This window comes from Amphiura filiformis, chromosome 17 (assembly GCF_039555335.1).
Source record: "Amphiura filiformis chromosome 17, Afil_fr2py, whole genome shotgun sequence".
NCBI classification, from domain to species: domain Eukaryota; kingdom Metazoa; phylum Echinodermata; class Ophiuroidea; order Amphilepidida; family Amphiuridae; genus Amphiura; species Amphiura filiformis.
Genome location: NC_092644.1, coordinates 33795279 through 33913454, shown reverse-complemented (window position 1 = coordinate 33913454; position 118176 = coordinate 33795279). Strand labels below are relative to the sequence as shown.

The 118176-nt window shown below is 36.9% G+C and overlaps 4 protein-coding genes across 9 annotated transcripts; 3 read left to right on the top strand and 1 right to left on the bottom strand.

The window, feature by feature from the left end:
- Positions 1–6848: 6848 nt before the first annotated feature.
- Positions 6849–39704, top strand: LOC140137671 (ras-related C3 botulinum toxin substrate 1). 6 transcript variants are annotated; one of them, XM_072159417.1, is made up of 6 exons: positions 6849–7020; positions 20633–20704; positions 23390–23507; positions 24988–25185; positions 30246–30438; positions 38917–39055. In XM_072159417.1, exons 1-5 carry the CDS (start codon positions 6986–6988, stop codon positions 30402–30404), a joined length of 582 nt encoding a protein of 193 aa, XP_072015518.1. In that variant the 5' UTR covers positions 6849–6985; the 3' UTR covers positions 30405–30438; positions 38917–39055. The 6 variants fall into 6 exon arrangements, with proteins under 6 accessions (XP_072015518.1, XP_072015522.1, XP_072015521.1 ...); XM_072159421.1 differs by lacking the exon at positions 30246–30438 and adding an exon at positions 35393–35592 and having other exon boundaries at positions 38917–39054; XM_072159420.1 differs by having other exon boundaries at positions 30246–30443; positions 38917–39052.
- A 13986-nt stretch (positions 39705–53690) lies between these two features.
- LOC140137668 (E3 ubiquitin-protein ligase ZNF598-like) lies at positions 53691–67448 on the bottom strand. The gene is given in 7 exon segments (XM_072159408.1): positions 53691–56334; positions 56336–58105; positions 58797–58839; positions 59556–59776; positions 60988–61202; positions 62128–62373; positions 67104–67448. Coding segments are annotated over 7 exon segments (2994 nt in total). The 5' UTR covers positions 67275–67448; the 3' UTR covers positions 53691–56006.
- A 4892-nt stretch (positions 67449–72340) lies between these two features.
- On the top strand, positions 72341–74287 carry LOC140138404 (tripartite motif-containing protein 3-like). The gene has a single exon (XM_072160302.1). The coding sequence runs from the start codon at positions 72477–72479 to the stop codon at positions 74025–74027; it is 1551 nt and encodes a 516-aa protein (XP_072016403.1). The 5' UTR covers positions 72341–72476; the 3' UTR covers positions 74028–74287.
- Positions 74288–81526: 7239 nt separating this feature from the next.
- On the top strand, positions 81527–115167 carry LOC140137159 (macrophage mannose receptor 1-like). Its single transcript, XM_072158813.1, has 12 exons — positions 81527–81566; positions 96524–96568; positions 97243–97266; positions 97884–98030; positions 98477–98622; positions 100649–100778; positions 104436–104680; positions 105989–106151; positions 107872–108126; positions 110730–110891; positions 112017–112121; positions 114754–115167. Exons 1-12 carry the CDS (start codon positions 81527–81529, stop codon positions 114897–114899), a joined length of 1608 nt encoding a protein of 535 aa, XP_072014914.1. The 3' UTR covers positions 114900–115167.
- Positions 115168–118176: the final 3009 nt, after the last annotated feature.

Here is a 118176-nt window from a genome sequence, read left to right as displayed (position 1 = left end):
AAAACATTTTAGACCATTAAAAGTATAACATCATAATACAGGGTGGGTAAGAAATATACAGGGTGAAACAACAACAAAATTAGCATCTTTCTTGTCATGGTGAACCCCATATAGCTATGTAGCTCAAAATAAATATGGATTCAGAAAGACATTGCATGGGCCCTTCAAGCAAATTAGGAAGAAAGAGTTTGCTATCCCTTGCATTAAACATACAGGGTGGTCAAAAATTGTAAAATAATTTTACAATTTTAATGACATTATCAATCAAAACTTTTTTCCTCCATTTCTGGCACTAAAACTAATAGCATACGGTAATTGAATTCCTCATCAAATTTCCTTAAAAATATGTGTACTTTTGAATAAGCAGGGTGACTCTGGCAAGAGATAAGCCACTTAGAAATGTCGGAGCGTTACGTGCACACTTTGTACACTGAGTGACATATATACATGTAGGGAAAACTGTCTTAATTAGCATTTTAGGCAATTTATTAGTTCCATCATTTGTTACATTTGATCTAGGGCCTACTATGAGGTAGATCAATCCAGGCTACAATCCAGGATGATATATGTGCAATTTGTGGTCCATGCTACTTGTACTTTTTAAGATACAAAGGTTTAAAGTTGGCCATATTTTCACAATTTTGTGTACAATCCTATGGGGCTCTCCCGCCCCGGCTCTCAAGCCCCGGATCCTCCATTGACACTTATTGAAGTATAAATCTCAAAGTATATGTCCAATTGACTTGGGTTTTTTTGTATTTGACAAAGAACATAATTATCTACAAAATGACACCAAACTATAATCTTGGAATAAACCAAACTTGAAGTGTGAAGAAAGCGTTTTCATGTTACGGATCCTCCATTGTAACATGCGACCATATCAAAAGCAAAAAAAAAACATTAACAAAAAATAAAACAACCAAACAACACGAAATATTATGAAATGCTACTTCACAATATCAACATCAGCAGTAGATTAGGGACTTCATCAATATAACGGCAGTTGGCCTAGATAGCTCGGCCTAAGTTCATACCCATATCAGCAGTATATACCTACTTCATCCATACCAATATCAGCAGTAGATAATAAATAATAAATAAATGTAGATATTTATATAGCGCTTTATGCCATAAACAGCCTCAAAACGCTTTTACATTTATTCCACCATCATTAGAATATGTCGGAACCATGAACGTTTGCAGCCTACAATTGGCACAGGGTTCATCAGTACAACGACTGTGACAACCCCTAACAGCTTCCCATTGCACCTGGGTGGGGTGAGGCAAAGCGCCTTGCCCAAGGGCGCAACACGGTGGTATGGTGGGACGGGGACTCGAACCCATGCACATCAAGCAAGCTCTCCGATTATGAGTCCAAGGCCGTAACCACTGAGCCACCGTGCCTTATATAGATAGCTACTTCATCCATACCAATATCAGCAGTAAATAGCTACTTCATTCATCCCTACCAGGCCTTCTCAACTAGTTTAATTGAAGTGCCAACTGGAAAATTTTAGTGATCATGAAGTGCCAACATATCAAGGGAGGACTCTGCGAGGTAGCGCGTATGCATAGCGGTTAAGGTGCAGTGGTGCTTTATCGGGGGTCCAGGGGCCAGCGCCCGGCCGGAAGCTCATGGATTTTAAGGTTTTTTAAAGGCCCAGATTGGGTATTTTCACCTCTTTTTTGTTCAAGATTTAAGTGAAAAAATTATTAAAATTACCGTGAGCCACTTCATGCGCCACTTCGATTGACTCCAAGCGCCACAAGTGGCGCGGGCGCCTGATCCATACCAATCAGCAGTAGATAGCTACTTCATGCATACCAATATCAGCAGTAGATAGCTACTTCATCAATACCAATATCAGCAGTAGATAGCTACTTCATCAATACCAATATCAGCAGTAGATAGCTACTTCATCAATACCAATATCAGCAGTAGATAGCTACTTCATCAATACCAATATCAGCAGTAGATAGCTACTTCATCCATACCAATATCAGCAGTAGATAGCTACTTCATCAATACCAATATCAGCAGTAGATAGCTACTTCATCCATACCAATATCAGCAGTAGATAGCTACTTCATCAATACCAATATCAGCAGTAGATAGCTACTTCATGCATACCAATATCAGCAGTGGATAGCTACTTCATCAATACCAATATCAGCAGTAGATAGCTACTTCATCAATACCAATATCAGCAGTAGATAGCTACTTCATCCATACCAATATCAGCAGTAGATAGCTACTTCATCAATACCAATATCAGCAGTAGATAGCTACTTCATGAATACCAATATCAGCAGTAGATAGCTACTTCATGCATACCAATATCAGCAGTAGATAGCTACTTCATCCATACCAATATCAGCAGTAGATAGCTACTTCATGCATACCAATATCAGCAGTAGATAGCTACTTCATCCATACCAATATTAGCAGTAGATAGCTACTTCATCCTTACCAATATCAGCAGTAGATAGCTACTTCATCCATACCAATATCAGCAGTAGATAGCTACTTCATCCATACCAATATCAGCAGTAGATATCTACTTCATCCATACCAATATCAGCAGTAGATAGCTACTTCATCCATACCAATATCAGCAGTAGATAGCTACTTCATCCATACCAATATCAGCAATAGATAGCTACTTCATCCATACCAATATCAGCAGTAGATAGCTACTTCATCCATACCAATATCAGCAATAGATAGCTACTTCATCCATACCAATATCAGCAGTAGATAGCTACTTCATCCATACCAATATCAGCAGTAGATAGCTACTTCATCCATACCAATATCAGCAGTAGATAGCTACTTCATGCATACCAATATCAGCAGAATAGCTACTTCATCCATACCAATATCAGCAGTAGATAGCTACTTCATCAATACCAATATCAGCAGTAGATAGCTACTTCGTCCATACCAATATCAGATAGCTACTTCATCCATACCAATATCAGCAGTAGATAGCTACTTCATCCATACCAATATCAGCAGTAGATAGCTACTTCATCCATACCAATATCAGCAGTAGATAGCTACTTCATCCATACCAATATCAGCAATAGATAGCTACTTCATCCATACCAATATCAGCAGTAGATAGCTACTTCATCCATACCAATATCAGCAATAGATAGCTACTTCATCCATACCAATATCAGCAGTAGATAGCTACTTCATCCATACCAATATCAGCAGTAGATAGCTACTTCATCCATACCAATATCAGCAGTAGATAGCTACTTCATGCATACCAATATCAGCAGTAGATAGCTACTTCATCCATACCAATATCAGCAGTAGATATCTACTTCATCCATACCAATATCAGCAGTAGATAGCTACTTCATCCATACCAATATCAGCAGTAGATAGCTACTTCATCCATACCAATATCAGCAGTAGATAGCTACTTCATCTATATCAGCAGTAGATAGTTACTTCACAATACCAATATCAGCAGTAGATAGCTACTTCATCCATACCAATATCAGCAGTAGATAGCTACTTCATCCATACCAATATCAGCAGTATTAGATAGCTACTTCATGCATACCAATATCAGCAGTAGATAGCTAATTCATCCATACCAATATCAGCAGAATAGCTAGTTCATCCATACCAATATCAGCAGTAGATAGCTACTTCATGCATACCAATATCAGCAATAGATATAGCTACTTCATCCATACCAATATCAGCAGCATACTGCAGTTACTGTCCGTTTTCCTATACATAATACACAGTGCTCTTTCCCATTGACGCGTGACCTCTACCCTGATTTTTGCAGGGTATCTTAGTTTACTAAAGTAAAGTCTGCACAAAAAGTAACTTCGCTGTTATAAAAACTCCCGTGATTTTTGACCAAAAATGAGCATTTTTTTCAGAAAAAATAGAAATCGGTATTTGTGAGCAAGGATGTGTACGTGTGCTTGGTTAATTTTGCAAGGGGTCAAATGTCATAATTTTTTTTTTTTTTTAACTTGTCCATATACAGCGAAGATCAATTTTTTTGATATTTTTTTCTTCATGGAATGTAATACTCTGACCAAAGTTGCCCCAAATGCGTGGTAACTTTGGTCAGGCCCTAAGGCACCCTTACAAAATTATTAACAAATCTTTTTCAACTTCAAGGTGTAGAAGGGAACCCTAATGTCTTTAAAAAGAGTTAATTGGTAATATAATTGGTTTTGTTTGGAAGCAGTGATTTAAAAACTCTGAAAAGTGCCCAGAGTTACCCCATTTTACGGTACTTCATCAATACCAATATCAGCAGTAGATAGCTATATTCATCCATATAATATCAGTAGTAGATAGCTACTTCATCCATAGGTACCAATATCAGCAGTAGAGTGTTGTGAATGACATGACCTGATGAGTCAGACTTTAAAGTTACGATTTTGTAGTGACTTGACTCAAATCAGTGCGGGTAAATGGCAGTGACATGACTTGACCTGAGATGATTGGTAAATAACTTTACTTGACTCGAGTCACAACCACCTAATTGTGACTTGATTTGTGACTTGATCCCAATGTAGGTGTGTGTTGGTAGGTTGCGTGTTATTAGTTGTAATGAAATTAGGTGATTAATTTTAAGTGTTTTATTACATCTTTTAAGAATTTGAAATCAATTTCAATTATTATTTTATTTATTTTTAATGTTTTACATAATCTGTATATACATAACAAATTACAAAGCAAATTAATGTATCGTCATTTATTTCTGTGTTGTGCATTTGAACTGTGACTTGAAATGACTTGCGTGTAATAGGGAGTAACTTGACATGACTTGACTTGACTTAAACAATGGTAGTGACTAGAGTTGACTTGGGATAATTGGTAAATGACTTAATTTGATTCGAGTCACAACCACCCTGTGACTCGATTTGACTTGTGACTTGGTCTTGGTGACTTAGTACCAATACTGGCATGGCAGTAGATATAGCTACTTCGTCAATTAGCATGCTTTGTATCAACAGCTAGTCAACTATCTCATCCATACCAATATCAGCAATAGATAGATACTTCATCAATACCAATATTAGCAGTAGCTAACTACTTCATCCATATCAGCAATAGATAGATACTTCATCAATACCAATATTAGCAGTAGCTAACTACTTCATCCATATCAGCAATAGATAGATACTTCATCAATACCAATATTAGCAGTAGCTAACTACTTCATCCATATCAGCAATAGATAGATACTTCATCAATACCAATATTAGCAGTAGCTAACTACTTCATCCATATCAGCAATAGATAGATACTTCATCAATACCAATATTAGCAGTAGCTAACTACTTCATCCATACCAATATCAGCAATTGAAGATACTTCATCAATACCAATATTATAGCAGTAGATATATCTACTACATCCATACTAATATCAGCATATAATAGCTACTTCAGAAGTAGATAGCTACTATAGCTACTTCATCAATACCAATATCAGCAGTATAGATAGCTACTTCATCAATACCAATATCGGCAGTAGATAGCTACTTCACAAATTGTATACCAATATCAGCAGTAGATAGCTACTTCATCCATACCAACATCAGCAGTAGACAGCTACTTCATCCATACCAATATCAGCAGTAGATAGCTACATCATTAATACAATATCAGCAGTAGATAGCTATTACACTCAGCAGTAGATAGCTAATTCATCCATACCAATATCAGCAGCCGATATAGCTACCGTAAAATGGGGTAACTTTGGGCACTTTTCAGAGTTTTTAAACCACTGCTTCAAAACAAAACCAATTATATTTCTAATTATCTTTTTTATGACATTAGGGTTCCCTTCTACACTTTGAAGTTGAAAAAGATTTTTTAATAATTTTGTAAGGGTGCCCTAGGGGTTAAAAATAGCCTGACCAAAGTTACCCCGCATTTTTCCGGGCAACTTTGGTCATAGTATTACATTCCATGAAGAAAAAAAATTCAAAAAAAATTGATCCTCGCTGTATATGGGCAAGTTGTTGTTTTTTGTGACATTTGACCCCTTGCAAAATGAATCAAGCACACATCCTTGCTCACAAATATAGATTTTTATTTTTTCTGAAAAAAATGTAAAAAAATGCTAATTTTTGGTCAAAAATCCCGATTTTTTTTCGTAAATTTTGAGGAAATTGGACATGAGCGGCTATTTTTTCTTCCAAATATATTTCTTAACAAATTGACACCAAATATGACTAAAAACAATATTGCTGTACGAAAATATGACCATTTCAAAAAATATATTTGACCGACCAAAGTTACCCCGCTGACCGAAGTTACCCCATTTTACGGTATGTGAACTTGAGTCAAATGACGCACACAGTAACAAAACCGAATTTTATTAACTGAACAAAGTATAGAAAAGTAACTTTTGATCAAACATTTGCCTTTTTGGTCAAAAATTAATAAAATAAAGCCAATATCCAAAAAATAAAGAAAGACAGAAAGGTCAAATTTTGATCGATTTTTGAAACTTTGAAAATTGCGATTGAGAAAAATCAATTGTGATTTTCCCAATAATGCTGGGTTGTTAGTGGGTTTTACACCAAATTATGTGTTTATTAATATTTAGATTCCTTGACTCTTTTCCTTTCGAAAATGTTTACATTTCTGGTACTAATAATTATTTGACATAGCCTACCTAAATCAATTGGGAAAAAATGAATGAAAGCCCCCGAACCTATTTTATAGGACCATTCCCTTTTGTTTATTTCATCATCACCGCTTATAAAGACTGCAAGAAAGACTAGTTCAATTAAGGGATTTCTTCCGGGTTAATTTCTATTTTTATCTCCTTCGCTGGGGGTCCTATATAAAAAGCCAATGCACACACCCTTCGTACCGCTGTAAACGTGTGATCATTTCCGTGTTTAGGAAACTATAAAAATCACCGTTTTCTAGTTTTGTCAACATAAATAATTCTCGGCAGTAGTTAGGGCAGTTTATCAAGATGCAGGCCATCAAGTGTGTCGTAGTAGGGGACGGGTAAGTGCTAAAATGAAAGGCTAAAGCAAAGTGGTTTCTCCACGCAACAAATGTTTCCCGATCTGTTTTTTGTTCATTTCAACATGCAATGCCAATGCAATGAATCAGTAGGCCGGCCAGTATGTGCGTGTATAATAATAATGACTAAGTACATACACAGCAATTAATAGCTGACCAGTCATTGTGCATGATGGGCAATTCAAGTAAATCTTAAATTATAAGTTGATAGAGAACTCTAAAAATTTTACTCGAGAACTCTAGCCTTTGAATTTACACACAAACACGATAAACGCATTTACATGAATGTGGATTGTGGTAGCAACTACACTGAGGCTGAGCATTCACTCGGTCGGACATCCGGGAACATTGCCCCCTTCGTCCCCTTTGCGCAAGCACGCGCACCATAGCAACCGGCTTGAGAAAGGGGAACTGCACATGCGCACACGGCACACTGGTTTTACAAGGCTAAATTCCCCTTTGTATCGTCAGCCCGACCAAGAGAATGCTGAGAGAGTTTGAAGCTACCTTTTTTTGGTAGATCAGCATTGACCATTGTCATTTTTTGCAATGCTTGTTTAATATTTTGTTGACAATGTTCAAATTAAGGATGATAGTTATTTTGATGAGTCAACTGTATATCCTTTAGAAATTTAGAGGTGGTTAGTAAAATTAAGTGCAATTTTATTTTGATTTGAACAACATTTTTGATGCGATCGCCTGTTGTGATCAGCTGTGTAAAGCATGTGTTTACTTCCGAACTTCCATTGTTTTTTAATACATGGTGTCAGGCTTCATCGATTTCGGACTAGTCTAGCCTCTGTGTCATAGCTATCATATCAGTGAGCAAATTTGTGACTAGATTTCTTGAGTTTCCCAAAATAATAAAAATTTTAAATTATTGGTTGTTGACATGATACATACAATCCACTTAATCATGGTTCTTGCTTATCTTGAAATTTAAATTGGACCAGGTTCATACAGAAAATTGATAAACAAATGATGTCATTGTGAATGGGCAATGGGCATGTGAAGTTTATTGTTTTGAAGTTTGTAAACATGGTAATAGTAAAATGTTTTGCCAAATTTAAGCGTAGTACAAACCGTCCTGCAGCACAAATTAGTTTGCACAAAGTCCTACATTTTTGTATGCACGCTTAACGTCGTGTGCGCCTTGGTGCCCTTCTTGTATTTGCCCAGTGGCCTTGAAAAAGGACTAATGCTACTTCTTATAAAGTTATAAAGGACTCGGCAAACATTTTAATTTTAAAAAGCCATGATTTCTCCATGTTACAAAATTTAAAATCTGTGTTACAAATTAGATGATTTCTGTGATTTTCCATTTTCCACTATAAAGCACTGAAAAGTTAAATTAAATGTTTTAAAAGTGTATTTTGTATTACCTTTTACTGTAAATGGCCAGAATCTTGCATCATAGGCCTAGACTTAATGCTAGAATGGATTGTTTAATGGTTGATTACTGCTAAATAATCACTTTTCTTTGTTTTATTTTGCCAATCATCGCAAAAGTTGGACATTTTACACAGTTTTTCACTATTTTGGGACATTTTCAAATTTCCGTGAGCAAACTCCGAAGTCTGTGAATTTTTCCATTTTCCCCAGGGTTGTTTTGATTTAAATCACACCGATTTAAATCACAGATTTAAATCACTTGATTTTTTTTTTAAATCACTGATTTAAATCAACTTTTTTCATTTTTTACCATTTTTGAAAAATATAAGTTAATTTCTTTCTTTTAAATTGACTGTTTTACTTCATTCCTTATGTTTCTACAACTTTTGGATACAATTAAATTACCTCTATGATGTCACTTTATCTATTGCTAAAAATTCATTTTCAAAGTGCAAAATTCAACAGGTTTTTCCTTGTGATTTTACCAATTTTTTTCTTGGAAATTTTCACATTTATATGTAAAAACATGTTTTGATTTTTTGTTAAATACCTGGTAAGATCATGCATATGACTAGCATTCCACTGGTACTTTTTTCACGGCAGTGAAATGATGCCACTTGCACCCATATCTCATATATGCACAGTTTATCCCTTACATATCCTGTGTCTTGAATAGCTACATAGCACACCACCCTGTGGTAATAAGAGGCTAGGAAATATTTCCTAATATCTCATACCCTAGTTTGTATGCCTTTATCTAATCTTGCCCCACTGACAACTTACTATTTAACACTTAACCTGTCCAAGAGATTGTCCAGCGTAGGAATTTTTTAGCCTTTTTTAGAAACATGTTTTCAATTGGCTTATGGCTATCACATGCTGACAATACTGTGTAGCAGGTGATTTACTTCAGATAGGCCTTAAGTTCAATATAACTACATTGCACAAAACTAAGTCCATTAAGATGAGGTGACATGTGTTTACATTTGATACGCCCTCTGTTGGTCTGTGATCAAAACTGTCAGGCAAAAAACACTATAGTTTACATGGAAGGAGTTAATTTTTATTCATTAACTTTGGTTGCAAAGCAAATAATACAAAAAATGGTATCAATCTTGTTTATAAATGCATCAAGCTATATACATAATATCACACAAAACTTCAAAGGTTTTTAAAAGTTGAGTTTTAAAGAGATTTATGTGGTCTGTGTTATTTTGCCTGACTTGAAACAACAGAGGGCGGTCTGAATGTAAACATGTGACATCATAGGTCACCTCATCTATAGTTAATTGAATGTTTATTGACTCTTGTAATAACCCATGTGTATAAACCTGTATAATATTGACAAAGACAAATATCACTGACCCTGACAAAAGCTAGCAAGAGTTAATAAAAATTCCTTTAAAAAAGGAATGAGGCGCCCAATTTCATGGTGAATTTCATGGTGTTTAGATTTGGTATTATTATCTCTTGCACACCCGGTGACACCTCATTATAGATTTTAGACCTGTCGATAGGTTGTAGAGGGATAGCCTTTTCCAGGCACCTAATTGGGCCATATATAAAGAAAGTTTTGCTACTTTGCAACGCAATAAAAACCTAAAAAATATGCTAAATGACAGGGTTCGGTTTTTGTTAGCAAAACAGGTTTTTGCCGCAAAGTGGCAAAAACCTGGCAAAAAACTATTTTGCCAGTTTTTGCCTGGTTTAAACCGGCAAAAATGGCAAAAACTGGCAAAAACTCACATACAGTCACTCAAATATTAAAAAGTGACACAGAAAGCTCATTAACAGTAACACACAACTTTTAACGAATCATTCAACATATTTTTTGTCTCATTAAGTCCTTAAAATGAAAAAGTTTTGAATTTGATACATGCCACATTTCGGTTAACTGCACTTGAGCAATGAAAACGCATGCCTTTAATTTCTTAATATATTGCTTATAATTACAAAATCTGGCCTTGTTACACTCGGGAACTTAATTTTGTAACTTAATTAATTATTTAAGATGAAAAAACTGAACTATAAATCACTTTTTTGTTTTTGCCATTTTTGCCGGCAAAAACTGTTTTTGCCAAGTGGTTAAAACGCGGTTTAAACCGTTTTTTTCCACCTGCAAAAAACCTGCAAGTAACCCTGCTAAATGAGATCCTGTAGGTGGCTTCCGAGGTGGCTTAAAAAACTAAATGCAAAGTGAGGTTTTTAAAAAATATTGTTTTCCAGAGTCAAGATGCAGGTATCATTATTAAGCCTCATATCACTTATTTATTGTCAAATAAGTGCAGAGTAGGTTAGATATGAATATTAATGTTAGATCAAAGTAGCTCAAAGTATTGTACTATACACCTGAATGATCCGTGAACTTGTCTTTTTTAAAGACAAATTCTTGTTTTACTTTATGGGGTATAAGTTCTTGGAATAAAAAAATAGATCTAAATTAAAAAAATCCGATTTAAAATAAAAAAATCTGATTTTCTAAAATTTTATTCAAAAAATCAACAACCCTGGTTTTTCCGTATCGCGGAGAAATCGTGGCTTTAATTTTTTTAATGATGATGTTTACATGCATAGGGTCATGGTAAACTGAATTAAATGGGACATATTTTCCCATACATGTACCATATTTGTTACATTTTAACCATTTTTTACATAAATTTGGAAATGTGAACATAAAAAATAAGCACCCAGCCAAAATGTCATTATGAAGCACCCTGGGCGGTTAATGGAACGAATACGATACATTACCATACTAGAGAAGTCTAGCTTCAAATTTGCTCACCGATATAGCGACGTTGGCGAGAGTCCTTTGCTATCAAAATCTGGTAGAAATTAAAGAAGCATGACACAATGTAAAGCAATGGAAGTAAACACAGTAAATCACAATGGGCAATTACAAACATCAGTTTTTACATCACAAATGTTGGCAAAAACTAGGCAACATTTACTCTAAAAGATACAGTTCAACTTGAGTTTTATTAACCTGTGCAAGGATTCAAGGAATGACTTTAGGTAAATCAAAAAATTGATGCGTCTGTCAAAGCAATCAACATATATTCTGACATACATACATACTGCAGGGCAGGGGTAGCGTTAGAACTAAACACTCCAGTGTCCGCAGGGACCCCCGAACTTGCAGAAAATTAAAAAGTAGGGGGTCCGGAGTAGAGTTTGGTGAGTCCGAGTTGCACAAATGCAGCATAAATAGTATGTCGGCAATAGCGCTAGATTGAAAAACTGGGGGTCTGCAAGGACCCCCAAACTTGCAGGAAATTTAAAAACAGGGGGTCCGAACTCTATTTTGGTGGGTCCGGGACCCCAAAAAGCAACCTAGCGCTACCCCTACTGCAGGGCCTGTGAATTTTTATCACCATTCCACCAAATACGAATTCAATACTGACTTTGATCAGTGAAGCACGCTGGCCCAAATGGTTAGAGCACAAGCTTCATAAATCGAAAGGTTGCAAGTTTGAGCCCCACCACAGCCAGTGTGTTGCATCCTTGAGCAAGATAGCTCAATTCCCAATTGCTTCACAGCACTCCACCCAGGTGTAAAATGGGGAGCTGCTGGGGGTAATCGCAATGTAAGTCGCTGAGAGTACCTGCGCATCAGTAGCGGACTTGGTGAAGCGGAAATAATTATGATATATCCTAATGGCAGCGGAATAATTGTTGAAATGTACATACATTTTAAATAATTTGTATAGCGCTGCTTCATTTAGAACGTAGCGCTGAAAACAAAAAACAAAGCAAAAGAAGAACATGAAGAAAAAATAAATGAGAACTGCCTGTGAAAGACTACAAAATCTATGGAAACAAATGTGACTTTAGAACCCTCTTGAAAATACCCACTGATTGTGATTCCCTGATACCAATTGACGGTCTATTCCAGGTGCGAGGCGCAACATAGGAGAAGGTCCTGCGTTCAGCTGACATAAGGGTCTTGATTGTGTTGTGCTCAATCAGGAGGGTGGTATCAGCAGCAGAATGCAGGCCAGCACGCGCAGGGCAGTGCAGGGAAATACAATCAGACAAGTACTCAGGAACACTCTTGGTGAGGCATTTGAACACAGTGACTAAAACTGATAATTAGGTCATGCCAAGCTGAATGCATTATAAATCACCAACATTTATTTTTTATTTATTTTTTATCAATCCATAGCATTACTTATTTAACAGCGTGCATGATTGGCTTTTCCAGTCATAAACAAGCCGCGCAGAACCCATGAATCGGATATATGGACTTGATGCTCGCGAGCTATTTACGCAAAGCGAGAGTGATGTACGCGTATTCGCACATGTCCAAACAAGTTGAACTGTGCAAATAGACGTTTTCTCTCAAATGGAGATGGAAAAACTTTTAAAATGTAGTTTTTAGGCTAAAATGGTTGTTTTCTTATTTGTTGAGGAAGGTAACAGCACATAGAACGTTGAGCATATATTTTCACGACTAAACACTTTATGCCCTGTATATTTTCATGACTAAACATTGTCTCGGGCATAAACAAATGTGGACCAGTTTGAAAAAAAGTTTGGGTTTAAAAAACATTCTAAAATGCATTGCAGAATTTGCACAGTACAGTATACGTAATTGATGTTTCAGCACTGCCTGAATCTGAACCATTGTAAGTGACATTCCCCATAAAACCACTTGCATCAATCCACAACACACGCGGGCAGCGTTCAAATAGGGCGGTCAGCCGCCATTGGCCTGTAAAATTTTGGCCTGGCGGTAACTTTGCACGGCTGGCGGTAACTTTTAAAGAGTAAGCACGGCTGGCCTGTAACTTTTTGAGGCATATTTCGAACACTGGTTGCGGGATGATGCAAGGATTCATGGCTTGAAAGAATTTTTTATAATTTACGATAAAAAAAGTGATTAATTGATCACTAACAGTAATTATTTCTTGATAGATGATAGTTCTTAGTTGTAATGTTGTAACATCCTATGGCTAACATTCAGTGCTAAATTTAATTTCAAAATACACACTGTACTGTGATCGTGTTTTCCTCCGCTGCTTACATTAGAAGCAAATAATAAAAAAATATAAATAAATACAATACATTCACTAGAATTGTTTAAAAAATACAAGCTGCAGTGACCAATCTTTGCAAAACACCAGTAACACTGTAACAGGAAACAACTGCAGGAATTTCCATTGGCTTTTAAAAGTGATTGTCCAACACCAACCTTGTGATTTTCAAACTAGTTCTGACAATTGAAATATTTTGCTAGATGATCTAGGATTAGAGGGAAGTTGGTAGAGGAAGTGGTAGAGATTTGAAGGTCTTTTGTTAGTAAGAAAATGAATCAGAATATGGGTTATTTCTATAGGCAATAGACACCAATGCAGACCATTGGTCTGTATTTACTATGGATTCTATTTAATTTTAATTGAGTAGTTAGTGCAAGGACACCCTATCAGCAATAGCTGCCCTGTAAATATTTCATTTCATCGGAATATCCCTCGGGCCGGGATATTCCTCGGTTCCAAAGCACAATGACAATGTTTAGATATTTATCACAACACCCTCAAAACAACTGATGCACAATAATTTTAAAACCTCTAATTGGGGCTGCCAAAGTGTCTGTGAGTCTCAGCTTGGTTAATTTTACAGAGCAATTTCTGATTTATATTTTTTACCAGTTTGTGTTTTCATCTACCGTATTTTCCTTACGTTACACGAGCCTTGCGTTTCTGTCACGGTATGACTGTGTAACATTTACATCCTTAATGGGTGCTTATAGGATCATGGGCGGTAAATGGAAGGAATATGGTACTAATGTGAACCTCATACATGTAAAGTGTGCTGAACTGGGAAAAAAGAAGGAAAGAATAAGTATTTAAAACAGAGATGATCTATCAGTGCACACACACATTATATACTTTTTAAAATGCACTATTTAGCAGCATAAATTGTGGGAATGTGGGTGGTTAAACCTCACTTTATAATACAATACAATATTCAGGCTATTTCCCCCACCCACACACCTGTACTGTGTATTCATGACATTCTCATGTTAGGGCCATGTACAGCTTTCTTTATTGACTTCACATTCGGTCCTTTCAGTGTATTCCTAATAATAATGTTCAACATCAAGGTCGGTTGATTTTTTGTCTGTTAGGTTTTGTTTGTCGACTATGTACACAGTGATTTTCATCACTCCAGTGTACTTTTGTACTGTTTTCCTGACACCTCTGTGGGTTCTGGAATTGGCAATTTTGGCCATTAAACTTTGGCACTCTGCACCGAACTTTGCCTGTTTTTAGGCCTACATTGGTTGTTTGTCTAGTCTGGTCTGTATTTTACTTGTTACCCCACGTCAAGTTGGTGTACCTTGCTTTTTTTCTTTCCGGTTGTTCATATATTCAAGGTATCCTCTTGTATCATTTTTTGATCCTTGATGTGTTTTGTGTCCTCCTCCGTTGGATTCACCATTACCTACTTTGTTCAACATTAGTTAAATTTGTTGTTTGCTTATTTTTTTATGAATCTGATTTTACAAAAAGGCATAATATGGGCTCTCAAAAGTACTGTTTATTATGTATTGCTGAATTAGGCCAAAAATATTGTTGTGTTGCCCTCAGCGTCCTGCCCTAAAATCAGGGTCGCAATTTTTTTGAATGAATGAATATTTTTTCATGAATCAATATTTTTTACTTAAAATTAATATTTTATTTAAAGATTAGTCTTATATTGATTATCTAACAGGTATCCGGTAGTCGAAATTGACAAATATCCCAAATGGAAGAAGCATTATTTGATATAATTTGTTTTAAAGAAAGGAAAAGAATGGGCAATGGAAAGATTGTAAGAAAGCATGTAAGAAAAAAGGGAAGAAAGGAAAGATAAGAAAAAGAATGATTCTAGGATGAATGAAGCAGTAAAGAAAAGGAAGAAAGGGAAAGAAATTGCAATGGAAAGAATATATTGGAAAGCAAAAAAGAAAGAAGGGAAGAAAGCAAAAAAGGAAAGATGAAGGATAAAGGAAAGGAAGAAAGAAAAATAATCCATGGGCAATGGAAATGTGAGAAAGCTGGAAAGAAAGGAAAAAAGAAAGTAAGGAAAAGAAATTTAGGAAAGATAAAGGAAGAATGAAATGGATAAGGAACGGAAGAAAAGGGAAATTGTGCAATGGAATTTGAATGAAACCAGTAAAAAAAGGAAGGAAAAAAGGAAAGGAAAGAAAGACCAAATGTAGAGTCATAGGTCAGCACAGTAAAGAAGCTAATAGTTGGTAGTTCATGAATCATGACTTTACAGTCAAAGTGAGGGTTCATTTAGAAAATCAAGGTGGCCATAATGACCAAGGATGTTTTCTTTACAATGTACTTTGAGATTAGTGACCACAAATGATGCTGCAGAAATAACAAACTAAAACAATAAAACAAAGCTATGCATGTCATGAGTTTTTTGTTACTCTCTGTCAACATGGCCAACATTTACCCATCTATGATTTGCCTAGCAAGCCCCATTGATTGTCTGCGGCACTCATCATGATTGATCATGTTGAATAAGGTTGTTGTTATGTGCACAAACCAATAGGGCTGTAACTTTTGAATTTGAACCTTCTATCAGGTTTAGTTTTGTAAATTGGTTATTTCTGAATCATTTGAAGGGTGACAACTCTCTAGTCCAAGGTTCCCTAGTCCGGAGGCTACTTAGTCCGAAGTTTCGGGTCATCTAGTCCGAGGGTTTGTTAGTCCGAATAATAAATAATTTTCTCTTGTCCAAATTAAGGCTCGCTAACCATAATCCTAAGTTCCTAACCCTTATTCTATATTTAGACTAGAGAGCCTTCGGTTGGCAAACTTAATTTGGTTTTCAGACTAGCGGCCCTTCGGATTAGAGAACCTTTGGACTAGCGACCCTTCGGACTAGAGGCAAATCACACATTTGATATCACCAGGGTTCGAATTCGGCTGTATTGCATAGCAGTTTGCTCCTTATTTTGAAGCAACTGCTACCCAATTTTGCATTTGTATAGCACTTTTTATAGTGCTTTAGTATATGGAAGTATCCTGATTATGATGAATTAGCCACACATTTGAAGTCACTCATCTCAAATTAAAGAAAACATCCTTGCAGTCATTATAGTCATCTTGATTTCAAAATAACCCTCAATAACGTTGTGATTTGTCATTCTGTTACCTTATTTACTGTACATGTACTGTAGGAAACCCAAGATATGAAGTAAGAAAGAAGTTTTTGTTTTTAATCATCATTATCATCAGCTGGTCGATCATATCACTGTCTGCACATAGCTTTTAAAATATCATCCATGAAAAATGAAATATAATTGAGTATTGAAGACTTGTTTTGATGCATCAACTTACTGAATATGTCACCCATAAGAAAATAGCTCATCAACTTTATCCCAGAAAATGAAAATTATAACCATGGCCTCTTTTCTGGAGATAGTTGACAGATGTAAATTCATAAAGCAAAACCAAATGCTCCTCACAGGTCAGTGGTGTGATTAACTTTCAAGATGGGTTGCTGATGATGTACTGGTGATATGATATAATTAGGACAGACTTGGGTTGGTAGTAATGTTGCCAGAAGTTGTCAGTAAGGTGCGGCAAATCAGCTTCCATGGCCACGGTAAATGATCTTGGAAGTAGCCCAAGGTATTTAGTGATTCGCAGAAAGCACAACTTAAGGCGACTGCTAAAAAAAATATCAAAGACAAAATTTAAAAGACTAATTGCGTCTGACGTCAGGTCAGGGGCGCGACGTGATTGGTTACTGACCTGCGCAGTACGGCATTTTCGGTCTAGTTGGTAGGACGTCATACGCAAACTAATCTTTTAAATTCGGTCTCAAATTATAGATGAGTTGACCTCAATGTTTATTAACAAAGGCTAGGGACCGGTATATCGATATGCTCCAGCGATCTGCATATAACCACTACACTGTTCAATAGCCTTATTGTGATGTGGCTGGTGTTTTAAAACCTCAGGGCCCTGAACAAAATAAGATGCGCGGCTGCGCGCACATAGTGCCAGGCAAAAAACAATGGAAATTGTGATGATGCATGCGCATACTGCCAGGCAATGACGTCAGAATTAAGTCAACTCATCTATACAGTGGGTTGATTTTCTGAGCAGTGTATCTGCAGCAAGTGATCTACATGTAGCCCAATTGTCTGCGTAAACAACAGCTTCGGAATCACTGTGTGGTTGTTTAAAACTACACATAAATGATACATATGAGATGTGTTTTTAACAAAATGAGTTGCATGTTCAATGACAGAATTGGTTATACTGTGGATCAAATAAAGGCAAATAAATAACAATTTGATTAAATTTGCTGGGTTGAATTTGAGAGGCTTTGAATATTTGTAAGGGAGGATAGTCATTTCTTATCCGTTTTAAAGGGGGAAAGGTACTTTGGCACACATTCTTTGGAAAACCTACCTTGTTTTTATGTTGATCATTACACAGTCAATCAAATCATAATTGCATAAAGTGATCAATGGCATTCAGGTATTCACAGTTTTATAGGAAGGCTAACTTCCTTGTCTGGTACAATATAATGTTTTGAAGCAGGGGTAGCGTTAACCCCCGATCGGGGGTGAATGACCCCCTAAATTTAAAAAATATTTATTTTTCACCCTCTATATTGGGAATATGTGCAAGCTCGGGGTGAACTCTGACTCTCTACTTTTGGACCTTACTCCTACCCCTGACTACACTGCAAAATATTTTTCACCCCCGAGATTTAATTTTCACCCAATTTGGATTTTCTTCAAGCTCGGGAGTGAAAAACATGGGGAAACAACCCCTGACTTTCGGGCCTTAATGCTACCCCTATTTTGAAGTAAGGTATCATATATCCAGAGTCATAACTGAATACTATTGTCACAGATGATATATTGTTATACATTCTTGCACTCACATGTGAGTGCAAGAAAGCTAATGGTTCCCTCAAGTTAGATTCTGAAATTGCATTTGCAGAGGAATTTGTAATTTAAGTCTGACAAATGTTTATCTCATTCATGAGTCACTCACTGGGTTTTGAGATTGTTCATGAGGTGAATTAAAGCATAGATACTAAAAAATTATTTTTAGTATCTATGATTAAAGCTGCCCCTGGTAACATCTTGAACCCCACTACCCTCCAGCTTGACACCTAAAACAGCACTTCAAATTTCAATTTACAAAAGGCAGCTATTGCACTTTTTGCACTCCGTCTGAAGTGCAGAAATCTACCCTCATTAGTAGAAAATTTAGTATAGACTGTACCAAAACAGATAGTGCCTCTTGATGTGGGAGGATTTTTCAGACAACAATATAATACAAAGACACAAGGTATTGAAACAGATTATAAATTTTTTTTTACTTTTTCTGGTCTTTAAAATATTAAATACAAACAGTGAATGTTAATATTCCGAACCCTAACCATCTTCTTTATCAATGTAACCAAGCTTCTATTTGTTGATTAAAATCAAAACAAACATCAGAAACAATTATTTCAGTAACATTTGTATGAATGTCAAATAGTCAGTGTGATTGTATTACCGGTATGTATTATAGTTGTCATGTGTTGCAATATGTAGTCGTTATTAGTCGACTATCACCAAGTGCTAGTCGACTAATGTAGTTGACTATCACCAAGCCCTAGTCGGCTATCGTTAATAGTTGTGACTTTAAGGCAAATCAAAGTCGATTTTGAGTTTCCCGTCACCCGCCCTCACTTCATTTTCTGACCCTCACTTGAATTCATTATTGAAAATAACCAAAAAATACAGATAAAAACTGGTTATATTTGCAAAAAAAATGATGAATATCCATAATTTTTTGTGGAAAAATCAAAACATACATTTTGCTGTCAACCTTGCAGACTATATACTTTTGAATCTCATTTGGGCTTATCATCCATCTTCAAGTGAGTGAGCGGCAAATAACAACACAATTTACATACGTGTTGGTCATATAATGAAAGGCAGAACAATAATGAATAATGAATAATGAAAAAGTTACCTTACTTGTTTTCAGCAAATATGTGACGGGAAACTCAAAATTGACTGTTAGTGGCCTAATAGTCGTCTTGCAATTAACCCTAATGTAATGAAATGTACAAGTCTGTGAACTGACAACTACACTACTGCACGCATGCATGCACACTGTATGTCACATCAATTCCCACCAAATGGCTAGTCCAAGCTTCCTTATTATATAGATAACAAAATATTGCAGCGATTATCTCAGTGCTGAGAGCGATGCCGTTATTGTAGAATTAAGCGAAGTACATGAGTCGCTCGGCTGGGCAGGCATGGTTTATGCATTTGTATATGACCATAAAACCACAGGGTCATTCTCCTGTGATGCGAGAAAGAATCGACTTAGAGCACAGACCAATTTGTAAGCTGTCAGGTTGTGAGCATATAGATCAATCTACACTTTGTATTGAGAAAAAGCTAAAGGGGATCCTTGTATTTGTATAAAAAGAAGTATAAAATTAGTTCCCATTTTCCATTTCTATTTGATACAGGGCATTTGTGACTGTTAAATTGTGCTTGAAAAAGGGTATTTATAAGGGGAATCCCATGTTATTGTTTGTTTAGAGTGTATCAGTAAATTATGGAATTGCTCACTATCTTTGAACGATAATTAATTTTATGTACATATCAAGGTCATAATTTATAAAAACCTATAAATAATGTGACTATTGTTTTAATGAAAAGATGGGCAGGTGTATTAGCATGTTTTAGCCACCAAGATACAATGACCATTTCATTGTTCTATGGCCCTATTGTCTTCCACGTATATTATATGTGATCAAGTTTTATAAACATGGGTCAAGGTTATGTTGCTGTGAGTAGTAGGCAATGAATGGTCATCATTCCTGTCTGAAGTGATGTCACATGTCGAGGGCATAGCGTAACAGGCAAAAATAAGATTTTGTATGAAAATGTTCATGAAGTAATATTCTCTTTCAGGAGCACAAAGCCTTATCTCCATAATACAAGCTTGTCAAAGTTTAGGCCAGCATAACAGTCAAGGCCTCAGCATGCGATTAATTAGTTTCAGCAAATCTTCAATCATCTTTTTTTGTCAAAATGGCCAAATTGGAGATGGGGTTGTGTTGTAATGAATGAGCCCTCGATGCACAGAACATATATTATGTTGTTTCTTTAAAAGTGTTCCAGAATTTCATCATTAATGTGTTTTCTCTTGATTTTGTTTGTTTTCAGAGCTGTAGGTAAAACCTGTCTGTTGATCAGCTATACCACCAATGCCTTCCCTGGTGAATACATTCCTACAGTGTAAGTTTCATACAGGGGTGCGTTTGTAAATGCCTCCAAACAAGGACCTACATATGGATACACACCATATAACGAGGACACACTTCCAAACGAGGACGCCCCACTAGCTTGGTTTGTTACTATGACCAGGATGACGTAAATGATGCAAATATGTAAGATAGCATATGTCCCCAATAGGGGGTATAGGACGGGTCACAGTTGGATAGTAAGTTGTCTGGTGTGTCTGTGTGAGGTCCACGGTGTGTCGATTAAAAACGGGTGTGTGAGTCCTTGGTTAGATCCTCGTTAAGTCGAGGTCCTCGTTTGGAGGTATTTACAAACAGGGGTGTGTGTGTTTTCCAACTGGGGAGATTCACACACCCACATTCAAACTGGGGAGATTTTTTTACACAAATCTCACAGCAACCGCCATACTGTGGAGGTTGCTCTAATCAGAAAATGACAGGTGGTATACCCCCCCTATGGCTCAAAAACCCCATTTTTGAGGTTTCATATGGACGCAGCGTGAAGTAGCGTTATGCGCTCGTGTATTAGCATGATTAGTTGCAGAGTAACATGCGTAGTTGAATGTTCCACGATGGACACGAATTAAATAATTCTTCTATAGTAGAGAATATGCACAGAAACTGCTTGCTTGTCCTCGCATTCTCATGGAAGTCGGGGTCGGTCGGAATGGTTTATTTTAAGATCATTCATAATCGAAATATGTGATAGGCATGAAAATATAATTTAAAAATAGCCTGCATGTGTGTAAATTACATGTAGGTATGAATTGGGGTCACTTCATTTATGTTTTACTTTTAAAACTGTTTACATGTATGAAGAAAGTGAAAACTAAATCAGAATATCAAAATTCTTCCAAACTACAAAAAAAAAAAAAAAAACCTTTTCTAGAATTTTCAAAAGTAGGGTCGGTATTGCATAGATTTTTAAGATTAGAGTCTGTTAGGCAATGAATAGTAAACAATTCTTTTATGTGTTATCTTGATTCATTAAATTGAATTAATTTGAATTTGCCATGCAATCCTGCTCAGGTGTAGGATTGACTTTGCTTTTAAGCAATGGACCGTGTGATCCAATGCTACAGTTCACTGATGCATGCAGTGATATTGGTTGTGGTGACATGTGACCTGCTTAATACTTTTTTCAGAAAGACATAACTTAAGGTGGTTTTCGTCAGTCAAAAAAATGAATGTAAAATATTCACTGTTTTCACTAAAAATAACCAAAAATTTACTTTCTTTTTTAAACTATTTGGACAAAAATTGTATACTATTGTTTGTGGGTACATTAGTATACATGTATTTTAGCAACAACTACAGCTGTACTGCATAATAGAGAAGTGAACGGAATGAACCGTAACATGGTGTAATTAACAGACTATTGTATGTTAGAGTATGTTGTATTCAACAGTTTTTTGTGTTGATAGTGTTCAACAAGGGTAGACTGGTTGTGGAAAGTATAAGAATATAATATATTATATCTAGGTCCTATTGTTTACCATAGAATTGAACTGAACTATGTATACATAGCCTTAATTGTAATCTAAGGGTAGTACTTACATGTACTGTGAAATTTGGAGATGTAATACTTCCTGGTTCATTTACAATACACTGTGACAAGTACATGTACCAGTGTGTCCTGTATTGTGGTTGGAGGAAGTCATGGTACTGATTTTGTGTGCATAGAGTGAGATAGGGCAAATGTTTTGGGTGCATGTAATGAGATTCAGACATAAAGACATACATCTCCTTGTTCTACTGGAGGATACCTGTAGAGTTGGATAACTTCTCTGAACTGGAGGGTATGGACAACAAGGTCTTAGCCAGCCATGCGTCCACCCGTCTTTGGTCTAATCTAATTTTAGACGGGTGGTTTAATGGATTTTACAGATGTGATAGCTCTAAAACAGATGATTTTAAGGTTATATGAACTTGAAACTAATTCAGAGTGACATGTAAAGGCCATATCAGGACATATTTGACTCCAGTGACCCTTCCATGGGTATAGACAAGTTGTTTTATATTTGAGGGTCAAATTTTGGCATCTGCTTGGACGGGTTGTTTCTGATTTCTGGCTAAGACTCTGATGGACAACCGTAGTAGTGCACGGTAAACATGCTGCATTTATACAGCAGATGTCTACACCCATGGTGATGGTCAAAATGGTGATGATACATTATAGGTCCTGATGAAGTCAGACATACATCTGACGAAAGCTTGATCATTCACATAGGGACCAGCTCCACCGGTAGTCTGATATCATGATAACTAACAGCGTACTCATAAAAATACTATAACTAAACACGTATGATGAAAGGTGTATATTTAGGGCAAGACCTAAGAATTATGGTTTATTCAGTTTTGTAAGGTGGAAGATGATCCCATCCATTAACATGTTTGTTATCTTATACACTTGAATACACCATAAGTTGGCAACATAACCTTTGCCCCATTTGTCTGGATCCATGCATTTTGGTATGTCACGAAAACTGTTGAATGCAAAATACACTAACATACAATAGTCTGTTCCATCTTTTACTGAACAGACTATAATAAGAGCTACTACCGATACCTTGAATATTAAAGTTGAATAAGGATTCAAATTATATTCTAAATTTGATATGTATTTTGAAAAGTATTTAACACATTTTTTTTGTGTTCTGTTATTTTTCCTTGTTGACAGGTTTGACAACTATTCCGCCAATGTAATGGTAGATGGTAAACCAGTAAACTTAGGATTATGGGATACGGCGGGACAAGAAGATTACGACAGACTTAGACCACTCTCATATCCACAAACAGTGAGTTCTACAGTGGTGATTTATTGCCGCTTTTATGGGCTGGAATCGGATCAGATTCTGTTGTCTTCTAGCAAATCTCAGCTAGATCAGTGGATTCCCAAACATTCTGATGTGTGTACAGTGCTGTACACATTGGATGTGAATGGTTTGGGAGGACCAAAATGGATTCCAGTAAAGAGACCATTCTCTTGATTTTTATTCAGTCTTAATAAATGGCATTATCAGCTAAGAAAATAAAATTACTTTTTAAGGATTTCCAAAGAGGTTAACATACATATTTAAAAGTAACCAGTGACATTTTATAACTACAATTTAACCATTTTAAAGTGTTCTTCCCAGTGATTGATGGCTTAAAATTGTTTGAAAAATTCCTTCAGACAAAACATTTTTACACACTTAACCCTAACCCTACCCGTGGTTTTTGTGCTATCGGAAGGGAAAGAAGGAACGAAAAAGGAGAGAAGATGAAGAAGAAAGTCACTTGGCACCCCCGGGATTCGAGCCTTGGACCCCTCGCATGCCACGCAGAAGATCCCCAGCATGTAGCTACACAGGTGACGTTGGCCCGGCCAATGATTCCCTGGGTATATATGACTTCGTCTGATTGCGTCATCAAGTCCTGTGGAATCCATGCACGCAGAGTGGTTTTAATAGTGAGCTTTAGTGAGTCCTAGTTGGGTTAGGGTTAATGTGATCCATACTGCAATCATATCAACACCTGTTAGAGTGTAATCATGTTACACATTGGCACTGGCTGATAATGGCAACAAGTGTATGTGTGTTACACAGAGTAATGCAGTCATATCATGTCACCAGCCAGTGCGTTGATAAATGCTGAAGCATAGGAATACCTGTAGCTCTGAGCGTTGACACTTTGGTGTTGGCAAATAATTTATTATTCTAGTTCTAGGATGATTACAGCTGAAGGTGTGTAATTCAGATTAATCAAATGCAAAGTCTTCTATCACTATCAATGTCACTGGGAACTGTCCTCACCTAAATGTGTTTACTTTTATAGAAAGGTATGTTTGGCATGATCTAGAAGAAAAATGATATTTACACATACATGTATTGTTGTACATATAGCACAAGGGGTTAGCCAGCGATCTGCGCACCCATGTTCTGTACAGGCAATCACATACTTTGACTGCGCGAAAAAATGATTAGGCCATTCGTCTGATAACAATCCCAGCCGAGATAAATTTGTTATAAAATTTTCTTTCAAAAATCTAACTTTGTGTAAAATCAACAACTTAAAGGCTCTATATGCCTATAAAATTTTGGATGCGATATCGGATAGTGTCCATATTTCAAAATTTGTTGGTAGTAATTTGCCACATGATGGTACACTCACAGGCAGCTTAAATTCCAGGTCAGGATGGCCATCAGGTCTATGGATGGGCAGTTATCTTGAATATTTTAACAATAATATAGCAGCTACAGAAATAACCATATAATGAAATTGCTTGTTTCTTCCCAGGATGTATTTCTCATTTGTTTCTCACTGGTGAGTCCAGCTTCATACGAGAACGTTCGCACAAAATGGTACCCTGAAGTGAGCCATCATTGTCCGAGCACGCCCATCATTCTAGTCGGAACCAAGCTTGATTTGAGGGATGACAAAGAAACAATCGAAAAACTTAAAGAAAGACGTTTAGCTCCTATAACATACCCACAGGTGAGTGACCTTTGACCGTAGATAATCTAATACGCTATTTCAGGGTTTGTTACAATATTAATATCGTGAGTTCCAGTTGAAGAGTTTCTTGATAAACGTGGGTCAATTTCGCAAAGCTGTTTACCCATCCTATTGTCTAATTCATCATAAAGCCACAATTGGTTTGTACTCATCGTAATAACTTTATGGTGGATGTGTTTGGATTGGTTATCTTTTGTAAAGTGATTTATGATTTGCTGAAACAATGGATTTTGTTAAAATCTTTGTGAAATTGATCCCAGAACACAAACGGTCATCATTAAATATATACATGTAGATACACTCAAAAACATAATAACAGATTTGTTTATTAAAAAATGTATTGTTTTATCAGAATTTCTGATTTATTTTCAGATAAAAGATAAGTCAGAATCCATTACATTGGCTAAATAACTGCTTCAGCGGTCTACATTTAATAAATTCGTATTTGAATTGGAGCAATGCATAAACTCATATAAACTTGTAGTCAATGTATTGTAAGACTGAAGAAGAGCAACATAAAATCATTAAAGATCATTGTGGGACTGCAAGAAAAGACACTTGCACATACAAGAAGGAAACAAAATATGAAAACAATGTAAAAATAATGAGTTACCGTATTTAGTCAAATAAACGCCCGAGCGTTACATTTTCAAATGGGGGCGTTTATTCAAGGTCAATTTTAGAACGATAATTCCGTTAAAATCATTAGGTAAACTTAAAACTCATGCTAAAATGAAAAACTATGAACTAGAAACACTGACTTCTGGTTCACTTCCGGGTTTCCAATCCAGATTTTCGCCAAAAAGTGACACTATTATCGACCATGTTTGCAACTTGGTAAGCTTACTACACAAGATAGCATGAAAATATCGGCATTTTTTAAACATCTTGGTTGAAAAAAGTGGTGGGGGCGTTTATTTGAGGGGGGGGCGACTATTTGACGAAATACGGTATTGGTCACTAGGAAGGCAATGTAGAAGTCTAAATCTTACGATAGTAGCTCATACTACAATGAGAATGCATTTTTCATGAACTATCTTTGCTATAATATGCTATTTCACATTAGTTCTTGCAGTCTTGTAACAAGTTATGTCACTTGTAGTTAGGAATTTGAGTAGACAGCTTACATATTTCCTTTCCACAAGTGCACATTAAAAGCAAAAACAAAGTAAATGCTGTCATGAGTGTAATGAAATCAAAAGTAGATTAAGTAGTATGGCTAGATGTTGTAAACTTGTAAAATTATGTGGGACACTTAAGGGAAGGGGTATGAACGTTTGGACAGCATTTATTGTGGGACATTAGAGCACATCAGACATATCGAATTGCATTAGAATACGAAGAATGTCTATCTGAAATCAAATAATTTTGATTTTTTGAAATTCGCAATGTAATAAACATTTTATGGCAAATGATTAAAAATTTATATTTTTGATATTTAAGAGTACTCGAAGTAAACTTTTTAAATCTGATGATTTATACTTAAAGTGTATGTAAGTGGGATGAAAAGCCGACGCTTAATTGAAAAATTTGACCTTAAGTATTGAAGATATGAAATTTGTACAAAAAAAAAAAAAAAAAAAATTAGGTCTTTTTGGGAAAAAAATCCATATCTTCAATATGAAAGGTCAAAATGTTCAATTGATCGTCGGCTTTTCCTCCCAGCTACATACACTTTAAGAATATGTCATTAGATTTATCAAATTTACTTATCTATATATATTATATATCAAAAATGTGAAAAATATCGAATTTTAATAATTTGTCATAAAATTTGTATTATATCGTGAATTTCAAAAATGAAAATTATTTGATATCAGAAAGACATTCTCAGTATTCAGAATGCAATTCGATATGTCTGATGTGCTCTAATGTCCCACAATAAATACTATCCAAACGTTCATACCCCTTCACTTAATTAAGTTAATTTTGACCACTTGGACCCCTATGATTGAACTTAGAACTCTGTGGACTCCTCCCTGGACCCCCAAGGTTCAGAGACTAATGGGCTATTCCAGTTGAAATACATACACCCCTATTGAAGACATGACTTTAATCTCCCACACAGGGAGTGTGAATTTCAATGAGCTTACCTGAATTGGCAATTCCATTTGAAGTATACACTCCCTGTGTGGGAGATAAAGGTCATGTCTTCCAAAGGGGGCATAGGGGCCCAATGCTACTCTGGTATGATCATGAGATTTCTAAAGGTAAGAGGTGCAGGGGTCAGAAATTTACAACCAAGTGCGAGAATCCTTTTGGATTCTCCCAGTGGAATTTTGCAAGAATCCACAGATTCTCGCCATATAACTTTGTAAGATAATTGAAATATTTACGAGAATCCATTTAGATTCTTGCAATTTTTTTGACGAGAATCTTTGCGAGAATGGATTCTCGCCGAATTTCTGACCCTGAAGTGGACGCTAAGTGCTGTGTGGTTGTCATACAAAGTGAGTTTGTTACAGATCAATAGACTCACTTGTTAACGTAGGATGAATATGGCAACTGCACTATATGCATGACTGCATAGCACTAAGGAGTAAAGATCCAGCTCGTATTGGGTGTAAAAATCAGATATGCCACCCATGAACTGATATTTATTCCTTTTAAGGGATCTAGAATGAGCGTTTATTGCATTTCGATAGTATTTTTTGTGGGACTTGAGAGCATCGCAGACCTATCGAATCGCATTCTGAATACGAAGCATGTCTTTCTGATATCAAATATTTTTCATTTTTTGAAAATCACAATATAATACAAATTTTATGACAAATTATAAAATTTGATATTTTTCAAATTTTGACATATAACAGTCCTCGAAGTAAATTATATAAATCTAATGATATATTCTTAAAGTGTATGTAGCTGGGAGGAAAAGCCGATGGTCAATTGAAAATTTTGACCTTTCATATTGAAGATATGGATTTTTTTCCCAAAAAGACCTAATTTTTTTTGGTGTTTTAGGAAAAAATCCATATCTTCAATCTGAAAGGTCAAAATTTTCAATTGATCGTCGACTTTTCATCCCACCTACATACACTTTAAATATAAATCGTGAGATTTATAAAGTTTACCAGTACTGTTAAATATCAAAAATATCAATTTTAATGATTTGCCATAAAATGTGTATTAAATTGCTAATTTCAAAAATCAAAATTATTTGATATCAGAAGGACATTCTTCGTATTCAGAATGCAATTCGATATGTCTGATGTGCTCTAATGTCCCACAATAAATACTGTCCAAACGTTCATACCCCAGCCCTTAATATGATGCATCATTCTGAAAGATGAGTGTGATGTACCAAATTGTAAAAACAGGTTATGGTAGAGTAATGTACTATTTTTGAAAAGAGTAGGTCAAACTCAATTTAGAGAATGCCCAGCTTGCTAACATAGATGTCAACATTTTGTGGGGTTTTGGACCTAAAAGGATTTTTAAAAGTTTGTCCACAAGGGCATTTGGCAGAGGACATGCGTGGATCATTTCAAGCATGGACATTCTTAACTGTATAGAATTTTGCCAGTTACTAAAATGTATTGTTTGTTTTGCATCTAAATCATCACCAGGGTTTACAGATGGCAAAAGAAATTAGCTCTGTTAAATACCTGGAATGCTCAGCTCTAACACAAAAGGGTTTAAAGACAGTTTTTGACGAAGGCATACGAGCCGTTCTTTGTCCGCCAAAACAGGAAAAGAAAAAGAAACATTGCCAAGTTCTTTGATTTGACCGTCTTGGAGTCAAATTTTACTACTTCGTCAGCAAAGCGTAATGTTGATTTGATCAAGAATTTACCACAAATATTCATCAATATTATATGTGCATCTATGAACTCCATGAACATTTCATGCAAATTCAGACGTCAAGCTGTGTTACATTTTCATAGAGTTTTTGTAATGAAAAGTATATTTGTGTTATTGTGTTACAATTGGCTGAGTTCAAATTAGAGAATAAAGGTATTGGTTTTAGCCCCTGGAGTGTATCTATCGTCTCATATAACACGGGCGACATCATTATTATAAGTAAAACAACGAGACAAAGCTGAGTTGTTTTACGCCATTATAATGAGGCAGTAACTGAAAACTTGAACCAAGCCATTGTATCTTCCGATTGTGTATCACCACAGATTTCAACATACATTGGTTCGCCTCAAGTCCCGTAGTCACATTGGTGCGTATTTGGCTGGTCGCAGTATTGGATTGAGCGTCGTAAAGTTAATCGCGCAGAGTGTAAACGCAAATGTACAAGGGCGATTTGTCAGCACACTTGCAGCGCAGCAGCGAAAAAGCATTGACATCACTACCAAACTTGAGGTGAACCAAAGAATATAGCTAGCATGACCCTCAATCCATCTGACATGAATTGTGTTCATCTAGGGTAGTAGGTGTGAAGAATGTTTGGTACCACTTCCAAGTGAACACATTTTTAAAGTAATGTTGTTTTGGTGTAAGATACTGTTAAATATTTCCACTTTTTTCCTGCTAAAATTAAATTTATCAGGGTTTGCAGATGACAAAAGAAATAAATGCGGTCAAATATCTGGAGTGTTCAGCCCTTACCCAAAAAGGTCTCAAGCAGGTTTTTGATGAAGGCATCCGTGCTGTTCTTTGTCCACCGGCAAAGAAAAAACAAAAGAAAGGACCATGTACTGTTCTATAATGGAGGGATTGTTCAACACTGATGTAATGTGCATGTAAGGTACACTCATTCATAAATGGCATTCAACTTCAAGAACCTTCCACAACCAGTTATACAAATTCATTGTGTTTCATTATTCTGATGGAACTCTTTTTTTTTTGAGGAGGGGAGGGAGCATTGAAGTCACTACCGAACTTGAGGTGAACCAAAGACTATAACTAGCACAATCCTCAATCCATCCAACATAAATTTGTCCATATATCTATGGTTAGCATATGTGTAGGTGTGAAGAATGTTTGTTACCACTTCAAGTGAGCATGTTTTTAAAGTAATATTGTTTTGGTGTAAGATACTGTTAAATTATTCCACTTTTTTTTCCTGCTAAAATTAAATTTATCAGGGTTTGCAGATGACAAAAGAAATACATGCAGTCAAATACCTGGAGTGTTCGGCCCTTACCCAAAAAGGTCTCAAGCAGGTTTTTGATGAAGGCATCCGCGCTGTTCTTTGTCCACCGGCAAAGAAAAAACAAAAGAAAGGACCATGTACTGTTCTATAATGGAGGGATTGTTCAACACTGATGTAATGTGCATGTAAGGTACACTCATTCATAAATGAGTCATTCAACTTCAAGAACCTTCCACAACCAGTTACACAAATTCATTGGTATAACTACAGTTTCATTATTCTGATGGAACTATTTTTCCCTCGGCAATTTATTAGACCATGGAAACAGTATGAACTCTTTCTACAATTCTAGTGCACCAAGTGATAAACTTTTCTGAAAAATATGTCAAATTGTTTACCAATATCCACAATATATTGCATATAATTCAAAAGGGTCAAATACTCCAGACGTCCCGTGGAACAAATTTCCAATCTTATAAAGCCATAACGTACAATCTTTAAAATGAATTTATGGTTAATTTTATTCAAATCCGACTTTTTGGCATGTTTTTGACAGATTACAGATGTCCATACTTGCTATATTTGATATTTTTTATATTTAACAGCACTCGAAGTAAACTTTATAAATCCGATGATTTTTACTTAAAGTGTATGTAGGTGGGATGAAAAGCCGACGATCAATTGAAAATGTTGACCTTTCGTATTGAATATGGATTTTTTCCCCAAAACACCAAAAAAATTTGGTCTTTTTGGGAAAAAAATCCATATCTTCAATATGAAAGGTCAAAATTTTCAATTGACCATCGGCTTTTCCTCCCAACTACATACACTTTAAGAATATATCATTAGATTTATATAATTTACTTCCGAGGACTGTTATATATCAAAAATTTGAAAAATATCAAATTTTTATAATTTGTCATCAAATTTGTATTATATTGTGATTTTCAAAAAATGAAAATTATTTGATATCAGAAAGACATGCTTCATTATTCAGAATGCAATTCGATAGGTCTGAGGTGCTCTCATGTCCCACAAAAAATACTGTCGAAAACGCAATAAATGCTCATTCTAGATCCCTTAAATTCATCATGTTTAGAAGGTTAATTTTGTGGTCTAAAGTATATAGAACTGCAACCTGGGTTTAGGACACATGGTTAAATTAAAAGCCACACAAGTTGAAAATATAATATTTCTTACAAAAATGAACATAATTATCGCCTGTATTGACTGGTTTGTGAAATGTTCTGGAGTTTACTTGCTGTTTAAAAGCGAGAAACTGCTATTAAAAGCAAGGGGGAAAGGTGGAGCTGATCAATAACACATGCAGGATGTGTTACAAATGGGATATGCGGCAAACTGAACACTACAAAGTCAATGTCACAATTCTTTCATCTTTGTTTTTCAGATGTTGGGTGCAAATGTAAATCGGTGTTAATCAAGCTTTGAATCAACTGCATCTTCATGCCTTGATTCGGTCAATTCACAATATAATGTGCCTCTAGCGGTTGCTGGGGAGAGGCCAAAATATAAATATGCAGTGCATCATGGGAAAATGTCGATATTTAAAGCCTGCATAATACAAATACAACAGGAACGTATGTCATTGTGTGTTTAATATGTCAATACAATGATGTTACCTACGAGTGCGCACTAAAACAGCAATTTACAATTCTAGGATTCATTTGCTATCTATTGATCACACAGAATCCTTTGTGGAGCTGTTTTCAATATTAGTATTATTACACTTGCATGAAAATCCAATGGTGGCTAGAACGGCAATGTGGACCCTGGAGGTCAAAAATTGGACTGGCAAGTACAACCGCTGGTGGGCATCATATTGTGAATCGTATTAATTGTGCCAAGTTCCATTTAGTTTTATGCTTATCCCAGCATTGGCAAAAGAGGAAGAATTGTGGCAGTGATTTTAGGGATTAAAAAAAAGGGAAAATGCTTGCTTGCTTTAGGGTTTTTTTGGTGAGGGCTTATTTATTTTTGTTTTATTTTAGTTTTATAAATTGTATGCATTAGAAGTACATGGATGCAGTTTTGATTGGTACAGTATTTGCTATTAAAAATGGGCCATGCACTTTTACTTGCAATGGGCTTTTTGGTCAGCTAATATACGGCCAATGACATGATGCTGTAATTTGTAAAAGATCTTTTTCTATAAATATCTCATCATGCACTGTTCATGGGGTAGTATTGCAGGACGCATATAGGTTTGATAAGCGCAAAACTGTAGGCAGACATGCAAGTTTACCCTTAAGTATATCACCCCTGGAATACATGTCGTCACTAGGTGGGAAAAACCTCATATGTACTTTTTGCCCTTGAACATGGATGAAGCAAACCATTCAATATAAAGTCTACACCTACAAGGCTTTATCCATTTTCAAGGGCCAAAAGTAAATATGAGTTGTTTCCTGCATGTACTTTTGGCCCTTGAACGTGGATGAAGCAACCTCTTCAATGTAAAGTTTACACCAACAAGGCTTTATCCATGTTTAAGGGCCAAAAGTACATTTGAGGTTTTTTCCGATAGTGCATGACGTGATATAATGTATAGGTATATGGGGGGAAGATCCATCCAGATTCAGTTGACATCATTAATGGTTCATAAGCAATATCGGGAAACTGCCTTTCAAGTTCTGCAAAATCAATACATGTTTGTTTTGAAGGGAGCCTGCGAACATTTTAAAGGAAGCATCAACACAGCTGTTCCAGAGTATCCATTGTTTTATCCAAGAATGTTGTGTACAATAGATACACACACTAAAATCTCAAAACATTATCATACAAACACATGTGGAAAAAATGTGTCAGATAAAATTTTAACAAGTCTTCAGCATGAGAAACTGTTGCCCTGAAAAGTTTGACAATCACTTCACCTCAAGATATCGACTAATTAACCCTGCCCTCAATCAGGGGGATGGGAACTTTCCCAAATTTATGACTTTGTTCTTCTGTTCACCAAGAATTATAATTAAGAGTCAATTGTCAGTCCATCTGAAACTATTGGGAATGGAGTATTGTTACTCCTAATTGTCTGGAACGAAATGTGGTGACTGCTGAAGACTTGTTGGAAGTTTATCATTCAAGGCATAATGATACATTTCCTTCAGAGAAGGAGTGAAAAGCCATATAGATGTTGCTGTATTCATCAAGCCAATCATTTAGTACTTACCATCGGAATTCCATTTGAAACACTTTGCAAAATCAAGATTCTCACAAACTACCAGCTATAATGTGTCTCATCTCAAATTGAGAGTATCGCCATGTTGGATGTCGCAGTGGCAGTGCATTTATGCAGTTTTGTCACCAGCGTACGCCAAACTGCACTTCTACGCATGTGTATATGCCACACAGGATTAGGTTAAATGCAAGCGATTCAAAACTGCCACAACAGCATCCAACATGGATCAACTTGAGACGAGACACTACACATGTAGCAAGAATCAACTGGTTTTCTTCAACTAGTAGAGGAAGTGTGTGAGTTGTGTAAGAATCCATATCATTTTTAAACACTCCGATTCTTGCAAAGAATTTTGTGGGAATCATTTGACTCTTACATGAGAATCAGCTTTGACTCGCACACATTTTTAGCAAGTATCAACTCATGATTTCTTGACACCCCTGCTTATCGATTCCCACAATCCGTTTGTGGAGAATCCAAGAGAGGATTGGATCTTACCAAGAAGCCTTGAACCAGTTTCATCACATTACTTATATTGTGCTGTGAAGATTTTATATAAACAAAATGACAGTGCTCTTTTCAAGTCAGTTATTAATTGAAAAATCCCATTTTAATATTGCACATGAAATCCCTAACCATTTGAAATATGGATGGATCTATATATTTGAAATTTGTGTAGGGATGTACATGTAATTAACACCAACCTGACAGCCAGTGGCTATACTTTATACCACCTTGAGTGTGGTAGTAGTGATCAATGTAGTTGCATATTGGGCAATTCCATTTAAAATCCACATTATCCCTGTGGAGGATTTTGAAAATCTATTGCATATGGTGAGTATGAATTTCAAATGGAATGAACATGTTAGGCAGCTCCATTTGAATTTCATACACACTCTCAGAAAGCCTTTAACAGAGGGAGGGTGAGTTTCAAATAGAGTTGGTTAATGTGCTCATTCCATTTGAAATCTATATACTAATCCTGTGAAAAGTATTTCCAAAATTGTTCACAGGATTTTGAATGGAATAGCATATTTCGCTGGTTGCCATGTCGAATCATGCTGTCTGCCATCACCTGCAATGCATATTGTGTACACAGACGTTTTGTCAACATGTGTGCATTGCAAAAGCATAAAAACACTTACATTACTACCAAGGGATGTATAGTCACTGTGCTGCTAGGCATGTAAAATTGCACAGCCTGACTGACTGGTAGCAGACTGGTATAAGTTCCTGTTGAGTTCCTATTGGTTACACATGTACTTGCCCTACTGGCTAGAACCTACACGTAAAAGTTCAGGTACACCCGCGGATATGTGCCTTACCCTGGGTGACAAACCTTATTTGATCTATTGGCATCAAGAGGTTGATACACAAATTGGTAATAAGCCCTTTTTCAGTTTCAGTTTAAAGTGCATTGTGGGTAATATGCTCGGAATATAAACATTGAGGACTTGCCACAATATTTCCATGAGGGTGAACTTTGCACTTTGTAAGAAACATTTCCTGTACGTGTTTTGCACATTTTTTGGTCTTGATGTCTTCTGAACACTTGCAGAAGACAATAAAAGTATTGATGAGCTAGCTAGAAACTGCTGGTGTGAAAGCGAGAAACTAAAATCAGTGGGGAATCCCTTCCAGGCGCTGCTCATCACACACTTTGTCAAGGGAGGAGGTTGAGTTATTTATCTCTCAAACACACCCGGATGTTGATGTGCAGATGATGCAATGTCCAATTTTTCTGAAATTGTGAAAGGGCTTATTGTGAGTTATGTCTCTGCAAAGCAAACATGTGCGATATAGTAAAAATCTATTCTTTGAAGTGTATCTTCTTTCATTGGTTCAGTTTCATCCATATTTTGATTGACTGATTTAACATGTACCCGCATACACCCTACAATCCCTTAACCGTATATGTGCTACACTTTGAATGTCATTACCAGGGCTTACAGATGGCGAAAGAAATCACTGCAGTGAAATATCTGGAATGTTCAGCGCTCACACAAAAAGGCCTCAAGACGGTGTTTGACGAAGCAATTCGTGCCGTCTTGTGCCCCCCGAAACCCCCCAAGAAACAAAACCGATGCCTTCTGCTTTAATCATGGCGGACATTTTACATTCCTCTACACATCTATTTCAACATGTAAAGTATTTATTTGACCTTTAACCTTTACCCAGCCCCTCTTTCATGTTTGTACCTTAGTTTGTATACCACCAAAGCTTTATATTTTCAAAACAAGTGTACGGATTATCGAGAAAACTTGAACATTTTTGGAATTTGTTATCAACTAACAAATGAGAAAACTGCCTCGTGAATTGAATTTTTATTAAGCTTTGTTGGTAAATAATAACCGTCTTTATGTACAAGCTTTTATGCTAACTAAGCCTGCAAAATGATATCCAGTACCCTACACTCGACACCCGTTTTGCATGCAAGATCTACTATGCGTGCTTCACCACTCTCCCCACCCTTCACCCCTCCCAGTCTCACTGCTCTATCAAGCATCAACACATTTCAACATTTGTCTTGCATGTAATTGGACATTGCAATTTGGACATTGCTGCTGCTAAGCTGTTATGAATCTTAATATATTTCACAAAGCAACTAAATTAAGGTTTTATTTTAATATGATAAACTATAGCAATGTGTAAACTGATATTGGACTCATTTGCTTATTAAAAGTTACCTTTTTCAGAGTCTTAGTTTAGCAGCCACGTAGCTTGCGACACCATGATTATGGCGTCCTCATTTAGCATAGTGTTTTAAATCCTCTGGTCACATGACCAATCTCGGTGGTCAAGTGTCAGCAGATCATCGTAGAGGGCGGGCAGGTGACCAGAGAATTGTAAACACTTACAAGACACTGTGATGGTGTCACAAGCTACATCGCTGCTAAACCAAGACTCTGAAAAAGGTTAACTTTTTAAGTAAATATTGAACTACAGCTATAGTAAACAGTCAATTGAAAAGCTCCATACAGGGTGTCTCAGAATGATTATTACAAAGATGGGTACTAATCATTTTTGGGACACCCTATTTATTATAGGACTCTCCATACATGTAGGCCAATCTTATAGAATTCATGGATATCAGTATCACTAAGATGACATAATGGGCTATTCCAGTTGAAATCCATATACCTCCTATGGAAGACATGACCTTAACCTCCCACACAGGGAGTATGAATTTCAAATGGGATTACCTGAATAGGTTACTCCATTTGAAATCTACACCCCATGTGGGGGAGATTAAGGTTCCATAGGGGTGTAATTGTATGGATTTCAACTGGAATAGCTTAATAAACAAAATTAGCTATTTCAACCAGTATCATATGGACTGTCTAATAGCAAACATTTCAAACCATGCAGATACATGCATTTTTATATTCATTATAAGATTTGCTGCACTCTATATGCGCTGGGGCCATTCATTGGACCACAGTGGTAACATTGAACCCCATGATGAAAATAATGTGTAGTGAGTGAATGTTCTTAGTCATCCAGTAGTTTCAAACAGAGTTTTGGAATTAAATCTAATACTGGAACTGACTTTTTTTGCAACTACATGTGCATTGCGTGTGGAACCACCAGACTTCATCAGGCAACTATCACATGACCAGCCTAGCGGGTCAGTTGCCTGATGAAGTCTGGTGGTTCCAGACGCAACGTCGCAATAGTTGCAAAAAAGTAACTTCCAGTATTATATTTAATTCCAAAATTCAATATTAACGTGTAGTAATTTAAAGTAATTGAACAATGAAGTCAATCAAATTGATCTACCCCAATCTAGAATCTAGTCTTTTATTTATTACAGCAGGGTTCAGTATTACCTTGGTAACATCTGCAACATCCAAAGAATGCACCTACATATATATTTCTATATACCTACCTAAATCCACTCCATTTATGTATCGAGGGCTCGGCGCAACAAAGCTATATCTCCATTAGCTCTCCTTAGTAATGTTTTGTAGAAATGCAAATGGAGATATGGCTTGTTGCAATGAGCCCTCGATATATAATTTCAATAGAGTACTGAAGTGTGACGTCATAAAATTTTCTTTTTTGCATTTCAGCATTTTCATGACCATATTTCAGTAGAACATGATGAAAAACATCCACAGTCCAAATTTGGTGGGAATCGGATCATGACTGTTTGGAACCAGGCCAATTTACACTGATTTCAATGGGGCTAATTAGGTATTCATGCGGCCATATCTCGGGCCCTCATGATCCGATTCCCACCAAATTTGGACTGTGGATGTTTTTCATCATGCTCCACCGATACATGGTATTCAAAACGCTGAAATGCAAAAAGTTTTCTGTGACGTCATCACTTCGGTACTCTATATACCTACATATATGTTTATTCTTGCAATTTGTATATCTATACCCTCATTGATCCTCATGTCTATGTGCTGAATTCATGCTTTGTACATGTATTTATATTCATTTAATCTTGTAAGTTGTGGATGCATTATCTACACCATGATCTCATTTGTTCATGTTATATGTTTATAGTTGTCCATCTGTGCCATGCTATTTTGCCCATGACACATGCTGCTTTCTATGTTGCTAGCTATACAAATGATCAGCAGATGCTTTTTAACAAATCTTGCTAACTTTTTCTGCTTTTCTTTAGTATGGCAGGCTTCAAATACTTCGTAGCTAGATGTAGATGTGTATGTATTTAGTAAATTATGTGTTCTTATACATGGCACAGTTCAAAAATGATATAGAATTGCTTGTTTCCCCATGGAGACAGGAGTCTTTGTGGAAAGACGTTTCTCAGCCAAATAATTAGAAAGCACAAATGTTTAGCCTTTCACCTCACATGGGATGAACGCAAGTTTCTGAACTGTGGCCATGGAGTAGAGGTGACCGTATTGTTGTGGTTTGGTAAACATGTCAAATTTAATTTAGGCACATTTTACTTATGGGAAAAACAATCATTTTGCAATAGGCTGTTCCAGTTGAATTAGTACACATCATATGGATGATATAACCTTAGTCTTCCACATATGGAGTGTGAATTTCAAATGGGTTTACCCGAATGAGTGACGCCATTTGAAATATGAACTACGCTCCCTGTGTAGGAGATTGAGGTCATGGCTTTCATAGTGGAATAGCCCAATGTCAAAAGGGATAGCTTGATTCATCAAAAAAGACAAAATCAAAGTTGGTGAAGTGAATAAGAAATGAAAACAAGAAATGATGTTGTAAACGTTATTAGGTGAAAGACTCAGTATTTTTGACATGGTGTGTCTTGAATCCCATAACTGGTTTAGGGTGTGTATTTATCAACACTCTAATGAAAAATGATTTCACAAACAAGTAGAAAAAACAAACATGCCTAAACTGTTTTGAGCAATCTTACCAAACCATGATGACATTGAAAAGTTGCAATTTTGTTACTCTGAAAATGAAATGAAATAACGTTTTTGTTCTAATTTTGTGATTATATTTTCAGGGATTACAAATGGCAAGAGAGATCACTGCAGTCAAATACTTGGAATGTTCAGCGCTCACACAAAAAGGCCTCAAGACTGTGTTTGATGAAGCCATCCGCGCCGTACTGTGCCCCCCGAAAGCTCCCAAGAAAAAAAAGGGATGTCGTCTGCTATAATTTTATGTTTTGTTTTGTTTTTTTCATAATGATGAAACCAGTTACTGTATAAGCTGAAATTTTCGCTGTGGTTCACGGTTTGAGCTTATAACTACTAAGCTTCATTACCGCTGAATTATCACCTCATGATAATAGTATTGGAGCTTGCAACCGTAAAAATACATGTACGCGAAAATATTGGCTTATACAGTTATTGTATGAGTGCAAAATCATCATGAGTGCAGTGAATACTTGTTCAAGTTCAAAGTCTGCAAACTTGGGTTAGCGACTCTTGGAATAGTATATAATACACTGTGAATGGAATTAGTCTCATTTCTAGGGCATAGTTCACTATACAACAATCATAGCTTGAAAGTTGACCTCAAGTGGTGTAGTTTTTGTACCAAACACATTCAGAGGTCATTTTATGAAAGTGCAGCATATCAACCGCTTAGAGCACAAAAATGCTAACTGGATTATGTGCATGTGCTGCCTGGAGCCAAAAAGGTTTTAACTTCCTTTGTTTAACCTAAGCAATTAACCTTTTTTGTACCAAGCAGCCTTTGCAGTTAGCCTTTTTGCGCTCCAAGCAGTCAATATTGAGGTTAAAGAACTACCCTGACTGATATGATGATTGGTTTGAGATGTTTTCATCTTCAGTTATGAAAACTCTTGCAAGTGATATCTGTTCTAAATTCTTTGATACCTTTTCTAAATTCTTTGTTGTTCAAAACAACGCTTGGCAGCTATAACTCCCCGGCAGCTATTTGCACTCATGATGTTTTTGCAGTCATCCAGAGTGCAGCCGATAGCCATTGTACAGAAGCCTTATACAATTGTAATGCTATATATATAGACCTTAATTTTTTGTTTTGTTTTTGTCTTTTTGTATTTTGTTTACTCTGCAAGCAGTCAAATTTTAGCGCATGTTATTTCTTGCACGTTGCTAGCTAAATTTGATTTGGAATGAATTGGTTTTTTAACTTAGTTTTATATACATGTAGGCCTATTCTAGGATACTGTAGGATTTAAATTTAATGCTAGCATCATGATTTCTGTGAAGTACAAGAAATAACATTGCGCCGAAAATTTCTGCTTGTTCTGTACGTAGTTCATTGTTTCCAAACCTAAAGTGTCTTCGAGAATCAAGAGGAAAAAAATAATGAAAACAAAAATATTATTGATATCAGTCGCACAGTAATCCAACTATTAGAAGTAATTAATATAATCATGGAATATGTCCGGCAAATTTGTAAATCCGGCAAACATGTACATGTAGGGTATTTAGGGTATTTTGTTTGCCTTGATAAAGTTGTAAATTGGGATATATACATACACAGGTTTTGGAACAATGAATGTAAAATTGTGTACCGAATCCAAAATGCATAGCTATAATTCAACTAACACAGGGACACCATTGGCGTGTACGGAGGGGGGCTTTGGGTGCTGAAGCCCCTCACAAATCATGTAAAATCAGCCATTTTTTGGCGATTTTAGCCATTAAGCCCCGCATAAATCTGAAAGCCCCTCTGAGCCCCCCGCAGGAACAGATCCTGGACACGCCGGTGGACACCCTGTATATGTCATATTATTAGGATATGGTGTGAGCATGAAGAACTAGATGTTAATTCCTGTGTGTTAGTGGAGATAAATATTTGGTTTAAAAAAGAAACAAATTTGATAGCTCTAAGTACATATGTACTCAATTGTGAAGGTCTTTTTTTGTGTTTACTGTATATGCTTTTACATATGCAGGAGATACATTATCATTGGATTGAAAACATTTCTATTGAATTGAAAGCTTCAGTGATAGAAAGACATATTGGGCTATTCCAGTTCTAATTCATACACCCCCTATGGAAGACATGACCTTAATCTTCCACACAGGGAGTGTGAATTTCATATGGGGTTACCTGAATGGGTGACTCCATTTGAAATCTACACCCCCTGTGTGGGAGATTAAGGTCATGTCTTCAATAGGGGGTGAGGATGAATTTCAGCTGGAGTAACCCATTTTAATGACTGACTACGTAACAGGTTTTGTAAGCTTACTAACAAGTAAAAGTTAACATTTTGAGGAGAAAGCCATTGCTTTGTGGACTTAATTCTCCCTAGCTAGTAGCTACCAGTGGTGAAAAGGATTCAAATATCAACTCTCCTGTAACCTTTAACCCCAGGACAGCAAAGTTATCTGCCATGCTCCATGCATTGAGTCAGGCATGTAGGATCAGCCCTACTTCTATACTACTCTTGTTGGCCCACTGTGTATTTTGTCTAGCGTAGCTATACAATAGGCTCTTTGTTTAGAAACAAGCAGTGGTCAAGAGTAGCTGGGATTATATTTTACCAATATTATATCAATTTAATCATTATTTATTGAGCTGATGAATTTATTTCACACCATATATAAATGCATGGTGACCATTTTTATTGATGTATATGAAAGCGGTCAACCTGCAGTAATTTGCTGTACATTTTCGTTCCTACGTAAGCTAATTTTGATAAAACTGTTGACGAAACAGTAAATACACTGTTTCACTAGCATGAATTACATAACCAAGACAATATTTATGTATACCTATTGTCTTTGGAGGAGTCTAATTGAATTAGTCTTGTCTGCAATGCTCTTGTCACTGTGATTTATCTTAGTCTTCTCCAATGCTTGCTGCTTGTGTAGCTCATCATTTCTTCGGCAATTATGTCTTGTTGCTTGTAAATGGGTTTTTTTCCCTGTGAATCAAGTCACATGATATGGAAGTGAATCTCATGTCACATATCAACATTACGGTGGTGACCCATAAAGCTTATCAAGAAATCAAAATTTACCTAATTTACTATACAGTTATTCTTTTTATTACATCGTGCCAGTAATATTCTAGGAAACACTTATTTTTTCTACAGAACTTAAAATTATAATTATTTATGGTCTTGCTGGGTTCGATTGAAGCAAACAAAATTTGGGCATTATGCATGGGGATCTTTGTTGCAGTATACAGCTTTTCCTTAAAACTATTGAAATTTTGTTCCAAAAACTCATGAAAAAAAGTATGTTTAAGGAACGGTTATCTGTTAATGCACCAATAAGGAGTGGGAATTTGCGTAGCATTTTCATTTTCACTCAAATCAAACGATCTGCTACAGCACGTTCAGTCTAATATACACGCTTTCGTTACTGTCTTCCAATCTTTCAGAATCTTAAACTTTTAATTATGACATTGTATGAGAAAAATTTAGTAATTTTTGATGTTAAATGCGTGATAAGAAATTGGAAGAGAGCTTTTTTGTTGCTTGTTGGAGCATTTTACATTTGTATGTATTGAAAGGAAATTAAGTATCCATACCCTTTGAATTATTATCAAAAATAATCTTTCCCTCTTGGTGAAAGGGTGCTTTATATTATATATATAGATAAATTTGCTCTCTCATTTTGTAATAAAAAGCACCAATTTGTATATGACATCACAATGCAGGTATGTATATAAAGATATTAAACATTTTGGGTTTTGTATTAATATGGGAAATGCAAAAAAATAACAATTTAAAAAAAAGATAAAGCTCTTGTTTTGATTTTAGTTTTCTGTTGTAGGGTAGCGATATCAGAATTAAACAATTTGGTTTTCGTTTTGTCATAAAAACTTAATGCGTGTGGCCTTACGTTTTGAGAGGCGACGTTGACGTGAATAAGGAATAAGGGTTGTGTCCCAAAAAATAAGAAACCTGTTGATGCTGCTATGATGTATAAAATCCAAACAAGAGTTTGGGAGCATGTATTTTAAAGTAAATTTGTAAAAAGAAAACATAAAACATCATAAAGTGTAGAGTATTATAGTATCGCATCGTCTGTATGTATTGCGTACTTGCATTAATTGAGGTACTCTTGATTACAGAGCACAGAGGGAGTGAGTAACCTTGCATTAACTTCATTTATTCAGAACCATTAGGTCAAAAAGGTGGGGTGTAAAGAAATATGAGTATGAGGGGGTCAGATGAAGACTAGTGGAAGAAGTGCCCAAGTGAATATGAATAACATTGTTTTATCTTTTGACTTTATTGTACATGTAGGCATATGAAATTGGCACGCAAACGGATCAATCTAAAAATTTCAAGTGAAACCAGTGAAGTTTCCGATCCATTAAAGTTGATCTATTTCAAAATATAGCCTACATTTTCTGAGGAACACATTTTTGTACTTGAGTACTTCTTTCACTGCGTCAATTGTAATTGACTCTTAAGCAGCCATGTGAGCCCACCATTTCAGCGGTAGTCCAATTCATTTTGGAAGCATGCAATTATAGTGTGTATTGTAGGACAAATGTAGTCACTCAAAGTACACAGGTCATTCTGAAATGGGCAAGGAGATAAATACACAACAATTGAGTGATGGTAGTATAATGATGGGGGGAAAATGAACGAATGATCGTTTCTTTTCCATTGTATGATCAATTGTGCTTCATACAATTATCAAATGGGCATTTTGTTTATGCACAGATGTATGGTTGTGCATAGATATTTTTGACAGCATATTAACTTTGTAAAAAAATGGCATAAACTATGTTATGAATGGAAGAACCCTGATATCAACCCATGCACTGAGAGTTCTTAAACGGGCTAAAGCACATGGAGCAATCTACATGGAATCCACATAATAATCCGCTGCTTCTAGTACGCTTTGGTAATGACAACATGAATGAATAGCATTGGGCTATTCCATTTAAAATCCACACTACCCCTGTGGAAGATTTTGGAAATATGTTCCATAGGTGGAGTATGAATTTCAAATGGAATGACCACATTAGCAGCTCCATTGAAACACACCCTCTCTGAGTGGAAGATTCGGGTTGAATCTTTCTCAGAGGGTGTATGAAATTCAAATGGAACTGCTAATGTATTCATTCCATTTGAAATTCGCACTCCCACTGTGGAAGATATTTCCAAAATCTTCCACAGGGGTAGTGTGGATTTTAAATAGAACAGCCCATTGTGCAGTAACTGTGTGAGTAATGTGATGAAATACATGTCATACGTTTTATAACGGAAGTACACCTTAGGTCATGCGTGCAGGGGAGAATATTTTTATGCTGTCACCATGCTATGCAGTATGCCCTTTTCAAGGCTGCGCTTTAATGTGGATTGAGACAAATGCAGGGGCCACAGATGTACCAGATTGATGTGCTTTAATATGGATCTCATTTGCGGTGTTGACAGCCTCAATATTTCCATGGCATGAAGCCTTTGTGTGATTAGGAAGAAACCACAATAATGCAACTTTTTTTTTTCTGAATAAATGAAATTCTGGAATTGCCTCATGGAAAATCAAATATTTGTGAGCATTTAAAAAATATCAGAATTCTTGAAAAGACAAGAAATTCTTGTGCATACTTTACAAAACATAATTGATCGATCTGTGGTATAGTGATAACGTAAGTTGCTGCAATGCAGTGTGCCTGTGTATAATGGTATAAATCGCCCGAAAGTATGCAAGTGTTAAACTCTGGAAATAAATGTGTCCATATTATGATATTTGTAACAAAATAATTTCATAAATGTCCACATTTTCTGCAAGTATACAAAAGAGGAGCTAGGGTGCAGGGTTTTGCCTATTCAGTAGAGAACTTAGAAGGAGAAAAATATACATAAAACCATTGAAAATAATGTGATGCCTAGGATTTTCCCTCCTTAACATTTAACATATTTGTTTACCTACATTGTAATTTAAAAGTTTAACTGTTGAGGTGCTATAGATGAGGTGACCTCAATGTTTATCAACAAAGGCAAGGGACTGGTATCATCTTTATGCTTGAATGAACCCCAAGCAACCACTACACTGTTTAATAGTCTTATTGTGATGTGGCGGAGTTTTAAAAACACGAGCCCTGAACAAAAATATGATCTTGCGCAAGCATACTGCCAGGCAAAAACAATGAAAATTGTGATGATGCGTGCGCATACTGTCAGGCATTGACGTCAGAAGTCACATCATCTATACGGCTGATATCTTCAGCTATATTATCTCTCAATGAAAGTGTTTCTATGCCAAATATAAAATTTGTTCATTCGTTTATCCAGTTCTGTTTTCAAAACATGCTTGGGTCCCAATAGGACCAGTTTCAGGCAAATTTTAATCTATATAAGCATGCTGAAAGAGAAAAGAGAATTTCAAAAGTCTTAGCTTTGAGCTGAGAAATTAAATTCTTATTTCAATCTCAACTGCATCAACTGCCACTTCAGGTGTTTAAACTAAGGCTGTGCTCATTTTACAAATTCATAACAGCTTTTTTGATTACAGATATGGTATTTATATACCTTCCTCAAAGCTGAGATAAAAGACGGAGATAAAACAGTTGCAAATACAGTGATGGCAAGTTTCACTTCAATGCTGAAAATGTTGATATCACACAGGGCTCCCATGGTCCTTGAAAGTCCTTGAACTTGAAAACGCCTTTTCAAGGCCTTGAAAGTTTAATTTTGACAAAATTTAGGGAGTGGAGAGGACCTGTCACTAATATGTGCCGAATGGAGAGCCACATCATGATTTTTGTGTTGTGGTAAGTCCTTGAAAATTATGCTTTTGGACCTTTAAGGCCTTGAATTTTAAAGGCTTCAAGGTGCGGTAACCCTGATCGCATTATATTCAATGGTTTATTCTGTATAATTGCTTTCCTTTATTTCTCTACTGATACAAGATGTAAGATTTTATATTGCCTCTATAGTTAACCAAACTATTTGTATTAATATTGTGTACACAGCTAAACTGTAAAGTACCTAATGTAAAAGTAATGTAAACTATAAAAAAAATAACAAATTCAGATAAAAAATATTTTTAGGAATGTTTCATTGCCAGTTTTAGCAAAACAAATAACTTGATTTTGTAATTTTGATACATTAAAGTCTTGCATGTATAACTTAATCATGATTTTTGGGAAAGAAATCATAACCAGCATTAAGATTAACTCTTAAAGCCTGGTTTTGAAATCTTAACCAGCATTTAATAAGATTAACTCTTATAGCCTGGTTTTGAAATCTTAACCAGCATTTAATAAGATTAACTCTTATAGCCTGGTTTTGAAATCTTAACCAGCATTTAATAAGATTAACTCTTATAGCCTGGTTTTGAAATCTTAACCAGCATTTAATAAGATTAACTCTTATAGCCTGGTTTTGAAATCTTAACCAGCATTTAATAAGATTAACTCTTATAGCCTGGTTTTGAATTTGAAACCACCAAGAACCACTAACCATTCAGTATACGTACCTGTAAGTTTACCATCATACTTTCAAGTAATGTATTTGCAAACTGGTAGTTACAAAATGGTGTGTTAATCATGCTTTGTAAAAAAGAAGAGAATATATTACTTTTTTTTTTCTTTTTGGCTATGCTACTTAATCATGAACCTTTTTTTTTTTTGTAAACCCGAGTAGATATATATATTTTGATTTTTTGTTACCCCATGTTTTTCTGTTTTTGTTATGGACCAATGTGTATCGTCAATACATATATAATCAAGTCTTTTTGTATAATGAAACATTCTGGTTGTATGGGGAATATTTGAACCCGGGGGGGTCACTCCCATTGTGACCTGTACACCATCCGCGATAATGAAAACAGCGTAAAAAGGGTCGTTTTTAGGTGGGTAGGCACGACACGCGTATCGCGTTTAGGGTGTCAAAAACATGAAAAATTGGAAAAAGGGTAGCAAAATTGCAATTTCTAAATACGCTGAAATGAAATTTAGGGTATGAAATTTGATGTTAGGAATGAAATCCCTGTTTAGGGTGTCGTTTTAGTCAAGGGTTAAATCCTTGTTTAGGGTGCTTTTCAAAAGTTGATTATCGCGGATGGTGTACAGGCCACAATGGGAGTGACCCCCCCGGGTATTTGAATTGGTTCAAATATAATTCAGCTCAATATTTTTCCAAAGAAAGTTTTGTGTTGAGTGTTTTTTCTTTGCGTGTCACTCATGTAATGAGAACAATGTCTGTGCCTGAACCAACTCCTTTTATTGACCATATCAGGAAAGGGTTAAGAGGTATCTGTTGCAAGGATGACCCTTGAAAGACATACATGTACGCTTCCCAAGAATTGCAAAGTTAACATCCTTATTCATTCCTAGCATGATTCGGCCATATTAGGTAGAGCCTCTTACTGGTAATAGACATGAAAGAAAGAATTACGTCACTTTATACAATGTTATACCCTCATTATAATTCCCATTCATTCGTGCTGCCAGATCGAGGCTCTAACTTCAAACTTGAATGCATTGCATGTGTGACTGGTGCACTTGTTCTTCTTTATTGGTGTGCACAGTAACATGGTAACAAAAACCCATTGATTCTGGCTAACTATAAAATGAACACCCAAGTAGAGGGATCACCAGTGCTGATATCTACTACTATACTTAGGGAGGACAGTTTTTATGGTCTACTTAGCTCAGCAATGCTTTGCTGTCTTCGATGATGGTTCATGTACGCTAGAGCGTTCGATAGGAACAAGCGAACAGTATACGAGTTTGCTGATATATATCGGAGCGTTCAGCAGAGCAGCAGGATTATAAACACGGTCGATGGTAAAAGCAAAATCAATTTCCTTTGTGTTCAGTAAGTACATAACGACCCACTCATCAACTACTCAAGTGGTCATTAAATAAGCATGTCTCTGGTCGTGTCTGCGCTCAATAGAAAGTAAATAATGTGTGTAAATTTATGTTTACATAAAGTAGTGTAATTAGGTTTCAAGCGGTTGTTAATTCAAGCATGGTCGTAAAATTGATTCGATCAATATTTTGGTCATTGCGTTGTATTGGAGCAGAGTTGTCAATTGAGCGGAGCCTAAAAGAGTTTGCTACAGGCTTTAACCCTAACCCTACCCGAGGTTTTTTGGCTATCGGAAGGGAAAGAAGGAACGAAAAAGGAGAGAAGATGAAGAAGAAAGTCACTTGGCACCCCGGATTGAACCTCGGACCCCTCGCATGCCACGCAGAAGATCCCCAGCATGTAGCTACACAGGTGACGTTGGCCTGGCCAACGTTTCCCTGGGTATATATGACTTGGTCTGATTGCGTCATCAAGTCCCGTGGAATCCATGCACGCAGAGCGGTTTTAATAGTGAGCTTTAGTGAGTCCTAGTTCTGTTAGGGTTAAGAAGGCATATAGGGAAAATATGCATGGTCACTAACCCTAACCCTACCCGAGGTTTTTGGCTATCGGAAGGGAAAGAAGGAACGAAAAAGGAGAGAAGATGAAGAAGAAAGTCACTTGGCACCCCGGGGATTCGAACCTCGGACCCCTCGCATGCCACGCAGAAGATCCCCAGCATGTAGCTACACAGGTGACGTTGGCCCGCCAGCGATTCCCTGGGTATATATGACTTGGTCTGATTGCGTCATCAAGTCCCGTGGAATCCATGCACGCAGAGCGGTTTTAATAGTGAGCTTTAGTGAGTCCTAGTTCTGTTAGGGTTAATGGGTTTGGGCTTTGATAAAAGCCATGTACCTCTCCGATACAATGCGTTATCGAAGACAGCAAAGCATTGCTGAGCTCAGTAGACCATAAAAACTGTCCTCCCTTACTCGATACACCCACCAGTTCCACTGAGTGAGAGGGCATTGAGGCATCAACACACTATGTCCATGGGGTGAATCTAACATCCATTTCATTCAAGTGGAACTGGTGAACGTATCAAGTATAGCTAATAAAAACACATCAATTTCAAGTATTTGGACAAATTAAGGAGGGTGGTGAAATTTTTTGACTGGCTGCATACATAGGAAGGTCATTCTAAAAGTTCTACCTCCACCATCACATCTTTGTTATCTTACGTGCTAGGATATTGAACTTGCCCATACTCTTAAATCTTAGCTACAAATTGAAGTTATTTGATTAAAATGTGATTGTTAAGGGGGCACACAGGATCACTCAAAGTCGGAAATTTTAGACATTGTTTTGTATTGTATCTTTAAAAGTAATGATGATAAATACATAAAAGTATACATTTTCAGAAAGGAAATGACACAAGAAATCCAACTAGCATAGCAGACTTCTGCAAAAATGAGCAGTTTTTGAGAAAAGCGTCAAAATTGATTTTCCATGCCAATTTTTTTCGGTCCATCATATAACAGCTTACCCTAAATATCAAAATTTATGAAAATTGCATGTTTGTGTTCTAAAGACACAAATCTAGAAAGTGTTTTCTTAAATATACCATAAAATATCCCAGATTAAAAATATGGGTCAATAAGGATCAAAATTTGACTTTTTTCCAATTCTGACCAAAATCTGGGATATTTTATGGTATATCTTCAAAACGCTTTCTAGATTTGTGTCTTTAGAACAAAAATATGCAATTTTTGTCAATTTTGGTATTTGAGTAAGTTGTTATGGCGGACCGAAAAAAATTGGCATGGAAAATCAATTTTGGCGCTTTTCTCAAAAACTACTCATTTTTGCAGAAGTCTGCCGTGCTAATTGGATTCCGTGTGTCATTTCCTTTCTGAAAATGTATACCTTTATGCACTTATCATCATTACTTTTAAAGATACAATACAAAACAATGTCTAAAATTCCCCGCTTTGAGTGATCCTGTGTGCCACCTTAAGATATGTTGGTTAAAGTGAAAACAGATTTGGTAAGTCAGAAACGGTCTGAAAAGAAAGGCTAATTTTGATTAAAAAGGTTGCCAACATCTTTGTAGAAATCATTACAGATAGGACCAAAATATTTATCCTGAGTAAGCTGCTGGACAACCACATCTTGAAAACATTTTTATGGACATTATCCAAAGCTACTTTTTTTTAACTTTTAGCTTCAGTTTTTAACCATTTCCGATGTACCAAATCTGTATTTGCTTATTAAACAACCAAAAATCACATTTTCATCAGATAACTTTTAGTTTGTAGCCTAGATTTAAGAGTAAATCATGGATAATTTCAATTGCCTGGCACGTAAGACAACAGAGATGTGATGATGGAGGTAGAACTTTTTGAATGACCCTCATATATTTTTTGCAGCAAGCAAAATGTTTGAGTAATATTCTGAATTAGACCAAACAAAAAAAACATGTCTCCAAGCCCTTGGCAGTTTCAAAAACTAATGCAGAATGCAGGGTTTTTGTAAGATTTTCTTTTTTTTCAACTTAATTTTGAATGAAGATGTCATTTGCAAGTGTTCATGTTCAAAAGTACATGGCATAGAATTTTGATTCATTTACACAATTGAAGTACACATATGAATTGCTTTATAACTATAATCAAATCAAGTAAATTTTCTTCAAAATATTTCTCAGAATGATTTTATACTATAAAAAAAGGAAATAAAAAATAAATTTGCCGTTTGAGCCAAATGGATGCACTAAGAAAAACAAATGTGGGTGGGTGCTATGAGACATAACATCATTTTTGTTTGGCCTTATCAAGAAACAAACAAAAACCCGCTGCCAGCTCTGACATTATTTCTTATTTCAGGGTGCTGTAGGGGTAAGGCCCGATCAAAAATGCAGCTAAGCATCAGAAGAAAATGGACTTGGAATTGACTCCAGGGTCTTAGCTAGAAATTGAGCATTGCCTGTTATTTGAAAAAATTGCCTGTCCTAATTTGACCTTGAAAACATTTACCAGACTTCTGTAGCCCATTGGGGGTTCAGAGAGTTCAAATATCTGCTGATATGGCCTTGTTCTACAAATCTGGTCTGCTAAAAAGACCAATTAGCTTCTCAAAACATACAATTTATAATATAGCATCTGTCAAAGGCATTAATTTTGCCCGTCCCAGGAGCAAACTCCCGTCTAAAATGACGGCCAGATGGGTGGCTAGCTAAGACCCTGATTGACTTCCATTTATCCAGTGCTGCATTACCTCACCGTTCTCCCATGATCTCCTTTTCAGGTTCTACTGACACAAAAAACACTAATACACACAATGAGCAAATTATATTGTTTTGTGCTTTATTACTTTTTGTAAGAGCAACCAGTTCAAGTGAAGTTCTTGAGACAAACAGATACATTGAATTAAGAAAACAGTATAATGGTCTCTTCATTTCTTGAAGTATAAATGTGAGGGTTGCACAAGTCAATAATGTATAATTTAATCACTTACATTTGAGCAAGTCATTCTTATGTGTTATGTTGAACTTATAAGCAATTTGGCCTATTAAAAAACTAACCTCGCACACAAGACTGCCACAATATGGTTTTGCTTACCAATTTTCATGTTTTGCCTTATCGAAGACACATGATTATTTTAACTACATGAAGTGATACTCCATATCTTGTTGGATGCCATTTTAATTTGACAATTTCGCCCAGAAACCGGCTTCTAGTTGTGGTTAGGTTCCGTATCAACTAAATGGACCGACAGTAAAATAATCACTTTTCATTTTTGACCGGCAAAACTTGGAAAATTTCATTTTGATCAACAAGCCTCATGAATACAGTTTGAATGATTTTCCTAATTTTTGACCCTGATAATAGACTGCATATACAGCATTCATATTGCCTTTCAGATGCAAACTTTGCGGGGTTTTTTCAAATCATGATATTTGGATCAATCCCACTGTATAGACAGAAATTTGAAGGAATTTTGAGGCCAAATTATTACAATCAAAAAGATTGTACCCAGAGTGCAGACTCAATTTTGCTGTGTAACGCTGTGGTAAATTTTTGGAATGCTTGTTTTTCAGTCAACACTAATAGGCACGTCACATAATAAAAATGCAAATTTGGTAGACGACAAAGGATTCAGTCTAGGAATATTATAAGAACCTGTGAAGACAATATTTTGAACTGCTGATCAGATTTTTAAAAGACAAAGTTGTTCCACAATCTGTAAAAATTAACTTTTTTTTTTTAAAATTCATCAACTGCTGTAAAATTTTCAGTCCATTTTACAAATTTTACAACTCTTTATAACTTTTAAATACCCAGGTACTTGTGAATTCAAATGTTTTGCATCCAAGCAACACTGAATTCTGAAAATGCAAATATAAATCTCAAAGACATGGTCATAGGAAATTCATAAAAGTGAGGATTTCACCACATACTATTGCCACCATTTCAATCCCTTTTGATATGAGGGCCAAAAATGGGTTATTCCTTCATGTAATTTTACACAAAATTAGGGTTAGGGTTAGTATAGGGTTACGATTATAGGGTTTGGGTTTGGATTAGGCTTAGGGCTAGGATTAGCTTACACAAAATAATTACATGAAGGATCGACCCAAAAATGAGCATTTGAAGGCCACATCGAATACTGTGCAACCCATTTCTAACACATCTGCCTTATAAAATCCAAACAAAACATCTTTCATCCTAGTCCGAGTTTGCTCTATGCTCGGACTGAAAACTCATTATTGGGACTGTCGTTATCGTACAGTGTGGACAAGGCTACAAAAACTGAGCTACTTTCGTCCCTAATATTTGGCAGGGGCAGTGAGAAAAATATGGGCTTCCCACAAAGATTCAAATCTCCATTTGGAGAAATAGAGGGTTTGATGTTGTTAGTCAGACCACTCTCCTGTACATGTAAGTAGCCGCACAATACTGTACTTATACCTATTTGTGTCACAGAACTAAACCTCAATTTCTAGTGAACTTGTGCCTTTGGGAAAAAAGATTAAAAAATTGACTGATTCAAGTTCAAGACAAATCGCATACCCTCATAACAAAATATACTCAAATAAAATCGGACCCCTGGGGTTACCAAATTATTTTTTGATAGGGTGTCCGCCTAAGTTTCAAAACCCTACCCCATTTTCTACTTTCTAGGATAAGTTTTTACCCAAAAAAATGGCAAACTTTTGCTCTTTTGTGTGATTTTTTTCAAAACATGGACCTAGAAGGATCTTCTGTGAAAAACCTAACCACCGATGTCTAAGAATTTGAGGTGAAAAATTAAAATCATAAAAAAGAGGCTGTTACATGCACTGTACACCCACTTACCCAACTTAGTCCTTATCTATGCTTTGATCATTAATAAGTTGGGCTACAAAACAGTATAAATTGCACCTATTTAGTACCAATCAGAGAGTATTAAAGTGTGTGTGTGTGTGGCAAACACGTTCACATTGTCATTCCAACAAAATTAAGGTGGGATATTATAATAGGTCATTCAAAGTAAAAACATATTTTTTTTAAATCAGACAAATGTCACAAGAAAAATCCTCCTAAGGTTTGGTTGGTTCTTTTTCATGATCACTCTTCCTCTTATAAAGCACTAAAATAATTATACTTTCCATCTTTCATCACATAAATAACGACAATTAAATTAAAATCATATCAAAGTCACATAGTAAAAATAAATATTTGAACTCTATACAAGTTACATGGCAGTTTCAAATCACAAATTTTCAACAGAATTATATCTTTACAAAGTATACATTATATCATGTATTTATAATACAATATCACAGCTCAGTGACAACTTACAAGATTAATTTCAATGAAAATGCTCATCACCATCAAAGGTGTGACAATTAAATGTATGGTGTAACTGCTGAATTCAACTCTAACCTTAGCCCTTACTCTAAATCAAACCCTAACTGACCCTATCCCTAATCCTAAAACCTAACACTAACCCATACTCTACCATTAGCATGTATCACAACACTATCTAACATGTTACCTGTGAATTCAACAATTAAACCAAATTGGTTTAAAAAAATAACATGCAATTTAAATGTGATCTCTTCTGTTCTTCTGACCAAAAGTCACTGACCTTGTAAAATTGTATAATTTATAGTATAATTTTGAATCAGCTTTTAACAGACTCCTACTTCGGTATTTACAGGTACATTCTCATATTCTACATTGGCAAAATAATGGGAAAGAATGGTGACAATTCTGATATTCAGGCCTGGAAAAATGGGGAATTCTGGAATCTCACTCCGAGGGAATTTGGTAATCTGGAGGGAAATTGTGCTCTCTTTTTTGATAAAGAGAAATATGTAAGAAATGGTGGGAAATCCTGATATGAAGGGAAATTTCTACATTCCTGGGAAATGAACATTTTTTCCAGGCCTGCTGATATTTTTTCTTCAGGAGTAATTCCTACAACGACTATTTCACCATGTGACACTTTTGACTATTTCATCCCTAAACTTCATCCCCATTGTCAAAGTATGCTGTGATAAAAGTAAAACAAATATCACACAGTTTATATCAGGAAATAGGGCAACAGTTTTTCCCAAGTACTGGCTACGAGCCTATCACCCTAGCCTCACCCTTAGGGATTGGGGCACATAGCCAGTACGGCAAGAAAAAGGTTTGCCCTAATTTCCCTCCAAGCTTATAGTATTTCTCACAAATATTTCCACAGGGCTTTGAAATTTGGAATTGGTGTACGAATTGTTTCCAGGAGTTAGGAAGAATTAACAAGTTTTACATTACTTGCAAAAATCCCACTCCTACTAAGTTTCAGGAGAGTTATATGACACTCTCCTTAGAACTCAAGCCCTTGTGCCATAATTGTGACCATATACAATGTAATGTAATACCATAAAAACTCGATAGTTTGTATATATATGTGCTTATTCGGCTTAATATCGAGCACTTTTGAAATCATGAAAGTACCAAAGTGCGGTGCTTTACCAACTGACCTGCAATGTAATAGGGTTGAGACACACATTTGCACATTTACTTGTTCGTATATATAACTATGTCTATCGATGATTTGCTCAAAACCCTTTACACTTTTGTGGATGGGGCTCTTCATGTTTGCATGTTTTAAAAGCTCTTGATAGTAAGCACATATGCTAACTATGGAGTTTTTACGGCAACACCTGCTTACAACAAAACAAATCAGCACCTACAATAATTAACGTTTTATCGCATTCAGTATTGCCACTGAATGATAAATTAATAACACTGTGATGCATACTACACTTTACAACTTACAGCGTCAAATACACCAAGGTTAATTATAAAGGTCATTGAAGACAAAGAAGATCTTAATTTAAGTAAGCCTTCTATAGACAAATCCAACGAGCCAAGTCATGGTCAGGATTTGGTCGGCCATATTTGGGTACCCGCATGCACCAAACAGGTGTTGTGAGTACCCAATTGGGTGGATTAAACCCGCTTAAAATTCGATGTTAGATTCTTTTGTGTTGTAAACTGTCATCATTCTTTTGTCTACGTGTAACACAGGTGATAGAATGCAGTTTATAATACCCTTCAAGGCCGCATCATCCCACATTTTAGGTGGGATAGTTGGGTACCCGTCGCGGCTAATGGCTGCCATTGAGTAGCAGGAATGCGTGAAATTGGAATTTGTTAGATAGTTAATTACATAAGTGAGCCTTTCCAAATTTTCAGTTTCTCAATCTTAAAAAATCTACTGCCCTGCTAAGGTGTCTCGTTTTGACCAAACCATCCCACTTTGGAGAGTTTGTACACAATGAGCAATAAACCATTGCTATTGAATCAACTCGGGCCCAAATCAAGACACAAATCAGACACTTTTACACACACCTAATCAACATCACTAGAGCTAAAATAAATACCCATTGAGTGACTTATTGGTTGCAAGCCTCCCAAAGTGAAGATTGGGCTCAATGGTCTTAATTCGAGGAGACAGTTTGGCGAAAAGGAGACACTTTTGATTTACAGTGTAAACGTCTCAATTCTAATTCATTTTGATTTTACTTTCTGGGCATATTTACATTGCAACAAACAAATCGAATGAAATAATTTACCACCCAATTACGGTACAATGTACATGTAGCTGAACCGTCCACTGCCACGAAATGGGGTTTCCCACATTTTCTGGCCAAATCAATAGAATAGATCTTGTCAATTATATCTCAGACTTACCAATAGATATACTATAAACAGACACCTTTAGCATTATTATGCAAAATCAAAAACTTGAAAAAGCCCAGTGGAAAATGGAAAATGGCAGCACAACTACAGGAAAATACAGGTTTAACACTTAAAAAGAATATGCTTCATGTACAGCTGTGAGTGATATCACTTGATCCTAGCCCAAGAGCCTGGTGCCGCCAATGGCTTTGACTTTGTCCCTACGCTAGCTGTTAAACTTGGAAAATCTTGGTGGGAATTCAGATGTGCTTCCATGTCGGCCGTCAGCATGATCTGTCCACACTGCGTACACGTACTATGATCTACTGTATTGCCCCATGCTTTACTACTACTAGCCTTACGATTAGTCTGTGCTTTACTCTCGCTAATTTTCAACACTTTATCTTCCTTCTTTTCTTTCCGTTGTGTCCTCAAATTGTTAGCAGCTTCAAGTAACTCTTGTTGTTTGACTACATCCGCAAGAGGCTCACCAATTCGAAAATATTTTGGGTAAATTATCACCGAGCAGATCGAGACAGTGCCCGTAATACTCGGCAGGCGTAATGTTGCTTCTCCTAAACTCTCCCGATACGGTCTTAAAGATCATCAACTTCGACTCGTCGTACTGCAGGTAGGCTTTGATTTTCTCAAGGAGAGCATAGTTTCTTTTGGGGTAATTGTCTGGTTGTATGTAAGCAAGGTGTGGGTCTGGCGGAACACTATTTATAGGTAAGCTTACAGCTGCAAATCCTGGAGGTGGGTTATTTAACTTTGGGCCTTGGCTAAAACCTGGAGGAGCTCTATGGATAACATCATTACTAGGGGCAAGGGACAGACCTGGCGGTGGTCTAGAGCTATCACTAACACCTCCTTGTCCTTTTTTAGAAACATTTTTAGATGGCGCTTCACTTGTTGAACTATTTTTTACAGGCTCTGCTATTTTATTCCATGATGCAGTGGGTACAGATTTTTTCTCGCTATCCGGATGTTTCTTCTCAGTGCTGCGATTTTCTTTTTTCTTGTCATTGCTGCGATTTTCTTTTTGCTTGTCAGTGCCACGATTCTCTTTTTGCTTGTCACTGCTGCGATTCTCTTTTTGCTTTTTACTTGACAAACTGCCGCTGCCACCGAGTAAACTTGCTATCGAGCTTAACGTTGGGAAATCACTAGAGTCTCCTAAAGCTGGCGTGCTACTTTTGTTACTCCATGTAGAATTTGTTATAGGTTGACTTTTAGTAGATGGGACCATGCTTGGCCATGAGCTTTCAGAAGTTGCCGTCATGTTTGTTCCCCAAGTAGGCTGGCTTGTAGTTGTAGGCTGGCTTGTAGCTGAACTCTTTGATATCACACTTGTTGCCCACATAGGCTGGCTTGTAGTTATAGGGTGGCTTGTAGTTTGATTCTTTGATGTCATGCTCATTGCCCAAGTAGGCTGGCTTGTAGTTGTAGGCGGGCTTGTAGTTGGACCCTTTGATGTCACGTTTTTTGTTGCCCTAGTAGACTGGCTTGTAGTTGTGGATGCACTTGCCGCCCACGAAAGTGACGGCTGTTTCGCATCCGTTGAGTTGCTTGAAGAGGCACTACTGCTTGTATTCCACGTCGGTTGTGGTGGTTTCTCACTTATTTTTGATTTTTTATCATCTTCTGCATTAATCGCACCACTGAACAGATTAAGTCCAGATTCTGGCTCTTCTATAGTAAAACCAGAATCTTTCTTCTTCTTTTTCTTCTTCTTACCCCCTTCCTTAGAGGATGATGATGATGATGAAACAACAGTGGATAGAGCTGCCACTTCACCCCATGTAGGTGTTACAGTTTCATCTGTGAGCGGCTTAAAAGTGGCAAGCGATGGAAAATCATGAAGCCCTTCTTTCTTGACAGGCTTCTTTGTGCTAGAGACAATAGATGCGCCTCCTGATGAACTCTTGGCTTTTACTGGTGCTGATACCTTCTTATCTTTTCTTTGGTTTTCCTTATTATCATCTTTGGATGCTTTGCTCATCTTGGCAGAAACTTTAACACCCGCATCTTCTTTTCTCGTCTCCATGGGAACTGGTGATGATTTTCCACTTCCACGCTCATCTTGCCAGCTGTTTCTCCTTCCCTCCACAGCGCTATTACTTGCCTTCTTGTCCATGCTTTTTGTCACCTTTGTAGCTTTCCGGTCACTTCGAGCCGATTCCTCCTGATCTCTTGCGCGCTCCTCTTTACGAGCTGTTTCAACAGATGCTTGTACTGCACGTGCTGTATCTCCATAATTGTCAAACCTGAAAAATATTTTTTTAAGATAACATATTAGATATCTTTCCATAACAAATTGGATGTTCAAGTGATTTCAATGGTGTATTTGCCTATCAATTACCATGTTCGATTTACAATTTCACATCCAAACAAAGGAAAAGATGAGCACCAGTATTGGAAAGACTGCACACACTGGTGGTGCTCATACTACATCATTTGAAGCGGACACATCCAATTTAATCATTCAATGATATATCATCATCTGTTTAAACTCAGTTTTAGAGAAAAACGGCAGTCCCTTGCTCAGATTGACACAAGTGACCTGTTAATGAGCAACGTCATACACGGAGCTTTGTTTGCACCAACGTTTTGATGCGTAATCGGCCAATCAGATTAATTACTGTGTCTGTTGTTACGATTGCCAGACGATTGAATCGGCCAATCAGAACCCCATTTACGTGTTTACGCTGTGCACGCTCTCAAAATGTAAACAACTGCCGTTTTTCTTTGGCAGAAACTGTAGGTGCATGTAAAAGCCCACTGAATCTGTAGATCATACATCAATGTTATCATTTATGAGTCTTCAAGGAAGCTCAAAAATTTGCATTCATGTATCATCCATGTATACTAGATTTTTCTTAAGAACATTTTTCTTGGCCTTGATTTGATAGAATTTATACACATTTTAACCTGTGGAGTGGACTACAATCTACCTACCTTTCAAATCTTCTACCACGTCCTCTTCCTGATCCTCCTAAACCTTGAGTAACGACAGAATAAAAATACGCCATTAAGAATTAGCAAGGCTACAAATGTATATTAAGCATCTCAACTTCCTAGACATCTTTTTTCAAAAGTTATAACTGAATTTATAAAAAAATAAAAAATAAAATTGAAGCAGCCTCAAAAAGGGAAGTGGGAGGGGACGAGAAACATATTTTATTTTTCACTCTGCCTAAGGGAAGTGACTTTTATTCCTTGCTGGTCTAAACAAACTGTTTTAATCATGCTACAATAAACAGTTTTTCTTATTTATTGGTCATCATAGAAAATTACATTTAGCTTGCTTGTCCAGCACAGGTGACATTCTTGCTACACCTTAACCTGCGCAGCTTAATTAACTCAAGATAATATATCTCATAGTGTGCCAAATCAATCTGTCTCACCTGTTTTGTCCTGCTCATAATAATCTTGCCATGCGTACCCTAGCCCCATAGATTAATACAGACTAAGCACCAACAGGTCAAGTCCAAGCACTATCCATTAATGAGGGTCAATTGTTCCATGAAATGTGACATACAAACTGCTCAAGTTTGTTCGGCTTATATAAGGGACTTTGGCTGTTGGTGAATAGTCTGTATTAGTCTATGCCTAGCCCCAAGTGCCTTCAAATCTATCTTTGATCGGAATACATGGGTGTGAGTGAATTCCTTGGTGCATACATTGGCTTTTTCAAGTCAATATATATATACCTACCTCTGTTATCTCTTGGTCTTGGCGGTAGATTCACTTCTATATCAATCTGTCTCGCCTGTTTTGCCTGAGCCCTGGTCAAATTCTTGCTATGTACCCTAGCCTTATGTGCCTTCAGGTCTATGTCCGATCGGAATGCATGGGTGAATTCCTCGGCAGCACACTCGGCTTCTTCGCATAGGTAATGCTCCTCACCAAAATGACACTTCAGATCTGCATAGTCACTGTAATACATGATAAGTGGGTGATAACATTGGCATTAATTCTGTTATATCCATTTTATATTAAATAAATAAATAAAAAATGTCGGTGATTTAACGTGCGCTACACCTAAGTACCAGCACACTTCAACAATTATTCCGCTGCCATTAGGATATATCAGAATCATTTCCGCTTCCACAAGTCCGCAACTGATGCGCAGGTACTCTCAGCGACTTAGATTGTGATTACAACCAGCAGCTCCCCATTTTTACACCTGGGTGGAGTGGAGCAATTGGGAATTACGCCGTCTTGCCCAAGGACGCAACACACTGGCCGTGGTGGGGCTCGAACCCGCAACCTTTCAATTATAAAGCTCGCACCCTAACCATTAGGCCACCGTGCTTCCCGTATTCAAGACAGTGCATTGTGATCATCAGTCGCAACACATAGTGGCTACAAATATTAATAGTTTGAACATTAATCTTCAATTTCAAATGGAGACAGGTCACCGAGAGTCAACAGTGGAGGTGTATCGAGACTCTGTTATTAATAGCATATCCTTCAAACACATTTTTCTTGGAAAAAGAGAATTTGCTGGTTGGTTGAGAGCAACCACAAATTGCGTTTTGGCCTTGATTTCCTGAAACATTACTTTATACTTCTCCACTTCCTTTGCAGGAAATAAAGACTGCCCAATTGTGCGAATTAAAGCCGCCTAACGCCTAGTGAAGATGCAAGGACAAGGAGGGTTTTATAGAATAATATATACAATAGAGATAATTCTGCAGGTAATCCTGTCGCATCTATTCATACAGTCCTTTTGTTCGCAAGTACTAGACATCCATTTGAAGTAGCGTTTGATATGGTGTATGACTTTACTTTCTTTGTACCGCACATAAAATGCAATAGACCACGTACATTGTAGAAGCTGTGTGTTTTGCCAAAGGGAATTCTATAATTTCTATTGTGTTGTAAACTTTCATCATTCTTATGCCTATGTGTTTTCGCCGCAGGTGTAAAACAGGTGATGAAATGCAGTTTAAAATTCCTGCCAAGGCCAAATCATTTCACATTTTGGGTGCATTGTAGCTGACGGGGACCCAGTTATGACTGCCAGTGAGGTGTAGGAATGCGTGAAATGGGATTCGTCTATAGCACAAAAACTCCTATCTATTTACAATATTTTTTATACTGGTACATAATTACCACACTCATTGTACTTCACTACACTTACTTGTAATACTGATTACTCGCACCGTCCGTCTCGCAAAAATGACAGAAATAATGTTGCCGCCTCAAATGCTTCAGTAACTCGTCATTATCAAAGTATCTATCATCGCAAAACTCGCATAAAGGATGCCCTCTATAGGAAGTGTCATCAGGGTCACCTTTCCTCTTGTGCATGGCTAGATTGCGTCTGTTGTAGCACTTCCGCTCATGGGTGAAGACCTAAAATATCACAAGGGAGGATTCTAGATTATACATTGGCTAAGAAGCAGGGAGAGCTGAAATATTTAAAGGGTCCAATTGATTTTTTCCGGACCTTAAGCCCTGCAAAATCCAAATTTAAGGGCTCAAAATAAGGAGGGCCCAAGGGCCCTCGGCCCCCTAAAATCAGTGAGGGCCCGCAAAAGATACATCCGGCGGGTGGCGGGCCCAAATGGCCCGCAAAAAATTTACCATTTTTCTCACTTTTTTGTAGGGTTCATAGGTTAAAACCAATGGCCCAAATGCGGGTCCACAAAGATTTGTGAGGGCCCTCAAACATTGAAGATTGAGGGGTAAATGAGGGCCCAAATTTATCGAGGCCTGATCTAAGGGGTCTGAAGTTCTGAAAATGGTCAAAAACTGATTTAGAGGCCACAAAAAAACTTGCCCACACAATATGTTGGATTAGATGGGTATAATTTATTGATCGGTTATTTTCATGATTTTGGAATGCTCTATTCGGAAGATTTCTTGGGTTTTCTGTGTCATAATTGGTTCCTTTTTTGTATCAACAATCAAAATTTTATTATGAGCAACTCGGCAAAGGATTTACGTAAAAAGCTTCCATGCAGTTTTGATCAGACCCGTTTGTCAATTTCAACTTTAAAGGGATCTAAACAGTCCAAAACAAAAAGGTAAGGGTCCCAGGACATGCAGACGAGCAAGAATGCGACCCCTGCTGAGACGTTTAATTCAAAAATAACAATTACTGTATACTGTTGGTGCAGACATCTTTCCACAGGAACACTTGTACTTAGTAGTTTTTCAAATTTCAGAGACAAATTTATGATTCATGCACAAATTCTAGCCCAGTAACTTCTTGTAAGATACTATCGGTATTGATAGAGTAATACTGAGGCAGGGGAACAAGTTTCAAACAACATACCTGCAAATGTTCCAGGCACAACTCACAATAGAACATCTCATGCTCTTTCCTCAAGTGATCTTGCAAGTCTTTGAAGGTATTCTCTGGTAACCTTTTAGCTGGGCAGACAGAACACCGGTGGTCTAACAGACGTCTGAATTCCTCCTGAACCTTGCTGGTTGCAAAGGCTATTCCATACTTGCGATCTATGGGGAACTTATGGCTGATGATGCCTTGATATGGGTGTAATTTCTGGGTGAGAATCACCTGTGAACAAAGTTGGAAACTTTTAGTAAAAATTAATGTCTACATAACAAATGTTGAGTTTGTGATATTTATATATAATTAAGAATTAATGAGTGTTTAAATGCAGGATGAAGCTAGTAATTAGAACTAGTTCTAGTTCCTTGAGGGGGGTGCACGCAAAGCGATCAACCGTCAACGAGACTGGTAGTCCAGTGATGTGGTAGTTGGCCCATGATCTGGAGGTGCCTGGTTCGACCCCCTGCAATATTTTTTATCTCTTCTTGATAGAGTTCCAACGCTATTCTCTCACTGATTAATGCCATTAACAAAACCTTACACGAGGGGAGGGGGCAGGGTTCGCAGGTTTTTGCCACAGGTGGAAAAAAACACAGTTTTAACCGCTTGGCAAAAACAATTTTTGCCAATTTTTGCCGGCAAAAAATGGCAAAAACTAAAAAAGTGATTTATAGTTCAGTTTTTTCATCTCAAAACAAATTATTAAGTTTTTGCCTTTAAATTTGGCTTTAAATGTTGACTGTACCCACCAAGTTTCACGCCCATACGACAGTTTTTACTAATTTGACCTCAGATGACCCCTGGATGACCTCAGTGACCTTGACCCACTAACCAATACAAACCGGTTCTGTCTCGGGTCAAGATGCACCCACCCACCAAGTTTGAGGAACGTGGCGACCCCTAGTCTCTGAGAAAATAGGCGAAAACCAAAACCTAACCAAAATGGAACACACACATGCATGTATACAGGGTGTAACAATAAAATTTATAGAAATTATACAATTGCATTTTGACTTCTCATGGAAAAACTAAAAGAGTTATGGCAAAAATGGTATATGCAATACAATCAGTAATGTCTTGGCTAAAAGAAGACGTTTAGTTGGTTTCTTTACTAGCTTGGGTTCAAAAGTTATGGCCGATTAATTAAATCGTCCAGAAAACGTGTTGGGCCACTTTTGCCATGTTTGCGCATATTAAGTTTGAACCGCGTGAGATATGCTTATCGTGCATTAAACATCAAAGAACTGACACAAAAGAATTATAAGTGGTGTGTCTTCATATAATTTACATGAACTTAATAATAATATGATATTTCTTTAAAATCTATAACTGAAGTCATGAAATTTCTTTCAAATTATCTTATAAATAAAGTAATTTCTCATATCCCTGAGATATCATTGGTAAAACTGAGAACAGTTTTTGCATCCATAAGTACAAAACAATAACATTTTGAAATTAAGTTCAGCTGGGCTTCTAACTGTTCTGGGGCGACCACATTGCCAGCATTTCTGTTAACAGATTCTACATACTTCTCATAGTTATATTGTATGCCTTGATGGAAGACGTGAGTTTGGAAAATGAGCTATTAACAATCTTATGGTTTCTGCTTGACTCCATGTAACAACCATAAAAAAAGCTCTTCCAACGTGAATTGGGGTTGAAGTTGGTGAACTGCAGCCACGATTTCTAATGAGGTTGTTATGTCAGTGCTTAGTTGTGTCTTTCAAAAACTCAAGGAGATATTCTATTAGGTAATCATTTCTACCACTTCGAATACCCCATTGTTTAAAACTACCTATCATAAGAACACCGTCCAACTGGTCCATGGTTCAACTCTATTCAGTCACTTTTGTAACACTTAGACAAAAGTGGCCCAAGCGGTTTTAAGACTACGTTACATAATTGGACATATCTTCACTTATATACCATCGATTTTATTGGAGCAAAGCTTATCTGGTGGCTAAAGAAATTATCTTGATAGCCATATAAATATCAAACCAAAAAATAAGCGGCATACTTGTGTCATTCTATTTTCAAAATTGTACAAATTTTATTGTTACACCCTGTACACATACACCCCCCTACAGAAGGATTACACATATACACTTACACTATCCCAATATCCCCCTCATGGCTAAAGCCAGGGGGATAAAAAACTAGGCTAAGCGACTATCGCAAGAGCTTCTTAAAGGCAGCCAGCCATGTAGGGAGTGTTTTACACACCCAAATTTGTAAATACACCCGAGTTTTTTGCCCACATGGCCTATTCTTTGAACACAAATCTTTAATTTCACACCCAGTTTTTAAAAAAATTTACACACCCAAACCTTCAAATCCTGCCTACAAAACCTACATACATGTAAGACAAAGAGTAGACCCTGGAGGATCGTTCAAAAAACACTACTTCTTGGCCGGGATTAATATGCACTTTCAGTTTCAGACCTTCATTTTTAGGGAGCTCTATCCCTGTTTCTTGAAAATATTATGTTTTAAATGCTGATGGACATTGTAAATTGAGAGCCTTGCTGAGCTCCATAATAAAGTCGGTAGAGTGATTAATAGTGTTCCACCAGTTTCTAGAAATGAAGGTCTGCAGTTCCCCATTTGCATTGCATACTTTCCCATGTTTGGTGAGCATATTTCTCCAATATTTTGAGAAGTTGAGTAGTTGACGACGACGTCAAATGTTCTCCGGGAATGATATTGTTTGGCAATATGTCTTTTGCCAATAGTACAGTTGTAATTTTGTGTTTATGATCGCAAAGATCGGATATTTTTATTCCCGCTTCGTTCGCAAGGGTGCAGAATTCAGCAAAACTTTGATAATATTTTGCCTTTTTGGACACTACCCCTGCATTCAATTCTTAATTTTGTTTCAACCGAGCCGGGGGGGGGGCACTCCCACTTAGGAGGTGACACGTATGTAGGGCTGTTAAGACCCCCTTTTTCAGCATTGCTGTCACTCAAAGACCCCATATTTTTTATAAGTAGGGCTTACATGTATTTTCATTTGATCTGTCACCCAAAGACCCTTATTTTTCAATTTGAACAGCAAATTTCATTTATCACTGATTTTGTTACTTATTTTGAAAAAACGAAGAAATTTGAAGCCATTTAGAGCTACAAATTCAATGTTTGAGGTTTCTGTGGCACTGTTTCGGCTCCAGGGGTAGCATTTATACGCAGAAAATGGTACATACTTACAATCCACATACAAACTACATGTAGGAAAGCATACTTTCAATGTACAGCTGGTTTTTTTCACAACAAATGACTTACTCACCAATGTCTTCTGTGGCCAAACTTGATTACTTAAAGTCCTACTGCATTATAGTCCACTTAAAATATCAATTTGGTTGAAATTTGTTGCCAAAAACTGTGTTTAAATGTGTTTATTCCACCACATAAATTCTTGTGATCAAAATTCCCACCATTAGAATGTGCTATCTCCAGCATGTAGCCCTTTACACATAGCATGTAACCTCATCTTGGACTCTGCTTATAGAAGCTGTTACAAGCATGTGTATACAGCATGGTTACAGATAGGAGCACATTCAGGCTTGGTTAAAGTCTATCTTGTTATGATATGTTTGGTAAATTGGCCAATTAGGTCAAGACATGTCATCAATTTAACCTTGGCATGAGAAAGAGTTGCCACTCATGCTTAAAACATTATGGTGGATTAAAGAATAGCTTAATCTATTATGTACAGCTGTGTGTGGTCAAAAGAGTATACTTCATGACTTCTAATATTATTTGCCCCAACACATGTGTCTGGCACTTAACACTTTGGGTGGAATATTTGGAAACAGGTATTTTTTTTTTTTTTAGTCCACAAAATGTAAACATGGAGACATGTACAATTACAGAATTTGACTTACTGGAAATGGGTTTTTGCTGAACAAAAGTAAGTAAACATTAGGGATCATATTTTTCAAAAATGGATTACAGAGTTTCAGTGTATTTTGAAAATGATGGGTTTGTGTGAATTTTTATAACGGGTGCAGTTATCATGTTTTGAAACACTCTTTGACAGCTCTCTCCTTTCCTGTTTGAATGCCTGGTTATACCATGTACCCATACACTACATGTAGGTATGGGTACATGAGACCAGGTATAGGTAGCATTAAGGCCCGAAAGTCGGGGGTTGTTTTCCTGTGTTTTTCACTCCCGAGCTTGCAGAAAATCCAAATACATGGGGTGAAAATTAAATCTCAGAGGGTGAAAAATACTTTGCCATGTAGTCAGGGGTAGGAGTAAGGTCCAAAAGTAGAGGGTCAGAGTTCACCCCCGAGCTTGCACATTCCCAATTATTGGAGGGTGAAAAATTAATATTTTTTAAATTTAGGGGGTCATTCACCCCCGATCGGGGGTTAACGCTACCCCTGTAATCGGCTCTAAAGGGTCCTTTTAAAAAAAGTTGTACTAAATTTCTACAAATTTCAAACGTTTGAGGACTTATTGTCGGAGCCGGGAGTTTCAATTATTGGAATCATGACTGTTATGTCATGACTGTAGAAGTATTAAATGTAAGAACATGTAAAGTTAATTTTTTATTACTTCCGTGGTCCGAGTACGCGCTGGTGAATTGCGAATGCGTAGAAGTGACAAGGTCACCTACTACACGCCGCGCCGACGACCAGTGCAGTCCAATGATGGGTCAACCGGCTTGTTGTCAAATGTTCCGATGATCAGCCGGTACGGTCAGCGTGGTTGTTTATTTCTTCTGTGTGCACGCTTGGCGCACAGAAGTAATAAAGAATTAACTTGAATATTTAAATATTGTCAATCATTCGTCAATGATCGTGAAAGATTTTATCATTAATTTTATGATATAAAATTACATGTACATGATGTGTTAAATTTATTTTAATCACATATCTCATGATCATGAATGATCTGAGTTTACATGAACACACGGTGCCATGTTGCTTGCAGCTTATAAGGCTTCTTACCTTGGACATGTCAGTGCGACACACAGCACAATATTTCTGAGCACATAATACTCTCATTTTTGTTGAACATTTGAAACAAATGTGATGGTCACACGGTCCAACTGCGTAAATTTTGATGGACTGACAACACAACACACACGTCGAAGAAATGCTGTCCGTTGTTTTAGACATTGTAACTTTGGGATAGCTATGAAATTATTTGTTGAAATAGTCCAATAAATGGTCCGTTTAGAACTACAGTTGCAACAACAATAGCGGGGTTTTCCGGTACTCAAACATGTAAATCAGTAAGCAGACGTGGATAAATTACGAAATTTCACAAGCATTTGACATTCCGGAAGTAGTTTCATGTGCTAAAAATAGAACATAAAAGACCATTCTTATCAGTAGATCTTACGCATTAGGGTACGCATTGGAGCTAATACGAGATAATAAAGTGACTATTAGTACTTAGGCTAGATAAAATAATTGCATAAATAATGCCAGGGGATGCCTCGCGTCAGTAGGGTGTGAACAGACCTGGGTGTGAAGAAAGGAGAAAGGTGAAAGAAGAAGAAAAGGGAATTCGAAGAAAAGGGTCGGTCAAAACACGGCATTCCAGTGAACAGACCCCGTGGAACAGACAAACGTGAATTGAAACCTTTTTTGTCCCGTATACAGCACCCTAAGCAATATTTAAAGTTCTATAATTAATGAACCTTAACGATTTAAATAGGCCTAGGCCTATAGGAACTTTCTCATGATTTCACTGAGTGATAGTAACTTGAAGTTATAAGAAAAGTGAAAAGGAGTGTTAGGCTACTGAACCCTTTTTGGTTCTAAAAAATCGCTGATTTTCTTGGCTAAAGAACCTTTTTTTTTGTTCTACTTAGAACCCTTGAAGTTGCTTCAGCTTAAAGTTCTACAAAGAAACATTTTCTTGGCTAAGGGAGTGTTCAGAAATACTTTGGTGGGGGGGTCTGGTAAAAAGGGAGGGGGGCCAAAAAAGTTTTGGACCTTAAAAGAGGGGGACCAAAAAGTTTTAGGTGGTAGGAAAGGGGGGCCACAAAAGTTTTCCGCTTTAACCCAAAATTTTTGCACGCTTCGCGCGCATTGAGACCTTCTATATCGTATAACATGGGCAAGTTTGGGTTTTCAGTGCTTTTATTCGAAAAAATGGTGGCACTTAGTGTACACATGTCTATTAATTAATATAACATAAAGATGATTAGCAACATGCAACATCTGGGTTGGTCTACTGGCACTTTTATCACAATGATAGAATATTATATCTCTACAAAGTAGGCTACAAACATGATTATGTATCAATCTGATCAAAATACAACTTATATTGCAAATAAATTGGATTTCTTTGCACGTAAACTATACACTTCACTTCAGTTTACTATTTCTCATTACAAACTTATTTTGTACACGAAATAGGCCCATGGTTAGATTTACCATAGTGGGCACAGGCCCAAAGTGCCATGACCAAATTAATCTCATATTTGACCATTTTAGCTTTTTGCATAAATTAGTTCAATTTTAACAATATTTGACCATTCAAGCTTCAATATGGCCAAATTTTTTACGCGGTTCACGCGCATTTGTACTAGGCCTATCATAATAGCAGAGCTAAATAGCCACGGATCCAAATTGTGCCTATGAACCTCCAAATAAATCCTCTATTTCACTTATCCCTGTAAAATCAGATAAACATCCTGATGATTTGGGACAAATCTAAATTAAGTATCAAATGAAAATTTCCTTGTGCTTGTATTTCATGCGCAAGTAAAGGCTGTCCCACCGGGAATGTTTCAAACATTTTCCTCCCTCACATGTGACCCAGATGCCACACCACTGGAAACAACACTATTAAGTATAACCTAATGTTTGTTATATGATAATGGGGGAGGGGGTCAAAAAAGTTTTGTCTGTCAAAAGAGGGGGGTCAAAAAAGTTTAGCGGTCCATCGAGCCTGGGGTCAAAAAAGTTTTCGAGCGAAAAATTTGAAGACCAGCCCCCCCTACCAAAGTATTAATGAACACTCCCTAAAGAACCTTTTTTTATGTTCTACAAAGGAACCCAATGGTTTTCCATAGGGTTATTTGTATAGACCACTTTACATTATTGTTTATCAACAAAGGCGAGGGATTGGTCTGTCGATATGCCCGAACGAACCGCTTCACTGTTCAATGGCTTTCTTGTACTATATGAAATGTGGTGGGAGATTTAAAATACACATGCCCTGAGCAGACTACGATGCGCACGCACACTGCAGGGCAAAGAACAATGGAAAATACCATAATGCGTGCGCATACTACCGGGCAATGACGTCACATGTCAAGTGGTAAGGTTATTTAGGCAAGAAAATGTGTTTTTTTATAGAACCGTAAGCTTGAAAAACTTTTTTAAGGCCAAGAAAATGATTTTGTAGAACAAAAAAAAAAACGGTTCACATTGCTTTTCACTTTTTTTTAACTTTACGATAGACCTATTTAAATCTTTATGGTACTTTATAGAACCTTAGCATAGATTAGGGTGCTGTATACGGGATAAAATGGTTCTGAGTTTCACCTTTTTTTCTACGAGTGTTAGGCCTATATAATTATACAGGGGCGTAGCTAGGATTCATTAATTATTTGGGGGCTGGTTGAAGTGGACCTTTTTTGGACTTTTCCGCAAAATGTTGGACTTTTTTGGACCTGATTTGTTCGCTCGCTATATGCTCGCAAATGGACAAATGTTGACCTTTTTTGACCGAAAAAGCATAACTTGAAAACCTGGGGTGTTTATTTGTTTATTTGCACTCGGAACGTTCGCAAAGTGGACCTTTTGGAGCTTTGGGGATTTTTGAGGGGACGGATGAACCCTCCTGCCTACTCCCCATACCACTTCCCTGCATATTTTTACCCGTCACCAACAAAGTCACTTCCGAGTGGTATGTTGACAATTATTGCTGACGTTCAGGATTGTTATGGTAATAACGTCAGTGTCATTCATATGACAATGGTTTCGAGAGGGTCAATGACAATGAAATTCATCGATGACCACAATCATAACAATTGACATGCGCAGTTGGTGCGGAGTTAATGCAAAGCTTGGATTTACCCGCCGTATTCAATCTGTATGCCACTGGTGCTGTTGTTGTTTTCGCTACTGATGATGATGCCGTGACGCGTTGATGGTATGTATTGATAATTATTAATTACAATTTACATTTGCTTTTGAGAGATCTGAAAGTAATCTTATAATTTGAAAGGCAGAGAATATCATTCGTGTTTTACAATTTTATATCATTTTCATTCTGGCTTTCTTCAACTTTCTGGCTTGCCAATTTCTTCCCTTATCATGTTATTATAATAGGCCTATCAGTATTATCGTGATTTTAATAATCAACACATTGATTTGATTTCAGCAATCAAATGGCCCGCGCAAAATCAGTTGGTGTCACCAATACACTCAGTACGCCAGTGACCATCCTCTATTGTTATGCATATACAGGGTGTCCCTGAAAGAACTGTATCGTCGGAAACTTTTGTTTGAGTATATTTTAACGCCATAAGTAAACGTAACTAAATAATACATACTTTTTGAATTATGACAATTGACCACACCAATCGTGAAATATAAGAATTTTACGAAACTCCCTCATTTTCACATCTTTCCACGGATACAAATATCAATCAATGATCTGAGCCTATTCGGAGTGCTAATCACTGCGCAACATCAGCACATATAAGATGATACGTGCTCTATTCCACTGAGAATTTCCCACACACCCAAAAGTGGCATTGTAATTTCCCATACCATTCCCTCTCAATATTGCTTGAAATGTCGAAAGAATATAGGCCTACCATGTCCCGTCCAGATACAGATATCTACGGTCAATAAAGGTTGGCCTACATAAGGGTCAAACACTAAAAATAGTCTCGAAATGTCATAAAAAAGAAGTTTTCACCATTGAAATCGCCATGCCCCTTCACCCCGAAGGAGACTTAATATCCCGGGGAGGGGGCACTCCAACTTTGGAGGTGACGCGTATGTAGGGCTGTTAAGACCTCCTTTTTCAGTGTCGCTGTCACCCAAAGACCCCATATTTTTTTGCGAACACATGTTCTGTAAGACCCCCTATTTTTTCATTTGATCTGTCAAAGACCCTTACAAGTTCAATTTTAACAGCAACTTTCATTTATCACTTATTTTGAAAAAACAAAGAAATTTGAAGCCATTTAGAACTAGAAATTCGATTTTCGAGGTTTCTGTGGCGCTGTTTCGCCTCTTACCCAAAGATTCCATTTAAAAAAAAGGTCATGTTCTCAATCAATGACCCTAAATATTTTTTACATTTTGCTCTCACCGAATGCCCAAAATCATGCTCTCACCCATTGACCCCATATTTTTTACATTTTGCTCTCACCGAATGCCCCTTAGTGCGAAAGTGCCAGCCCTACACCTATATCCATTTCAAATTGAAGTGCCCCGGGCTTAATATCTATGGTTTTGACCACATTTCGTTACCTATATGTTACGCGGGAAAGTACGACAATATCAATTTGACTCAACGGGCAGTGGTATGTTACCATGGTAACGAAACATTGTAGGTGGTGCAAACTATTTCTTTTTTGAATTATTATAGCAAAACAAACATTTTGAGACCATTTTCATCAAACTTGGGTTACCTTTCTGTGTTTGACCCCTACATGTAGAGCCCAAATTTGGAATTTGATCATTTTGCCAATAAGGGACCGTTCACAAACACTTGTAAGGGGGGGCTGATGCAAAAAGGGGGGCCCTGAAAATTTTTGACCCTCCTAAGGGGGGGGGCCTGAAAAAAATGATCACAATTTTTTCTGGGAAAATTGAGTTTATATGCTTTTCCATGGGGTTGACCGATAATTTTCATGTCAAAAAGGGGGGCCCTAAAATTTGAGGTCTGTAAAGGTGGGGGGCCGAAAAATTACTGATTGGTCGTACGGTGTATCAAACTATATATTTTTCTGAATCCTTGTGATCTGGGAAATATTTTGGAATAGGTTTTAAACCAAATTGGAACAAATTTGAGTTTTGACCCCTGTGTAAACCTGAGACTATAAACTTTGACCCTGAATTTCTCGGAATGCTCAAGACTGAGTGCCCACTGGGCACCATTATCATCTTATTCAATATACCTCCGATGTTAATAATATCAAATAATATTAAATAATATTTTATTAATAATAAACCAATTTTTCATTTACATTTTACAGAATAGAGGAGCAGATCGATCAAACAGTCAGCTAGAGATGGTGTAGGCTATGCCCGGGTTATTTATGTATGGTACATTATTGCGATAACTTTTATAGCTGAACAACATCCCGCGACAATTCAACTTGCAGAAACACTGCAGTGACAATGGTGTCGATGTCATCGTTTTTTCAAAAACAGGAGGAATTCAAAGACGAATTTTTAACGTGCCCAATCTGTGCCGAGTTATACGATGGCACAATACACAAGGCTAAGTGCCTACCTTGCCTGCATTCCTTCTGTGCCTCTTGCATACAACGGTACATCAAGGAAAGAAAGTCATTTGCTTGTCCAAAATGTCGGCAGACTGTACAGCTTGAGGCCGAAGGTGATTTGACTAGTCTTCCTAATAACTTCATCGTCGAGAATTTAAAAGAATATCACGATATATTTAAGCTAAGTGTACCTTGTGGCAACTGTGACGATGGAGAGAACGCCGTTTGTTTTTGTCATGATTGCGCTTGTTTTGTGTGCCAAGGATGCGTTGATATGCACCAAAAAATGCATAGTTTGCGAGTTCATAACTTGTCTACAATGACTGAACTGCGGAAGAAGAAGAACAGCCCTATGTCACAATGTCAACAGCGATGTGAAAAACATCCCAAGCAAGAAATGACTCTATACTGCCAAAAGGAAGCCTGCAAATCCCCAGTGTGTCCTACTTGTGCCCACGTTGAACATCGCGGTCATGATCTGGTGTACATTGAAGTTGCTGTGGAAAAGACATCTGAAGAACTTCAAGGAGCAGCCGGGAAAGTAAGAGCACAGCTTGAAGAATTGGCTCTGATCAAAACAACGATCAAGCAAGCACAGAATCGTCTCATGTTGAGTTTCAGAGAGAAAAAGACTGAAATGCATGGTACTGTGGAAGAGCTACATCGCATGATCGATCTCCGTTCCAAAGAAGCTTACGCCAAGATGGATGATTTGTTCAAAAATGAAGAAAAACGACTTGAAAAGCAGGAGAAATCTGTAGATTTGTTATCCTTTCAGATGTCAAGCGCTTGCGAATTTACAGATAGTTCATTGTCCATCAACCATCACGTGCAGCTGCTAGATTCCAGCAGACAAATCATGCAGCGTTTGCAGGAACTGCAGAATACACCACTTCTAAAGGACGAAATAGTGAGCAAAGAGTTTGGCGTCAGTAAAAAGCACGTCGCAGCCATGGGTCAGTTCCATGCTTCCCTTAAACATCTTTGTGACTTGACACTATGCGTTCCAACGTCATCTACTTCGGAATCATTCTCATCTCCAGATGATGAGTTTCCAATTCCACCTCCACCAAAAAAGTCCAAAAAGCCATCTGGCAAGAAGAGGGTTACGGAGACAGATGTTGATTCTGACCAGTGCACAATAAAACTAGATCCAAATCCGTGGAGAGGAAAGGCCTGCAAAGCAGAAGTCACCACTGTCGACTCTGATAATGTGCTAATTCTTGAAGGTGGTGCAAATATCCAAGCTTCCTTGAAATGGGCACAATCTCAGATAGAAGGATTCCCATGTCCTGTTGTAGATCATGATAATGGTACTTACACTATCGCATACACACCGTTGCTCTATGGAGACAATGAATTGGCAGTGTACATTAATGATAAGTCAATGAAAGGTAGTCCATTTATGGTGAGAGCATGGAGCAGTATAGAGGCCTTTTTATGATTTGAAACATCTGCGATCTGTCCAACCAACGCGAAATGAAAATTTCATGGGGCTGGAGGACTTTTAAAGGGGGTACTACACCCCTGGCCAATTTTGTGCCTATTTTCGCATTTTTCTCAAAAATTATAGCGCATTGGTGACAAGTAAGATATGTATATTATAGGGGCAAGGACTACAATTACTGCACTGGAAATTTTATTTCAGCACAGACAACAGTTGTGGAGTTACAGTCACAAATGAGGGAAAACCAATATTTGATCAATAAACTTGCCTTGAGTTGCTGAATTTACAGAGCAGTAGTTGCAGTCCTTGCCCCTATAATATACATATCTTACTTATTACCAATGCGCTATAATTTTTGAGAAAAATGAAAAAATAAGCACAAAATTGGCCAGGTGTAGTACCCCCTTAAGCCAACGTGTAGTTTTGTCGGATTCTTGATCAATGACCTGAGCCTCTTCCCACCCAATGACGTTTAATGCACAATTGGCGAATCTTTCGGGAAAAAAATGCGCAATTTTCCCCCAACTTGCCTTTGTTCTCCTTTTTGATAAGGTCTTTTAGAGATACTGAACAACAAATACATTGATTTTCCAATTTTGTCTTTACATTGACTCATCTAATCATGGTAGGTATAATACCTACCATGATCTAATAATTTGCAGGCCTAATTATATTTGATACATGAATGTGTATTTGAAGAGCTTGGTTCCAAAAGCACTGAAAGCCATGCTGGAGCCAGGGTGACTCTATAAGCAGAGTCAAGATACTCTGCAATTCTGTGTCTAAAATGACTCTACATTGGGAGTCAAAAGACACCTGTGTAGAGTCATTAACGGTGACTCTTCAGCGGAATCAACAAATTATGACTCTTCAAGGGAGTCAGGTGACTCCCTATAATGGAGTCAATTTAGACATAGAGTCGCGTAGTTGGTGGACGCTGCTTCTAGAATAACCTTGACTCCATTTATAGGTTTTAAAACGTTTTATATGCGGAAAAACGGTCGAAAAAAAAACAGTATCTCAGAAATGTTGTCAAAATGTTATTGTAAAATATTTTTTGCAAATTTTTGTCAACACTTAAGGGCTGGGGTATGAGCGACCTTGAAGTTCCGGTATCTGGAGAGGGGAAGCAATGAGTTACCTCAAATCACAGCGGCAGGTAGTGACTGGGCCGCCGAGTGCTAATATATATTTATTTTGGAAGGTTCGTGTTTGTTTTAAATTTTGGGGCGTTTTTCCAAAATTTGATATTTTTGGTCATATTTCAAAAAAGCGACATGCCAAAGACAACTCTTTGGGCACATAGTTTGTTATTGTTATTGCAGTTCTTTTCCACATACCTACGTTAACATTCGATTGGGTGATTTACTAATATTATATATTTTATGACTGCAATTTGGCGTTTTCAATGCGTTTTACACGTATCATGAAATTAACGCAAATATCTAGTCACGCTGCTTTTAGAATTTTTACCTGATCGTCGGCTTTTGCAGGCAACAGAATGCAGATTGGCTCACGATAGATGTCGTATTCCTCTATGTGGTTCACTCATTGATAAAATGAGTTTGCATTCCTTGTAACAACACACACATTGCCGTCTGGAAACCGGGTCTGGTACTGATTTTGGGACAGCCAATAGACTTCAGCGCCGTATCAAATCTCATAAAAACCACACGACTGACGACTATGTGTTTATGTTTCCCGCACGAAAGCTTGTGTCTACATCTATTACTATACTTCTTTGGAAACGTTGACCTTTGACCATTCTTTTGTATAACGCCCTGATATGACCTTGATATGTTCGCTTGATTGGGTACGTTATAGCATCCATTTCATTGAGGTGTTAGGACTTGGTCAGTATAATACTTGCAGGGATACAATAGTTTAACATGGTGTGTGAGCATGGTGAAAGACTCATTATTGATTAGGCGCGGACATATTAAAGGCACAGGTCCTTTGCGTGTATAGCAGAAAATTATAATAGAATGTGTGAATAGAATGTTTGGATTTTGCAACTAAAATACTAACTGCATTCTGCATTATGTATTTATTTATTTATTTAGGCCTATGCCTATTTATTTATTTACTGACTTATTTATTTATTTTATTTATTTGGTATATTAGTTAGTAGGCCTAGATAGTAATATTCCATGATAGGCCTACGTCGGTTTATTATTGATTGTTGATAACTTGACAACTTAATTGATCGATTGATAGTCATTTCACATTATATTCCTAGTTTATAGGCCAATTTGAATAACATCGTACATTAGATAAATAGACCTATCAGTATTGATTTATTCTATTCAGCAATATCAAGGATTACTATCAAACTTCTCATAGCTGATTGTCAGTTGGCTCAGTGGTAACGCAGTAGGTTTTACAACACCGAGGTCCCGGGTTCGATTCCCACCTCTGCCTATTTTTTGCAAGGCTGAGAAAAATGAAATTTCTGGACTGCAAACTTATTTGGCGCGCGATCTGAGCTGGTCCTTTTCTGGTGGCTGTGTCTGTTACAGGCACACTCCCTCTGCATCCAAACCAGGTTCACGCTCATTAGACCTCCCTTAAATAACATAATAAAATGTTTTACAGCAATTCCTTTAAAAAGGAATGGGCGCCCAATGGGAGCTTGGATGCACGTGCTGAAATCCGGGGTGCACTTCCACTTCGAAGGTGATGCGTACGTATAGCTGTTAAGACCCCTTTTTTCACCATCGCTATCACTCAAAGACCCCATTACCAGCACATATTCTGTCACCCAAAGACCCCAAGGCCTAGACCCTTCAATCTGAACAGCAACAAGTCGTTTATCATTGATTTTGTTAATTCTTTTGAAATAACAAAGCCACTTGAAGTCATTTAGAACTAGAAATTCCATTTTCGATGCTTCTTTTGGCTCTCACACAGAGACTCTATCCTCCATTTAAAAAAGTCATATTCTCACCCAATGCCCCCTAATTAAGATCCAAACGGTCCCTCTCTCACCCAATGACCCCATATTTTGTACATTTTGCTCTCACCAAATGCCAAAAATCATGCTCTCACCCTTGCAATGACCCCATATTTTTTATATTTTGCTCTCACCGGATGCCCCTTACTGGCCAGCCCTACATGAAGTGCTACCCCCGGGGCTGAAATGTAAGCGTTTGGCTATAATTTGTTTCACAATAATGTAACATAAGCATAGTCATAAGCAGAGAAAGATTAGGAAATGTAAAGCATATTTATTGCAGTGAGAGAGGTACTGCGTGGGACAAAAGAGGGTTGGTTTCCCGGTCCCCGCACTCCGTGCATCGGCGGGTATTCATGCTTGTCGGTGAACTTTAAAAACACCCCCTTTTGCATCTCATTTCGCGAAGTTTTTAGGGGAAAACACCCCTTTTGTCAGCGATTTCGCGAATTATTTGCCCTTCGCTTCGACAATACCCCTATTTTCGCTAAAACGCGAACGATATTTCTAATATAACCTTTTCTGGCAGAAACACGCAGGCTGCTCGATGAAAATACCCTTTTTTGACAATTTCGCGAAAACGCGGTTTGAAAAAACACCCCTTTTTTGTGTGTTTCGCGAATTGCGTTTTTTCATCTGAAAACACCCCTTATTTCGCGAAATTTTCGACGAGCATGAATCCCCGCGGATACACGGAGTGCGGGGACCGGGGTTGGTTTCAAATAAAAAGGAATAAAGATCTTACCATTTCGGTTACTATTGTTAGGAAATCATCTTGTGAAGGGTTGTTTGAACAGAATTATTTTATTTAGAATATAGGTTTGAATATTTAATTCTTAAGGATTGTTTTCCAAGGAATATAACTGTCCGTTGTGACTTGTAATAGCTGACAATATTGCATGCCTGCACTGCAAAAACAAGTGTTTATATTTAAACACCATATTGTGTTTATTAGAGCAACACTTAATAAACACAATTCATGTTAATGGTCTAACACTAATGTTCATAAATTAACACTTGGTGTTATATTACAAACATTAGTGTTTGTAATATAACACCAAGTGTTAATTTATGAACATTAGTGTTAGAACCATTAACATTAGAGTTAGACCATTAACATGAATTATGTGTTTATTAAGTGTTGCTCTAATAAACACAATATGGTGTTTAAATATAAACACTTGTTTTTGCAGTGTGGTTAAAGTCTCCGCGGATATCAGGTTTTAAGAGCATTTGAACTTGATGTTTAAGCGACGCAAAAGTGTGGGTGTTTTTATTAACCCAATAATTTTGTATTTCAAACAAAGATGACAAGCCTATATTATACGTACAGTGTAAAAATGGTGTCTTGGCAAAAGACACTTTATGTGTCATCAATTAGGAGACATGTATCTATTTAGACACATAGTTGTGTCTCTGTATACAAGATATGTTCAAATGTAACGTCTCTTTGCAAAACACTTATTCACAAGTCATGTTTTTATGCAAGACACTTCGGGTTTCTAAGACGTGTCTTTTGTCATCAATTGGGAGACATGTCTGGCTGGACGACGTGTCTTTGTGTCTTAGAATATGTTTTTATTTGTTCTATTTTCTTTTATTTCTATTGTTCAAGACACGTCTATTGCTAAGATACACCATTTTTACAGTGTACTGAATTTTAAGGATTCTTGTAAAGGTAAATATTTTGAATAACACTTATAACAATTTATGTCAATTACAACTGTTTTGTTTTGTTGTTGTTGTTTTTGAAATAAGAAACCATGTTTATCGATGAAATTCCTGGTTCCTTGATCGACAAAGCAGCTTTTTGGATCAATGCCGTATCCAATCATGTCGCTCTTCACCTGGATCATGGGCCTACTCTGCGATCGTAATAGCGCCATCTCTTCAAAAGCGTTTTGAGATGACATAAAGGCATTTTTTATTAATTTCGTATTTCAAGCGTTAATTCCCGCTGTAGAGAACTACTTTACTTGCATTCAATACATATTAGTTAACAGTATATAAATTCAAAATCAAAACCAAGCAACTTGTGTTTTTATTTTAATCTGGGCATACTTTTAAGCAAAACAGTTGCAAAGCAAATCTAGCATTGCAAAGTCAAGCCAAATAAGGGGCCGCCGTAGCGGGCGCCCCAAAAACCTGTGAAGTAATTCCAAATTTCGATTGGTCACTTGAGCTATTAATTGATCCAAGCAGAAACTTTAAGATTATATGAGACACTCCGTACACACCATAGAGGGTACACACGGCCTATTAACTGGTTGTGTAAGAGACTAGCACGGGATTATGTAATGAGCGTTTCGACAGTAAGTTTTGTGGGACATGAGAGCAAATCAGACATATCGAATTGCATTCTGAACACGAAGAATGTCCTTCTGATAGTGATATCAAATAATTTTCATATTTTGAAATTCGCGATATAGGCCTAATACAAATTTTATGATAAATTATTGAAAATTGATATTTTTGGAATTTTGATATATAACAGTCTTCGAAGTAAACTTTATTAAATCTAATGATAATAAAGTGTACATGTATGTATAGGAGAAAAAGCCGACGATCAATTGAAAATTTCATATTGAAGATTTTTTCCCAAAAGACCTAATTTTTTGGGTGTTTTTAGGAAAAAAATCTATATCTTCAATACGAAAGGTCAAAATTTTGAATTGATCGTCGGATTTGCATCCCAGCTACATACACTTTAGTACAGATTTATAAAGTTTACTTCGAGGACTGTTAAATATCAGAAATATCACTTGCCATGAAATGTGTATTAGGCTACATTGCGAATTTCAAAAAAATCAAAATTATTTGATATCAGAAAGACATTCTTCGTATTCAGAATGCAATTCGATATGTCTGATGTGCTCTCATGTCCCACAAAAAATACTGTCCAAATGCTCATACCCCATCTCTTAAGGGATCCAAAATGAGCGTTTATTGCGTATCGACAGTATTTTTTGTGGGACATGAGAGCACCTCAGACCTATCGAATTGCATTCTGAATACGAAGCATGTCTTTCTGATATCAAATAATTTTCATTTTTTTAAATCACAATATAATACAAATTTTATGACAAATTATAAAAATTTGATATTTTTCAAATTTTGATATATAACAGTCCTCGAAGTAAATTATATAAATCTAATGATATATTCTTAAAGTGTATGTAGCAGGGAGGAAAAGCCGACGGTCAATTGAAAATTTTGACCTTTCATATAATTTGAAGATATGGATTTTTTCCCAAAAAGACCTAATTTTTTTTGGTGTTTTGGGAAAAAAATCCATATCTTCAATACGAAAGGTCAAAATTTTCAATTGATCGTCGGCTTTTCATCCCACCTACATTTACTTTAAGTATAAATCATCAGATTTATAAAGTTTACTTCAAGTACTGTTAAATATCAAAAATATCAATTTTAATGATTTGCCATAAAATGTGTATTACATTGCGAATTTCAAAAATCAAAATTATTTGATATCAGAATGACATTCTTCGTATTCAGAATGCAATTCGATATGTCTGATGTGCTCTAATGTCCCAAAATAAATACTGTCCAAACGTTCATACCCCAGCCCTTAAGAATCACACAATTGGTCCATCTGATCTCGTGTGCATGAAATGTCCTCTAAGTTACTCTTCACAGTTGTTGAGTAGACAATAAGACCTTACCATACCAAAAAGTGAGGTTAGACTTTGCATAACCCGGTAAAAACTCTGATAGAGGTCAATGAACTTTGTACAGGGCTCAAACCACAAACTTGCTTTAATCATGTTAAAAATGTTAAAAAATAAATATATAAAATATACCAACGTTTTTTTTAGTCATAAGGATTCAGAAAATGTATAGTTTGACCTATCTAGGATGTACCAAAAGGATTAAATGTCCTCAGGCTAGCTATGGAGTGTCTTTGCTTTGCTTTGATAAAGAGTCTGCTATCCATTGCAGTAGCCAGCCAGAGGGGGGAGGGAGCAGCTGTTCCTGGAGCTTTTTCTCCTGGAGCATAATTTAGGGCCTAACTCACAGAAGCAATTTTCTATAACAATAATTATAAGAGAACTTCCTCTATACAACCCAAAAATCTCCCAGTGGGCCACTCAAGTATGATATACTCGAAATTTACCAGAAGTTTGAAAAGGTACCCTAAACAAGTTGTTCAGTTTCAGAAAACTATACCCTTATTCTTGAAAATCAGTGTTTTTTAGACCCTAAATGCGTAACTTGCCTTGCCTAAAACACCCCTTTTCCTTGTTTTTTGGTCACGCATACCTACAGACCATTTATGTGAGTGGCCCTGGAAAAAATCTTATAATGTTAAGGATCTGTTACCCTTCGAATATAGTCACTATCATATTCACAAACTTAGCAGATATTGGCAATATAAACTGACTTTGATTGATAAATGGACTTTCGAATTTGAACTTATTTGCGTCTATCCTTGTGACGAGTAGGCCTAGTGGTTTTTGTTTACATCCAACTCTTCAGACCTGCGGCAAAGGAACTTCATTTTACACCTATACTTGGACCTATTACTATGGTTACAAGGTTACGAGCTCTCGTGGCTCTTCTTATTGGTAAGTAGTTTGTATTTGGCTTCTTTTTTTACCAAATTAGCGAAGTTTCCTTTTACGACATAAAAACCATGTTGTAACATTTCCATAATAAATAGATAGTATTTCCTTTCCATAAACTGTTAGCTTTTACTGTCAGATATGTCCCCTTTTAATTTTGAGCCGAACAACTAAGATAAAGCAAAGAAAATTATATAGATTTACTATACCAGCGCCGATGTCGCTAATGTGTATCACTCCGTCGGTCGTGCTACAGCAGGACCCTTTGATGTGTGCATGACCGTGACGACAACGATGCGTAATACTAATAGGACGTTTCTGCAACCCTCCTCAAATGATGTCCATGCATTTTAACCTGCGTTTTTATTGTTAATGAATTCATGTCAACTTCATGTGAATTGAACCAGTGATCTTTAAAAAATATGAAAGAAATATGTTGGTAGGCCTATTACTTTTTATCCTGCACCCTTAAAGATCTTCCTATAGTGGTAACTATAGACATTATGTATGAGTTTGGGTCAATTTTTACTCGGAAAATCTGGTGAGATCTTATTTCACTAGAAATACCGGTATATTAGGCAAATCGACAAGATAAAGAAGTCTTGATTCAGTCGGAACTCTTGCTTTAAAAGTATCAGGACTATTTTTTTAATATGTTTATCATTAGGCCTACTTGGAACTTGGAAATGATTGTCCCAATGTGGATTTAGGTCATGTAGTGGAGTCTACATGTATAATGTTGTCTTTCCACTTTCTGGTGTTCCACTTGCCAGAAATATGTTGCAGCTTGTTGCGTACTTCATGCAAGCCGAGTCACACATGTGCGTTGAAAATAAAATCCCGGACGCGGACTGTGAGCTGAGAAAAGTTTAGAATGAACCTCAGAATTGTTGAATGAACCTCGTGAAATAATTGATTAAAATGCAATCGTTACAAGTTTAAAGATCATTAGTATGTAGACATTGGGATGTGATCGATGCCCTGTCTGATAGGAACCGATATAAATGGTCAATTCCAGCCAAAGCGGGCCAAAATTCTCTCTGGGGGCCATTTTGAAAATGTTTTCCTTTTCAATTATAGACTTATCAAATGAGACGATCATGTCTAGTGAATCATCAGGTGGAAGTGCCATCGGATTGAAAAATAACTTTTCTTGCTAGACCAAATAAAGTGTTAAATGCGCATATAATGTTACCCACGAATTCAAGCATTTTTCACCTGTTGTACGCCATAAAATTTCACTTTCTTTAATATCTTTCAATATTTTATGTGTGACTCATATACACTAGAAATCGGTGAAGACTTTGAACGTAAAATAGAATTTTATTACATATATCTATACAGAAATATTTTGGTTATTACAAATTTTAAGAAAGAACCAGGTGTACAGTTAAGATTGTGTCAATTCTTCGAACTCTTTCCAAAGTGGCTGTCATTTAACATTACTGTATTATTTCGAAAGATTAGAATAAATGCTTCATATAAATATAAAGTTAGATTTTGTATCTCGTCGCAGGATGAGGATCTCGGATGGATTCGTGGGTAACAGCGTCTGGAAAATAGCAATTCCTATTAATTTTTTTAATAAAATTAAAAAATACTTTTCCGTATGTCAATAATTCAGGCTGCAATTGCACTAAAATGAATTTTAATCAAAATACAGACTACATGGAATATTTAGAATGGATCATTATGGCATTTTTGGTATAAAAATGTTGAGAATAATAAAGTTGCCAAATTCAAATAGACAGAGCAAACAGTTTTATATTATTATTTTAGTAAAATCATTCCATATTTTCATGCAGCAATATTCTATTAACTCGTGTTTGACAGTTCCTATGAACTAAAACACTATCAATACATTGTTAACTATAATTTAAGTAGGGATTCGTGGGTAACCAAAATGTTCGTGGGTAACACATATTTGAAGGTATGTATTGGTAAGCGGCAAAATAGAAAATATTACAGAAGGTTGGAAACCACCATGCGGTTATTCCTCCATTGTGTTTCAATGATTCCCGTTTCTCTAACCAATTGCATTTACCCAAAAATGGTAATTTAGGATAATCAATCAAAACTTCATGATGCAGCTTCAGTATACCTTCAAGAGGACGCTATTAAACAGGACTGTTTTGGAACCTATTTCGCATGTTTTCAAAATGTTAAGATGCATAAGAAACATATAATTTACGAGTAAATCCTTGGATTCGTGGGTAACGCCGAATTCGTGGGTAAAGCTATAAGTACTATAGTACCGTTTGGGGTTTGCGTTTCTTAGGTGTATAAACTGTAAGTACTGTCAAAATTATAGCATACCCATGGCTTGAATATGTGCTGATTTAAACTTAAAATAAACAATCTCCTTATTTTTCAAGGTTAGCATCTATTCGGGATTCGTGGGTAACAAAAGTTTAAACCGTCGTAGATTCTTTTTAAAGCGGTGAACGTATTTTTACGATTTACAATTTTAAGCGCTTGTCAAACTAAATTCAGTGTCCAAAGTCATTAAATGTTAATTTAAGTTATGGCAATTATATTTGCTGGACTCGTGGGTAACAGTTGATACGTGGGTAACGTCAAATTTGATTTTATGGAATTTTATGGGTAAAACGTATTTGCATAAAATAATCACTTGGACTTCAGAACTATAGAACGAAACTTCGTTTCATGATATAGTCATTTATGGCATATTCACTTAACATTTTTCAGAACGATCATTTTATATTTGATACGCGGGTAACAAAATTATTAGCCAAATTGACTTAATGGCCTCTAGAGTCCACAAACTTTGGTGGAATTCAATCGTTTTACATATGATGAGAGATCATGCAAACGTCTTTCTAACGGTAATAATTTCATTTTGATTGAAGGACATTCAATGACATATATGGTGCTTTATCTTTGAATTCGTGGGTAACGCCAATTCATTTAAGCTATCATAACTTGTCCCCTTGTATGACTTGCTAGTAAAGGCCTATATGCACAAAGAGAGCACATTGGACGTGACATGATATGCTCCATCAATAACGTGATTTCCTTTATTAATGACATTTTAAAGTGGAAAGTTAACATAGAGAGAATTTTGTCCGCTTTCGCTGGAATTGACCAAATACGTTTAATAGGCCATCTTAAAGGGGCATTTCGTGATCCACAGCCTCATCCCCCACTTTTCCCAAAAAAGTTGAGATTTTTACACCACTGGATACCTCTGGCTACATAATGTTTATGTACCAAATATTTCTTGCAGATTAATTCGTTTAGCAAAAATATCGCCAAATTTGAATTTCGTTCTGGTGCACCAGAACGAAATTACAACACATTGTCTATGGAGCAGTGTAATAACTCGCAAACGCAAAATCGGAATCAACTGAAATTTTGGAAATAAGCTTTTTTCGAGTATATCTACTGAAAAATGTCATAAAAAGAGGATGCTAGGATCACGAAATCCTCCTTTAATTTAAAAGTGTGTCACAAAGCCCGGGGCAAAGCCCTTTCCAAATCAGAAACCTAATGCGGAATGCGTTTTTTTGGGGGGGGGGGTTGTTCACGGTGTTAATGAAATGTAGGCCTACTTAATGCCGACGCCGCCGTGTATGTAGCTGGACTGGTGAGGAAAAGCTATCCAAATTTAGACTGTTCGTATTTTAAAAAGATAAATGCAGTTTTTTCCCCCAAAAGACCTCAAATCATAGTATTATGATCAGGTTTGGCTACTAAACGATTCTCTTATTTATGCATCTACGCACAGTTTCCACTCATAAGAGCTGTGTGAGATCTAGCCGATGACTAGTAGGCCTACTAGTGGAATGTGATTGGTTTATGTTGATCAGAAATTTTTTTTTATCAAACGAAAGCTAACACTTCCCGCTAAAAACACTTTCTTTTCATTCCGTCAACAGATGACGTAATCCATGACGCAATGATATAGCAACGCGAATGTGAAAAATCTGTTGAAAACGACATATTCAAGCATAATTTTTGACCAAGATGTTGATTTTTAAAAGTCAAAACCTCAAGTGTTTCTTACAATATTTTTCAAATTTTATGTCATTAAGGGGGTACTACACCCCTCGATAAATCTGTGTCTATTTTTGCATTTTTCTCAAAAACTAATAACACAGTGGTAACAAAAGTTATGTACATATAGGGGCACGGAATCCTATTACTACACTGGAATTTGAGTAACCCAAGACAAGCGGTTCGTTATTTATGATAAGAAAAGAGATACCGCTATACTGTACCTCATTTTCTATCATATATACTGAACCGCTTGTCTTGAGTCACTGAAATTTCAGTGTAGTAATTGGTTTTATAACTTTTGTTACCAGTGTGTTATTTTTTTTTTGGAGAAAAATGCAAAAATAGTCACGAATTTACCACAGGGGTGTAGTACCCCCTTATACATACATATACATACAATAGGCTTTTATATAGCGCCATTTCAAATGATCACAGCGCTCAAAACAACATAGCAAGATAAATATACAACAAAAACATGATAGAATATAAGCAAAAAGTTCACAAGAACCAATAACAAGCAATTATATTTCTGAAAACAGAAATGTTTTCAGCCCTTTTTTGAACGCTGGCAAAGAGTTGGAGGAGCGGACTGAAACAGGTAACTGGTTCCACAACTTGGGAGCTATGAAAGCAAAAGCCTTATCAGCGGCAGACTTAAATGAACGGTAGTGGAGTTTGGGCACATGCAGACGAGTGGCATCAGTGGCAGATCGAAGTCCTTGCCTTCCAGGGATGTATAATGTCAAGGAGGATGCCAAATAATCTGGCCCTAAGCCAGCAAGGCACTTGTAAACATACAACATGGCTTTGTAGTAGATTCTCTCCCTCACAGGCAGCCAGTGCAATTCGTGGAGCAATGGTGAAGCATGGTCTTTCTTGGCTGCAAGAAAAATAATCTTGGCTGCCCAATTCTCTAGTCTTTGAAGACGAGCAATTTCAGTGACATTCGAACCCAAAAGTAAGATGTTACCATAATCCAATCTGGACAGAATGAGTGAGCGAACCACATTGTTACACGTATCAAAGTCTAGATAATGACGAATGCGAGAGATGTTACGGAGATGGTAGGTAACGCTGCGTGAGAGAGAAGTAACTTGGGGAGACATGGACATTTGGCTATCAAAAACGACACCAAGGTTACGCACAGTCTCAGTTGGCTCAATCACAGTATACACCACATTTCGCCATAAAACATTCTAGAAACGCTTGCTGTTAGAATAAGAAAAATTTTAATGCTAATTTATTGCACATTCTAGGGAAGCGTGGTTACCTTTTTAAAATAACCGAGTGAGAGGGTTTTCAAGAAAATATTTTCCTGTCAAAACTGAAGCATCCTCTGTATAAAAGAAAATATGAATATTAACTGCACATCATATATAACGATTCGTGATACCCAATTGTGGCATATTTGATGTCGTTTAAGAAGCAGAGAATTTTATTTCAATTTTATATACGCCAAAATATTTTTTTAATTGATCAAGAATAAGGATAGAAAAAACGTTGAAAATCCTATGTGAATATTACATTAGACCCGGCAAAAGATTACTGTTTCGTTTTTATGGTAATCTAATCTTTTATTTCCTGAAAAAACATTTGGGGTCTAAAATGGACTTTTTATGTAATTGATAAAAACATCGAACGTGTATACAAGAAAATGGTAGGTTTTCCTCTATAGTATTTTACTGACCATGGAAATGTACTGAGGCACAAGCACGTGTCAAAATCGATATAATGTATTGTCCATACAGACGCCCAGTTATGTTTATTATTGGATTTTTTTGTATAAAACACACAGTTAACAATAATTGAGCGCTAATAATACACATAAATGTTTTTAGGCAAATAAAATTCCAAAATATGGTACGTTTTCTGCCTTTGGTTGTCACGTGGTAGGCCTATGTTGAAGTTGCGATTATATGTTCAAATAAGTTCCAAATGAATTACAAGAAGACAAGTGGCCGAGTGGTCTAAGGCGCTGGGTTCATAGTGTATCCAAAGCAGTCCGCCGACGTGAGTTCGAACCCCGCCTCCGCCAAACTTTAATGAAGTAAAATTAAAATTAAAATTTTACTTTAAAAAAATTTCATATTGGGGAAATGTGACTGGCAGAATTTATGTATGGCGTGGAGTGGTGTGATCACAGTATTACCGATGTGAAGTTTGACGGCAGGCATGCGGCGTTTGTTGAAAGGTGACAAAGCAACAAAAAATTCAGTTTTGTCATTGTTCAGCTTTAACCAATTACACGTCATCCAACTTTGAATATCACTAATGCACTTTGTAAGTTTGGAGAGAGCTGAATCAATAGACAAGTTACTGGATGGGTCAAAACTGATGTAAAGTTGAACATCATCCGCGTAGAGATGGTAAGATAAGCCATGTTTCTGAATAATTCTTCCAATCGGAATGGTGTAAACAGTGAAAGATAGAGGAAATAATTTCCTTTTGATCGTTAGGTTTCTCAACATTGAGCTTGCAGTGGATGACGTTATGATCTGATAACCTTGTTCCAACAGTACATTGAAGAACCAGATTTTCATCGGAACGGGACATGACATGATCTAATGTGTTACCACTTATATGTGTAGGCCCCACAACATGTTGGTGAAAACCAATCATCCTTCTAAAGATGACAAATAGTGGGCAACATCAGCTCTCTCTGGCTTGTTTACGTGAACATTAAAGTCACCTAAGAAAATGATCTTTCCGCTCAACGTATTCACAAACATTAAGAAATCGTCAAACTCGGAGAGGAACTTTGATGTTGTGAATTTGTTTTCAGACGATGGGGGAGGCCTGTAAACAATGACATACTTGATCTTACTTTCTTTGTCAATTATGATAACATGTTCAAATGTCTCTGCAAGGAAATCAGAAGGGTAAATCTGCAGCTTTAGTGCTGATCTATGAAGAACGCCAATTCCACCATGACGGTCAGTTCACCAATGACTACTTGATCTAAATCAGCAGACAACCAAGTTTCGGTAAGAAACATAATGTCTAATTTGTGATCCATTACCAAGTCCGAACATGTTGTTGTTTTGTTCCTTATACTACGTGCGTTCCACTGACATACATTTAGGTTAGTATTGTTCTTGGAAGCAGTACTGGATTGGGTTGAGAATGTATGTTTATCATAGTGAGTTCTTTTCTGTTTCACTTTAAGACCAGATTTTACACCACGGCGTGTGGGTCTAAATTCATCTCTCTCTATACCCAATGACCAAATTGTGTTCCAAACATCTTGAGGAAGTTTGTCATTACAAGTTTTATTATCCTGATACTGAAGTAGCTCAATTCTGGTATATACACCCATTGTGGTGGTGTGAGATTTGATTGAATTAAATCTCAACAATATTGAATCTAATGAAGCCAGATCAATATGTTTGTTTGTTTGTTTGTTTATTTCTTCTTTATACTGGGTCCATATTCAGGGGAAAATTTAAGTATTCCCCTGTTCTTCCATATGGCCCAGTTATTACATACAAAAATACAAATAAATAATTACAAAACACTTAGAATAATTTACTATATTAACTTAAATTACATGAATTACCAAAATTATTTGGGTACAACAATAATATTAAAAGATAGGTAAAAAAATAATACATAGCACACACTACATTGCATTAATTAGACTACATTTTCAAATACATTGACAAAATTCATATTATTATTATTTCTTATTGTACTATGAGAATTTAAAAATGATAAAACATCATGCCAGCATAATAATTTAAATCAGGATTTCAAAAAACAACAAACTACATTCAAATAATCAAAGGAAATGGATAAAAACTTAGTGGCTACAAAATGAAGGATAGAACACAATAATCAATCAGAACAAAAATTTAAACAAAAGAAATTTGGCAAAAGTTGATCCTGTAACAATCATTGCAATGCCTATTATTTAAAATACTCAACAAAAGAGCCTAAATTTTAAACCAATGTTTGGTGGCAAGAGAAATTTATAAACCTACTATTTTGGATAGAATCTTGATTTAAAAACACCAGTACTGGTTGGTAACGGAGAAATGATTGAATTGTGGAGTTGATTCCAAGCAAGAGCCCCCTATATTGAAATGAGCGCCTGCCATATTCAAGAAAAGGCCTAATGGGTCTAATTTTCCCGTGAGCACTCGAGCGAGTATTGAGAGTGTGTGAATTCCCGACAAGTGAAAAATGATTGCACAAAGCATTTGGGACCAGCCCAGAAAGACATTTAAAAACAGCAAGATTGAGATGGTAATTTCTGCGCTTTTCCAAAGTTTCCCACCCCATCTTTTTACGAAGATAGTCATTACTTGTGCGAATTGGTTTCCTTAGAATAGCCCTGGCTGATCTTGTTTGGAGGCGCTCTATTCTGTCACATAAATACTTGCTGCAGTTGCCCCATACAATATCACAGTAATCAATTCTTGGCAATAAAAGGGAATTGTGTAAAATGGTAAGACTTTCCTGAGACAGATACTTTCTTATTCTGTAGAACAACCCAATATATTTCACCACAGATTTAATAACATTATCAACATGAACATTCCAGGATAGGGTTTGATCAAAATGTAAGCCAAGGTATTTAAAAGAGGGCACTGTTTCAATTTGATCATCTCTAATATATACAGTGAGAGGGGCAGCTTTATTTAGTTTAAAATGAGACCCAAAAAGCATGGATTTTGTTTTTGATACATTCAGAGTAAGTCCATTTTCTTCCATCCAAATTGCAACTCTAGTCATGCATGCAGTGAGATTTTTAGCAATTTCAACATCTGATTTACCGGCACAAAAAACAGCAGTGTCATCTGCATAAAGATTGATTTTACATGGCAAATGAGAAACCACAGCAGGCAGACTATTTATGTACAATGTGAATAGAAGAGGGCCTAGTATGGATCTCGGCGGCACCCCATAATTTACACTAGCAACATCTGAAATGGCAGTGCCAATTTGAGTAATTTGCTTTCTATTTGATAGATATGAGATGAACCAATCAAGCTCCAGACCCCCAACACTAAAACTCTGTAACTTTCTAATAAGAATAGGATGACAAACCGTATCAAACGCCTTCTTGAGGTCCAAAAATACTGCACCAACAAGATGACCAGCATCGATATTTTTCAGAATGTAGTCGGAAACCTCAAGAAGGGTTGTCTGAGTCGAGTGTTTGTATCAACACAAGTCCAATGAGGATGATATTGATTGCATAGCTCACTGTCCTGTGCAATGTAATGGTAGTAGCCATGAGCATACAGTTTGATACAGAGTATGAAATAAAAAGCTGGTAAAATACTTGCAAACTACAGCAAAATAGTCAAAAATAAGTTGACCAAGTTGACTGCCAGGCTTATATCTATCATCAGTTCAAAAATAGTTGGAAAGTTCAAACTGGAAGTAGTATAAAATCATACTAGTTGTAGAGAGCTGCCCAAGACAGGCGCATCATCAAGAGTGTAATTGAAAGAATATGTCCATATACTCGCTTCATTTCAATGAGCAATGACCAATTCTCTTTAAATTAGAAAATCTTGTGCAAAAAGTTACTATTTTCGCCTGTTTGTTCAAGTTGTAATCAATGAATTATGACTTTGCTAAGAGCGCTTTACAAATTGTTATGTTGTAGGTGTTGGGTTTTTTTTGGGGGGTGTATAGGCTTATTTTCAATATGAAAAATCAAAATCACCATCCCGGGGCGGCTTTTCCTCCCAGTTACATATCAATTATAGATTTATAAAGTTTACTTTTAATAATTATCAAAAAATATAGAAAATAATTATCAATTTTTAATTGCCATAAAAATTGTATAATTAAGCCTATAGGCTATCGTGAATTTATTTTTAATCAAAATTGTTTGATATCAAAAGGACATTCCTCGTAATCATAATGCAATCAGGTGTGTCTGATGTGCCCTCAACCCAGGCCCCATACTTTACAAAAGGTGGGTGACTCTGACAGATCCCTTCAAAAGTTATTCAGGTGAAAAAGTCCCGGGAAAAAGTTTTCTGTTCGAGACCACGCCCTCCTTTTTATTTTAGACGACGAGTTGTCTTTAGTTGATTCAAACAAATTATTAATTTTCCTGAATTTCCTGATTTCATAAAACAATGCTACTGGATTTCTCATCTTTTGTCGCAACGTACGTATATATTTATAGGTAAATGAGATATGTTATAAACTTAATCAATCGGGCATTACATAACAATAGTTAGTGGTGCACGATGGAAGATTATTCAATATCTAGCTAATGCAACTGGAAGTTTTTAAGCTTACCAAAGTGCTATATCCAGGCTGGACACATCACACTACCGTGTGATGTGTCCAGTTCGTCGCCGAACTTACATATAAGATGGAGAGCTTAGCATAACGGCCTGCCTATTTACGCTTCCTGAAAACACTCTTGCACATAACATACAAAACCACAAATTCACTAACTTCAACTTGCACTACCGACACCATGAAAAAATATTTTAATTATTACCGATCCTTCAATACTTGCAAATATTGGCAGTTTCATAAAATCCTGCTGCTGAAAATCGTAAATTCCACAATCTTCTGTCAGATCCAGGTCAGTAATCACAGGTGGGCGAATCTACCAGCGTGACAAGACCAGAGATAATAAAAAGGATGAGAGGCCACGCCGTACAAATAGCTAGCCTGATTGGCAAGCGTCGTCGTTGGCCAGATTTTCTACGGTCGTGTATGATAAGTAGAGACCATAGAGCCCTATATAGGGCTCTGTGGAAGAAACAGTTCTAATTTTGAAGCCATGGATAATATATTCATTTATACGAGAACCATATTTTTGTACCAATCACAGAACAGAATTTCACTTACTCACAGCTGTCAATCATTCTTGTGAAACGTAAGCTCCGCCTAGTATCAAGGTCTTCTTCTGCGCATTGGTTGTGCGCATTAACTAGCCTCCAGCACAAATCCTGTGCACACGATCAGGTTGGATGGGCGGTTTACGCCTGGTTTACACAACAGGAACTGCGATGCATCCTAAACTGGATCGTTTCCGTGTATTCGCATTGCATGGTGGGTAATCGCCTGCCAATTTGCGTAGCTCCACGTTCACAACAGTTTAAAATCAACACAGGTAAATCCATATAAAAATTAACATGGACACAAAATTGACATAGCTTATGTAATTCAAATAATAAAATAATAAAATGTAATATTATCATGATAGATGCACGTTTTATTAAAACTTGAAAAGATTATTAAGTCCAATAATTTGTTTGTGTTAGCTTGCACGAGTCACAAAATGGCGACACATCACGCATTTTCTGCATGTGCCGACATTAGTAACTCATAGTGACTGTCCTCAAACTAGCGCCAGTGTGTCTCAGGCCTGATAACGACCCCAGGTAATTTTATGCAGAAAGTTTTCTTGCGAACAGCTGCAGGTGACAATTAAACAATGAACACGGCTTGTTTATGTACATGCGTGGGGAGGCTTGTACGTCAGCTGGCGTGTTTTGGACATGTTCGCGTAAAAAGTGTCGTTTTTCTTCATGAAAAATACCAGCGATGACCAGTTTTTGTGGGCTATTTGATTTACAGGTATGTCGGTTCGTCATAGGGTAGAAATGATAGCTGTACAATTTGTATAACATACAGTTTAACATAGGCCTAAACATTTATGGGCACAAATCGACCTTCCGTATTATGCACAAGTATGTGGAAGTGGCAGGCATACCAAAGTGCCGTACTATTACACTGACTTTCGTATTCGGCGAGGAGGACGATTTTGACCTCCTGGTTTGTTTACAAACAGAGAGGTAGACAAAACACCGTTCCGCTTGTCCAAACACTCAAGTATCAGAAGGATGGTCCACAATAGCGTGATTCACGTAACATGAATAGGGATTAAAAAGCTGTCACGTAGAACCATGTGCTTCTATTAGGTAACCCAGGCAAACCTTAGTTAACACATTTGCTAGTCAGCCAAATTCGCCGACAATGTCAATGCATTTTTACATAGAAATTTAAAACAAGTGCCCGAAGAAAGAAACGTACATAAATATGTTTTCTATACTTCACTTGACCCAAATATGTGATTTTTTATGGTGATAAGTCACCCGCACATGGAATTTTAGAGGGATTTGGATAGCAGTTCCATTAAAAAAAAGCTGCTATCATAATGAGACTTAAGATCTAGAAACACCCCCGAAATGCCGTTTTGGGGAATTTTGCTAGCTGAAACTTTTTGATGAAAGTCAATCTTTGACAAGATGTAACTTTGCTACGGAAAGTGCTATGAAAAAATGGTTTTCAGTTTTGGCTTTGTTTACTCAAGGGCTTTAATTTGATATATATGAAATGATGCAGTTTGATGGCAAATTTGAATTCACCTAGCATACCTACTTCTATTGTCCAATTTGCCATCAAGATTTCATATATACAGTTCAGACCCAGAACAGGATCATGTCAGAAATTAACATTTTGTTCTGGGTCTGATTATTCGGACTAAGCTTACCACAGCCTCATTGTCAATGACAATGCCATTGCATTGTCATTGTCATTGACATTGACTGGTCACTGTCATCAATCCAGAATCCTAGCATGTAATGATGTATATGCTGTCGCTGGCGCCTGGCGGAGTTTTGTAATAATTGGGATTAACTACCATGTAGCAATACTAGGGGTATTCATTACTACGTCATTGATGTGATTGCTCATGCATAAAATTCCTCCACATAGGTTGTTTAGCTTAATCGGGAGAGTGACCTCTTGAAATGATGATCACAGTTATCTTTGAGTTATTACAGTGAGGCCCACGTACAATGTTCAACACAAAGTGAACAATGCTATAACTTGGAGGGCAAACAAACCAACACCGCCAAATTCGACTGACACGTGTACAACGTGGGAAGCTATGGGGAAATTGAACACTTGTTGTCTGATCATGCATGTGTTTATGGTTCGGGTAGCGGTTACTTAGCAACTCTCGTTCCGCTTGGGTTTATTGCATACACTCTATAAGTGAAAACAATTTTGGAATATACCGTGCTGCATTGAACCATGATGATATGCTTCACTCGCACTAAGTTGTAAGATTAGTGTCTTTGAAAAGACCAGTATTGTATTCAAACTACATCATGATCTAGTATGATTGCAGACATACACAGGTGATGAGTGCAACCTGCAGGGCGATATATTCAAAATTGTTTTCACCTATTGCTATGGTAGTTAATCAGATTATTACGTCACTTCGCCAGCGTATGGCAATTAATGCTTGTTTAATTCTCTAACGCAAAACTTGTTTTGCATTTATAGAAACCCTTTATATATATGGGTGCGGACTCCGATACATAAAAGTGCAACGGCATATTATAAACAATGACAAAATGCTATAGGCCTTTGTATTTCCTTATTTCACGGTACACTTCAATTAGCGTTTCATTAAGACATTACATGCTAAGCCCTTTTGCTGTTTAAAAAAATTGCAACTGCGCATGCTCAGACATCGTCATGATGGGAGATAAACAGAACCAATCTTCCTCATTGATAACTGAATGAACTGTGACTCAAAGGGAATCCCTTGTGATTTTTTGTGTTAGATTTACAAGCTAGATTAGCCATTTGAAAAATCGCAATCAATACTTTGCTATTGCTATAGTGGGAATTCCAATTGAATGAACGCAGCTTTCAATAGCGTGACGAACATTTGCGTACACTGTGCAATGTACGCCAGCGTGTGCGACTGTGCATGAGTAGTGCGGAAGTGAATCCAACCATGCCAACGCACTCGTGATTGGTTAGCATTATATCCAAGGTCGTGCTTTCACGTTGTAGTTTGAAATCATGCGATATACATCGCGGTTAGACCGAGTACAGCTGTTGAAAGCTACGTTCATTCAATTGGAATTCCTACTATAGTATATATGCAAGTATTGAGCAGACATCTGGACCAAAATAGAATCTTTAGATGAACATACTTCCCGGACATACTTCCATCATCTAATGTTCAAGCTACCACAACTCTGTTACTCCTAGGATCTTAATATTATTTGCAACCATCTCTTTCTCTACAACTTCTTTCCTCCTGACATACTGCATACATACCATACATACATACATAAAGGTATTTATAAAGCGCCTTTAAAATTTATCAAAGCGCTGAAGAAGGAGAGAAAGGATGGGGAAAAAAAAGAAACATATCGGAACAAGAAAGAAGCTAACTGAAAAGGTGAGTTTTCAGTTTCTTCCTGAAAACTGGAATTGATGGAGACTCCCTGATGGCTTTAGGGAGTTTGTTCCATTCCCTCGGGCCAGAGACAGAGAAGGTATTTAAACCATGTAGCAATATGTATTGGCTTCCTTTCCTTTCCTTCCTGGGACTGTAAAGAATGCTTGAGGACTTCCTGTAGCAGGCTTTAATCCTAGCCTTTCAACAAGGCTTTGCCTGGAGCACCGTAGTGGGAGCGCCATCAATCTTGTTCTACGCTGTTGCGGCTTCACCGCTCTGTCCCGCCTTTGGCGCTCCGCCACTTGCCCCCCTAGGATCGCGAGGTCTTTGACAAAGAGATGCATTCTGCGCTCACGCCCTAGGATCGCAAGGTCTTTGACAAAGACTACGCAAATTCATATGAGATTTACGGAAAAGGTCAACCTGAAATGGTTCAGAATTTATAGTTAGTTCCAGTAACTGTAACTCGGCATACTCAGGTCCGTAGATGTCATTATATTTATGATAAAGACTGAAGTCTTGCTAATCATGCTAATTTCCTGCTCGCTACACTCGCATCTTTTATTAGCCTATCATCGTTGGGCAGGAAAAACCTCTTATGTGTTAAAAACAAAACTGTCAACAGGTTACATTGGAGGTTTGCTTTAAACATGTTTGGGGGCCAATGACACATATAATGTACAGGGTTTTTCCTGCCCAACGACGCTATGATTTTAAGGTTTGCAAAATCTGATTTTTATTTTTTATACAGGTACATTGGCAGCGTGCAATGCTGCTCCATCAGAGAATCCAGAAAGTAAGTATAATATAGTTATTACTTAATTTTACAGGTACTTTATTAATTCTAACCTGCATTCTCATGGACCAGATTCGGACTAAGATTCTATAAATGATGTGTCTATGGTAAGGTTTCAAAAAGCGCATTGATTTATAGTGCGCTTCGCATAGGCACCAGGTTGATCCACAAGCCTCAGCACACTTTACTTTACTATTGTCAAATCATTCCATAACCATAAAAACAACAATACAAGGACTTGCAGCTAAGAAGCACACACCCTATAGACATTCCACAATAGACCTTCGCAGCCAGGATCAGCTCCAAAGCTTTTTACAGGTAATACAACAAGACAATTAGCAGTAAATTCCTTGTCCAGGGGAATTCCAAGCTAACACAATTTTTTACACAATGCTGTACTAACCACCGCCGTGGTTCGAACCCGTAACGTCTCGCACCTTTGATTGAGCATTTTGGGAGAACAATATACTATATTACTAGTGCATTGAAAGGTCAACCCAGGTTAAATAAGAATGAAATAAATAAATAAATAATTGTACAGGTTAATCAGAATGCTAGTTTGGTGTTTATATTTCATGTATTAATCTTACTTTCCTATTATACATGTCCCTGCATTAAATAAGTCCAACTAAATCAGTATCTAACACCATATTTTTCCATGTCTTTCCATTTAGTTGGAGCCCAAGGTGGTTGCCCAGGTGACTTAGCTCGAGATACTCTAGCTAAAATACAGGTTTACATTTACTATCTTACATTATCTTGCTGTATTTCAGCTAGAGCTCCAAACGACAAGCTTCCGGGTTTTTTTTTGAACAATACTGTTACGTAAGATGAAGAAGAAACCCGCCTCGGAGCCCGCCCTTCTCATTATTTCATTGTGCTTATTGCAATTTGCCTACACACATTACGTAATCAACACAAAGCTTTTGTGAGGATTAGTGAGTGGATAAGAAATTGACAGTGGAGGATACTGAAGGACACGCCGATTGTTAGTTGTCAATCATGAATTGCATAGAACGTATTAATATTTTACTGCATGGCATTCCGCAAACACCAAGACAAATTATGCCGTATTTTTCCAAAGATCATCTCATATGAAGTAAGCTGAATGCGATCTGTACTTTTGTAACATTCCGATCGCTTTTGATCACCTATTATCGGCGAATTTGCTTGAAAACTCGTGAGTTCATGTTGTGTAAACATAATTAGCATAGACACAAATGAAATTACGATGCAATACAATGCAATTTGAATGCGCAGCAGATCTATAGAAATAACGTTGCCCGGTTTTATGCAGAATTAGACCCTGTCTGAGGTGACTGGTACAAATTTTACTATAAATGTTACAAACTTGAAGGTGTCACTGAGCCTTTGACTTGGCATGATGCACAGCACTGGTGTGAGAATAATGCTCTTATTGGAGAGGGGAACCTAGCAACAATTGTCCATCCAGGATTGCAATGTAAGTGTGCTCCTCTCAATAGAGGAATATTAGTGATTTTGATAGCTTTCAATGGTGAATCTACATCTGAATGACTCTGACGATTAACCTTTTCAGTAAATCCCATAACTCGTCATTTGTTGTCACGCCGACTTGCAATGAGCAGTAACAATGTTCAATAAATGATGTACGCAACGACGCATATCAGCGTGACGTCAAATGACATGTTCTCAGGTGTACTCGCAAAGGCTTATGGGATTTACCGAAAATGATGATTTGTAACACCTTCGACAGGTGCTTCTTTGGTAAAAACAAATGTCACTTTGTTAGCATTATTTTAGCTTCTCACAAGTATATTTAGCTAGCGTATGAGCGTTAAACAGCACTTGTCGCCTGCTATAATCTCAAACTTGAATGCTTTATTATTTTTTTTAATTAAATTTTATACTGTATCTACATGTATGCAGATTTCTTGACTACCATCTTAAAGACATTCCCCATAGATGTTTGGATTGGGTTTTACACTGACAATGTGACTCCTGACTGGAAATGGGCCGATGGCCAACCAGCTAATTATACTGCATGGGGGCAAGAACAACCTGATGGTGATCCGGTAAGACTCTTGGTGGAGGGGGAGGTCGGACGGGACTTTGCAGGGCACGGTGGCTCAGTGGTTACGGCCTTGGACTCATAATCTGAGAGCTTGACGTGCATGGGTTCGAGTCCTCGTCCCGCCACCGTGTTGCGCCCTTGGGCAAGGCGCTTTGTCATGCTTGCCTCACCCCACCCAGGTGCAATGGGAAGCTGTTAGGGGTAGTCACAGTCATTGTACTGATGAACCCTGCGCCATTTGTAGGCAGCAAACGTGGTTCGGACATATTCTAATAACGGCGGAATAAATGTAAAGTGCTTTGAGGCTGTTTACGGCATAAAGCGCTATATAAATATCTACATTTTTTATTTTTTATGAAGACAAAAGAATGTGGAGAAGAAAGAGGCATGTAGAGGGAGTGGCAAAATAACTTCCTGTCATCTATGCAGCTTAAGGGTGGTCTTTTGACTTTAGATTATTATAGTTGAAATCCATATACCCCCTTTGGAAGACATGACTTAAATCTTCCACATTTTTAAATGTATATTTTAAATGGGAGTCGCCCATTCAGGTAACCCCATTTGAAATTCACACTCCCTGTGTTGAAGATTGAAATCATGTCTTCTGTAGGGTGTATGGAAATCAACTGGAATAGCCCAATGATTTGATTGTTTGTATGAATGCAAAAAGTGATGAGCAAGGTATTGATTTTGGCAGCAGACCTGCCAACTGTCCCTCATTTTTTAGGGACTGTCCCTCATTTGGGGTTTTCCAAAGTGAAAAAGAAGGACAGTCCTGATTTCTGAACATTTCAGTTATGGCAAATTTAAATGTAAGAACACTAGAAAATGAGGCAAATTTCACTTAAAAATTTTGCTATAGCATTCTCTTTAGTCTATTGTGATACATTTAGACCTGCAAAACCTTCCCTGAATTCTGAAAGTATTACACACCTCAAGTCTTTGAATTTGTCAGTACCTGGTTGTGTACATGTACAAGATTTTGGCCTCTGTGTCCCTTTTTCTGACTTTGGTTGGTCTGTGATAATGACATACAGGCCAAAATTTCCAAGGGGCTATTAAATTGCCAAATTCTGTCCTGCTGAAAGCTCCTAGCCTGACTTTCCCGGGATAGGATATGCATGTGGAACATTGGAAAATGTACAATTTTAATGCTTAAATGGGACAAAATTTGGTTAATTATGGGCTGACACTGTTTAAAAAGAAACAGCACATTGTTGTTCAACTTTGTCATGGTCATTTCAAGATGAGGGAAAGTTGTCCCCCTGTCAGTACGCCACTACGTTTTCAAAAGGAATCGTCCATTTGTTTTTTAAAAGTGATACTTTGCTGATGCTAAGATTTAACCAATATTTTTGATTTAACAATGGCTCTTCTTAATTGTTCACCCACAGTGTTGGGAAAAACTCGGATCTTGGACCAGAAACTTGTGAAAATTTACACAGGGCCCATACACTATGAAATTTTTACACTAAAAATCACACTGAAACTGACAATGAAAATCATCAAAACAAAAGAAATTGTTAGACTGAAATTGTTTTCAGTGGTATTTCATTGTATTTTTCAGTGGTATATCAAGTGGCTATTGTCTGCTATAATGAGCAATGATCCAGGGCATTAATTTCCATAACAATAGAACTGGCCAGATCATTTCAGTGTGATTGAATCCATTTCAGTGGGATTAAATCCATTTCAGTGGGATTAAATCCATTTCAGTGCCCAGGATTAATGAGTGGCAAATGATTTCCAGAGCAGTTTCAGTCCATTTTTCAGTGTGGTTGGACAATGGTTATTTGCATACAGAATAACAAAAGAACTATTTCAGTGTTATTTTCAGTGGTACTGTTCATTGTGTTAAATTTTCAGTGTTCATTACAGATATCAGTGTGATTTTCAGTGTAAAAATTTCATAGTGATAGATTTTTAGGCCTATAACAATTATATGTATCTGAATGGCCCTTAAAACAAGCGCCTTAATTTTAACTCTGATAATCAATATTGCCTGTGTATCATTTTCCTGTCAACAGATGCAGTGGAGTTGTGTGAAGATGTTGAATGATCCTGATATGCCTGGCTTATGGAATGATGTTGCCTGCGATAATGCAGATGATGCCATTGATCCACAGCTTAATGCATTCCTATGCCAGAGTGACGTAGGTGAGGGCAACCAAGAGTTCAGTCTATTTTTCTTTGCACAGATTTGTCTTGATTTCTGGTTTAAGGGAGCAGATTTTGTATAAGTGGCAGGGGTGTGAAATCCCCTCTTTTAAGCTGAATTCCTCTTTTTTGGAAATTTCTTTGAGGCAAAATTTCAGCTTTTTCTTTAATTTCCAGCCCATTTTGAGCATATTTCAGTGCTTTTCCTCTTTTTTCCTCGTTTTTGAGCAAAGTTCCTCTTTTTTCAATAGAGGTCACTCACACCTGAAGTGGGTGGTACCAATTTGTTACGTCAAGGCATACCTTTACGTGTATGGTCATTTTCACAGTAAAGGGTGTAACTTTTGATTTTTTGGGTCAAAATTTCAAACCACTTAAATATGTTTCTGTTTACTGAAATCATGCATAGAAGCAACTTAAATTCAAGTAAAATAATGTTTCAAGGCTTAAACCTTTTGATTTCTAATAAAAAATTTGACATTTCCATAACATTTTGGTTAAAATCTAAGAAAAAATGTATTTTACATAACCTCAGAAATTATGACATGAAAGCTGGAATACATGTGAAATCCCATTCCAAAGTAAGTCAACAGATATAAGTTAAATTTTATACCATGTTTTGCTATGTTTGTAATTGCAGTTTTGAAAATTTTAACATCAAGTGTCATTTACAATGGAAATTTCCAAACCTTAAACATATTTTTTAAGTTTTAATTGGGTTCCTAAAATAATTTGAATGTCTAACTTCATGTACAAATACTACTTGATGAAAGGAACCTCCCAGCCAAGTTTCACAGAAATTGGAGTTATTTTTAGAATTGGCAATTCAAGCGATTTGTGTTTCGGAGGCTTCAGTTAACAACACAGGTGATCATAAAAGTAAAATATTTGGCTAACCACTACAAGTTGACATAAAAAATAGGTAAAAAATATCACAATTACCAATTTTCATGCTTTGCTTCTAAGTATTGAATTTCAGTTGTGACAAAATTTAATTATCACAGCAAGTCATTTTTTTTGTTTCGGAGGCTTCATGTTAACAATTGTTAAACATTGCAGAAGTAGTTTTTTTGAAAACAATAGTGTTGGGATCATCTAAGCTGTTATTTTCTTGTGTATATTGAATCAATGATTCTATGCGGCAGATATTGTAGATTTATCACATGTTAATTTTTTCACCCATTTGTTAAGTATGGTGTTTTTTGCATGTGAAGCCTCCGAAACAGGCTTTTTTGGGTATCAGTATATTTTTCAAACTTTAACCATAATGTCAAAATTTTTTTAAATTTATGACATTCTGCACATATCAAGTAATAATTACAATGCAGATATCAGTATGAAACACACCAATTTAGATATGCATAGATGATAATTAATCTTATTGTTGTTTGGAGGCTTCATTTGTTTCGGAGGCTTCAATTGTTAACGGAAAGTTTGTATTGGGTCCCATTTTCAAGCGGTGATATATATCTCCACGATTTAAAAACATGTGACTTGAGGATCTATTTTGCTACATTTTGATAAATAGATTGGATGAGCTCTTTTATTTATATTTGCACAAGCTTGCTGAACAGTTTGTTTCGGAGGCTTCAAAAAAGTTAACGGAAAAATGGCTCTTTGAAGTCAAGATTTTATAAAAATTTTAAAAGCTTGCAAATCGACTAATTTTTGTTACCCATTTCAAGTTAAGATAACAACTGTTATGAATCAAGAAGAAGTGAAGAAATAACCAAGAATTATGAACCAAAGCTACACCCACAAAGTTTGTTAACAATTGTTAACGGAAAATGAAGCCTCGAAGCGACAAATATCGAAGTCCGGTTCTCAAAAATACAGGGCTGTTCACAATTAAATCTAATGTGGCAGTGTTTACTGAACATATGACTGTACTTTCAGGATAAGAAAAATTATCCATGAACTAACTGAAGAAAACACAGGGTTTTACAAAAATGTTACTGTTTTTTATAGTTTTTCAAAATGGCAATATTAAGTACATTTAAGCCTGCTAAAACTGAACGCAGTAACTCCCAAAGCTGATTATGCCACCCAAGGTAGCTGCTAACTAGATGACTTATGTGGCCAAAAATGATGGAATTCTGTGGCTTTATTAGAACACTACGGATTAAAATGTTAAAAATCCAAAGTTACACCCTTTACCGTGAAAATGACCGTATGCCATTCAAATCAATAGAGGTTATCACGTTAATCATGTGTGACTTCTAACAAAAGGCGATGGTTCCCGTAGTATTCCTCATTCAAACCAATTCAATGCACGACCTCGGAATTACTTGTATGACTTAGGCGGGCTATTTTGAAACAGTCATGGTTGCACATGCAGGTACTTCTTTTGAAAACCCTAAACAAGGTATAGCAGTCGCTGATAGGATATGCAACTTATAGGGCACGGATATATTAGAAAACCAGTTGCAATTTGATTTGTAAGCTTAGATATAAGCATTGGGCTTTTTCAGTTGAAATTCATGCACCCTTTGGAAGACATGACCTTCATCTTCCACACAGAGGGGTGTAGATTTCTAATATAGTCACCCATTCAGGTAACCCCATTTGAAATTCACACTCCCTGTGTGGGAGATTAAGATCATGTCTTTCATAGGGGGTGTATGGATTTCAACTGGAATAGTCCAATATGTGAAGCCCTTGCCTATGCTCTGAAAGGCGGTCTATAGGTGATATGACCAGACCAAATGATGTTTTGAAAATCAAGTTATTATCATCAACTTTCGCAGTAGCCAAATGCACCACCATGAATAGAGATGATGGACAGTATCAATTATCTCACATTTTTGATTAGTTTCTAAAACTGGGATCAAAAAAATCCCCAGATGGGAAATCAGCTGACAACACCAAGACCTGTGCTAGAGATACATCTTATTACATCGGTTGCCAGTAGGAATTGCTCACCATCAAGTGTTGACAAAAGCAACAGTTTTTGCTGAAACGTGAACAAGTAAGTGCAATTTCTGAATCGGATACAACTTTGTTTACTGAGTTTACTCTACCGATCCGAATCTGTTCTCCTATACAGCTGTGAAGCTTTAGTTATCACAGACACATTGGGCAATTCCATTGACGCTTCTCACCATGCCCTGATGCGCTACTGCCTTGGAGTGCATTTTCCAGATCGCCTATCAAGCGACAATCTGTATGCCGGGCAAAAGTTGCACCAGCGACATTGACACTCACATGCAACAGGCTACGGATTGTGGGTCACGCAATAAGGAGACCGGAAGTGCCACTTTCCATCATCCTCCATTCTAACAATCAGGCCACAGAAGCCTATCGCCATGGTGGAGCACTTCGCCGCACATATCTAGCTCAGCTCATAGGCGATCTGAACGCCATTAACTTCACAATCAAGGACGCCTTCAGAGTAGCGCAAAACCGCACAGAATTGCAGAGACTTGTGGGATCTGTTAAATAACTGTATATATTATAACTCTTTCAGTCACAACGCCTCATGTTCTTGAACTTGAGTTGCATCACCTTAGTAGTAGTACCGATCCTGATGAATTTGTTCAATCTTGGTTGCATGTAGTTGTGATGAGCTGTAATTTTGCCTGTATCTCAAATTTACAATGTTCTAACTAAATCATGTGGCATTATCTTTGTGTTTCCTCTTATGTAATTTGCATACAGACCCCACACTGCCAAGTAACCCACCAATGGGAGCCAACTGTGCTAGAGAAGGCTACCAATCCTACTTTGATTCTTGCTTCCGTGTGGTGACGACGGCAGCAACCTTTACCGATGCTCAAGCCGTGTGTGACGGCGAGTCAGCCCAACTAGCCTCACTGGCTGACCATTACCAGGAAGCACTTGTCAAGACTTTGATGTATCATAACAAATTTAGCTCCATGTGGCTTGGCTTGATGCGTGATCAGGTAAGGTGGCCCCAGGCCCGTAGCCCAAATTCACAAAAGTATACCAAAAGTCCCAAAATTTAAGAATTTGGGAGCGTAGCGAGCCAAAAATCCGATGTTTTAAAGCTTTTTCGGTCAAAAAAAGGTCCAAATTTGGGGAAGAAAGTCAACTTTTCACAAAATTGCCCTCCCTTTGAAAAAAAGTCCAGTTTTTCAAATTCAGCACTAGCACCCCCCCCCACAAAAAATCCTGGTTATGGGCCTGGGTGGCCCTAAAAATATACTGTATTTCGTCAAATAGTCGCCCCCCCCAAATAAACGCCCCCATCACTTTTTTCAGCCAAGATGTTTCAAAAATGCCGATATTTCCATGCTATCTTGTGTAGTAAGCTTACCAAGTTGTGCACATGGTCAATAATAGCGTCAATAATTGGCGAAAATCTGGATCAGAAACCCGGAAGTGAACCAAAAATCAGTGTCATAAGTTCATAGTTCGTCATTTTAGTGTGACTTTTAAGCTTACCTAATGATTTTAACGGGAATTGTTGTGCTTAAAATGACCTCTAATAAACGCCCCCCCCCCCCTTGGGAAAATGTAACGCCCCGGGGGCGTTTATTTGACGAAATACGGTAGGGGGAAATCACCTTGTATTGAAGGACCAGAATTTTATCCAGATAATTTTGGAACATTATTAATTCTTCTCGGTGGTGTGTGTTGTTTGCTGTGGTCGGACAAATTCATTCATAGCTAATTTGCCAAGTTGGCAACACTGAATATCAGAGTACTTAGTAGCCTAATGTAGTGGATAAGTTGGCAACACTAGATATCAAAGAAGCCCTATTTGGTGTATAAATTGGCAACACTGGATATCAAAGTTGCCAAATTAGTGGATACAATGGAAATACTGGATGTGAAAGTAATACAACACTGAATGTCAAAGTGCGACACAAATAACACTGTTGTATTTCAATGTGAAATGGTAGGTCATCAGTCATGTGAAACAGCCTGAGTGATTTTCACCAAAACACACATATGATGGCAGATAGGTCATTATGTGAAACAGCAATTTTTACAGTCAGCCAGATACAACACAATGACAAACACATGTAAATTACGTTTAGCACATGTGCCGTTATGTGAAAGTATTAATTAATTACGGTAATAATAGTTATGCAACATCCACAGCGAGGATATGGGAATTTTAAAGAGTTGTCTACTTACTTCCTCTTCCAAATTTCACGAAAATGTTAAAAATATCAAATAATGAAAGGGATGACAAATTTGTCTGTGTTTTAATTTTCCAATCAATTCCTCATTTAACTTTTCAGGACACGGGAACTTATGGCTATGTAGACGGCTGGCCTTTGACTTTCACCCAATGGGGTCCAAATGAGCCAAGCGGTGGTGGATGCGTTACACTGAAATCAGATGAGACGTGGGATGCTATACCGTGTGATGACATAAGACCATTCATCTGTAAATACACACAAGGTATGACAAAGTAGATATGGGCTATTCTACTTAACATCCACACTACCTCTGTGGAAGATTTTGGAAATATCTTCCACAGAGGGAGTATGTTTTTCAATGTAATTGGTCAGGGTTAATCATTTTGAAACCCCTACTTCCTCTGTATTATGGCTTCACCTATATCGTCATCATCAGCCGTATTCAGCCCACTGCAGGGCGAAAGCCTCCCCATGCAAGTTGGCACCAAAGTTTACAGTCATTTGCTTTTGCCATCCACCTGATCCCTATGAAACTGGTTATCAGTTGATCTTGCAAGATGGCCAGCCTAATGCCACGTCATCTCCTTACCTATATCAGGGGTCCGCAAAGAGCGGCGCGCAACACATGTGGCACGCTGTGGCTTCCCGAGTGGCGCGCGGCGCCGTTTAAAATTTTTTTTTTTAATCAAACCCTTTGATCAAACTTTGCAGGAATATCTCCAATAGTCTATATTTCAACATTAAACAATGCGATTCCCATGTTATCCTTGTAAAAACAGGCTAATGTTGCACCAAATGGCGTCATTTGCACCTCAAATTTCAAAAAATCAATAGCTTCACAGGGGGGACACCCCCCTCTGACTCCCCCCTCCCCCGGCGACTTCGCAGCCATTGAGTGGAGCTTTGCAGTTTTCTTTTATTTCATGTGGCGCTTCAACAAATCTATTTGAGGAAGCCTGACCTATATCTTCCACAACTGGATTGAGAATTTCAAATGGAAGTTACCCAACTGTCTATTTTATTCAAAACTCATACTCCCTTTGTGCGGGAGTTTGTGGAAGACTTAGCTAAATCTTCCACAGGGGGAATGCGGATTTTAAATAGAATAGCCCAATGCACAACAAGAATGGATATGGGAAACGTGTAAATGTGCAGGGCCATATGATAAATATGTAAATTAGTGAACTTTTCCAATATTGACATCTGTGCCAAAAAATACAAATGGAACTTTAAAAAGCATATTTTAAGGAAACGGTGCACTTTGTTTTAAAAGATTTGCTCAGAGTGAATATAGCGTTCAAGCCTGCATGTCAGTATCGCACAGCACCGCCCTCAAGAGGGCTAACAACATAGAGTTATACAGGGATATAAAATTAAATTTGCTTAAATTTCATTGTATTCCTCTTATCAATACAAGTCAAAAGTTTGCACCATCTCTGATGTTTGGTTCTCACACTTAAGAAAGAACACATGACTTCTTGTATATGGGGTCCAAAATTCAAAATGCTCCAATATGCCTCAAGATGTTAGTTTATAAGGATTCGAAAAAAAGATTTTAGCACAAAGTGCACAATACTTGTCATAAAAGTGATGTAATAATCAGATTAACTACCATAGCAATAGGTTAAAACAATTTTCGAATATATCGCGCTGCACTACAAGCAGATTGCACTCATCACTTGCGTATGTCTCCAATCATAGATTGAATACAATACCACTCTTTTCAAAGACGAGTGATCAGCATGATATGGTTCAATGCAGGGGTAGTGCAGCGCGATATATTCAAAAATAGTTTTAACCTATTGCTACGGTAGTTAATCCTATTATTACCTCACTTCTACGGCAAATAGAGGAGTGATATGATCACCACATAATTGCATCCTGGCATCTGTATCTTATCGAAACATCATAAAAGTGGAATTATGATGTGTGTTACATGTGTAAATCCTTATATTTTACTTGTTTTTTGTTTTTTATCACAGCTGTACAACCTCCAACACCAACTCCGCCATCAGGCAATTGTCCCAATGGATGGGATCGATTTAACGACCACTGCTATCTCTTTGATGAGTCTCTGTCCCTAAGATCTTTTGATGCTGCTTCATACCAATGTCAGAGCCAATTCGGTGCTAGGTTGGCTAGTGTCCACAACAGTGATGAGTTAGAGTTTATTAGACAACGAGCTGGGGCAACTTTCACTGTTTCTAGCATTTGGATTGGAATGCAGAGATGGGAAGGTAAGAGATGTGTCAAACAGTTTATATTTTAGAGAGCCCAGACTACAGCAGCTGAAGGGAGTATCCCATTATGCTTTGCGATACCACAATAGTTAGTATACAAATATTGAATGTTTATGAGTAGGCCTACAATGGTAAGAGTTGAAATATGAACTGTTCCATTCAACGAGCATACCTGTCAAGTGTCCCGATTTTGGCGGGACATCCCGATTTTAGACCCCCGAAAACATCATAAAATCGGGATGTCCCGAATTTCACATTTGAATGATAAAAAAAATTCCGGATCTGAGAAAATCTCCAATTTTAAAATGAAAATTCCTTAGAACCCTGACTGGATGACTCGACTAAATAATGGTACTCATTTAACATGCATGTGGTCAAATTTGTATATTATTGAGAACACCTTTTCATGCCCAAAATTTTAGTCCATTATCGGACCAGCATGTTATACTGATTGTGTCGGGTTTTGCGTTCAAAAACTCATCTCTTTTTCCTCAATGAATATTACCCAAGTAAGAAGTATGTAATGTGTATTAATGAACGGTGACGTTTGAGATGATGCTGGACTGATGATGCTGATGCCGTATAGGCCTATGTATACTCTAATATCAAGTCATGTTTAAGTCTAAATGGAAGCAAACTTCGGTCAAAGGTTTGATATGAACCTTTTACCACTGTATCCTTTGGCTTTGTGTGAATGCGAAAATGGTCACTTGTTTATCCACTACGCATGAGGGAAAATTTTGCAAAATTAAAGTCCAATTGAAGACATTTGGTGTATCATTTAAACAGAAAAAAGGACCCGAACCCAATTTGCGAGATTTCAAACTGACACTCTACAATTTTAGAGACTCGCAATCACTAATACATGCATGGATCGATGCTGACAAAATGTCATGGGCCCTACATAGGTCCTAAATGCCAAAAGCCGAGAAATATCGGGTGTTTCTCTATTCAAATCTTGCAATATCTGAACGCGTACGTTTTCAAGTTTTTGTACGCGTTGGACTTTGGGACTTTGGATTTGAAGGAGTCAGCAAAGCGTGTGGCTGAACGCGTAAATATGTGTGTTTTGTGCGTTAAAGTAAACCCTGATTGTGTTGCTATCCATAGGTTTCAATATTTAAAGGGGCATTTCGTGATCCACAGCCTCATCCCCCCACTTTTCCCAAAAAAAGTTGAGATTTTTACACCACTGGATACCTCTGGCTACATAATGTTTATGTACCAAATATTTCTTGCAGATTAATTCGTTTAGCCAAAATATCGCCAAATTTGAATTTTGTTCTGGTGCACCAGAACGAAATTACAACACATTGTCTATGGAGCAGTGTAATACACATAATCATGCATAACTCACAAGCGCAAACTCGGAATCAACTGCAATATTGGAAATAAGCTTTTTTTCGTGGATATCTACTGAAAAATGTCATAAAAAGAGGATGCTAGGATCACGAAATCCTCCTTTAAGTGGCTCTGACTTATTTTTTGTATATTTGATAAGGAGCAAGGAGGTACATTGCAGTGCATGATAGGACAACCCCTTGAGCTGCTATGAGTCTAGACACTGCCATGTTTGTGTGTTGCTCATTGAGGGTAAAATTATATGCGATTAATAGTATGGATTGGGCTATTCCATGTCCATGATATGCGCCCCTTATTTAGGAAAACATGATTTTAATCTCCTACACAGGGTGTAGATTGAAAAAGGAGTCACCCATTCAGGTAACCCAGTCTGAAATCCACACTCCCTGTGTATAAGATTAAGGTAATGGTTTCAATTGGTTTCAACTGGAATAGCCCATTATTACAAGTTTTCAGGATGTGGGTATGGGCTGTGGCTGTGTCTCAGAGTTTGGGCGTGGGTCTGGGTGCATTAAGGTGTGCTGGGGTGTGTGTTTATTTTTGACCACTTTCGTTTTTGATAATTGATGTTTAATTTAAAACACCAGAGCACAATCCTGTCACAACGACATATAAGTTGGTTCATCTCAAGTTCGATAGTGATGTACATGCATATTTCGCTCGCCGTAGTATTAAATCGCACACGTAAAGTTAATCGCCCTGAGTGTACACGCACACGTACAGGGGCGGTTTGTCTGCATGCTTGTGGCGCAACTGCGAAAGAGCATTAACGTCGCTAACAAACTTGAGGTGAACCAAATTATAGAAAGACAGACATTGATAGGAAACTGCACTGTGGTGCGCGCTTCTAACTAGCTGTTCAGAAATAGGCTCTCATCAATGTTGTCACACAAAAGTCACTAACCTGGCTACCTATATCATCACATGCCACACTTCTTATACAGTCTACCATCTTGGTGCCTTTTGAGAGACAACAAAGAGCAGGCATGAGAATTTTCCTTTTTTAAAAGAATTTTCTTCTTTTTTTTTTTGACCAAATTTCCATGTTTTTATTTCTTTTTAGCCTATTTTGAGCATTTTTTGCCATATTTTAAGCTCTTTTTCAGAATTTTCCTTTTTTTCATTGAAATATTCTCATGCCTGAATATATTCTCATGCATTTCATTGAAATGTTTTCTCATACCTGAATTAGAACAAATTCAGTTCTAATTTTCACCCCATTGGCTTTATCCTTCCAGATCGATTCCGATGGACTGATCAGAGTCTGATTGACTATGTGAATTGGGACACGTTACATCCTGGAATGGATAACTGTGTGGAAATGGACATTGATAGCCACGGCAGATGGTCATCAGAAAACTGTAATGATAACAGTGCCTTCATCTGCAAGAGCCCTGTCTGTAAGTCATCATCGACAAAGACTGTACAGACTTTAATGCTCTGCCATGCGCTTTAACGGAAAAAGTTGTGAAATTTTGAAATATTTTCTCAAAATATCAAGAGCTATCTTAAGAACTACTGAACCAACACTAGGCTTGTTTGTACTCATTTTAATGCATTTTTCATGCTGATTCCAAATATGGTCATGAAAATTTACATTTCTGAAATTTTTGAATTTTGAAAAAATATTTGAAACATGTCGTCTGCATTCGACACCCGCGTGAAGAGAGTTAATTACTATATCTGTAAACTGCCATTGAGTAAGTATAATAGGAATGGCTATACCAGTTGACATTCATACACCTCTTATGGAAGACATGAACTTAATTGCACACCCAGGGAGTGTGAATTTCAAATGGAATCACCTAAATGGATGACTTCATTTGAAATCTCTACACTTCCTGTGTGGGAAATTAAGGTCATATCTTCAACTGGGTATTTCAAGTGGAATCTGCAACAGAAGATTTCTATGCTAGGTATTAAAGCAATTTGTGACATGATCTGGTCCATGGGGGCCAAAGGTTGCAAATTTGAAATTGAGATAAAGGCAAAAATATGGAGTAAAAAACAATAAAATACATAAGAAAATACACATCACAAAGCTTCAGAACTTCAGAACCAAGTATGCTAGACCTTTGGGTTTTTTTCAGTATTTCATAGCCTATTGTTTGTATAAGGTAATAATTATAGTAACTCAATTTTCAAAGATGCCTTCTTTGGCCCCCATGGAGCTGATCGTGTCACATTTGTTCAATCTCTTTGAATCAACCATCAATGCTGCTGGATTCTTGTTATTGATGAACTATCAACTAATTAATCAGAACTAATGGTAATTTTGTATTGGTCAATATCAATACATGCAAAGAGTCCTATGTTATCACAATTAACAACAGTCAATTAATTGATTTAATTAATTAATTGATCAAGCGATCAAACTAAATTGGTAAATATTACAAATATTCAACAACAACAAAATCAGGTTTGAAAAAACTTAACAATATTTGAAATTTTGAAATAGGCATGATACTAGTTGATAGGGCTTTGACATTGATATTGTTTTTAACATTTTCTGTCACACTTTATAGTGGTTATGATACCACCAACAGAACCAACACAACCACCAGAAGTATCAGAAACTCCAACACCACCACCACAAACAGAAACTCCACCAACAGCCCCACCACAAACAGGTAGGTCAAGGTCAAAGTGGTAGATGAATACAATGAAGATGCGTGTATTAGTTGTTATTTGTCTGAGTGTAAATTTTCAGCTTCAGAAAAGAATATCATATTCATACATCATCACAGGCTAAATAAACAACTTTGTTTCTTGTAGGTGGCCTAAAAATAAAAATCGAACTGTGTTTTTGTTTTTTATTATAATACAATGGGACATTTTGACATCCAACAGATCGATACAAATGTTTTATTGGTCTGGAGAGGAGGCATTTATGTAGACCATAATTCAATATGACCTTCATCCAGCGAGGACCAGCCAAGCACAAAACGTTTCTTGTTTAGCACAACTAGCATATTCTCTTCAAACATTTTTATCGTAGGTCTATATTAATCATATTGACCTGAATAGGATTTGTTTGATATTATTCTTGATTTTGAATAGTACTATAGGCATACCTGTTTGTTTCCTTAGCATTAGGTTAACATTGTTACACATCTGCAGATGCCCATAGGTTCTAGTATGAACTTCCATTTGATATTCTAAATACCATTTTAAACCAAGCACATGCCCCTCAAATCGAAGCCTTACCTCTTAAGGGATCTAAAATGGCGTTTATTGCGTTTCGACAGTATTATTTGTGGGACATGAGAGCACCTCAGACCTATCGAATTGCATTCTGAATACGAAGCATGTCTTTCTGATATCACATAATTTTCATTTGTTGAAAATCACAATATAATACAAATTTTATGACAAATTATAAAAATTTGATATTTTTCAAATTTTTGATATATAACAGTCCTCGAAGTAAATTATATAAATCTAATGATATATTCTTAAAGTGTATGTAGCAGGAGGAAAAGCCGACGGTCAATTGAAAATTTTGACCTTTCATATTGAAGATATAGATTTTTTCCAAAAAAGACCTATTTTTTTTTGGTGTTTTGGGAAAAAAAATCCATATCTTCAATACGAAAAAGGTCAAAATTTTCAATTGATCGTCAGCATTTCATCCCACCTACATACGTTAAGTATAAATCATCAGATTTATAAAGTTTACCGAGTACTGTTAAATATCAAAAATATCAATTTTAATGATTTGCCATAAAATGTGTATTAAATTGCGAATTTCAAAAAAACAAAATTATTTGATATCAGAATGACATTCTTCGTATTCAGAATGCAATTCGATATGTCTGATGTGCTCTAATGTCCCAAAATAAATACTGTCCAAACGTTCATACCCCAGCCCTTAACAAGCAAACATGGTCCAAAGGTCCCTTAAACGTACTATACATCAAATCAGAGAAGGTTAATAAGAAAATTATAAGTTTTAGGAACTTATAGTTTTTTTGATTTCATATTGCTTGTAAAACAAAATACCGTATTTCGTCAAATAAACGCCCCCGGGGGCGTAATATTTTCCAAAGGCGGGCGTTTATTCAAAGTCAATTTCAGAACAATAATTCCCGTTAAAATCATTAGGTAAACTAAAAAAGTTGTGGGGGCGTTTATTTGAGGGGGGCGACTATTTGACGAAATACGGTATGCAGTAAAAAAGCCTGTTAATTTTTTTTTTAATTTTTCATTTGCAAGTGGATAATTGTCCAAACAAGGACACAATAAAACTTTGCTATAGCCTGTCTCCTCTCAAGTATGGAGTAATGCCATGTTGGATATTTTCCCGGGATATTTTGCAGTGGCAGATTTGAAGCTTGCCTGAGTGTGGGGTGTATACACAAGCGTAGCAGGGCAATTTGTTTTAATGGTGGTGATGCAACCGCGTTAACACTGATTTGAATCTGCCTGTGAAAACCAATTAGCGTTACTCTCAACTTAAGACGAGACACACCATATTCCAGCCAACTTTACTTGGCTAAAGCACTTTAATTAATAAGTTTTGAATACATGATCAATCAAACTTAATATCTGTTATAATACCATGTAATTGACTTTGATCTTAATTTATCTTAAGTGCATTCATCAATGAACTTGATATACTCTATGATTGGCTTTTGATCACCATGATATGCCTAACTGATCATGCACTTGTTGTGTAACATTATATAATACTTCCTTCGTTATGTGGTTTTGAGTGCATCCATCTGCCTTTTTTGTGCTTAATGCTTTTCTGAAATATACTTGTGTGATAATTTGACTCAGGGTTCAGGCTTGGAGAGGGGTGTCGATGAGGTATTATCCAATTACTTAGACAATAAAAGAGTCGAGATGCATCATGGAGATTTCCATAATTATCTTCATTAGTTCATATAATAATATCAATGCATAAACATCTTAATATTCGATGTGTGTATACATGAATCTTCAATGACAATGTTCACTTCAGCTAGCTGCTTATAAATATATGACTGCTCTCTTTAAACCCGAATCAAAGAATGCTCCTTTTTCTTTCCCTCAAAACAATTAATATTTATTCCAGTCGCGTCTCGCTTGTTAGACTCGCGTAAGCTAAGACACGCTGGATGCTGAAAGACCACGCAACAAATGGCGCGATTAAAAACGCAAGATAAGCGGAGCTTGATAATTATCAATTAAGATCTAATGATCAATTGGATTGATCATGACAACTTGTATACAAATTTAAATGCTATGTCATAAACTTTACCTCAATTATGTATGTAGGAGGCTTATCAACGGGAGAAATCGTAGGTATTGCAGTCGGAGCGACCGCTGGACTAGTCGTCGCTATCTTCCTCATATTATATGCATGCACTAAAGACAGCAAGAAGCCAGACCAGGAACAAGGGGTGGTAGCATATACATCCTAACCAAACATACAAAGGCAATGAAGATGATCCTGATGAAATCCGATGAGCCAACCATTGCTTATTAAGCTTATAATTTATGATGTTAATGCCAGTAAAAGTGTTTTCTGTTTGTAAAACGGGTACAAAAAACAGTTGTATTTCACGAAATAAGAAAAAAATCTTTTGTATTATATGCAGCACAGCAGTGGAGTAGATTTCTTTTTGACATGGGGGATAGGATTGGAAAAATTACTTGGAAGTATTGTGAATCCATTGGCGACAGAATAACTTGATGGTACAAATGCGCGCAAATATTTTTTCCATATTGAAGCTTAATATGGTGAAATATTGTGCAAAAGTGGAATAAATTCACCCAAAGCAATAAAAAAGTTGGCACTTTTAGGCTAAACATGGCCAAATATGAGAAACCCCCACACAGGTGTCAACATTGGGTGATAATTGTATGGATCATCCCCCCATCAAAATATTGTGAGGATTTATCCCCATCCCCTCCTGATCTATGTCCTATGTCTATGCAGCTCAGTACCAAGTGGATTGCTTCTGCCATTGGGCTATTCCATTTAAAATGTTTATAAACGTTGATACAGCAATTATGTTTATAAATTGAACAAAACTTTTTTCAATAATAAGTAATAATTGAGACCTAAAACATTGTAGATAATGTACAAACACCCATTCCTAAGGCCATCTTAATTAAATCCTGTGTCTCAAAGCTGCCGCGCGCGTTAGTAAAATCGTACGCGTAGTCCTCTTTGAAAATCAAGAAATGATTTTTTCGCAAACTTTGGACACAAAAATAATAAAAGAGAAGAATAATGGTTTGTAGCAGTGACTTTTTTGTCTGCTATTCCAACATTTGCAACATTGGATATTTTTTTGCACAAAATGCTTGTCCGAAATCCTGTACTGACACAAAAAAAAATTAAAATTAAAAAAAATACAGTAAAAAACACCGGATTCCGCATTAGGTTTTCAGTTTCTCACAAGCTTTGAGACACAGGATTTAATTAAGATGACCTAAGTGCTTTTCTTGTAACTGGCACACTCATTTGTGAATTTATGTCAGCAATGGGGTTGTACATGCATACACAACCCAGTAATGCTAAATAATGTGAAGGGGCCAGAGTATAATATACGAAAGGAGATAGTGGGTGTGAAATGTTAACAGTCATACCAAAGTATGGCCGCTGGTGGCATCAGCAATTTTTTCTGAGGCAAACATTTTGCATTTTGGGGTATTTTATTTCATTTTTTTCTGATTGTAACCCCCTTGGCACCACCACTGTTGTTAGTTACTCCCTATTCCAGAAAAATACAGCACTTTTTTGGGATTAAAAAAATATCAAATTCTGCCAAATGAAACATAGCTGAATCCTAATCATTCATTTAGTACTAACCGGAAATAAAAGAAAAAGTTCGATATTTTACTAAATTCTTGACAAAAGAGACAAAAACATGCATTTACGGTATGTTTTCTGACAATCGAGTTGCAAAAATCAAAGATTTGGAATGATGATATATTCTGAAATTTTGCTCCAATGCTCACTTTGTTGTGTTACTTAAATTAATGATTGCTTATATGAATGAAAGATGTCTTTTCCAAAATTCAGAATGCATAAATTGAAATAGGACTTATTACAAGTCTTTAGACTTGATTGTCACAGTACCCAAAAAATGCATGATTATATTGGGATTTAGCTATGCTTAATTTGGCAAAACAGGATAATATTTTTTTCATCTCAAAAAATTAGTGCCGTATTTATCTGGAATAGAGAGTAGAACATCAATGACAAGTTTTTAAATTGATTGAATGAGAGAAGATGGTAAAGTCTCATTTCTCTGATTGAATTTATACGTGAACAATAATAACTGCACCATCTATTTTTAGGTCAATGTGAGCTATTGTGGGAAATTGGAGGGTTAAAACAAAACCTGGCAATTTCACAGAATGAACTCACAATAAATGGTGCAAAGTTATTATTGTCATTCAGTACAGTTGTATCTAATATTTTGAACAAATCAAAATGGCATTTTATGTTATATAATGCCATAAAACATTGTTTTAACAATATAAACAGTTTTAATTATTGTTATAACCTACCCTACATAACAATCAACCAGGTGAACTTGACATTAGCGCTAACAAGAAGAGCTATAATTGAAGACCGAAATAAAGACTAGTTTGTGTATGACGTTTTGTCAACCAGACCAAAAGGGCAGCAACCAATCGATGCCGTGCCTTTGCCCTGACGTCAGACGCAAATTCGTTCTTCAATTATACCGATCACAGAAGCGCAATGGCGTGGGGGTGTGCGTTGCCATAAGGCTTAGCGTATACACGCACACGCGAGCAGAAGTCACTGTTGCACGTTTCAGTGTATGCCAGGAGTCATTGTGAGTTATTAATGACAATAAGTGCTCGGTCAGGCAATCAATTTCTTTTGTTTGAACACAGGCTTCGTGTATATAATGAAGTTATGAATTTGTGTTGATACATGTATTTATATGCTTGGTTTGTGGGAATAGGTCACATTATGTAAACTATTTATTATATACAATGTATGTGGACACACCAACTGTGTATAAAATATAATTGTAGCTGTGTATATGTAAAATATATAGTTTCCAAAACTAACAATTTTTGATTCTCTTTTGTGTGTTTGATTTATGGTTCATACATACTCACAATATAACGATGTTTCTGATTGGATTTGGGCCCTTTTTTGCTGGTCAAATTCGTTTATGACCAGTACATGAGGGCATAAACAAGCTAAATCACGCAGCGTTGGAATCAATTTACACGATCCACGATTTGCTAGTGTTGCGCGTGCCACGCGCCATCTCACGCTGGAGCGCAAAAGATGACGCAGTATCACGCGTTGACTCCCGGCCGTTGACCTCATGAGCCGAGCTGCTTCCTGCAAGTAGGCCTACTCATTTTCTCCCAATTTTTGAAGGAAAATGGTATGAAAATGTTATTTAAACTTGTAAACCTTATTATTTTCATTTGTTTTGGATTGCTAACAATGTTCAGAATGTTTGGTATGTATGAACGGGGTTCATTCATAGGAATGAGGGCATGATCGTTGATTTATGCCCTCGGCTCACGCCTCAGGCATAAACAGCGATCATGCCCTCAATCCTATGAATGAACCCCTAATTAATGCTGAACAAATTACTAATGGGTCAATTCCAATATTGATTACAAAAATTGTCACTATTCTCAATGCAAACCAGTAGCACAAATTGAACCGTTACATTCTGTAAAGAATTCAGA

Coding starts and splice junctions, on each gene's coding strand:
- LOC140137671 (XM_072159417.1), top strand. CDS start 6,986: ATGCAGGCCATCAAGTGTGTCGTAGTAGGGGACGG. Junction 7,021..20,632: donor TGTGTCGTAGTAGGGGACGG/GTAAGTGCTAAA, acceptor GTTTGTTTTCAG/AGCTGTAGGTAAAACCTGTC. Junction 23,508..24,987: donor CACTCTCATATCCACAAACA/GTGAGTTCTACA, acceptor GTTTCTTCCCAG/GATGTATTTCTCATTTGTTT.
- LOC140138404 (XM_072160302.1), top strand. CDS start 72,477: ATGGTGTCGATGTCATCGTTTTTTCAAAAACAGGAGGAATTCAAAGAC.
- LOC140137159 (XM_072158813.1), top strand. CDS start 81,527: ATGGTTACAAGGTTACGAGCTCTCGTGGCTCTTCTTATTG. Junction 96,569..97,242: donor TCCATCAGAGAATCCAGAAA/GTAAGTATAATA, acceptor CTTTCCATTTAG/TTGGAGCCCAAGGTGGTTGC. Junction 100,779..104,435: donor CCTATGCCAGAGTGACGTAG/GTGAGGGCAACC, acceptor ATTTGCATACAG/ACCCCACACTGCCAAGTAAC.